Consider the following 144,179-nt stretch of genomic DNA (forward strand, 5'->3'; position numbering starts at 1 on the left):
CCCGGAAAAGAAGAAATTCCTTATTGATATGAGTAGTCTATCATCCCTAATAAGCCAGGCCATCACATACACCCCCCACTCAAAGGAACCGACTTCCTCGTCGGGCCACAGGAACGTTCCCTCTTGGCACATACGTCTATGCTTCCAGTCCAGAACATGTGCCATGCCGTGTGCCACGACGGGTCACAAACGTCATGAACAACATGACCACGCACCTGTCTGCAACCATCCATGTAACCGCGATGGTTGGCTCTGATACCAACTTGTAACGCCCTGGACACACCCGCCGGTGGTCGTTACTCCTGGCGGGATCTAGACTGGCCCCACAGATCAATACTAGTCTTTTCTGCGCACTTTGTCCTTACTCATGCGCACCTGGGAGTTCTATCCGAATGGGCTCCCGGAAAAGAAGGAATTCCTTATTGATATGAGTAGTCTATCATCCCTAATAAGCCAGGCCATCACATACACCCCCACTCAGAGGAACCGACGTCCTCGTCGGGCCACAGGAACGTTCCCTCTTGGCACATACGTCTGTGCTTCCAGTCCAGTACATGTGCCATGCTGTGTGCCACGACGGGTCACAAACGTCATGAACAACATGACCACGCACCTGTCCGCAACCATCCGTGTAACCGCGAGGGTCGGCTCTGATACCAACTTGTAACGCCCCGGACACACCCGCCAGTGGTTGTTACACCTAGCGGGATCTAGACTGGCCCCACAGATCAATACTAGTCTTTTCTGCGCACTTTGTCCTCACTCATGCGCACCCGGGAGCAACTTCCCGATCGGTCACCCATCCTGACACTACTCCAAGCTGAGCATGCTTAACTTTGGGGTTTTGTCCGAATGTGCGTTGATTTTAAAGACCTTAACAAGGCCTGCCCAAAGGATCCCTTCCCCCTCCCCCGCATCGGTCAAATTATCGACAATACCGCAGGACACGATTCATTGTGTTTCCTCGACGCATATTCCGGCTACCATCAAATCAAGATGGCAGAATCAGACCAAGCCGCAACGGCATTCATCACACCATACGGCCTATTTTGCTTCAACACAATGCCCTTCGGGCTCAAAAACACCGGCGCAACATATCAGCGCATGATTCTGACATGTCTGGCAAACCAGATCGGCAAAACAGTGGAGGCATATGTAGATGATGTGGTCATCAAAACAAGACATGTCGAATCTCTAGTAGACGACTTGAGGCTCACATTCGATAACCTCCGAACATACGACATCAAGCTCAACCCGGAAAAATGCGTTTTTGGCGTTCCAGCCGGAAAGCTCTTGGGCTTCATTGTATCCGGTAGAGGAATTGAAGCAAATCCAGCCAAGATCCGAGCTTTGTCGCAGCTGGATATCCCAAAGGACCTCAAACAAATACAAAAGTTAACCGGATGCGTGGCGGCTCTCAGCCGCTTTATCTCCCACTTGGGAGAAAAGGCCCTACCCTTTACCGCCTCCTTCGGCGCACCGAACACTTCGAATGGACGGATGCAGCCACGGCCGGACTCGGCGAAATAAAAGCCATATTGGCAACAAACCCAGTCCTGGCCGCGCCAAACATTGGCGAACCAATGCTATTGTACATTGCAGCAACACATCAGGTTGTAAGCGCAGTGCTCGTTGTCGAACGAGAAATGGACGGACACAAATTCCCCCTTCAAAAGCCGGTCTATTATGTGTCCACTGTCCTCACTCCCTGCAAATCACGGTACCCGCATTATCAAAAGATTGCGTATGCGGTATTCATGGCATCCCGGAAGCTACAACACTACTTTCAAGAGTGTTCAATCACAGTAGCCTCGGAAGTACCACTTAACGATATTATAAATAACCGTGACGCAATGGGCCGGATTGCAAAATGGGCCATTGAGCTCCTCCCGTTCGACATAACTTATAAGCCACGGCGAACCATCAAGTCGCAAGTCTTGGCCGACTTCGTCGTAGAATGGACGGAGGCCGAACTCCCTAAAGAGTACGACACATATTCAAATTGGATCATGCATTTCGACGGCTCCAAGATGTTGGCCGGACTGGGGGCTGGCGTCGTTTTGACGTCCCCCACAGGAGACACAGTTCAATACGTACTCCAGATTATGTACACAGACTCCAACAATGCAGCCAAATATGAGGCCCTTTTACATGGTCTCCGGATGGCAGTATCCATGGGCATTCAACGCCTAGAGGTGCATGGGGACTCGAACCTTGCAATATCCCAAATAAATGGAGACTTCGACGCCAAGGATCCAAAGATGGCAGCTTACCGCAACGCCATCCTAAAAATGTCAGCTCGGTTTGAAGGGCTTGAATTTCACCACATAGCCCGAGAAAATAATCAGGCGGCAGATGTCCTGGCACGCATCGGCGCAAAACGCGATGTAGTCCCCCCCAATATCTTCTTGGAAAGGCTGTTCAAGCCATTCGTAGTATGGGAAGGGGAGCCGCACAACAACATCCCGGACCCAACCGCGCTGCCCGACACCGAACATTCTGACACAATCGGCGGCTCTGCCAATGAAATAACACCTTCAGCCCACGTAATAATGGCCGTCATCGCCCCGTGGAAAGAACCATTCCTCGCATACCTTATTAGGCAGGAACTCCCCAAGGACCAAAATGAGGCACGCTGCATAGTGCGGCGATCCAAAGCCTACAAAGTCCACGAGGGAGAGCTTTATAAGAAAAGCACTACCAGAGTCCTTCAAAGGTGCATCTCCGAAGAGGAAGGGCGGAACCTCCTGGCTGAAATTCATGCCGGACTCGGCGGTCATCACGCTGCAGCTCGGTCCCTTGTGAGCAAGGCCTTCCGCACAGGCTTTTATTGGTCGACGGCCCGGGTAGACGCCCAGGACTTAGTCCAACGATGCACCGGTTGGCAGCTCTTTGCAAACCAAAGCCATATGCCACCCACCGCCCTCCAAACTATCCCCATCACTTGGCCCTTCGCGGTCTGGGGGCTTGACATGGTTGCACCCCTTAAAGGCGGAACCCACAAGCAAAAATACTTACTGGTCATGGTGGATAAGTTCACCAAATGGATAGAAGCCAAGCCTGTTAAGACGGCCGATTCCGGACCTATGATAGACTTTATATCCGGGGTTGTACACCGTTACGGCGTCCCCCACAGCATCATCACTGATAACGGCACGAACTTTACGGCCGACGAGGTAAAACTCTGGTGCAAAAACATGATCATCAAGCTCGATTATGCTTCCATCTATCACCCACAAACTAATGGCCAGGTCGAACGTGCAAATGGTCTTATCATGAGTGGCACTAAACCCAGATTAGTGCGGTCCCTCAAGGAATCTAACACGCACTGGGTAGAGGAGCTCGACTTCGTACTCTGGGGGCTGCAGACCACGCTGAATCGCACCACCGGATACACACCATTCTTTATGGTGTACGGCGCAGAGGCAGTTTTGCCTTGCGACATAATTCATGACTCACCTCGAGTGCGCATGTACGAAGAAAGAGAAGCTGAGCTCGATCGGCAGGACAGTTTGGACGCATTGGAGGAGGAGCGTGATGTGGCAAAAGCCCGTTCCGCATTCTATCAACAACAGGCTCGAAGATACCAAAGCAGAGAAGTACGGGCCAAAAATTACAATGTTGGCGAATTAGTTCTACGCCTACCGGACAAGAAAAAGGACAAACTCAAGCCCAAGTGGGAAGGACCCTTCATAATTGACCAAGTCCTGACTGGTGGAGCGTACCGCCTGCGAAATGCATCGAATAACCGACTCGAGCCGAACCCATGGAACGCAGCCCGTCTCCGAAGATTCTATGCCTAGCGCCGGACTCTGTGTTCGTCTCCTTCCTCTGTCCATTTTTTATATACTTTCTATCTTACATTCCTCTTCTTATTTCTCTCTCTCTTATAGCCTTTAAAAGCTCATAAAGTGACGCGCTATCCGCACTCATTAAACCTGGGGGCTTCTTTAAACAGAAGCTTATTTATACGGGCTTCATGCCCAACACATGTGTCACACTTCCGCATGTACCTTTTGTTCACCATTATATGCATCGGTATGACTTAAGTTTTGGCCAAGACGGGTTGCCTAGATCCCGTGCTTACCCCTACGTTCCCGATTGTTCGGCTAGGTGGTAAAGGGAGCACCTCTGCGATTGTTACTGCCGGGTCAGCCGGACATGTACCTCAGACTGAGTGAAGCCGAAAGCTAGCGTTCTTAAGGGAATATTCGGTCGGTGAACTAAAGATGATCTCTTTTTATTTTATTTATCTATATGCCCCCAGATGTTTTTCCTGTGTTTCTTTTCGCAGCATGGACATGCACTTTAGGGCATGCCTCCCAGGGAAAGGAACCCCTAACGGAACTATTCTCCCTGGAAGATGTTTCTTACTAACCATGTAATATAACATAACTAGTTGTGCACTTGTCTGTTCACGCACTAATGACCCCTACGACTGGTCTCCATGCATTCCCCGGTTCCTATATAACCGCATGGGAATTCGGACACACTCCGGACCGTCAGGTCCCGAGGTTGAAGAGAAAAGGTCGGCCATGACAAATGATCTACAATCCGGCTAGAAGGCATTATAAATGTCAATTAAATTACATAGTCATTTTGACTGATTGTATTCCTCTTCAATACCATCTAACAGGCTGTCTAATTTACAGTCCTTCTGGGAATACTTTGCGGCCAACTCTACTTGGCCGTATACTAAGCTTACAGGGATCTCCTTCCCATCGGGCCCCATAGGACCGACCTCATCCATGTGGTTGGGGTCAGCCTTCTTTGTACGGCGTCTTCACCATGGCCCAGGCCTCCCTAGCGCCTTGACGGCAGGCCGATATCTTCCACAATCGGAAGCGCCGCTGTGCTCCATTTAGCTTCTCCACAAGCTCTCCAAGACCTTCGGGCATGGAGATGGATGGCCACAGGGCCTGGGCGACGCCTTGCATCGCCTGCCGAACTCGATCGATCAGTTGCGAGAGCTCGGGAAGAAGGTCACTCGTAGAACCGGGCATCTCCTCTGCAGGACGACCTGTTAGCACACCTACAGACATTGCTCCGTTAGTCGACTTCCCTACCGAACTTTCTTTCAAAGGTTCGTTCAAGCACTTACTAAATATGCCGCGCCGAAGCCGCCGATTCTCCTTCATGGAGTCTGCCAGCTGGGCACGAACATCTTTCAGCTCGATGCCCAGCTTGGTGTTGGCATCTTGGAGATCGTTCTTCTCCCGCCTCACCTTTGTCAGCACCTTCTCACCAGCCTTTAGCTGGCGTAGGAGGTCTTGCCTTTCCGGATTCAATCCGGCGCCATCTGCAATTTCATTTGTCAGATTCACACCCATGTCGTGCTTCGCAAAATACTTATCTTTCAAAGTGTATATTACCAGAGGGGGTCTCCTTGGGCTCCCCTGTTGCGGCTAGTGCAGCCTCAAGTTGGGCTTTGCACTCTTCCAGCTCCTTGGACAATAGGGAATTCTTTTCGGTAAGAACCTGCATAACAAATGATCCTTCAATCAGTTATTCTAACTGTTTCAAGTCTCGGGGGCTACTGGTATATATATATATAATTACCAAAATTTTCTTACCCGTATGTCTTTTACATATTGCTCCGTGGCTCTGGCTAGACCATTTTGAGTGGCACGGAGGTACGCATCTCCCGAATTGAAGGCATCTAATGCCCCTTTGGAGAAACAAGCGTCGCATAGAATTGTCCGGTGACGCCTGTGGTTCATGGCACTCTCCACCTCAGAGTTGGTGGCAGACAACCCGTCCACATCCTCCGTCGGAGGAGCGTCTAGCACGCGCCTTGCGTTCGCCTCCACCTCCGGACCAGGCTTTGGAGCCTGGCTGGTGGAGGCGCGATTAGCAGCCTCTCCGGATATAGTCCGGTGAGGTCTCTTTGTCCTGAAGAGAGCACGAGTGTCAATGTGCCTCGAAGGTATAACACCTGGGATAGGGGGTGCGCCATACCTTTGCGTTGATGCCTTGGTCTGGACTGCACTTCTTTTCTGCCCACGGGGCCCTACGGCCCCTCGTTAGCTTGTCACCGCAGGTTTGGCCTTCCGCCTCAAAAACCTCCCCTGCAAAGCTCAGTTGTAATCAGGAAACTGAAAACACGAGAGGGCGGACACCTATTTGGGGTACTGGGACTTTGATCTCAGTTACCTGGGAGGCTGGGATTAGCCCTGGGTAATCGGCTGTAATGGCCACCAAGGCGTTGTCCTTGCTCAATTGATGGAACACTCCATCAATCAGCTCCACAGATATGTCCGGATCCTCTTGAGAGGCCGGGTCGAGGGACCGTCCTGGGTCCTTGGGTTGTGGAGGAGGGCTGCTTATTTCCTTAACAGCCTAGCGCAGTTCCTGCGTTGAAGTCGTCAGACTGAATATTTAACAATGGGAATACATAACGGATGGGCAAGTAAATGCGACCACTTACCCAGCTTGGGGGATTGTGCATAGAGAATCCACCCTGTGGGTTGACACGGAGAAATTCCTCCTCTTCTCCCTTATACAAAGTGGACAAGATCTTTAGTAGAGCGGCAGCTGAATCCGACCCCTTACGGCCGTAGCGGGTGGCGTCGTCCTCCCCGTTGAAGTCCCACATGGGGTGGCTTCTGTACCGAAGCGGCTGCACCCCCCGCATGATGCATTCGGCCATAACCCCGATCATGGTTAGTCCGGAATGGGCTAACAATATTATTCGGCCCATCAGGTAAATGATGTCCCTGTCACTTTCCCTCTGAGGGTTCCGTGGACGCCAGCTTAGGCGCTTCTTTAAGGGAGCACTGTCGAATTCAGGGAGGCCGATCCAGACAGGATCCGACAGCGGGACATCTTCTATATAGAACCATTCCGAGGGCCAGTCTTCGGATGCCTTCTTTGGGGTTCCGGATAGATATCCGGTCCCGGCGATGCGCCACACTTCGGCTCCGCCCACTTGATACATTGACCCCTCCTTAGAGCGGGGCACAAGGCAGAATAACCTTTTCCATAGCCCGAAATGAGCCTCGACACCCAAAAACAGCTCGCAGAGGGCTACGAAGCCCGTGATATGCAATACGGAGGCAGGCGTGAGATTGTGCAGCTGGAGGCCGTAGAACTCCAGCAGCCCCCGGAGAAATGGATGGATTGGAAACCCGAGCCCCCTTATTAAATAAGGGACAAGGCATACCCGCTCTCCTTTGGAGGGATTGGGGGCACTCTACGCTTGCTTTCCGCCGTTATAGATGGCAAGACCGGCTCGCACCGGGATCATGTAGGCCGGGGGGAGAAATCCCTTGGTCTGGAGCATCACTAGCTCGCTATGCGGGACGGAGCATCTCTCCCAGTACCCAGGCTGAGTGCTAGAAGGGCGAAAGGAGGAGTTGCAATGGCTGGCCATGATGGAATGGACCTTTGTCGGATGCGCTCTGATGAACAATTGCGAAGGGGGGAAGATGTGGTTTGGATCTAAATCCTCGTCCCCTTAAAAAGGGCAGCTCATTTACTCTGCTAGGGGTGTGAATGTAAAAACACTCTGACTTTTCATATTCGTTTGACATGTGGGAAACGGCCATTATTGGGCGTAGAAGCCAAGGAGCGCAACATCTACAAGAAACCGGACTTTATTCAACAGGTACACAGAATTTGGGGGAGAACCCGCCTTGCAATGCCGAAGACAATCTGCGCGCTAGACTCATCATCATTGAAGCCTGGTTTGGGGGCTACTAAGGGAGTCCTGGATTAGGGGGTGTTCGGATGGCCGGACTATACCTTCAGCCGGACTCCTGGACTATGAAGATACGAGATTGAAGACTGCGTCCCGTGTCCGGAAGGGACTTTCCTTGGCGTGGAAGGCAAGCTAGGCGATACAGATATGTAGATCTCCTACCATTGTAACCGACTTTGTGTAACCCTAACCCTCTCCGGTGTCTATATAAACCGGAGGGTTTTAGTCCGTAGGACAACATAGACAACAACAATCATACTATAGGCTAGCTTCTAGGGTTTAGCCTCTCTGATCTCGTGGTAGATCTACTCTTATACTACCCATATCATCAATATTAATCAAGCAGGACGTAGGGTTTTACCTCCATCGAGAGGGCCCGAACCTGGGCAAAACTTCGTGTCCCTTGCCTCATGTTACCATCCGGCCTAGACGCACAGTTTGGGACCCCCTACCCAAGATCCGCCGGTTTTGACACCGACAATGACGATGAGAAAAACCACCATGAATTGTTGAGACACTCCGGAATGACAATTAGAAAGGTTGAACCGACGATGAAAATAATTTGAAAGATCTTGGAGAAAAGCATATGAATGATGACAATTCATTCTTATGTCAACTTTGAAATGAATTTGAGAATAACTCCGGGAAGATTAGAAGAGTCAGGTAAGATCCTGGGGAAAGACCTGTGGGTTAGGGCCCACTTGAGAGAAACACCGTTGAATAATTTAAAAGATAGATTGCTCTGGTTGAATTAAATGGCTTGAATGAGATAACATCCTCGAAATAGGTTGAACGAATACAGAGTGGAAACACGAGTCTTCGAGATATCTTCAGCACTCCGAAACCAATGAATAGCGAGAAGTTTATGAATAAGAGGTGCACCGACAAGAGAAGACATTTGAAACGAGGAATGTATATGATCAACAAAGCTAGACTTGAATCCACGGGAGAAGAAAAAGAATGAAGAATGATAAACTTGAAGCTCCGTTAGTATCTTCAAGAGAACCACCGGGTAAGAACATTGATGGAAAAGAATGGAGAGGCTTCACATCCATAAGATGGATACTTGATTAAGAAATCCAAGTCCTTGAAGAAACAAGGGTGGGAGGGTGGGAAAACAAAAACAATTTGGGACGAATGAAACAAACACCATTGAGAATACTTAGAGTTGGTCTTGCAGATGTTGACAATGATCGGATCCACTTGAAGAGGAGCACACCGGTTGAAAAGGATTGACATGACAATCTCGATTATCATGAAGGATTAGTATTCACATAGAAATATGAGAACACCGCTTAGAAAAGGTATGGAATCAACATTTGACTTCGAAGCAACTCGAATACCACAATGAAAACAAAACAAAGGATTGGCTTGCAAAATAAGCCGGAACAAACATATGATAGAGATTTTGTCTGAAGTTTTCGTGGTGGGTCCCACACGGGCTCGATCGTACATCACCATCATGTACAAGGCAGTGCACATGACATACGAAGCGTCCCCGAGTCAGCATAGCCAAGGACTCTTTAAGACACAATGAGACCACTGTAAAACCAACCGTGGATAGGCGGACCACTAGACGTCGAACCCCAATCTCATATCATGCATCCGTCGAAAAGATATCCTAAGAGCTACTTGAATTCCCACTTATAAACTCCCGAAACTTTTTGATTATGCAATCAGGTGTTGGGGATACAGGGGAAGCATAATATCTCACCCAAAACTAGCAAATCCTACATCCAGTTGTATCCATCCTTCAACACATAACCAAGAAACCTTCGGAAATCGTTTACCTCAACCTTCGAAAAGCATCCGTTATACGAGTTATGTCAATACTCCCGAACTCCCGCCCCAGTACTGGGTGGCGTCAAGGTTATCTCACAAACAACTGCATAAAAGAGATTTTCGATGTCGGCGAAACTCAGGTATTCCAGAACTGCAACGATAAAATTGTGACGACAACACCTTGGAGCTCAACTCCCCGGGACACTACCACAACCCCTAAATGTCAGGAGGCACCAAGAACAATGTTCTCGTCACAAAACCATCGGAACGATTCCAAAATACCCGCGTGATCCTAAAAAAATTTTAGTGAAATTTGAGAAGAGAAGAGTCAAAACTCTACGTCAGGAGACCTAACCAGAGCGACGAAGGGACTGAGGAGTAAAAAGAATCCTGCTCTCCGATATATATAATCCTATAAGAATCAAAAACATTTTTCTAGACTCAACAACGCCAGTGATTCGATCAAGTAGGGGGCTCCTAAGTCGGGGAAGGATCTGATACCAACTTGTAACACCCACGATGCAGCTATATCTCCCACGTGTCGGAGCACGACTTAGAGGCATAACCGCATTGTAGGCAATGTCGCAAGAGGAGTAATCTTTACACATCCCATGTACTGAACAAGAAAGAGGTACAGAGTTGGCTTACAATCGCCACTTCACACAATAAATGAAAATAGCATTACATCATCCAGATACAAACAAGGTCCGACTATGGATCCAAAATAAAAGAAGACCACCCCTAATGCTACAGATCCCCGATCACCCCGACTGGGCTCCACTACTGATCAACTGGAAACGAAACAACACCACGAACACGATCTTCATCGAGCTCCTCCTTGAGCTCGGCTGTGTCACCTGCACGATATCATTGGCACCTGCAACTGGTTTTGGAAGTAATTTGTGAGTCACGGGCACTCAACAATCTCACACCCTCGCGATCAAGACTATTTAAGCTTATGGGTAGGAAAGGGGTAATGAGGTGGAACTACAGCAAGCACTAGGATATATGGTGGCTAACTTACGCAAAAGAGAGCGAGAAGAGAAGGCAAAGCACGGTCGTGAACTAGAAGTGATCAAGAAGTGATCCTGAAACTACTTACGTTCAAGCATAACTCCAACGCCGTGTTCACTTCCCGGACTCTGCCGAGAAGAGACCATCACGGCTACACACGCGGTTGATGCATTTTAATTAAGTTAAGTTTCAGGTTTTCTACAATCGAACATTAACAAATTCCTATCTGCCCATAACCACGGGCACGACTTTCGAAAATTCAAAACCCTGCAGGGGTGTCCCAACTTAGCCCATCACAAGCTCTCACGGTCAACGAAGGATATTCCTTCTCCCAGGAAGACCCGATCAGACTCAGAATCCCGATTACAAGACATTTCGACAATGGTAAAACAAGACCAGCAAGACCATCCGCTGTGCCAACAAATCCCGATAGGAGCTGAACATATCTCGTTCTCAGGGCACACCGGATAAGCTAAGCGTACAGGAGCCGACATAACCCAAGTTGCCAAGGGATGGCCCAGCACGATGCTGTAGTTTGGACAATCACTCAGAGGAGCACTGGCCCGGGGGTTTAAATAAAGATGACCCTTGAGTCTGCAGAACCCAAGGGAAAAAGGCTTAGGTGGCAAATGGTAAAACCAAGGTTGGGCCTTGCTGGAGGAGTTTTATTCAAGGCGAACTGTCAAGGGGTTCCCATTATAACCCAACTGCGTAAGGAACACAAAATCAAGGAACATAACACCGGTATGACGGAAACTAGGGCGGCAAGAGTGGAACAAAACACCAGGCATAAGGCTGAGCCTTCCACCCTTTACCAAGTATATAGATGCATTAAAGTAGACAAGATATATTGTGATATCCCAACAATAACCATGTTCCAACAAGGAACAAACTCCATCTTCACCTGCAACTAACAACGCTATAAGAGGGGTTGAGCAAAGCGGTAACATAGCCAAACAACGGTTTGCTAGGACAAGGTGGGTTAGAGGCTTGACATGGCAACATGGGAGGCATGATATAGCAAGTGGTAGGTATCGCGACATAGGCATAGCAATAGAGCAAGCAACTAGCAAGCAAAGATAGAAGTGATTTCGAGGGTATGGTCATCTTGCCTGAGATCCCGCAAGGAAGAAGAACGAGTCCATGAAGAAGACAAACAGACGTAGTAGTACGGATCCTCACAACTCCGGAATGGAGCCGAAGCTAACGAGAGAAGCAACCCAGAAAGAAGCATACAACATAGTAAACAACCATCACGTAAACATGGCATGATGCACAACCAAGTATGATGCATGTCCGATTTAATGAAGCATGGCATGTCAAAGTGCAACAAACAACACTACAAATTAAGTGAAGCTCAATATGCAACGAGTTGCATATTGACGAAACACCACATGACTTATTTAGTTCGATCTCGTTTATGTACTCAACAATATTAAATGTTGGTTAGCATGGCAAGAGGTGAATCATAACAAAACTATACCATCTAAACAATTTAAATGGGGTTGGATACAACCAACAACAAATCCGGTAAATCCCCATATGCATGTTTTAAGGTTTGGTACTGTTCTGCCTAAACATAATTTTAGAGTTATTAAACATGCAAAGTAAGGTCACCATGTTAAACTATGCATTTTTCTACCCCATTTACATATAAAGTTTATTTAAAACTGAGCTATGGTTGATTAGATATGAATTAAAACATTTTAACAAGTTATTTAAGCAAACTTAAACAAACAACAGTTTAAACATTTTAAACATGGTTGAAAGTTGCATATTATTGATCTACACAAAATTCTAAGCATTTTACATATATAGATTATTTTAAACCAATGCACGGTTGAGGAGTTATTAAATGCATGAACTAGGAGGACTTTTCTGCACAACTGGCATCTCTGGAGAAATAGGAAAAACGCAGAACCTAAAAAAACTATATGGGCCAAAACAGAGGCGGACTGGGTGCTCACCCTAGTGGACCGAGGCCCAGTAGGCGAGGCAGGCCGGCGGCCGGTCAGGTGGGTCGACGGGCAAGCTGGGCCTTGGAGACCATGGGCCCATGGGGCGCTGGACAGGGCCCACGCGCGGAGGGATCGTCCCCGACCTCCTGCCGAGGCGAGGCGAGACATGGCAGCGGTGGCGAAACGGCGATGCTCCGGGGCGCAGACGAGGCAAGGCGACACGGGAAGGCATGGGCGGATCTGGCCCCGGGGACCTCCTTCCCGGCGACGGTGAGGTCGGTGGGTCGGGAAGCTCTCTCCGACGGCAGTCCCTGGTGAGAGAGGGAACAATTGAGAGAGAGGGGGGAAGAAAATAGGAGAAGAAAGGGAGAGGCGCGGGTCTGGCCTGAGAGATGGCGGCGCGCCGGCGAGGTCCGGTCACCGGAGGACGCGTCGAGGCGGCGGGGTCCTCCGACCGGCGACGTGGAGGCTGGATCGGGAGGAGCGGCGCTCAGGATCTGGGTGATGGAGTGCAGGGAGGACGCGAGCACGAGGACGGGCCCCAACGGGCTCCGCGGGCTCATCCCGGGCCTAGGCGAGCTGCGGCGGCGCGGGAGGCAGGGGGACGCGTGGCGACGCATGATTGGAGGGGAGCGGCGCTCAGGTGGGTTCTGGTGGCGGCGCGGCGATTGGAGCGGCGACAAGTGGCGGCGGGGGAGCGGGCATGCACGGATTTTGAGGAGAGGAGGTGGGAGGCGGCTAGAGGATGATTGGGGCATGGAAATTTAGGAGGACGGGTAGGTAGCTGCCCAAAATGGAAGGGGAGGAGGTTTATATAGGGCAGGTTCTAGGGTTAGGGGGTTTAGGGGGGTTTTCGGACCCTCCGATCGCGATCCGATGGCTCCGGTCGCGAGGATGGAGTAGGTGGGCTACGGTGAGTGGAAGTGGGATTTGTAGGAGGGTTATGCTGAGAGGAGAGGGGAGAGATGGAGTCCGGCATGGTGTTTTGGGGACCGAAAACGTTCGACGAAAGCACCGGCTACTATTGCCGCTATATTTATCCGTTGGGGCATCAAACGGACTCCGATTGCGACGAAACTTGGAAGGCGGTCTACATATACTATAACAAGACCGCACGTCAACTCTCATCCTATTCCGAGAACATTTTGTGACCACTTATAAAATAATATTTCGGACGTGCTGCCGGCAAGTGCAAGTGTGTCTGGGCTCGGAACAGACAACAGATGAAACTGGGAAACTCGGACGGATGCAAGTTTTGAAAAACATGATGATGCAAATGCGCATGATGACATGACAAGATGCAACACACAAGCGAATGACATGGCAACAACAGCGAATAACTGGAAGACACCTGGCGCAACGGTCTTGGGCATCACTGGATTGGTGGGGGAATCAAAGTTCTCTTGGTGGAAGTGTAGATCGGGGCCTTCTCAACCAATCCCGAGCAAATCAACAAGTTTGATTGGCTAGGGAGAGAGATCGGGTGAAAATGGAGCTTGAAGCATTAATGGAGCTTTTGGGGGAAGAGGTAGGTCAACGAGGAAGAAGGGGACCCCCTTTTATACTAAAGGACCCCATCTAACCGTTACCCCCAAAACAGCCCCGCAGAGGGCAGTACTACCGCAGGGGGCAGCGGTACTACCGCGGGACCCAGTGGTACTACCGCTCCCCTTGCGGTACTACCGCCCAGCCAGGGAGGGCTTGAAGATAGAGGAGGCACCATGCCCAGTGCGGTACTGCCGCGGTGGTAGGGCGGTACTACCGCTGCAAGTGCCGCTCAACCCGACACGAGATGCGCCCCCTCGAGTCGAGGCGGTAGTGGCCCGGTACCGCTGCGGTACTGCCGCTGAGGACCCTCAAGCGGTACTACCGCTGGGGCCAAAGACTACCCATCCAGCAGGGAATCAAACCTCCAACGACACGGGAAGGCCCAGAGGGTGTGAAACGGAAGTGTACGTGATGATTCCACCCTAGCCTTACCAAAGCGGACCCCCTCTTGATAGTACAGTGACTCCTACAAAACTAGTCCACCAAACAAGAAACGAAAGAGCTACACCGTCTTGAAAAACACTCCGAGGGGAAAGAAATCGTCTCGTGCCAAGGGTGAACCTCTGAAATGCTCAAAGCACATGGTTAGTCCACAAAAATGTTGTCATCAATCACCAGAACTACATTGAGAGAGATATGCCTTAACAATCTCCCCCTTTTTGGTGGATTGATGACAACCAGGGATTTCCACAGGGGTAAGACATGAAAGTAAAGATACTTAGAACTACAAAATATAGACGGGCTGCACCTAGTTAGTAGTGCCTTTGGAATGCAAGACACACACATTAGGATCAACACTCCCCCTATATTTTATAGTCCAATAATTCTAAGCATAGGATACAAGAGAGCAGGGTATAAAACAGGATAAGCATGCAACTCATAAGATACCACAATACTAGATAGACATAGATAATGAAGGTAAAGATAAGGTAGCATATGTCTCACACCATATGTCTAGAACTTAGGTCTCACTGGCACCAAACCAAACCAAGCAAACCGACAAGAAAACACAAGACACCACAAACCACAAAGACACACTCGCAACACGACAACAAAACAAATCCCTAAACTCTCTCCCCCTTTGGCAGCGAGACACCAAAAGGGCAAAGAGCGTTGCTACGGCTCCAGGTGATAGCAAGCTGAGGATCTCAAACCTCACATCTCAGCGGGATCGTCTGCACCACCGTCGTCGGTCGGAAACTACTCGGCGTCTGAATCGGTCCATGGGCAATGCTGCTGAACCCACTCCTCCTCGTCAGTGATCCTTGATACGTATCCAACACATCTATATTTTTGATTGCTCCATGCTATATTATCTTCTGTTTTGGACATTATTGGGCTTTATTATCCACTTTTATATTATTTTTGGGACTAACCTATTGACCCAGAGCCCAGTGCCAGTTCCTGTTTTTCCCTTGTTTCAGTGTTTCGAAGAAAAGGAATATCAAACGGAGTCAAAACGGAATGAAACCTTCTGGAGAAGTTATTTTTGGAAGGAAAGCAACCTGATAGACTTGGAGTGCACGTCAGGAAAGAAACGAGGGAGCCACAAGGTAGGGGGGCACGCCCTCCACCCTCATGGGCCCCTCGTGGCTCCCCTGATGTACTGCTTCTGCCTATATATATCCATATACCCTAAAACTATCGGGGAACACAATAGATCGGGAGTTCCGCCGCCAGAAGCCTCCGTAGCCACCGAAAACCAATCTAGACCCGTTCCGGCACCCTGCCGGAGGGGGCAATCCCTCTCCGGTGGCCATTTCATCATCCCGGTGCTCTCCATGACGGGGAGGGAGTAGTTCTCCCTCGGGGCTGCGGGTATGTACCAGTAGATATGTGTTTGATCTCTCTCTCTCTCTCTCTCTCTCTCTCTCTCTCTCTCGGGTTCTTGAGGTGATACGATCTTGATGTATCGCGAGCTTTGCTATTATAGTTGGATCTTATGATATTTCTCCCCCTATACTCTCTTGTAATGGGTTGAGTTTTCCCTTCGAAGTTATCTTATCGGATTGAGTCTTTAAGGATTTGAGAACATTTGATGTATGTCTTGTCGTGCTTATCTGCGCTGACAATGGGATATCACGTGATCCATGATATGTCTCCAATGTATCTATAATTTTTGATTGCTCCATGCTATATTATCTACTGTTTTGGACATTATTGGGCTTTATTATCCACTTTTATATTATTTTTGGGACTAACCTATTAGCCGGAGGCTCAGCCCAGAATTGCTATTTTTTTGCCTATTTTAGGGTTTCGAAGAAAAGGAATATCAAACGGAGTCCAAACGGAATGAAACCGTCGGGAATGTGATTTTTAGGAAGATTATGATCCGGGAGACTTGGACCCTACGTCAAGAAAGAAAAGAGGAGGCCACGAGGTAAGGGACGCGCCTACCCCCCCCCCCCCAGGCGCGCCCTCCACCCTCGTGGGCCCCCTATTGCTCCACCGATGTACTCCTTCCTCCTATATATACCTACGTACCCCCAAACGATCAGATACGGAGCCAAAACCCTAATTCCACCGCCGTAACTTTATGTATCCACGAGATCCCATCTTGGGGCCTATTCCGGAGCTCCGCCGGAGGGGGCATCGATCACGGAGGGCTTCTACATCAACACCATAGCCTCTCCGATGAAGTGTGAGTAGTTTACCTCAGACCTACGGGTCCATAGTTAGTAGCTAGATGGCTTCTTCTCTCTTTTTGGATCTCAATACAATGTTCTCCCCCTCTCTCGATGTAATCTTCTTTTTGCGGTGTGTTTGTTGAGACCGATGAATTGTGGGTTTATGATCAAGTCTATCTATGAATAATATTTGAATCTTCTCTGAATTCTTTTATGTATGATTGGTTATCTTTGTAAGTCTCTTCGAATTATCAGTTTGGTTTGGCCTACTAGATTGATCTTTCTTGCAATGGGAGGAGTTCTTAGCTTTGGGTTCAATCTTGCGGTGTCCTTTCCCAGTGACAGTAGGGGCAGCAAGGCACGTATTGTATTGTTGCCATCGAGGATAACAAGATGGGGTTTTCATCATATTGCATGAGTCTGTCCCTCTACATCATGTCATCTTGCTTAAGGCGTTACTCTGTTTTTAACTTAATACTCTAGATGCATGCTGGATAGCGGTCGATGAGTGGAGTAATAGTAGTAGATGCAGGCAGGAGTCGGTCTACTTGTCTCGGACGTGATGCCTATATACATGATCATACCTAGATATTCTCATAACTATGCTCAATTCTGTCAATTGCTCAACAGTAATTTGTTCACCCACCGTAGAATACTTATGCTCTCGAGAGAAGCCACTAGTGAAACCTATGGCCCCTGGGTCTATCTTCATCATATTAACCTCCTACTACTTAGTTATTTCCTTTTGCATTTATTTTTCCTTTATTTTACTTTGCATCTTTATCATAAAAATACCAAAAATATTATCATATCATATCTATCAGATCTCACTCTCGTAAGTGGCCTTATAGGGATTGACAACCCCTATTTGCATTGGTTGCGAGGATTTATTTGTTTTGTGCAGGTACGAGGGACTCGCGCATAGCCTCCTACTGGATTGATACCTTGGTTCTCAAAAACTGAGGGAAATACTTACGCTACTTTGCTACATCATCCCTTCCTCTTCGGGGAAAACCAACGCAGTGCTCAAGAGGTAGCAAGAAGGATTTCTGGCGCCATTGCCGGGGAGGTCTACGCAAAAGTCAACATACCAAGTACCCATCACATACCCTTATCTCCCGCATTACATTATTTGCCATTTGCCTCTCGTTTTCCTCTCCCGCACTTCACCCTTGCCGTTTTATTTGCCCTCTCTCTCTATCCTCCCTCTCTTTCTCTATTTGCCTCTTTTTGCCCGCTTGCTTTTTGTTTGCTTGTGTGTTAGTTTGCTTGCTTGTCACGATGGCTCAAGATAATACTAAATTGTGTGACTTCACCAATACCAACAATAATGATTTTATTAGCACTCTGATTGCTCCTCTTACTGATGCTGAATCTTATGAAATTAATATTGCTTTGCTGAATCTTGTCATGAAAGATCTGTTTTCCGGCCTTCCTAGTGAAGATGTCGTTACCCATCTAAATAGCTTCGTTGATTTGTGTGATATGCAAAAGAAGAAAGATGTGGATAATGATATTGTTAAACTGAATCTATTTCCTTTTTCGCTTAGAGATCGTGCTAAAGCTTGGTTTTCTTCTTTGCCTAAAAATAGTATTGATTCATGGAATAAGTGCAAAGATGCTTTTATCTCTAAGTATTTTCCTCCCGCTAAGATCATCTCTCTTAGAAACGATATTATGAATTTTAAGCAACTTGATCATGAACATGTTGCACAAGCTTGGGAGAGAATGAAATTAATGATACGTAATTGCCCTACTCATGGTTTAAATTTGTGGATGATTGTTCAGAATTTTTATGCCGGATTGAATTTTGCTTCTAGAAATCTTTTAGATTCGGCCGCGGGAGGCACTTTTATGGAAATCACTTTAGGAGAAGCTACTAAACTCCTAGATAATATTATGGTTAATTATTCTCAATGGCATACTGAAAGATCTACTAATAAAAAGGTGCATGCGATAGAAAAATTAATGTTTTGAGTGGAAAGATGGATGAACTTATGAAATTATATGCTAATAAGAGTGTTTCTTCTGATCCTAATGATATGCCCCTGTCTACTTTGATTGAGAATAATAATGAATCTATGGATGTGAATTTTGTTGGTAGGAACAATTTTGGTAACAACGTGTATAGAGGAAATTTCAACCCTAGGCCTTATCCTAGTAATCCCTCTAATAATTATGGTAATTCCTACAACAATTCTTATGGAAATTATAATAAGATTCCCTCTGATTTTGAATCTAATATAAAAGAATTTATTACTTCGCAAAAGAATTTTAATGCTATGATTGAAGAAAAATTGCTTAAGATTGATGATTTGGCTAGGAACGTTGATAGAATTTCTCTTGATGTTGATTCTTTGAAACTTAGATCTATTCCACCTAAGCATCATGTCAATGAGTCTCTCAAAGCCATGAGAATTTCCATTGATGAGTGCAAAGAAAGAACCGCTAGGATGCATGCTAAGAAAGATGCCTTTATAAGAGCGTGTTCTTCTAGTTCCTATGAAAATAAAGATGAAGATCTAAAAGTTATTGATGTGTCCCCTATTAAATCTTTGTTTTTCAATATGAATCTTTATAATGATGGGACTGAATATGATCCACCTTTACCTAGAAGGCGTTCCAAGAATTCGGAATTTTTTGATCTTGATGCTAAAATTGATAAAAGTGGGATTGAAGAAATTAAAACTTTAGATGTTGCTAAACCCACTATTATGGATTTTAAGGAATTTAACTATGAAAATTGCTCTTTGATTGATTGTATTTCCTTGTTGCAATCTGACAGTGTCCTGGACTAGGGGGTTCTCATCACATCGTCTCCTGATCAGTTGGATTGGGCCGAGGATCCCCATGACCGCATACTCATGGGCCAGTTCGGACAGCTGCCGCATACAAGGAAGATTCCACAAGATTTGGCGATCAAGACAAGGACTCCACCCCACCGGCGTATTCGGCTAGGACTCTTGTTATCCTAGGCCTCTGATGCATTATATAAACCGAGGCAAGGCTAGTCGATAGAGATATACAACAATCATACCATAGGCTAGCTTCTAAGGTTTTAGCCTCTACGATCTCGTGGTAGATCAACTCTTGTAACACTCATATCATCAATATCAATAAAGCAAGACGTAGGGTATTACCTCCATCAAGAGGGCCCGAACCTGGGTAAACATCGTGTCCCCTGCCTCCTGTTACCATCAATCCTAGACGCACAGTTCGGGACCCCCTACCCGAGATCCACCGGTTTTGACACCGACATTGGTGCTTTCATTGAGAGTTCCGCTGTGTGATCGGCAAAAGGATCGATGGCTCGTCTGCAGGTCAACTGCGATGCCGACATCTTCGTCGCCGGCTTGACTGGTCACCTTGGCTCGACCGAGGACCATGCTCCATCTCCAATCGTCATGTTCGGACGAGGGTCTTCATCAACATCAAATCCGATCTCTATCAAGATCATGGAGAATCATCCATGGAGTTCGGGGGCTCAACGTCAACATTGCCCTCGGGCGACTGTGCTGTTTTTCCGAACAGCAAACTTGTATCCGCTGCCACCACCTCTTAGATTATCGCTTTGACGATCCCTTTGGTGGAATTGTGCGGAATTGAGTCTACAACAACCCTGGAAAATTTCGTCAAGTTCTGATGGAGGAATCTCCGACAATCTATGTTATACTGGAGCCATGACAAATCTGGACGGGAATCTGAACGAGTGTAGGGTGTGGTCTCCAGAGCCCAGCTTGGAGGTCCTATGGAAGATCCAACCGTTCATCTATTGCGGAAATCCCATATCTACCACCCCTCCAAATTTCATCTCAATCCAACAGTTCAAACTTCGGGAAACTTCTGATGAGTGGACCAATTTTCGAATCTGTTTTCTGCACGAATACGGATTCGACCCGAATTCATGTTTCTTTATGAACATGATATTGGACAACCTTTTTAAGGAATTTTCTTCTATGGTATTGTGCGTTGTTTTTAAATACGTACCCATAAAATTTTAAGCCTCCTTCGAGGTAATCTTCACCATCACACTGGTGTCAAACCAGTCCGGCGGTATTGCTCCACGGCTGCCGACCTGCGCTAAACACGTCGCCGCTTTATTGAGCCGAGCTCAATTTATACGATCATCATCTCGGCAAGCCGAACAAGAGTTTGGCACCATGAAGGATAAATCATACCAACATCGCCGCCCCACGGATTACACGGAGCGGGCATACCGGCATCGCCGCACGGTCACTTCATCAAGCCGGCATCGACCACGTCACGACCTGCATCGGCAGGGCCGCACTATTGCTTCTTCAAGCTAGTGTCCATCACACCGACCTACTTCGACTCATCGGCTGACATCGAGGCTTCGACATCTTGGCTGGACCGGGGGCTTCGCCATCTCTTCATCAACCTACTCCGGAGACTTCAACGTCACTGGCCGACCAGCTCCGTCATATTAGCTGGACCGAGGGCTTTGCCTCAGCGAGCCAACCTTTACCAGCATCGCCATACCGTCGCTTTATCGCCATTCAGGCAATGGGTGTGCAGATCGAGTCCCAATTTTAGGAATCATCTTTCTTCGGATTGCTACAACAAATAAAGCAGGTGCTATTAATCCTAGTATTTTTTTGCTTGTTTGGGTTTATTTTTCCCAAGGAATTATTACTCTGATTTGTCCATCATCTGTACACAGGTCTATCAAATGATGGCCGCATTAACGACAGTCGCGTGGTGGTTCGGTCAGTTTCCGTACATAGTCCGGCGAACGCCGTATCCGGAACTCGGACCGACCTGTGAATTCAGGCTTTGCCACGCCTTTACCGCATCACGCCGATGCCCTGCATCGACATTGACTTCGGCGCCAGGCCATATTTCTTTTATTACTCACTTTGCATAAATTATTTATTATGCAACAATTTTTTTAATTATTATTATTACTATTATCTCCAGTTTGCACTACTTTTTATGCACAGGAAAATGATCCGGGGACTTCGACATCACTCTGCCGGTCTGCATTAACCGTGCTATGTCACCACTTCGGCGTGTCGAGCTCTCCGCTCCGCCACCTCGGGGACCGACTTGGGGGATAGAACCTTGTCCCACATCAAGCTCGGACCGCGTCATCAACACCGAACACATTAACCAGTTAAGTTTCTTTCATGCTCAAAGTTTTAATTTTTAACTTGTGTTCAGTTCGACCAAGCATTATACTTTTTTGGGAAAAAGTTGCTTGTAAAAAATTTCCTTATCCAAACTTTGTTTGTGACACACATATTCAAATACCCCATTTATTTGGGGGCTTCCTTTATGAAGCTTTTCCTCTTGCATATGATTATACTTGTACGGCTTTGTTCCTTGTTCGTGTATTACGCCACAATATGCACCATATTGACTTAAGCGATTTGTTAGCTGGGTTGCGTGGCTCCTGTGCTTACCCCTACGTTCCCGATTGTTCGGCTAGGGAGTAAAGGGAGCACCTCTACGATTGTCACGACCGGGTCCTCTGAGCTCTGACCTCAGACTGGGTGAAGCCGAAAGCTAGTGCTCTTATTGTTTTCAATCATGGTCGGCACACAACGGAACTCATGAGTACAAAAAATCTATTGCACAAGTCTCATAGTAATAATGAGCACCGAAGAACGGTATCGGTGGGGGTACTATTTTCTTCGAAGATGCTTCTTACACTTCGTCTGTAATATAGCATAAGTTCCCTGAGCGCGCTTTGTCTGTTACAACCTTATGGCCCGGTTACCTGGTTATCGGAAACACTGTCGATATTCTCGACAGGTGGAGTACATAACACTTTTCGGTCCTTGACCGAAGAGGGAGAAGCCGACGGTCGGTTAAGACGCGTTTAAAGTTCGGTTGAACAAAGATATGATATAAGTACTTCGGTACATACAATCATTATATATAAAATCTTTTACCCAAGTCACTTGGGGGCTCTTAAAATTTATATGAGCTATTTTATAGTAAATGTGTTTTCTTCTTGGTCGTTGCAAAGTCTTTTTCTATCGCTCCTTTTTCGACGTGAGTGTGTGGTTAATAGCCAGATAACCCATTTTCTCTCTAGTGACCGCTCAAGTTTAGTTCGCTAAACTGGTCTAACGAGAAGCACTCCGCCTTCGGGATAGGAGGCTGCAGCCGTAGGCTGACCCGCTTGAAGTATTGAGATCGGATGTGTAATATTAATGCATGACAGAAGCACGATTTTTTCCCAATTTTCGGATTGGCACCGAACACTTGATCTTGTTCGGAGGTCAAGTTTTCACTGACGTTTTTTGGTTTTCCAAGCTTATGGCACTTTTAAACTATTTGTGTGTTTTCAGCACAAGTCTCGTAGTGCAATGCCGGACACCTTTATAGATTCGGCAAAAACATTCTCGGATCTCACTATATATGCATTGGTTTCGAATTGTGTCTTCGGTCAAAAGTTGGGTTGCCCGGCTCCTGCACTTGCCTCCTATGTTCCGCTTTGTTCGGCTAGGTGTGCAAAGGGAGAACCACTGCGATTGTGCTTCCAGCTCACATGGTTAAGCATCTCAGTGGAGAAAGCCGAACACTGACTATCACAATAAGCGTAAACTGGTCAGCAATCCGATAACAGTGTTAAATGACGGGCCATTCATAACAAGGGCCGAAGTGTTTACGGCTTGACCTCAACTGTCCCCGAACACTACCGGGGGCTATTAACTGGCCTCCCAAACTAAATCCTCGATATTATTCTCTTACATTAGAGCTGAGGCTGCATGATCATGCTTAGCATGACAACCCAAAGAAAGGAACCGATAGCGGGACTATTTTCTTTGGAAGACATTTCTTATGTTAAACAGTAATATAACATATCTCTCTGCGTACCCTTGTTCATCAAACCGTATGACTAGATTGCCTTGTTTGTCGTAAATCTTTGCCCTCATAAAGGCTTTATAAAGTAGGAAAAACATTCCTCGGCTACTAGCCGAGGAGGTGGAAGCCGATGGTCGGTCAACAAAGTTTTGTACAATGCGGATCCAAGCATTAATGACGTAAAGTACTTGGATACATAGAGTCATTACACATAATTTGTGATTTTACTATGGATATCGATCCTTAATTCGGCCACCCGTTCCCGCATTAAGGCTCAGGGGCTACTAGGCTTCGGCCTTATTATTTACAAATATAAAGGGGCACATCGATCCCCTGATCTGGTGTTGCCACCCGACCAGTGTCTCGGGGGCTACTGCATTGCCTGTTCAATGCAGAATATTTTAAGTGCAATACAGTTGCCGAGGAGATTTTGATCCTCAGGTTGGTCGGCCGCACCCAACCTGAGTCTCGAGGACTATGCACGCCGCTTTTTGTGTCCCGAAGTATTCTGCCGAGCTAGGATTTGATCCTCAGGCCGATTTTGCAAATCAACCGGAGTCTCAGCAGCTACTGGGATCAGCGGTCTTACGTCATCCTTTAGGTGCATCTCGGGTTTTAGACCGATACACACCTTGAGGGCTACTGGCCATATATCTCGGCAGAGAATAAATTGCAATAACAAAAAATATTGACAAAAAATCGGCCCACAGTCGGGGTGGTGCACCACCTCGGAAGCAGTCCGGCATAAAGCTCGGGCGCTAGTGGCTGGCTCCATAGAGGGCATTTCCGGCATTAAGCTCGACTAAACTCCTTCAACTTTTTTGAACCAAGGTGATATGACACCTCAACTATAGTCCGGCAATTGGAGCTAGGACACTGTCCGGCGTTGGAGGTCGGATATAGTCCGGCTTTGGAGCTCGGATACAGTTTGGCGTTGGAGCTTGGACATAGTCTGGCGTTGGAGCTCGGATACATTCCGGCGTTGGAGCTCGGCCGCAAAAGATACCTCGAATGCAGTCCGGCGTTAGAGCTCGGACGCAAGAGGACACTGCCTCCTAGGAACAACTTCAAACCCGAGGTGTGGCATAAAAATAACAAGGCATTGATAAAGGCCGGAAACTTAAAGGGGCTCCTCGGATACCCGACGTGTAAACTCGCCGAATGCATTTCAGCAATCCTCAAGATCAAAGATGAGAAGATTTGTTGAACCAGTTTTCAAGACCGTCAACCGAAGATGAAGAATAGTTCGGAAGAATCGAGGAGCGTCCCTAACTTGAAGACCGGTTCAAGGGGCTACTGACAGTGTCCTGGACTAGGGGGTACTCATCACATCGTCTCCCGATCAGTTGGATTGGGCCGAGGACCCCCACGGCCGCATACTCATGGGCCAGTTCGGACAGCTGCCGCATACAAGGAAGATTCCACAAGACTTGGTGATCAAGACAAGGACTCCACCCCACCGACGTATTCGGCTAGGACTCTTGTTATCCTAGGCCTCTGGTGCATTATATAAACCGAGGCAAGGCTAGTCGATAGAGATATACAACAATCATACCATAGGCTAGCTTCTAGGGTTTTAGCCTCTACGATCTCATGGTAGATCAACTCTTGTAACACTCATATCATCAATATCAATAAAGCAGGACGTAGGGTATTACCTCCATCAAGAGGGCCCGAACCTGGGTAAACATCATGTCCCCTTCCTCCTGTTACCATCGATCCTAGACACACAGTTCGGGACCCCCTACCCAAGATCCGCCGGTTTTGACACCGACACAATCTGTGCTAAATTCTCCTCACGCTTATAGTCAAAATAAAGCGTTTACTAAACATATCGTTGATGCCTTGATGCAATCTTATGAAGAAAAACTTAAATTGGAAGTTTCTATCCCTAGAAAACTTTATGATGAGTGGGAACCAACTATTAAAATTAAAATTAAAGATCATGAATGCTATACTTTATGTGATTTGGGTGCTAGTGTTTCCATGATTCCAAAGACTTTGTGTGATTTGTTAGGTTTCCGTGATTTTGATGATTGCTCTCTAAACTTGCACCTTACGGATTCCACTATTAAGAAATCTATGGGAAGAATTAATGATGTTCTTATTGTTGCAAATAGGAATTATGTGCCCATATGTTTTATGTTCTTGACATAGATTGCAATCCTTCATGTCCTATTATTCTTGGTAGACCTTTCCTTAGAATGGTTGGTGCAATTATTGATATGAAGGAAGGAAATATTAGATTCCAATTTCCATTAAGGAAAGGCATGGAACTCTTTCCTAGAAAGAAAATTAAATTACCTTATGAATCTATTATGAGAGCCACTTATGGATTGCCTACCAAAGATGGCAATACCTAGATCTATTCTTGCTTGTTATGCCTAGCTAGGGGCGTTAAACGATAGCGCTTGTTGGGAGGCAACCCAATTTTATTTTTATTCCTTGCTTTTTTTTCTCCTGTTTAGTAATAAATAATTTATATAGCCTCTGTTTTGGTTGTGTTTTTTGTGTTTAATTAGTGTTTGTGCCAAGTAGAATCGTTGGGAAGACTTGGGGAAAGTCTTGTTGAACTTGCTGTAAAAACAGAAACTTTAGTGCTCACAAGAACTGCTGTCATTTTTATTTGGAAAGTGCTATTTAGTTAATTCTTTTTGAAGATAATTAATAGATAAATTCCTAACGTCCATCAGTTTATTTTCGAATTTTTGGGGTTCCAGATCTTGCGCTAGCTACAGATTACTACAGACTATTCGTGTGTTGTTTGCTTATTTTGATGAATCTATGGCTAGTAAAATAGTTTATAAACCATAGAGAAGTTGGAATACAGTAGGTATAACACCAATATAAATAAAGAATGAGTTCATTACAGTACCTTGAAGTGGTCTTTTATTTTCTTTCGCTAACGGAGCTCACGAGATTTTCTACTTTAAGTTTTGTGCTGTGAAGTTTTCAAGTTTTGGGTAAAGATTTGATGGATTATGGAACAAGGAGTGGCAAGAGCCTAAGCTTGGGGATGCCCATGGCACCCCCAAGATAATTTAAGGACACCTAAAAGCCAAAGCTTGGGGATGCCCTGGAAGGCATCCCCTCTTTCGTTTACTTCTATCGGTAACTTTACTTGGAGCTATATTTTTATTCGCCACATGATATGTGTTTTGCTTGGAGCGTCTTCTATTATTTGAGTCTTTGCTTGTTAGTTTACCACAATCATCCTTGCTGTACACACCTTTTGAGAGAGCCATACATGATTTGGAATTTTTTAGAATACTCTATGTGCTTCACTTATATCTTTTGAGTTATATAATTTTGCTCTAGTACTTCACTTATATCTTTTAGAGCACGGTGGTGGATTTGTTTTATAGAAACTATTGATCTCTCATGCTTCACTTAGATTATTTTGAGAGTCTTAATAGCATGGTAATTTGCTTAAAATCCTAATATCCTAGGTATTCAAGAATAAAAAAAATTCTCTTATGAGTGTGTTGAATACTATGATAAGTTTGATACTTGACAATTGTTTTGAGATATGGAGATGGTGATATTAAAGTCATGCTAGTTGAGTAGTTGTGAATTTGAGAAGTACTTGTGTTAAACCTTGTGATTCCCGTAGCATGCACGTATGGTGAACTGTTATGTGATGAAGTCATAGCATGATTTATTTATTGATTGTCTTCCTTATGAGTGGCGCTCGAGGACTGTCGAGGGACTAATCCACGAACACCTATGGGACCGGCGGACCGAGTCCCTTTTGGTTCGGCGGGGGCGGAGGTCGTGCAAAGAGCGGATCGAGGCGAAACACACGAGCAGTTTACCCAGGTTCGGGCCGCACGGATGCATAAAACCCTATTCCTGCTTTGTGGTTTGTATTGAGTTCTTGCTCGGGAGCGCGGAGTGCTACAGTACACACCAGCAGCTAACGAGACCGAGCGTGAGTGTTCTCTGAACCAGCTCCCCCTCTCTATGTTGCGCACGGGCCTCCTTTTATATGCTCAATGGGTCACCGACAGGTGGCAACGGAGACGAAGGGTAAAAATGGAAAGGTGTTGTAGTAGGTACAGCTACCTGCTATAGTGTATCATACCTAACCCTGACGGCAGGGGACAAGGGCATCAAATGCCCGTCTGTGTCGCCTAAACAGTGCAAAAGGGACCGTCAGGGACGCCACCGCTCGCCACGATGGCAATCTTGTCAGCGCCGCTCGCCACTGCGCACCGCTGGCTGCACAGCCTCCCGCCACGCACGCCTGGAAGGGTCCCAGAGCGACACGTTGGTGGATGTGCTGGAGCGCGGGCACAGAGTGGTGGCTTGCCACGGCGAACGCCTTGCCGCGGTTGTTGTCTTGTCGCGCCCGGGAGCTTGTCGCTCACCGGGCCTTGCCGGGGCGCGTGGCGCGTCCCGGCAAGCTCCTTGAGATGCCTTGGTTGGCCTTCCCGGCAAGCTCCTCTTGCCGGGGTCTTGAGGTGCCTTGATTGGCCTTCCCGGCAAGCTCCTCTTGCCAGGGTCTTGAGGTGCCTTGATTGGCCTTCCCGGCAAGCTCCTCTTGCCGGGGTCTTGAAATGCCTTGGCTTGGATACTTTGTTCTTGAATGGCTCCAAAGGAACCATGGAGGACCTTGGCGGTCACCTGGCAAGCCTTGCCGCGGGATGCTGCGACTGCCCGTGCACAAGTTCGGGATACTAGGGTACCCCTACTCTAGTACACCGACAGGAGCCCCCGGGCCTGGGCCATACACAGTGCCGAGCGTTGTTGGGACAGGCCCAAAACAAGGCACGGGCACACGCGGCCTAGGTTACGCCGTATCTCACTCCGTATCTGCCGCGCCCTCCCCGAACGGCACGCGTTGAATGCGGCATTGTGGGAGAGATCGTGGGTGGTTTCTTTATTCGGAAATGCGGAACGTCCGCCCCCTCCCTCTTTATAAGCAGGGGAAACAGGGGAAGTTCGCCCATTCGCCGGTTGCTGCTTCCAATCTCAGAAATCTCCGCCGCTCCCTCGCCTTCCCAAAGCTGAGAGAGAGAGAGAGCAGCGCTCCGCCCCTCATCGCCACCAGCACGACCAACGCCGTCGACCTCCTCCACCACTTCTGCCATGGCTCTAAAAGCCGACAAGGGGAAGGTCGTGAAGTCGACCGAGGCGCAGCGGCTCTGCGGAAGGAGCGGGCCGTCTTCCCCCCCAAGCTTGCTGCGAAGGAGCTGAGGGAGAACTACTACCTCTTCTGGTCGACGAAGACGCGCGCGCATCCACGCACGAAGGTACTCCCCGCCGCCGCTTGGAAGAAGGCCCCAAACGGATACCCTTTCTTCGCATTGTTCTTCTATTGCAGGCTCTGCCCACCTTTCTCTGAATTCTTCTGCGACATCATGAATACCTACGGATTCCACCTCCTTGACTTCACCCCCAATGTCGTTCTGACCATTGCAGTTTTCGCACATCTCTGCGAAAACTTTGTCGGAGTCCACCCCAGTGTAGCCCTATTCCGCCATTTCTTCATACCCCGAGTAGAGAGAGGGGAGCCATTATCTGGCGGAATCGCCTGGATCTCGAGGGCCGGCAAGAAAGAAACCTATCTGGAGGGAGAGTTCCGCGGCAAGTGGGAGGAGTGGAGAGCAGATTGGTGCTGGATTGACGAGAAGAACCCGCAGCCATTCACCACCCGGCGCCAAACCCCAGTAGCACGCGGCAGCGATTGGAGTGACGTGGCGCCGGAAGACGACAGGCTGAAGATTGTCGTCACCAGGATCCTACGCCTCAGGCTTGCGGGGCTTACTGTAGGCGCTGTTGGCGCAGACTTTCTTCGCCGCTGCATCGCCCCCCTGCAGGAACGAGGAAGACCTGCCTGGGAGTTCAAGAATGCGGCAGATATCATGAGGTTGCGGCCGGGCCTCAATTTCAACTTCACTGTCCTGGAGCTCAACGCGATGCTGCAGGAGCTGTTCAAGTATGACCCCCAACATCCCGAGGTTTTCAGGTTGCCGGGGGGCGTCGTTCCGCTGTGCAACAATTCCTCGCTCGACCGCATCCGTGCAATGATGCCGGAGTGCGACTCGCATGGGATTGTGCCAACTTGGCAGGAGCCTGCGGACGACGTCGTGCAGCAGTTCTTCGATGACTTGGTGGAAGTGGCGATCCGCCCCGACGAGAAGGACGGCCTCACCCGCGACACCACCGATGCGGAGATGGCACTCATCGCCACCAGGCTGGAAGAGGCGGCGGCAGCCGCAGCCGCGGGCGAGTTTGGATTTACCGTGGAGGAGGCAGATGCAGCAGAGGCAGCAAGCCGTGCCGAGCGAAGGGAGCCTACCGGCGAGAAAGAGCTTGTCGGGCAGAATGTTGAGTCGAGTGAGCCCGCCAAGGATACGAGCGGCTCGCTGGAGATCAACTCGTCTTCCACTTCGTCTTCGGGTAGCTCACCGCAAGCAGAGCCTCCATCGCCACCAAGAAGGCGTCTCCGCAAGGCCGGTGACATAGCGAAGCGGCAAGCAGGTCAACAGTCGCCGCGCCGCGTGACACGCTCCACCGCGGCAAACACCGTTGCTGCGGGAGCGCCTCATGCTGCGACGACAACTGGAGCGGGGTCCTCCCGGACCACCGCTTCTGCTCCTGCCGCTTCTCATGCCGCGATGACAGCTGGAGTGGGGTCGTCTTAGACCGCCGCCATGGCTCCCACCAAGCGGCCAAGGGGAGCTTCTCCTCCGCCTCCTCGCGCCGGGCGCGCGCCGGACTTCGACTTCTCCGCATTCTGCTCCGACGAGGAAGAAGAAGAAGAGTAAGCTTCTCTTGCTGTACTTGCTGTTCTTCAATCCTTGCTGTTTTGTCTTGTGTCTCACTTGCTTTACTCTGAACTTGTTCCTTTTCAGGACTCTGGCCCGGAGAGCAGCGAAGAGAGCCAAGGCCCCGGTGATTATCATCGAGGATGAACCCACGGCGACAGCGGGGGGTGCACCCGAGACAACCTTGCCGGACCCGGCAACTTTTCTCCAGAGCAGCCCCCAGCATAAGTATATGGTTTGCTTTCCGCTTGTGAGGTGCGCATGGATACTCTGTTTTTGCTGATATTTGATTGCTGATTTGTGTAGGAGCAGAGCAGCCCCACCAGGAGCCAAGGGAGAATCCTCCGACAAGGGAGAATTCTCCGGCAAGGGAGGGCTTCCCGGTAAGGAAGAGGTCTCCGGCAAGGGAGAGCGCCAGCGGCCCCCCGACGGTGGAGACCACGACTGCAGAACCCGGCACAGGTACTCCTCTTGCTTCAAGGCTTCCCTTGGGTTCTTCTTCTTTTGATCTTCTTGGGTTTTTGCTTGACTCTTCTCCCCGTTCCGGCTGTCAGACCCATCTGCTACAGAGCCGATGGAGACCGAGGTTGCCGCCGAAGAAGCAGCCGGTGCTGGCGATCCCGCCGACGCAGAGGCCGCCAAGGCTACCACCGCAGCAACTGGCGAGGGGTCCGGCGATCGCACTGACGGCCCTGAGGCCGCAGGTGCGCCAGGCGCTACACCGACCGCCGACCCGTCCACCGCTGCCGCAGCGCCAGGCTCCAAAGAGCCCCAGCCAGGCATCTACCTGAAGGCCGGCGAAGGCGTCTTCATCAACCTCCCCTGGGCGTCAAGCTCTAGGGAGCCGGTCGAGGGGGAGATCTTCGACGGGGAAGTGCTTGCCTCCGCGGGGCTGACGCTGGTTGACGCGCCGAGCAGCAGCAGCAACGAGCCTGAGGAAGAGCGGCTGCTGCGGAAGTTGTTGTCGCTCTACCACGCGCGGCAAGCCAAGCTGGACTCCCGTGAGGCGCTTGTCGCGAAGGCGGGAGTAGACATCGAGAAGCACGCGGAGGAGCTCCGGGGCTTCCACCAGGAAGCTCGTCGGTCCTTGGCAGAGGAGCGGGAGCAACTCGACGAAGCGCAGAAGGCCTTCCTCCTCGAGAAGGCCAAAGTCGAAGAGCAGCGGCGGCTTGCCGCTGTGAAGCTATCCGCGGAGGAGGGCGAGCTGGCGCAGCGGAAGGTCAATCTTGACGCCCACGAGGAGGAGCTTGCCGCGCGCGAGGAAAAACTCGGCGGAGCCCTCAAGCAAGCAGAGGACGCTGCCACCGCCGCCGAGGCCGCCAAGAAGGAATTGGAGACGAAGGTGGCGCAGCTGGAGGTCGATCTCGCTGAGAAGGGCAAAGAGCTCAGCGCCGCCAAGGACTCCAAAGCAGTTCTTAAGTCGAAGCTGACCGCTTTGACCAAGACGTTGGACGGCGCCAAGAAGCAGGAGGCGGCCTTGAAGGAGGAGATCAAGGCCGACAAGGCGCTGCTAGAGAGTGTTGCCGCCACCCAAAATGCCTTCAGGGAAACTGTGGAGCACTGGACGGAGAGTCTGGTGAATGCCGCCACAAACATCGACAAGGAGCTGGCACAGCTGGGGATGGAGGATCTCGGGTATCCCTCCGACGAGAACCTCCAACCCAGCGCCAAGCTCGTCTTGTTCTTCAAGGGCGTGGCGACGGCTCTTCAGTAGCTTCGAGAGAAGATCCCAAAGCAGCTGGCCGACGAGTCATGCAAGATCTGCGCGGGAGCTCTTCAGAAAGTGTTGATGAAGGTGGCCTTCCGCAATCCGGGCCTCAACCTCACCAACGTCCTCAGGACCTTGCCGCCGGATGCTGATCTGGAGGCGCTCAAGACCCTTGTCGCACCCATTGTGGACAAGGTGAGCGGGATCAAGAGGATCGAAGGCGATCGCGTAGACTAGGCCGCCTGTTTCTTCTTTCCTTGTCGCTGTTTCTCATGTTATGAAAACAATCTGTTAGAGCCGCGACAAGCTATCTTTGTAATATAACTCTATTCTGGTTACTAATTGCAATGTTATTCCCTTTACTTGATTCCTCCCTTTGTATGTTTTTGCCCTATGCTTTTAGGGAACTTGCCGGTGCAGGCACCTGAGCCGCGAGCGCTGAGTGCGGGACGTCAGCAGCCTACTGGCGGTGCCGCTACTGACAAGAAACCTTGTCGCAACTAGTCGCAGCTCACTTAAGTTGTTGAGTGGACTCGAAACAAAGTAAGGGCGCAACTAGCTACGAGTTGGTTCCTCCGCGTACAGGTTTTCCATACAAAGTGCGGTCGTTCAAGGGAGATAACTTAAAAATTTAAAAAAATTGATTGCTCAAACTTTGGCAACTTAGCTTTTCTGTTGTTTGCTTCCCGACAAGGCGAAACTTCCTTGAACGACGCCTAGTCCATACCACTATCTTCTCCTCCCCCCCCCCCCCCCCCCCCGCCAAACTTGTGGGCGAGGGAACCTTTCTTTTCTTGAGAAAAAAGAAAGAAGAGAAAATAACGATACAGAGCCTTACGGCTCGTTATTGCTTACCGTGGAGTAAGTGCTGCACAAAGTGTCAGATCATATATGCCAAAAAATAGAAAGCATGAAATTGACAAAATGTGCGGAGCACATGAGCTTTACTTATGCACGGGGTCTGCGCCCGGCTTTGTACAAAGGATTACATGCAACAGTGGCAAGACTTGTACAAAAGGTGGTTGCCGGAACAGGTTCCGGCAACCGCGCCTTACGGGTAAAACTTAAGAAGATGCTCAATGTTCCAGGAGTTGCTCACCGGAATGCCATCTTCGGTCTCAAGGCGGACAGTGCCAAGCCTAGTGACTCGTTTCACCCGGTAAGGGCCTTCCCACTTCGGTGTCAACTTGTTGGAATTCTTGGCGGACTGAACACGCCGAAGAACAAGGTCGCCTTCCTCGAGACTTCTGGCATTAACTTTGTGGCTATGGTAGCGGCACAAAGCTTGCTGGTAGCGAGCAGCTCGCACAGCAGCCTGGAGACGGTCTTCCTCAAGGAGCAGCGCGTCATCTTGTCGCAGCTGCTCTTGCTCGAGCTCATCATAAGCGAGCACTCGAGGTGACCCATATACGAGTTCCGTGGGGATAACTGCCTCTGCTCCATAGACTAGAGCGAAAGGTGTCTGGCCAGTGGCTCGATTTGGCGTTGTTCTGATCGACCAAAGAACCACCAGCAGCTCCTCGATCCAGTTTCTTCCGCACTTGTGCAGCCTGTCAAAAGTTCTGGTCTTGAGCCCGCCCAGCACTTCAGCATTTGCCCTCTCCGCTTGACCGTTGCTTCTCGGGTGAAGCAGACCTTGGCGCCAAGATCTTGGACGTATTGCATGAAGGTGCGGCTCGTGAATTGCGTACCCTTGTCGGTGATTATCCTGTTAGGGATCCCGAAGCGGCAAACAATCGACCTGAAGAACTTGACTGCTGACTGTGCTATCACCTTCCTCACTGGTTCCACTTCCGGCCACTTTGTGAACTTGTCGATTGCAACGTACAAGTACTCAAAGCCTCCGACTGCTCGGGGAAAGGGGCCAAGGATGTCGAGCCCCCAGACCGAAAATGGCCAGGATAAAGGGATCGTCTGGAGAGCTTCAGCTGGTTGGTGTATCTGCTTGGAATGGAACTGGCACGCTTCACACTTGGTTACTTGTGCAGTTGCATCCTGGAGGGCTGTCGGCCAAAAGAAACCTTGCCGGAATGCTTTGCCGACAAGTGCTCTTGCGCCAATGTGGTGACCACATATGCCTCCATGTATCTCTGCCAACAGCTTTTGTCCGTCTTCCCGGTGAATACACTTCAATTTCACACCGTTGAGTCTTCTTCTGTATAGTTTGTTGTCGACAAACTGGTACATACTTGACTGCCGGGCTACTCTTTCCGCTTCTTCTTCCTGTTCCGCCGCCGGTTTTTCTTTGCCGGGGTAGCATCCTCGCTGTCAGATTCTCCTGCTCCTGTATTCTCTCCGGGGAGTTTCCTCCCTTCCTCAGCACATGCACACTTGTCGGCCAGGGCATATAGCTCACGGACGTCTCTGATCTTGCACATCGCCATCTCCTCCCGCATCCTGCGGTTACGCACGTTCTGATGGAACGCGCTGATGACCGCGGCTGGGTGGACATCTGGGATGTTGTGCTGTACACGGCTGAATCTCTGAATGTACTTGCGCAGGGGCTCTCCTTCCTTCTGGGCGAGCAGATGAAGGTTACTCTCTTGGCCATGAGGTTTGTGGCCGCCTGTAAAGGCGCCGACAAACTAATGGCAAAGGTCTGCCCAGGAGGATATGGAGTTGTCCGGCAAGTGCATGAGCCAGGACCTTACGTTGGGCTTGAGCACCAGCGGGAAGTAGTTGGCAAGGATCTTGTCGTCCCATCCCCCGGCCGCATGCACCGCGATGGTGTAGATGCTGAGGAACTCCGACGGATGCGACTTGCCGTCGTACTTCTCTGGTACATCTGGCTTGAAATTCTTCATGCTGGGCCACTGGACTTGCCGCAGCTCACGAGTAAACGCAGGGCAACCTACCGCGTACGGCAAGCCGTCTGGTTCCCCTGGCGCATGCATGTCAATAGAGGGCCCAGCGCGTTGGTCCGATTGACGTCGCGCTTCTCTTTGGTGCTCGATGTGTGTACGAGCGTCTTCTTGCTATCGTTCATGAAGAACTTGGCGCTGATCGCGACGAGCTCGCGGATCTGATGACGCGGTGGAGTCGCTGTCGAGATGGATCCGGCGAGTCGGTGATCTTGGCCTTCGGGGCGGAGAGTGCACAGTGGTTGCACCCCCACCGGTCTTGTCGCCACCGGCTCGTGCCTGGCTGGCTTGCCGCAGCTGTGACGTGCTCGGTTGCCGTTGAGTGTCGCCGTTGGCGAAGCCGATGAGACTCTGAATGGTGGCCCTCCAGTCGTCGATCTTGTCTGCCGTTGGAGGGTAGTCCAGGAGCAGTTGAGCTCGCGCTAAAGCTTCTGCTGTGGTGGCGGGTGGCGGTGGCGAACGGTGCGAGGAGCGGAATATGCTCGGACTTCTAACTATGTTAGAAGGAGCAGTGTCCCGTCCAGGCGACCGTGCCTCGCTCGTGCCAGCACGTTGGTGTGCATGCCGGTCTTGAGCACTCCGAGATCCGCCAGCTCGATCTTGGTCCAGCAAACGCATGGTACCGTGAGTACCATAACGCTGCCGGTCCTGCGCCTCCTGAGATGGGCGCGGTGCATGCACGGACGCCGAGGTCTTGGAGTGCGCCCGGTCATTGTGGGAGCCGGCTACGCCGCCGACAGGCAGCGCAGCCTTGTCCTTGGACCTGGCAGCACCGTGAGCTCCCTCGTCGATGCCCGTTCTTCCGCCGGCGCCTGCCCCATCAGCCGTTTGCTCCGGCGATGGTAGGTTCGGCGCGGACGGAGCAGCCGCTTCCGAAGCCTTCTTCTTCGGCGGCATGTCGATGAAGATAATGAAGATCTAGCTCGCGCAAACGCCGGATCTGGTTCACACAACCTCGACGCCCCCTACCTGGCGCGCCAAAGATGTCGGGGGACTAATCCACGAACACCTATGGGACCGGAGGACCGAGTCCCTTTCGGTTCGGCGGGGGCGGAGGTCATGCAAAGAGCGGATCGAGGCGAAACACATGAGCAGTTTACCCAGGTTCGAGCCGCACGGATGCGTAAAACCCTACTCCTGCTTTGTGGTTTGTATTGAGTTCTTGCTCGGGAGCGTGGAGTGCTACAGTACACACCAGCAGCTAACGAGACCGAGCGTGAGTGTTCTCTGAACCAGCTCCCCCTCTCTACGTTGCGCACGGGCCTCCTTTTATATGCTCAAGGGGTCACCGACAGGTGGCAACGGAGACGAAGGGTAAAAATGGAAAGGTGCTGCGGTAGGTACAGCTACCTGCTACAGTGTATCATACCTAACCCTGACGGTAGGGGACAAGGGCATTAAATGCCCGTCTGTGTCGCCTAAACAGTGCAAAAGGGACCGTCAGGGACGCCACCGCTCGCCACGATGGCAATCTTGTCAGCGCCGCTCACCACTGCGCACCGCTGGCTGCACAGCCTCCCGCCACGCACGCCTGGAAGGGTCCCAGAGCGACACGTTGGTGGATGTGCTGGAGCTCGGGCACAGAGTGGTGGCTTTCCGCGGCGAACGCCTTGCCGCGGTTGTTGTCTTGTCGCGCCCGGGAGCTTGTCGCTCACCGGGCCTTGCCGGGGCGCGTGGCGCATCGCGACAAGCTCCTTGAGATGCCTTGGTTTGCCTTCCCGGCAAGCTCCTCTTGCTGGGGTCTTGAGGTGCCTTGATTGGCCTTCCCGGCAAGCTCCTCTTGTCAGGGTCATGAGGTGCCTTGATTGGCCTTCCCGGCAAGCTCCTCTTGCCGGGGTCTTGAAATGCCTTGGCTTGGATACTTTGTTCTTGAATGGCTCCAAAGGAACCATGGAGGACCTTGGCGGTCACCTGGCAAGCCTTGCCGCAGGATGCTGCAACTGCCCGTGCACAAGTTCGGGATACTAGGGTACCCCTACTCTAGTACACCGACAGGGACGATCGATGGTATTTTCCTACCAATCTATCCCCCTAGGAGCATGCGCGTAATACTTTGCTTTGATAACTTGTAGATTTTTGCAATAAGTATATGAGTTCTTTATGACTAATGTTGAGTCCATGGATTATACGCACTCTCACCCTTCCACCTTTGCTAGCCTCTTTAATACCGTGCACCTTTCGCCGGTATCATACACCCACCACATACCTTCCTCAAAACAGCCACCATACCTACCTATTATGGCATTTCCATAGCCATTCCGAGATATATTGCCATGCAACTTTCCACCGTTCTGTTTATTATGACACACTTCATCATTGTCATATTGCTTAGCATGATCATGTAGTTGACATCGTATTTGTGGCAAAGCCACCATTCATAATTCTTTCATACATGTCACTCATGAGTCATTGCATCCCGGTACACCGCCGGAGGCATTCATATAGAGTCATATTTTGTTCTAAGTATTGAGTTGTAAGAAAAATAAAAGTGTGATGATCATCATTATTAGAGCATTATCCCAGTGAGGAAAGGATGATGGAGACTATGATTCCCCCACAAGTCGGGATGAGACTCCGGACGAAAAAAGAAGAAGAAAAGAGGCCATAAAAAAGAGAGAAAAGGCCCAAATAAAAAAATGAGAGAAAAAGAGAGAAGGGACAATGTTACTATCCTTTTACCACACTTGTGATTCAAAGTAGCACCATGATATTCATGGTAGAGAGTCTCTCATGTTATCACTTTCATATACTAGTGGGAATCTTTCATTTTAGAACTTGGCTTGTATATTCCAATGATGGGCTTCCTCAAAATGCCCTAGGTCTTCATGAGCAAGCAAGTTGGATGCACACCCACTTAGTTTCTTTTTGAGCTTTCATATACTTATAGCTCTAGTGCATCCGTTGCATGGCAATCCCTACTCACTCACATTGATATCTATTGATGGGCATCTCCATAGCCTGTTGATACGCCTAATTGATGTGAGACTATCTTCCCCTTTTTGTCTTTTCCACAACCACCACTCTATTCCACCTATAGTGCTATATCCATGGCTCACGCTCATGTATTGCGTGAAGATTGAAAAAGTTTTGAGAATGTCAAAAGTATGAAACAATTTCTTGGCTTGTCATCGGGGTTGTGCATGATTTAAGTATTTTGTGTGGTGAAGATAGAGCACAGCCACACTATATGATTTTGTAGGGATAACTTTCTTTGGCCATGTTATTTTGAGAAGACATAATTGTTATTATTTTTATGTAAATATGAACTTTTGCCTTGAATCTTTCGGATCTGAATATTCATACCACAATTAAGAAGAATTGCATTAAAATTATGCCAAGTAGCACTCCGCATCAAAAATTCTGTTTTTATCATTTACCTACTCGAGGACGAGCAGGAATTAAGCTTGGGGATGCTTGATACGTCTCCAACATATCTATAATTTTTCATTGCTCCATGCTATATTATCTACTGTTTTGGACATTATTGGGCTTTATTATCCACTTTTATATTATTTTTGGGACTAACCTATTAACCGGTGGCCCGGCCCAGAATTGTTGTTTTTTTGCCTATTTTAGGGTTTCGAAGAAAAGGAATATCCAACGGACTCCAAACGGAATGAAACCTTCGGGAACGTAATTTTTAGGAAGATTATGATCCAGAGACTTGGACCCTACGTCAAGAAAGAAAAGAGGAGGCCACAAGGTAGGGGGTGCGCCTACCCCCCCCCCCCAGGCGTGCCCTCCACCCTCGTGGGCCCCCTGTTGCTCCATCGACGTACTCCTTCCTCCTATATATACCTACGTACCCCCAAACGATCAGATATAGATCCAAAACCCTAATTCCACCACCGTAACTTTCTGTATCCACGAGATCCCATCTTGGGGCCTGTTCCGGAGCTCCGTCGGAGGGGGCATTGATCACGGAGGGCTTCTACATCAACACCATAGCCTCTCCAATGAAGTGTGAGTAGTTTACCTTAGACCTACGGGTCCATAGTTAGTAGCTAGATGGCTTCTTCTCTCTTTTTGGATCTCAATACAATGTTCTCCCCCTCTCTTGTGGAGAACTATTTGATGTAATCTTCTTTTTGCAGTGTGTTTGTTGAGACCGATGAATTGTGGGTTTATGATCAAGTCTATCTATGAATAATATTTGAATCTTCGCTAAATTCTTTTATGTATGATTGGTTATCTTTGCAAGTCTCTTAGAATTATCAGTTTGGTTTGGCCTACTAGATTGATCTTTCTTGCAATGGGAGAAGTGCTTAGCTTTGGGTTCAATCTTGCGGTGTCCTTTCCCATTGACAGTAGGCGCAGCAAGGCACGTATTGTATAGTTTCCATCGAGGATAACAAGATGGGGTTTTCATCATATTGCATGAGTCTGTCCCTCTACATCATGTCATCTTGCTTAAGGCGTTACTTGTTGGGGAACGTTGCAGAAAACAAAAATTTTCCTACGGTTTCACCAAGATCCATCTATGAGTTCATATAGCAATGAGTGATCGGATTGCATCTACATACCTTTGTAGCTCACGCGCGGAAGCGTTCAAAGAACGGGGATGAGGAAGTCATACTCGACGTGATCCAAATCACCGGAGATCCTAGCGCCGAACGGACGGCACCTCCGTGTTCAACACACGTACGGTCAGCGTGACGTCCCCTCCTTCTTGATCCAGCAAGGGGGAAGGAGAGGTTGATGAAGATCCAGCAGCACGACGGCGTGGTGGTGGATGCAGTAGTCACCGCAGCAGGGCTTCGCCGTTCTTCTGCGAGAGGGAGAGATGTAGCAGGGAAGAGGGAGGCACCAAGAGTCAAGGGTGCGGCTGCCCCTCCCTCCCCCCTTTATATAGGCTCCCCTAGGGGGGCGCCGGCCCTAGGAGATGGGATCTCCTAGGGGGGCGGCGGCCAAGGGTGGAGTGGCCCCCAAGGCCAGTGGGCGGCCCCCCACCCTAGGGTTTCCAACCCTAGGCGCAGGGGGTGGGCCAAGGGGGGCGCACCAGCCCACTATGAGCTGGTTCCCCTCCCCACTTTAGCCCATGGGGCCCTTCGGGATGGGTGGCCCCACCCGGTGGACCCCCGGGACCCTTCCGGTGGTCCCGGTACAATACCGGTGATCCCCGAAACTCTCCCGATGGCCGAAACTGTACTTCCTATATATAATTATTCACCTACGGACCATTCCGGAACTCCTCGTGACGTCCGGGATCTCATCCGGGACTCCGAACAACTTTCGGGTTACTGCATATTCATATCTCTACAACCCTAGCGTCACCGAACCTTAAGTGTGTAGACCCTACGGGTTCGGGAGACATGTAGACATGACCGAGACGGCTCTCCGGTCAATAACCAACAGCGGGACCTGGATACCCATGTTGGCTCCCACATGCTCCTCGATGATCTCATCGGATGAACCACGATGTCGAGGATTCAAGCAACCCCGTATACAATTCCCTTTGTCAATCGGTATGTTACTTGCCCGAGATTCGATCGACGGTATCCCAATACCTCGTTCAATCTCGTTACCGGCAAGTCACTTTACTCGTACAGTAATGCATGATCCCGTGACCAAACACTTGGTCACTTTGAGCTCATTATGATGATGCATTACCGAGTGGGCCCAGAGATACCTCTCCGTCATACAGAGTGACAAATCCCAGTCTTGATCCGTGTCAACCCAACAGACACTTTCGGAGATACCCGTAGTATACCTTTATAGTCACCCAGTTACGTTGTGATGTTTGGTACACCCAAAGCACTCCTACGGTATCCGGGAGTTACACGATCTCATGGTCTAAGGAAAAGATACTTGACATTGGAAAAACTCTAGCAAATGAACTATACGATCTTGTGCTATGTTTAGGATTGGGTCTTGTCCATCACATCATTCTCCTAATGATGTGATCTCGTTATCAATGACATCCAATGTCCATAGTCAGGAAACCATGACTATCTGTTGATCAACGAGCTAGTCAACTAGAGGCTTACTAGGGACATGTTGGTGTCTATGTATTCACACATGTATTATGATTTCCGGATAACACAATTATAGCATGAATAAAAGACAATTATCATGAACAAGGAAATATAATAATAATCCTTTTATTATTGCCTCTAGGGCATATTTCCAACATTACTCTATTTTTAACTTAATACTCTAGATGCATGCTGGATAGCGGTCGATGAGTGGAGTAATAGTAGTAGATGCAGGCAAGAGTCGGTCTACTTGTCTCGGACGTGATACCTATATACATGATCATACCTAGATATTCTCATAACTATGCTCAATTCTGTCAATTGCTGAACAGTAATTTGTTCACCCACCGTAGAATACTTATGCTCTCGAGAGAAGCCACTGGTGAAACCTATGGCCCCCGTGTCTATCTTCATCATATTAATCTCCTACTACTTAGTTATTTCCTTTTGCATTTACTTTGCCTTTATTTTACTTTGCATCTTTATCATAAAAATACCAAAAATATTATCTTATCATATCTATCAGATCTCACTCTCGTAAGTGGCCTTATAGGGATTGACAACCCCTATTTGTGTTGGTTGCGAGGATTTATTTGTTTTGTGCAGGTACGAGGGACTCGCGCGTACCCTCCTACTGGATTGATACCTTGGTTCTCAAAACTGAGGCAAATACTTATGCTACTTCGCTGCATCATCCCTTCCTCTTCGGGGAAAACCAACACAGTGCTCAAGAGGTAGCAATCCACTTGATGTATGTTTTGGTGATCAACTTGCAGGTTCCACCCATGAACCTATGCATAGGGGTTGGCACACATTTTCGTCTTGACTCTCCGGTAGAAACTTTGGGGCACTCTTTGAAGTTCTTTGTGTTGGTTGAATAGATGAATTTGAGATTGTGTGATGCATATCGTATAATCATACCCACGGACACTTGAGGTGACATTGGAGTATCTAGGTGACATTAGGTTTTTGGTTGATTTGTGTCTTAAGGTGTTATTCTAGTACGAACTCTAGGGATGTTTGTGACACTTATAGGAATAGCCCAACGGATTGATTGGAAAGAATAACTTTGAGGTGGTTTCGTACCCTACCATAATCTCTTCGTTTGTTCTCCGCTATTAGTGACTTTGGAGTGACTCTTTGTTGCATGTTGAGGGATAGTTATGTGATCCAATTATGTTATTATTATTGAGAGGACTTGCACTAGTGAAACTGTGAACCCTAGGCTTTGTTTCAATGCATTGTAATACCATTTACGCTCACTTTTATCATTAGTTACCTTGCTGTTTTTATATTTTCAGATTACAAAAACCTATATCTATCATCCATATACCACTTGTATCACCATCTCTTCGCCGAACTAGTGCACCTATACAATTTACCATTGTATTGGGTGTGTTGGGGACACAAGAGACTCTTTGTTATTTGGATGCAGGGTTGTTTGAGAGAGACCATCATCATCCTACACCTCCTGCGGATTGATAAACCTTAGTTCATCCACTTGAGGGAAATTTGCTACTGTCCTACAAACCTCTGCACTTGGAGGCCCAACAATGTCTACAAGAAGAAGGTTGTGTAGTAGACATCAAGCTCTTTTCTGGCGCCGTTGCCAGGGAGGTGAGTGCTTGAAGGTATATATTTAGATCTTGCAATAGAATCTTTTTTGTTTCTTGTTTTAGAACTAGTTTAGTTTATAAAAGAGAACTACAAAAAAATTGGAATTGAGTTTGTCTCATACGCTTCATCTTTTTTATATCTTTCGTGAGTATGATGGAAAGGAAAATTGTGCCAAAGTATTAGAAGAAGAATGCATTAAAATGTTTGGCACTAAATATTTGAATGATGAGCATGATTGCAATGTTGTTAGTATGAACTCCTTGAATATCCATAGTACTAATGATGATTGCACTAGTTATGATGAAAATGTCTCTTATAAACATGTCAATTTTTGTGGAGTGCATTGGGTTTGCAAGTACACACCAAATAGGGAAGATAGATATTGCAAGAGGCATAAGCATTTAGAAACTAAATGGTTGCAAGAAAGGCTAGAAGTTTGTCCTGAAAATTTAAATTTTCTTAGCCGTACTTGTGAACTTTGCAATGAACATGATCATTCAGTACCCAATGCAAATTGTTTCATGATCGTATCGTGTCCAAAAATTGTGATGACTTGATTTCCCTTGCACATCATAATGAACTTAGTTTGCTCTTGGGTTATGAAGAAATGAAACGTATAACTAAGGATATTCCAGAATTTGTCCTTGATAGAGTTCTTCATTTTGATCTAGAGGAAATTTATATGTATTGTGCGGTGAATTGTATTGAAAATCCTTATATTGCTAACTACATAAAGAAAAGAAGACAAATAGAAGATGAAGAGAATACTAATGAAAGGGAAGATACTTCCCAATACCCTCCTATTATTTCTTATGATGAATCTGGTAACGAGGAGGAGCCTCCTATTCAACCAATCTCATTAATAAGGAGCTCCAAAAAGAGGATTGAACCCACACATGATGTGGTGAAGAAGAAGAAAAGAAAAAGGAAGAGAGGTAAAAAGATATCTCCCCCAAATAATGCTGCTCCTATTACTATTGTGCCTTATGAAAATATAATTGTGGAAGATAATGATACTTCTTATGATCTTGAAAATCTTTTTGGCACTTGCTTGGAAGAATATGATAATTGCTATACTATTGGTGCTATCCATACTATTAATGATGAGAGTGATTATGATATGAAAAGGCCCAAGCTTGGGGATGATATGTTTGATGAATATGATGTTTTTGAGAATATATTTGCTGAAATTAATGTTTGTCCCAAGCTTGGGGATGCTACGTTTAATGAAGATGATATTTTTGGTCTCCCGAGTTTTGATATGCAAATTTATAATGATGATAGCATGCCTCCTACTTATGATGATTATTGTGATGATACTTATGCTATAAAAAGTAGTGATTATATTTCTAAAACTTGTCATGATTATGATTACCCTTTTTCTGAACATTACTCTTTTAATGTGGAAACAATTTATAGTATTCGAGTTTCTTATGATAATTCCACTATTCCGAATGAGAAGAATCTTGCTTATGTGGAGAGTAGTAAATTTTCTATGCTTGTAGATCATGAAAAGAATTATTTTGGTGCTGGTTATATTGTTGAATTCATTCATGATGCTACTGAAAATTATTATGAGTGGGGAATATATGCTTGTAGGAATTGCAATAATATCAAGTTTCCTCTCTATGTGCTTAAAGTTTTGAAGTTATGCTTGTTTTGCCTTCCGATGCTAGTTGATCATTGTTCCCACAAGTTGTTTGCTCACAAAATCCCTATGCATAGGAAGTGTGTTAGGCTTAAATATGCTAGTAATATTCTTCATGATGCTCTACTTATGTTACAATTCTTATCTTTTATGTGAGCATCATTGAAATCATCATGCCTAGCTAGGGGCGTTAAACGATAGCGCTTGTTGGGAGGCAACCCAATTTTATTTTTGTTCCTTGATTTTTGCTCCTGATTAGTAATAAATAATTTATCTAGCCTCTGTTATGATTGAGTTTTATGTTTTAATTAGTGTGTGTGCCAAGTAGAACCATTAGGAAGACTTGGGGAAAGTCCTGTTGATCTTGCTGTAAAAAACAGAAACTTTAGCACTCACGAGATTAGTTGCCATTTTTTTGGAGAGTGATATTTAGTTAATTCTTTTTGAAGATGATTAATAGATAAATTCCTCAGGTCCGGAAATTTATTTTAGAATATTTGGGGTTCCAGAAGTTTGCGTTAGTTACAGATTACTACAGACTGTTCTGTTTTTGACAGATTCTGTTTTTCGTGTGTTGTTTGCTTATTTTGATGAATCTATGGCTAGTAAAATAGTTTATAAACCATAAGAAGTTGGAATACAGTAGGTTTAACACAAATATAAATAAATAATGAGTTCATTACAGTACCTTGAAGTGGTGTTTTATTTTCTTTCGCTAACGGAGCTCACGAGTTTTCTGTTAAGTTTTGTGTTGTGAAGTTTTCAAGTTTTGGGTAAAGATTCAATCGATTATGGAATAAGGAGTGGCAAGACCCTAAGCTTGGGGATTCCCAAGGCACCCAAAGGTAATATTCAAGGACAACCAAAAGCCTAATCTTGGGGATGCCCCAGAAGGCATCCCCTCTTTTATCTTCGTTCATCGGTAACTTTACTTGGAGCTATATTTTTATTCACCACATGATATGTGTTTTGCTTGGAGGGTCATTTTATTTTCTTTAGTTTTGCTTGCTGTTTGAATAAAATACCAAGATCTGAAAATATTAAATGTTAGATAGTCTTCATATAGTTGCATAATCATTCGACTACTCATTGATCTTCACTTTTATCTTTCCGAGTAGTTTGTCTTTTGCTCCAGTGCTTCACTTATATCTTTTTAGAGCACGGTGGTGGTTTTATTTTGTAGAAATAGATGAACTCTCATGATTCACTTATATTACTTTGAGAGTCTTAAATAGCATGGTAATTTTCTTAAATAATCCTAATATGCTAGGCATCCAAGAATAGTAAAAACTTTCTTATGAGTGTGTTGAATACTAAGAGAAGTTTGATGCTTGATGATTGTTTTGAGATATGGAGGTAGTGATATTAAAGTCATGCTAGTTGAGTAGTTGTGAATTTGAGAAATACTTGTGTTGAAGTTTGCAAGTCCCTTAGCATGCACGTATGGTAAACATTATGTAACAAATTTGAAACATGAGGTGTTCTTTTATTGTCCTCCTTATGAGTGGCGGTCGGGGACGAGCGATGGTCTTTTCCTACCAATCTATCCCCCTAGGAGCATGCGCGTAGTGCTTGGTTATTGATGACTTGTAGATTTTTGCAATAAGTATGTGATTTCTTTATGACTAATGTTGAGTCCATGGGTTATACGCACTCTTACCCTTCCATCATTGCTAGCCTCATCGGTACCTTGCATTGCCCTTTCTCACATTGAGAGTTGGTGCAAACTTCGCCGGTGCATCCAAACCCCGTGATATGATATGCTCTTTCACATATAAACCTCCTTATATCTTCCTCAAAACAGCCACCATACCTACCTATTATGGCATTTCCATAGCCATTCCGAGATATATTGCCATGCAACTTTCCGCCATTCCGTTTATCATGACAAGTGCATCATTGTCATATTGCTTTGCATGATCATGTAGTTGACATCGTATTTGTGGCAAAGCCACCGTCCATAATTTTTCATACATGTCACACTTGATTCATCGCAATCCCGGTACACCGCTGGAGGCATTCATATAGAGTCATACTTTGTTCTAGTATCGAGTTGTAATGATTGAGTTGTAAATAAATAGAAGTGTGATGATCATCATTTTCTAGAGCATTGTCCCTAGTGAGGAATAAAAAAAGAGAAAGGCCATAAAAAAGAGAAGGCCCAAAAAATGAGAGAAAAAGAGAGAAGGGACAATGCTACTATCCTTTGCCACACTTGTGCTTCAAAGTAGCACCATAATCTTCATGATAGAGAGTCTTTTGTTTTGCCACTTTCATATACTAGTGGGAAGTTTTCATTATAGAACTTGGCTGTATATTCCAACAATAGGCCTCCTCAAGTGACCTAGGTCTTCGTGAGCAAGCAAGTTGGATGCACACCCACTTAGTTTCTTTTGTTGAGCTTTCATACATTTATAGCTCTAGTGCATCTGTTGCATGGCAATCCCTACTCCTTGCATTAACATCAATCGATGAGCATCTCCATAGCTCATTGATTAGCCTCGTTGATGTGAGACTTTCTCCTTTTTGTCTTCTCCACATAACTCCCATCATCATATTCTATTCCACCCATAGTGCTATATCCATGGCTCGCGCTCATGTATTGCATGGAGGTTTATAAGGTTTGAGATTACTAAAGTATGAAACAATTGCTTGGCTTGTCATCGGGGTTATGCATGATGAGAGCATTCTTGTGTGACGAAAATAGAGCATGACTAAACTATATGATTTTGTAGGGATGAACTTTCTTTGGCCATGTTATTTTGAGAGGACATAATTGCTTAGTTAGTATGCTTGAAGTATTATTATTTTTATGTCAATATGAACTTTTATCTTGAATCTTTCAGATCTGAATATTCATACCACAATTAAGAAGACTTACATTGAAATTATGCCAAGTAGCACTCCGCATCAAAAATTCTATTTTATCATTTACCTACTCGAGGACGAGCAGGAATTAAGTTTGGGGATGCTGATACGTCTCCAACGTATCTATAATTTTTGATTGCTCCATGCTATATTATCTTCTGTTTTCGACATTATTGGGCTTTATTATCCACTTTTATATTATTTTTGGGACTAACCTATTGACCCAGAGCCCAGTGCCAGTTCCTGTTTTTTCCCTTGTTTCAGTGTTTCGAAGAAAAGGAATATCAAACGGAGTCGAAACAGAATGAAACCTTCTGGAGAAGTTATTTTTGGAAGGAAAGCAACCTGATAGACTTGGAGTGCACGTCAGGAAAGAAACGAGGGAGCCACGAGGTAGGGGGCGCGCCCCCCACCCTCGTGGGCCCCTCGTGGCTCCCCTGATGTATTTCTTCCGCCTATATATATCCATATACCCTAAAACTATCGGGGAACACAATAGATCGGGAGTTCCGTCGCCAGAAGCCTCCGTAGCCACCGAAAACCAATCTAGACCCGTTCGGGCACCCTGCCGGAGGGGGCAATCCCTCTCTGGTGGCCATCTTCATCATCCTGGTGCTCTCCATGACGAGGAGGGAGTAGTTCTCCCTCGGGGCTGAGGGTATGTACTAGTAGCTATGTGTTTGATCTCTCTCTCTCTCTCTCTCTCTCTCTCGTGTTCTTGAGGTGATACGATCTTGATGTATCGCGAGCTTTGCTATTATAGTTGGATCTTATGATGTTTCTCCCCCTCTACTCTCTTGTAATGGATTGAGTTTTCCCTTTGAAGTTATCTTATCGGATTGAGTCTTTAAGGATTTGAGAACACTTGATGTATGTCTTGTCGTGCTTATCTGTGGTGACAATGGGATATCACGTGATCCACTTGATGTATGTTTTGGTGATCAACTTGCGGGTTCCGCCCATGAACCTATGCATAGGGGTTGGCACACGTTTTCGTCTTGACTCTCTGGTAGAAACTTTGGGGCACTCTTTGAAGTTCTTTGTGTTGGTTGAATAGATGAATCTGAGATTGTGTGATGCATATCGTATAATCATACCCACGGATACTTGAGGTGACATTGGATTATCTAGGTGACATTGGGGTTTTGGTTGATTTGTGTCTTAAGGTGTTATTCTAGTACGAACTCTAGGGCTGTTTGTGACACTTATAGGAATACCCCAACGGATTGATTGGAAAGAATAACTTTGAGGTGGTTTCGTACCCTACCATAATCTCTTCGTTTGTTCTCCGTTATTAGTGACTTTGGAATGACTCTTTGTTGCATGTTGAGGGATAGTTATGTGATCCAATTATGTTATTATTGTTGAGAGGACTTGCACTAGTGAAAGTATGAACCCTAGGCCTTGTTTCAACGCATTGCAATACCATTTACGCTCACTTTTATCATTAGTTACCTTGCTATTTTTATATTTTCAGATTACAAAAACCTATATCTATCATCCATATACCACTTGTATCACCATCTCTTCGCCGAACTAGTGCACCTATACAATTTACCATTGTATTGGGTGTGTTGGGGACACAACAGACTCTTTGTTATTTGGTTGCAGGGTTGTTTGAGAGAGACCATCTTCATCCTACGCCTCCTACGGATTGATAAACCTTAGGTCATCCACTTGAGGGAAATTTGCTACTGTCCTACAAACCTCTGCACTTGGAGGCCCAACAATGTCTACAAGAAGAAGGTTGTGTAGTAGACATCAATGCTCTCCTCAGATCCGCTGTTAACAGAGGCACCCAACTGGCGCAGGAGCTCCTTGTGACGTCTGCGGGCCTTCTTCTCAGAGACATGAGACATGTACTGGCCATGAGACTCCATACAGAAAAGTTTCTTCATCTTGCGCTTAATCCTCTTATCCCATGAGGGCTCCACACTGGAGGGCTCATAGTCCTCATCCTTGTCGGCCTCAGCCTCATCCTCGGACTCCATATCAGTCTCAGAAGGTGGAGCATCAGATCGAGGGGCCTGGGTGCCCCAGTTGTCCTTCTTCCTCAAATGCTTGATATCATGAGAAATCAACTCTCCAGTTTCCAGCGCAGCCCTGGGATAGTGATGTGCCCAGGCCTTCTCAATGATCAGCATGATGAAAGGACCATAGATCGGGCACTTGTGCTCAGAAATGGCAGACAGAAGTTTAGACCACATAACATGAGAAATGTCCAGGGACTCTCCAGTGGTTTCTTCCTTCTCATGCTGGCAGAAGAGAAGCATGTCCACAAGATAGGAGTGGACCATATCCAGATTCCCAATGCGCAGGAAAAGTGTCTCGCGGAAGACACGGTGAAGGATGTCCAGATAGGTAGACAGCTCATAGGTTACCTTCTTTGTCTTGGGGTTAACCTTCTGAGAACAGTAGGGCCAGAGTGCTTGCTTGTGAGTGGAGGTGACATTGTGGTGAGGACGGAAGCCGACTGGATTCTCAAGCTCGTGATCTTCCACCCCAAGTAACTCCATGAAGGACTTCCACGTGACAGAGAGCAACTTGCCATTTTTCATCCAAGTTAAAGTCCTTTCTGCATCAGTTCCAAGATGGACAGTGGCATAGAATTGGCATATGATGTCGGCATCAAAGTCCTTGTTCAACTGCATGATTCTGAGAATGTTCAACTGAGTGCACATCTGAAGGGCTTCACCAAAATACTCAGGGTACTTTTCCATAGGATCGGTGTCGATGGAACGGACATCAACAAAGTGATTCTTCTTAGCCTTGATCACATCAAAAAAGATGGCGGACTGAAAGCGGTTCCAGAACGGGCGGTTGACCAAAGTGGGATCTTGGTCTTCCTCATAGGGGTTGCGACGATGCTTTGCCCAAAATTCCTTGGCAGTCATCTCAGTCGCAGTATTTCCCTTTGGCTTGCTCGTAGATCTCTTCGTGTGCTGAGGTGGCGGTGGAGCACTTGAGGTTGCGCCTGCTGGCGGCGGTTGAGCACTAGATGAACCACCAGCTGACTCAGAAGTGTGGTAGCGCTTTGACGTGGCACGACCGAGGTTGACACGGCAGGCATGCTGCTCAGGATGATCACCACCTGGAACCAAACACACGAGCAGAAGAAACAACACGAAAGAAAAGAGCATAAGCCACCAAACAAAACAAAAAGGATCAAAACTTGGTAGGAAAAGATGGAACTGGGCATCCAGTGGTAGTACCGCGACCCAACAGCGGTAGTACCGCTTGCACGGTAGTACTGCTCGAGGAGGGTGGTAGTACCGCGCCAGGTGGGGAACGGCGGTTCCCTACTACCGTGGACAGATCTGGCACTACCGGAGATGCCAAATTCAAAAACAAACCTACCAAACTTCAATCCATAGGTCCTAGAAGCCATCTCCATCCTACTCAAGCCTCGCCTTAGCCAAAAGATGAGAAGAACAATGCCTATTACCCCTAAAAACTAGATGCAAGAACGAGACAAAGAGAGAACGGGAACGGGGGCAATACTGGCATCCATGGCTAGAGGGCGTGGTGGGGATCGACTCCACCGAAGGAAATGGAGAGGGACAACACGGAAATGGCAGCCGGCCAGGCCCCTCCTACGGCGAGAGGTCGCTGGAGCGACGAGGAAGACGAGCGAGTGGGGGAGAATGGGTATGGGGGAGAAACAACTCCCCCTGCCCCGACATAACCCCCCCCCCATCGCCCGCCCCGCAGCGGTAGTACAGCTGGGGTGGGCGGTAGTACCGCTTGACGCTTGTCAGCGGTAGTACCGCGCATGCAGCGGTAGTACCGCTCTGCCGCAAAAAGGACCGACCAAAAGGGGCTTAGCTCAAGAGAAGAAACCAAGACAAAAACGAGAACACATACACACACACAAAACTGACAAAAAGAACGAAGACACACACCTCTCCAAGAGAGGGCGGTGGCCGAGGCCACCTATGTTTGAGTTCAGAGGTATGGTGCCGCGAAGATTTTAACCTTGGGCCCATGACCAACACTCATCTTTGAAGCACAAGTACCATCAAAAATGGCTAATGAGAAATATTTTGGTTAGTTTATGCATTATGGGGGGAGGGAAAGTTCATTGAGAGAACAACACTCCCCCTATGTCCATGCCTACACCTAAACTAGACAACAGGTTGAGTGTGGTGGGGTGTGCACGGGTTCAAGTCACATTGCTCGAATCAATGATATTAGCTCATGCCTTAACTCGTGAAATCTTGCTTCATCCAAAGGCTTCGTGAAAATATCTGCAAGGTTATCATGAGTGTTGACATAGTTGAGCTCGATCTCCCCTTGCCTAATGTGATCCTGGATGAAGTGATACCTAATCCCAATATGCTTTGTCTTGAAGTGTTGCACCGGGTAGAGAGAAATCTTGATGGCACTTTCATTGTCACACCAAAGAGGCACTTTGTCACAAGTGACACCGTAATCCTTTAAAGTTTGCCTCATCCATAAAAGTTGTGCACAACAACTACCGGCAGCCACATACTCCGCTTCCATGGACGAGAGAGACACACAACTTTGATTCTTGGAAGACAAACTCACCAAAGAGAAACCAAGAAATTGGCGCCCTCCGAAAGTGGACTTACTATCCACTTTGTCTCCCGCCCAATCCGAGTCCAAATAACCTACAAGCTTGATGTTTGCTCCTCTTGGGTACCATAAGCCAAAGTTTGGGGTATGAGCCAAATATCGAAAGATTCGCTTGACTGCCACAAAGTGACTTTCCTTAGGTGCGGCTTGAAACTGTGCACAAATTCCCACACTCAACATGATATCCGGTCTAGATGCACAAAGGTAAATCAAGGAGCCAATCATGGAGCGATATACCTTTGGATCCACCGCTTTACCATTGGGATCAATGTCAAGTTGGCACTTGGTGGGCATGGGAGTGGAAGCCGGCTTAACATCACTTAGCTTGAATCTCTTGAGCATGTCTTGCGTGTATTTGGCTTGGTTGATGAAGGTTCCTTCTCTCCTTTGCTTCACTTCGAACCCAAGAAAGAACTTCAACTCTCCCATGGAAGACATCTCGAACTTTGAGGTCATGAGAGCGGCAAATTCCTCATTAAAAGCTTTGTTAGGGGAACCAAAGATAATATCATCAACATATAATTGTCACACAAACAACTCCCATTTGATCTTCTTAGTAAAAAGAGTGGGGTCGATTAGCCCAACTTCAAAACCACGGTCTTGTAACAACTCGGTAAGGTGGCCATACCACGCACGTGGGGCTTGTTTAAGGCCATATAGTGCCTTATCGAGTTGATACACATGATCGGGAAAGTAGGGATCCTCGAACCCGGTGGGTTGCTTGACATATACCAATTCATTAATCAGACCATTAAGGCAAGCACTCTTCACATCCATTTGTTGTAACTTAAAGTTATGATGAGAAGCATATGCAATCAACATGTGAATGGATTCAAGACGAGCAACGGAGGCAAAGGTTTCACCGTATTCGATACCCTCGACTTGGGAGTAGCCTTGTGCTACCAAACGAGCCTTGTTGCGAATGATAATCCCATGAGCATCTTGCTTGTTCTTGAATATCCACTTGGTTCCAATGACATTGTGGTTCTCTATTGGCCTTGGCACCAATATCCACACTTTGTTGCACTCGAAGTTGTTGAGTTCTTCATGCATGGCATTGAGCCAATCCGAATCTTTGAGCGCCTCATAGACCTTTTGGGGTTCAACACAAGATACAAACGTGTCATGTTCACAATAGTTTGCTAATTGTCTATGAGTGCTTACCCCCTTTCTTAAGTTTCCAAGCACATTTGTCATGAGATGATCCTTGGTGGAGAGCTTGGAAGCAACCTTGGCGGCACAACACTCCAAATCCTCCTCGGGGGTGAGACGAGGAGTGGTCACTTGATCATCTTGAGCGTCGTCTTGAGCTTGTTCTTGATCTCGTGGAAGCTCTTGATCTTGAACTTGCTCGGAGGAGGGAACTTGACCCTAGGCATCACTTGATGTTACAACACCATCTTGAGATTGACCTTGCCCTTGGTCTTGTTCTTGAGGTTGAGGGCCCTCACTTTGTTCTTTGGAAGCATGTGGTTCTTGGGTTGGTGAAGGTTCCACTTGAGTAGAACATTGTCCTTCTTATGGCTCGGGGAGGAATTTCATCACCTACATCACAAGTGCCACTTTGCTCCACTTGGGAGCCATTATTCTCATCAAACTCCACGTTACATGTTTCCTCAATAAGTCTCGTGGACTTATTGAGAACACGGTAAGCATGAGAGTTTGTAGCATAACCAACAAATATGCCCTCATAAGCTCTAGCCTCAAATTTAGACAAACAAACACCTTTCTTGAGAATGAAACACTTACACCCGAACACCCGGAAGTACTTGAGGTTGGGCTTGTTACCGGTGAGTATCTCATATGGAGTCTTGTTCAAGCCTTTGCGGAGGTAGAGCCGATTAGATGCATGAAACGCGATGTTGATGGCTTCAGCCCAAAAGTTGTAGGGAGACTTGAACTCCGCCATCATGGTCCTTGCCGCATCCATCAACGTCCGGTTCTTCCTCTCTGCTACACCATTTTGTTGAGGGGTATAAGGTGCGGAATATTGATGCTTGATTCCCTCATCACTCAAAAACTCATCCAAGGTGTAGTTCTTGAACTCGGAGCCGTTGTCACTTCTTATAGTCAAGATCTTTGCATTGTGTTGTCGTTGAGCTTCATTTGCAAAGTCGATGACGGTTTGTTGGGTCTCGCTCTTCCTCTTGAAGAAATATACCCAAGTGTATCTTGAATAGTCATCCACAATCACCAAGCAATACTTTCTACCCCCAAGACTATCAAAGGATGGAGGTCCAAAGAGATCCAAATGAAGGAGCTCCAAAGGCCTCTTTGAGTAGATGATAGTCGTGGGAGGGTGAGCCTTCTCATGGAGCTTTCATTCGATGCAAGCACTGCAAGCACGATCTTTGGCAAAACTAACATTTGTTAGTCCACAGACATGGTCCCCCTTAAGAAGACTTTGCAAAGATCTCATATTGACATGGGCTAGATGGTGATGCCAAAGCCATCCCACATCAACTTTAGCCATTAGGCATGTCGCGGTCTTAGTGGATCGCTCTGAAAAGTTAATCACATAGAAACCATTCTCGACATGCCCAATAAAGGCTACTTTAAGAGTTTTGCTCCACAAGAGGGCCACGGTATCAATATCAAAGAAAGTGTCAAAGCCCATGAGTGCTAGTTGACGAACGAAAAGTAAATTGTATGCAAGGGACTCAACAAGCATGACCTTCTCAGTCGTAAGATCATGAGAAATGACAACTTTGCCGAGTCCCAATACCTTAGAGGACGAGGCGTCACCCCACTCGACATTGGTGGGCATGGATGGAATCTTTTGCACGTCCACCACCAAGTCCTTGCTTCCGGTCATATGATTAGTAGCTCCACTATCGAGCAACCATGATCCCCCACCAGAAGCAAACACCTACAAGATATCAATGCTTGGTTTTAGGTACCCATTTTGTAATGGGTCCTTTGATGTTAGTAACAAGGGTCTTAGGAACCCAAATAGACCATTCAATGTACTCATAAGGAGAACCAACAAATTTGGCATAAACATGCCCATCTCTAGCACGGCACAATACATCAGAAGGGTTAAAGTCGCCGGCTTTGTTGGGAATGGAAGCGTTTCCCTTCTTGGCATCACTACCCCTCACGGAGTTCTTCTCCTTTTCCTTAGTAGCACGCTCTCCCTCCTTCACAAAAGTTTGCTTGAGAGGAGGAGGACGTTTGGCCTTGTCATTCTTCTTCTTGTTCTTGGACTTGGGCACGTACCCAATCCCTTCCTTGGCCACAACTCCATTTTGGTTGGTCAAAAGGTCGCTGAGATTCTTCTCGCCTTGTATGCAAGACACAAGACCTTTCTCAAGTTGCACCTTTAGCTTAGCGTTATCCTCAACAAGATGCGCATGCTCACAACATGGGTTAGTAGCATTTGCATTTTCAATTAACATCATACGAGGAAAAGTGGGTTTCTCCTTGGTTAGCTTTACTTGAAGTTGATCATGAGACTCTTTGAGGCTAGCATGAGCACCCTTCAAGACCTTGTGAGCCTTGTTAAGTAGGTCAAACTCCTCTTTGTGTCTAGCAAGATCAACCCTAAGCTTGGCCTTCTCGGAGTTTAGCACACGAGAGACAACAAGAGCATGATCAAAATCTTTCTTTAACTTAGCGTGATCAACGTTGTGTGACACCTCAAGAGCCAAATGAAGACCACGCTCTTCCTCAAGAGCATTGGAAAGATCCGAAATCTCATCGGCATAGTCACGACTACGCCCCTCCATCTTGGAGATAGTATCTTCGTGAGCCTCGATCATGTCATTGGCTTCACCAAGTTGTTCCAAGAGAGCAACAAAATGCTTCTTGGATTTACCCTTGAGCTTACCCATAAAGGACTCAAACTCATTTTCCTCCACATTGGATCCCTCATATTCATCAGTGCAATCCGTCAAGGAAGGATTATTAATGATGGTAGTTTTGATGTTGGGGGTTACCTTGTTGGTGGCTTTAGCCATGAGGCACTTGGCGGTGATGTTCTCATTGGGTGAGTCGAAGAGAGACACTCGTGGAGCTTTTGCAATGGCAACGGAGGCCATGGCAACCGACTCACCATCTTCATCATTATCATCATCCTCATGGTACTCTTCTTGAACCACCAACGCCTTGTCAGGGGTCTTCTTGGTGAAGTTGCTCTTGTTAGGGAAAGACTTGGCTTTGTCCTTTCGGATGAGCTTGCCACCATTGTCTTCCCTCTTCTCCTACGGACATTCTGCAACAAAATGGCTCACATTGCCACAATTGTAGCAAGTCCTCACACGTTGCTTGCTCTTCGCGCCACTTGAGTTGTTCTTGTTGAAGTTTGGCCTTGAGTTCTTCTTGCTCCAAAATTTCCTTGAAGCAAGTGCCATGTGTTCATGATAGGCATACTTTGTATCTTCGGGGTTGCTTTCCTATTCTTCCTCTTCTTCTTCTTCTTCTTCTTCAACACAAACCTTGGCCTTCAATGCAAGGTTGGGCTTCTTTGCCCTTTGAGAGCGAAGCACCGCATTGTCGGCGGTCTTGTCCAAGATGTTCATAGCCACAAACTCATCCAACACTTCACTTGAGGTCAAGGTGTGGAAGTCGGGCCTTTGACGAATGACGGAGGACATGGCCTTGTGGTAAGGCATCATTGCCTTGAGGAATTTGCGTTTGATCCAATTGTCATCCGTGTCCTTGCTCCCATGATCTCGGAGTTAGACCGCGAGTTTGGTTACTCTCCGATAAAGCTCACGAGGTTCTTCATCTTCTTTCATAGCAAACTCATCGGCTTCATCTTGCACTACTTCATAGTTGGAGCTTGAATGCTTGCGCTTCCCCGGTAGAGAGAGACAACACAAAGCCATGCATCTTTGGCTAAGGTGAATGGCCGAAGATGCGGTAGATCTTCGGGTGGAATTGCATCTTGGATGATGAAGAGAGCATTATCATTGAATTGATTATCCGCGGCTTCTCGAGGAGTGAAGTTGCTTGGGTCATGCGGATAGAAACCTTCTTCAATGATTCTCCAAAGATTAGTATTCACATGATTTAAATGATGCTTAAAGCGATAAACCCAAGAATCAAAGTCCTCATTTTTCACAATCTTAGGGGGAGGAACGGCATGATTCAAATGAGTGGCAGGAATCGGTCCACCATAAACAAGTGGTGGTTCCACATGGGCAAAGATGCCGGTGCCATTTTTACCACTAGAAGAAGGAGCTTTTCACTACTAGCTTCCCCCTTGTCGGAGTTAGCATCCGTCACCTTGTCAGTGGGATCACCCACTTTCAATGGTGTGGTGGATAGTTTAAGCCCTTCAATGAATTTAGTAAACATGTTTTCAACCTCGGTTGTCATTGAGGTTTTCAATGTCTCCAAGGCTACATTGAATTCCTCACGGGAGACCGAGGTTCCCCCATCACCCGTAGACGAGATCAGATTCACACCGGAGTGCTCCTCCACACCGTCTGCGGTGTCAACCATACTCTTCGGACGGCAAAGTCCTTAGTAAAGAGATGAGGCTCCGATACCAATTGAAAGGATCGAAAGGGTTGACAAGAGGGGGGTGAATTGGCAACTAACAATTTTTAGATTTTCTTTACCAAATTAAACTTTGCATCAAAGTAGGTTGTCTAGATGTGCAACTAGGTGAGCAACCTATATGATGCAACGACAACGAACACACAAGAAAGCAAGAGAAGTAACACTAATAAGCTTGCACAAGTAAAGGTAAGAGATAACCAAGAGTGGACCTGGTGAAGACGAGGATGTGTTACCGAAGTTCCTTCCTTTTGAGGGGAAGTACGTCTCCGTTAGAGCGGTGTGGAGGCACAATGCTCCCCAAGAAGTAACTAGGTCCACCGTATTCTCCTCACACCCTCACACAATGCGAGATGCAGTGATTCCACTATTGGTGTCCTTGGAGGCGGCGACCGGACCTTTACAAACAAGGTTGGCGCTATCTCCACAACTTAATCGGAGGCTCCCAACAACACCACGAAGCTTCACCACAATTAGGGATGGCAATTTTATCCATGGATCTGGATACCCATGGATACCCGACCCGGTTGGGCAAGGGTATGGAGCACATTTCTGCCCATGGGTCCGTGGATATGGATACCCACGAACAACCGGGTTGGGCATGGTTATAGTTTGTGCTCCATGGATATCCAATGGATACCCGTATGACATGTGAGGCCATATGCCAGTGATAGTAGAAAGAGCGAATCAATGGGAAATGGCAGGCAATATGCAACTGGTGCCATAAGCTATATGTTGCAGAATCAACCTCTAGTATGTCATACTTAAGGACTCATCGTATTACTTGTTGCCTACTTATGCATGTAGCTTATGTTGTCATTTGTGAGTGAATGACAATGAACTAATTTGATCTTTGGGAAGGCTTCATGCTGACTTTTCTATGCCCATGGAGCTCCATGGGTATGTGGGTATCCAACGGGTTTGAGCATGGGCACATGTTGTGCCCATGGATAATTTGGTGGGTGGGAAGAGGGTAGGAAGATGGGTCATGGGTTGGATTTGGACCAACTCCACCCGCCCCAAACCCGACCCATTGCCATCCCTAACCACAATGGACTATGGCTCCGTGGTGACCTCAATCGTCTAGGGTGCTCAAACACCCAAGAGTAACAAGATCCGCTAGGGATTGGTGGGGGAATCAAAGTTCTCTTGGTGGAAGTGTAGATCGGGGCCTTCTCAACCAATCCTGAGCAAATCAACAAGTTCGATTGGCTAGGGAGAGAGATCGGGCGAAAATGGAGCTTGGAGCATTAATAGAGCTTTTGGGGGAAGAGGTAGGTTAACGAGGAAGAAGGGGACCCCCTTTTATACTAAAGGACCCCATCCAACCGTTACCCCCAAAACAGCCCCACAGAGGGCGGTACTACTGCTCCACCTTGCGGTACTACCGCCCAGCCAAGGAGGGCTTGAAGATAGAGGAGGGACCGTGCCCAGCGTGATACTGCCGTGGTGGTAGGGCGGTACTACCGCTCTCGAGCGGTACTACCGCACCAACTACCGCTGCAAGTGCCGCTCAACCCAACACGAGATGCGCCCCCTCAAGTCGAGGCGGTAGTGGCCCGGTACCGCAGCGGTACTGCCGCTGAGGACCCTCAAGCGGTACTACCGCTGGGCACCGCGGTACTACCGCTCGGGCCAAAGACTGCCCATCCAGCAGGGAATCAAACCTCCAACGAAGCGGGAAGGCCCATAGGGTGTGAAACGGAAGTGTACGTGATAATTCCACCCTAGCCTTACCAAAGAGGACCCCCTCTTGATAGTACGGTGACTCCTATGAAACTAGTCCGCCAAACAAGAAATGAAAGAGCTACACCGTCTTGAAAAACACTCCGAGGGGAAAGAAATCGTCTCGTGCCAAGGATGAATCTCTGAAATGCTCAAAGCACATGGTTAGTCCGCAAACATGTTGTCATCAATCACCAAAACTACATCGAGAGAGATATGCCTTAACACAAGTAACACCTAACCAATCTAGGAGACACCACTCTCCAAAAGGTAATAGATGGTGTGTTGATGATGAACTCCTTGCTCTTGTGCTTCAAATGATAGTCTCCCCAACACTCAACTCTCTCACACAGATTTGGATTTGGTGGAAAGATCATTTGAGTGGAAAGCAACTTGGGGACAACTAGAGATCAAGATTCTTGTGGTTGGAGTGGAATATCTTGGTCTCAACACATGAGTAGGTGGTTCTTTCTCAGAAAATGTATGCTGGAAGTGTACGCACGTTCTGATGGCTCTCTCCACGAATGAAGATTGGGTGGAGGGGTATATATAGTCTTCACACAAAATCTAGCCGTTACACACAATTCACCAAACTGGGTGGGACCAGATCAAAAAACTCGGTCAGACCGATTCAGTTCAAAATGTGAACAATAGGAATTTCGGTGGGACCGATATGATCAACTAGGTGGGACCGATGTGCTAGGGTTAGGGTAAAACCTCAACTCGGTTTGACCGTTTACACAAACTCGGTGGGACCAATTTTGGTAATAAGCAAAATAGACAGTTGGTCAAGCAAACTCGGTGGGACCGGTTGCATATCTCGGTGAGACCGAAATTATTACAACAGGTAAGAGAGAGTTTGGAAGCCCATCTCGGTGAGACCGAGATCCTATCGATGAGACCAAACTGATTAGGGTTTCTGGCAGTGGCTATGTTAATTGAACTCGGTGGCGCCGGATAGATCAAATCGGTGGGGCCGAGTTTGACTTTTGGTTTGGGACATATGTGGATATGAGAAAGTAGTCGAGGGCTTTTGGAGCATATCACTAAGCACTTGAGCAAGAAAGCCATTAAACAATATATCATCCCCTTTTAATAGTATTGGCTTTCCTATGGACTTAATGTGATCTTGGATCACTAAAATGAAAATGTAGAGTCTTGAGCTTTTGAGCTTTTGCCAATCCTTTGTCCTTAGCAGCTTGCAAGGGTTCCACATCCTCTTGTCCATGCCACTCCATTGTTGAACTCATCTGAAATATACTATGTATAAGTATTAGTCCAACAAGAGATATGTTGACATTAATTACCAAAATCACCCAGGGAGCACTTGTGCTTTCAATCTCCCCCTTTTTGGTAATTGATGACAACATACATCAAAGCTTTAGATAGAGATATAAAGAATAGCAAGTAAAGCTTTGGAAGAACATGTATCATGCATAGGCTCCCCCTACATGTATGCAATCATGTAAATATGGAATATAAGAGCATGTGAATGCATAAGTATGACAGAGCAAGCAATGAGTTACATGTATCTTGGCTATATGCATCAGAGCAAATGGTGTGAATATAGGAATTGTACCTTCATGTTCATGAGTCCTTGCAAACAATATGTACATCAGCAAGAGATCTTCATGCACATGAGTGTGATGCATATACTTACCTTGTGGTCTTGAGCTGGCTTTGGAAGAGATGAACCTGAGTAAACTTGGTTAGATAACATAGAGGCGTCTACTAAACAGAGCAAACAGCAAACCACAAGAGTACCAAGATTGTGATGACATGTAGAGAGTGAGTACTGGGTACTCCTATTAGATATAGACATGTCCCCAAAGGTTAAGATATGCAATGAATTCAAAGATTTCCTTCCCTTAGAAGTCTTTCTCCCCCTGAATATTATATTGGATAATGGGAGAAGGTAGGGAAAAGAAAATCAGAGCAAAACAAATCAGAGCACAATAATCATAACACAAACTAGCATGTCTTTACCCTCTTAAAGACATGTGACTTCTTGATGTCTACTACACAACCTTCTTCTTGTAGACGTTGTTGGGCCTCCAAGTGCAGAGGTTTGTAGGAAAGTAGCAAATTTCCCTCAAGTGGATGACCTAAGGTTTATCAATCCGTAGGAGGCGTAGGATGAAGATGGTCTCTCTCAAGCAACCCTGCAACCAAATAACAAAGAGTCTATTGTGTCCCCAACACACCCAATACAATGGTAAATTGTATAGGTGCACTAGTTCGGCGAAGAGATGGTGATACAAGTGGTATATGGATGATAGATATAGGTTTTTGTAATCTGAAAATATAAAAACAGCAAGGTAACTAATGATAAAAGTGAGCGTAAATGGTATTGCAATGCGTTGAAACAAGGCCTAGGGTTCATACTTTCACTAGTGCAAGTTCTCTCAACAATAATAACATAGATAGATCATATAACGAGCCCTCAACATGCAACAAAGAGTCACTCCGAAGCCACTAATAGCGGAGAACAAACATAGAAATTATGGTAGGGTACGAAACCACCTCAAAGTTATTCTTTCAAATCAATCCATTGGGCTATTCCTATAAGTGTCACAAACAACCCTGGAGTTTTTATTAGAATAACACCTTAAGATACAAATAAACCAAAACCCTAATGTCACCTAGATACTCCATTGTCACCTCAAGTATCCGTGGGCATGATTATATGATATGCATCACACAATCTCAGATTTATCCAACCAACATAAAAGTACTTCAAATAGTGCCCCAAAGTTTCTACCGGAGAATCAAGAACGTGCGCCAACCCCTATGCATAGGTTCATGGGCAGAACCCGCAAGTTGGTCACCAAAACATACATCAAGTGGCACATGATATCCCATTGTCACCACAGATAAGCACGGCAAGACATACATCAAGTGTTCATAAAAGACTCAATCCGATAAGATAACTTCAAAAGGGAAACTCAATTCATCACAAGACAGTAGAGGGAGAGAAGAAACATAAGATCCAACTACAATAGCAAAGCTCGGGATACATCAAGATTGTGCCATAGATGGAACACAAGAGAGAACACGAGAGAGAGAGAGAGAGATCAAACACATAGCTACTGGTACATACCCTCAGCCCCGAGGGTGAACTACTCCCTCCTCTTCATGGATAGCGCCGGGATGATGAAGATGGCCACCGGAGATGGATCCCCCTCCGGCAGGGTACCGAAAAGGGGTCCCGATTGGTTTTTCGTGGTTCTGGAGGCTTGCCGCGGCGGAACTCCCGATCTATCTTCTGTTCTGGAAGTTTCAGGGTACGACGGTATATATGGGTGAAAGGAGTACGTCGGTGGAGCTACGGGGGCCCCACGAGGTAGGGGGCGCGCCCAGGGGGGAGGGCGCGCCCCCCACCCTCGTGAGCACCTCCCGTATCTTCTGACATGGGGTCCAAGTCCATCAGGTGGGTTTCCTTCCAAAAATAACTTCTCCAGTTGATTTCGTTCCGTTTTGACTCCGTCTGATATTCCTTTTCCTCGAAACACTGAAATAGGCATAAAACAACAAATCTGGGCTGGGCCTCCGGTTAATAGGTTAGTCCCAAAAATAATATAAAAGTGAAAAATAAAGCCCAATATTGCCTAAAATAGTAGATAATATAGCATGGAGCAATCAAAAATTATAGATACATTGGAGACGTATCAAGCATCCCCAAGCTTAATTCCTGCTCGTCCTCGAGTAGGTAAATGATAAAAAAGATAATTTTTGATGTGGAATGCTAGTTGGCATAATTTCATTGCAATTCTTCTTACTTGTGATATGAATATTCAGATCCGAAAGATTCAAGACAAAAGTTCATATTGACATAAAAATAATAATACTTCAAGCATACTAACAAAGCAATCATGTCTTCTCAAAATAACATGGCCAAAGAAAGTTATCCCTACAAAATCATATAGTCTGGCTATGCTCCATCTTCCCCACACAAAATATTTAAATCATGCACAACCCCAATGACAAGCCAAGCAATTGTTTCATACTTTAACATTTTCAGAACTTTGTCAATCTTCACGCATGAGCGTGAGCCATGGATATAACACTATATGTGGAATAGAATAGTGGTTGTGGAGAAGACAAAAAGAGGGAAGATAGTCTCACATCAACTAGGCGTATCAACGGGCTATGAAGATGCCCATCAATAGATATCAATGTGAGTGAGTAGGGATTGCCATGCAACGGATGCACTAGAGCTATAAGTATGTGAAAGCTCAACAAAAGAAACTAAGTGGGTGTGCATACAACTCGCTTGCTCAAGAAGACCTAGGGCATTTTGAGGAAGCCCATCATTGGAATATACAAGCCAAGTTCTATAATAAAAAATTCCCACTAGTATATGAAAGTGACAAAATGAGAGACTCTCTATCATGAAGATCATGGTGCTACTTTGAAGCACAAGTGTGGTAAAAGGACAGTAGCATTGTCCCTTCTCTCTTTTTCTCTCATTTATTTTTTTATTTTTTTTTGTTTGGGCCTTTTCTCTCTTTTTTATGGCCTCTTTTTTCTCTTTTTTTTATTTTTCGTCCGGAGTCTCATCCCGACTTGTGGGGGAATCATAGTCTTCATCATCCTTTCCTCACTTGGGACAATGCTCTAATAATGATGATCATCACACTTTTATTTTTCTTACAACTCAACAATTACAACTCGATACTTAGAACAAAATATGACTCTATATGAATGCCTCCGGTGGTGTATCGGGATATGCAATGACTCATGAGTGACATGTATGAAAGAATTATGAACGGTGGCTTTGCCACAAATACGATGTCAACTACATGATCATGCTAGCAATATGACAATGATGGAGCATGTCATAATAAACGGAACGGTGGAAAGTTGCATGGCAATATATCTCGGAATGGCTATGGAAATGCCATAATAGGTAGGTATGGTGGCTGTTTTGAGGAAGGTATATGGTGGGTGTATGATACCGGCGAAAGGTGCACGGTATTAGAGAGCCTAGCAATAGTGGAAGGATGGGAAAAAGTGCGTATAATCCATGGACTCAACATTAGTCATAAAGAACTCATATACTTATTGCAAAAATCTATTAGTTATAGAAACAAAGTACTACGCGCATGCTCCTAGGGGGATAGATTGGTAGGAAAAGACCATCGCTCGTCCCCGACCGCCACTCATAAGGAAGGCAATCAATAAATAAATCATGCTCCGACTTCATCACATAACGGTTCACCATACATGCATGCTACGGGAATCACAAACTTCAATACAAGTATTTCTCAAATTCACAACTACTCAACTAGCATGACTCTAATATTACCATCCTCATATCTCAAAACAATCATCAAGTATCAAACTTCTCTTAGTATTCAACACACTCATAAGAGAATTTTATTATTCTTGAATACCTAGCATATTAGGATTCTAAGCAAATTACCATGCTATTTAAGACTCTCAAAATAATCTAAGTGAAGCATGAGAGTTCATCTATTTCTTCAAAATAAAACTACCACCATGCTCTAAAAGATATAAGTGAAGCACTAGAGCAAATGACAAACTACTCCGAAAGATATAAGTGAAGATCAATGAGTAGTCAAATAATTATGCAACTATGTGAAGACTCTCTAACATTTAAGAATTTCAGATCTTTGGTATTTTATTCAAACAGAAAGCAAAGCAAAATAAAATGACATCTAAGAATGGCAAACATCATGTGAAGAAGCAAAAACTTAGGATCAACCGAAACTAACCGATAATTGTTGAAGAAGAAAGGTGGGATGCCAACCGGGGCATCACCAAGCTTAGATGCTTGAGACTTCTTGAAATATTATCTTGGGGTGCCTTGGGCATCCCCAAGCTTGAGCCTTTGTGTCTCCTTAATTCCTCTCATATCACGGCCTCCCTAAATCTCAAAAGCTTCATCCACACAAAACTCAACAAGGACTCATGAGATAAGTTAGTATAAACCATTGCAAAAACCTTATCATACTCTACTGTAGCAAATCACTAAAATTATTATTCAACATTGCATACTAAATGCCTCTGCATATTTAATAGTCCTATCCTCAAATAGAATCATTAAAGAAGCAAACATATGCAAACAATGCAAACATAACAGTGATCTACCTAAAGAGGATAGTCTGTAAAGAATGCAGCAACATCCATACTTCCCTAGCTCCAAAAATTATGAAATAAAATTACCACTGTAGTAAATTTATCAGAGATTAATATGCAAAAGGTTTCAACATTTTATCACATTCTGACTTTTCTAGGGAATTATTGCAACAGCGGTAAACTTTCTATTTTCAAACAGCAACATGTGGACTTCTAAAATAGGCATAGTAAAGGCTATCAATGCCACTTTTATTGAAATAAAAGATGCAAAATATGGTTCTAAATAACATAAATAAAATCCTAACAAAATAAATTGATGCTCCAAGCAAAACACATATCATGTGGTAAATAAAAATATAGCTCCAAGTAAAGTTACCGATGAACGAAGACGAAAGAGGGGATGCCTTCCGGGGCATCCCCAAGCTTAGGCTCTTGGTTGTCCTTGAATATTACCTTGGGGTGCCTTGGGCATCCCCAAGCTTAGTCTCTTTCCACTCCTTATTCCATAGTCCATCGAATCTTTACCCAAAACTTGAAAACTTCACAACACAAAACTTAAAGTAGAAAACTTGTGAGCTCCGTTAGTATAAGAAAATAAATCACCACTTCAAGATACTGTAATGAACTCATTCTTTATTTATATTGGTTTTAAACCTACTGTATTCCAACTTCTCTATGGTTTATAAATTCTTTTACTAGCCATAGATTCATCAAAATAAGTAAACAACACATGAAAAACAAAATCTGTCAAAAACAGAACAGTCTGTAGTAATCTGAATCAAACGTATACTTCTGGAACTCATAAAATTCTCAAATAAATTTATGGACCTGAGGAATTTATCTATTAATCAGCTTCAAAAAGAATTAACTAAATAGCACTCTTAAAATAAAAATGACAGCAGTTCTCGTGAGCGCTAAAGTTTCTGTTTTTTACAGCATGATCAACAAGACTTCACCCAAGTCTTCCCAAAGGTTCTACTTGGCACAAACACTAATTAAAAGCATAAAACTACATCTAAACAGAGGCTAGATGAATTATTTATTACTAAACAGGAAAAAAAAGCAAGGAACAAAAATAAAATTGGGTTGCCTCCCAACAAGCGCTATCGTTTAATGCCCCTAGCTAGGCATGATGATTTCAATGATGCTAACATAAAGGATGAGAATTGAAACATAAAGAGAGCATCATGAAGAATATGACTAGCACATTTAAGTCTAACCCACTTCCTATGCATATGGATTTTGTGAGCAAACAACTTATGGGAACAATAATCGACTTTCATAGGAAAGCAAAACAAGCATAACTTCAAAACTTTAAGCACATAGAGGGGAAACTTGATATTATTGCAATTCCTACAAGCATATGTTCCTCCCTCATAATAATTTTCAGTAGCATCAAGAATGAATTCAACAATATAACCAGCACCTAAAGCATTCTTTCCATGATCGACAAGCATAGAGAATTTACTACTCTCCACACAAGCAAAATTCTTCTCATGAATAATAGTGGGAGCAAACTCAACAAAATAACTATCATGTGATTGAAAATTAAGATCAAGATGACAAGTTTCATGGTTATCATTATTCTTTAAGGCATACGTGTCATCACAATAATCATCATAGATAGGAGGCATGCTTTCATCATAATAAATTTGCTCATCAAAACTTGGGGGACAAAAAATATCATCTTCATCAAACATAGCTTCCCCAAGCTTGTGTCTTTGCATATCATTACCATCATGGATTTTAAAGGAATTCATACTAACAACATTGCAATCATGCTCATCATTCAAATATTTAGTGCCAAACATTTTATAGATTTCTTCTTCTAGCACTTGAGCACAATTATCCTTTCCATCATACTCACGAAAGATATTATAAAGGTGAAGCGTATGAGACAAACTCAATTCCATTTTTTTATAGTTTTCTTTTATAAACTAAACTAGTGATAAAACAAGAAACTAAAAGACTCGATTGCAAGATCTAAAGATATACCTTCAAGCGCTAACCTCCCCGGCAACGGCGCCAGAAAAGAGCTTGATGTCTACTACACAACCTTCTTCTTGTAGACGTTGTTGGGCCTCCAAGTGCAGAGGTTTGTAGGACAGCAGCAAATTTCCCTCAAGTGGATGACCTAAGGTTTATCAATCCGTAGGAGGCGTAGGATGAAGATGGTCTCTCTCAAGCAACCCTGCAACCAAATAACAAAGAGTCTGTTGTGTCCCCAACACACCCAATACAATGGTAAATTGTATAGGTGCACTAGTTCGGCGAAGAGATGGTGATACAAGTGGTATATGGATGATAGATATAGGTTTTTGTAATCTGAAAATATAAAAACAGCAAGGTAACTAATGATAAAAGTGAGCGTAAATGGTATTGCAATGCGTTGAAACAAGGCCTAGGGTTCATACTTTCACTAGTGCAAGTTCTCTCAACAATAATAACATAGATAGATCATATAACGAGCCCTCAACATGCAACAAAGAGTCACTCCGAAGCCACTAATAGCGGAGAACAAACGTAGAGATTATGGTAGGGTACGAAACCACCTCAAAGTTATTCTTTCAAATCAATCCGTTGGGCTATTCCTATAAGTGTCACAAACAACCCTGGAGTTTTTATTAGAATAACACCTTAAGATACAAATCAACCAAAACCCTAATGTCACCTAGATACTCCATTGTCACCTCAAGTATCCGTGGGCATGATTATACGATATGCATGACACAATCTCAGATTTATCCAACCAACATAAAAGTACTACAAATAGTGCCCCAAAGTTTCTACCGGAGAATCAAGAACGTGTACCAACCCCTATGCATAGGTTCATGGGCGGAACCCGCAAGTTGGTCACCAAAACATACATCAAGTGGCACATGATATCCCATTGTCACCACAGATAAGCACGGCAAGACATACATCAAGTGTTCATAAAAGACTCAATCCGATAAGATAACTTCAAGGGGGAAACTCAATTCATCACAAGACAGTAGAGGGGGAGAAGAAACATAAGATCCAACTACAATAGCAAAGCTCGGGATACATCAAGATCGTGCCATAGATGGAACACAAGAGAGAACATGAGAGAGATCAAACACATAGCTACTGGTACATACCCTCAGCCCCGAGGGTGAACTACTCCCTCCTCGTCATGGATAGCGCCGGGATGATGAAGATGGCCACCGGAGATGGATCCCCCTCCGGTAGGGTACCGAAAAGGGGCCCCGATTGGTTTTTCGTGGTTCTGGAGGCTTGCCGCGGCGGAACTCCCGATCTATCTTCTGTTCTGGAAGTTTTAGGGTACGACGGTATATATGGGTGAAAGGAGTACGTCGGTGGAGCTACGGGGGGCCCACGAGGTAGGGGGCGCGCCCAGGGGGGAGGGCGCGCCCCCCACCCTCGTGAGCACCTCCCGTATCTTCTGACGTGGGGTCCAAGTCCATCAGGTGGGTTTCCTTCCAAAAATAACTTCTCCAGTTGATTTCGTTCCGTTTTGACTCCGTCTGATATTCCTTTTCCTCGAAACACTGAAATAGGCATAAAACAACAAATCTGGGCTGGGCCTCCGGTTAATAGGTTAGTCCCAAAAATAATATAAAAGTGAAAAATAAAGCCCAATATTGCCTAAAATAGTAGATAATATAGCATGGAGCAATCAAAAATTATAGATACATTGGAGACGTATCAAGCATCCCCAAGCTTAATTCCTGCTCGTCCTCGAGTAGGTAAATGATAAAAAAGATAATTTTTGATGTGGAATGCTAGTTGGCATAATTTCATTGCAATTCTTCTTACTTGTGATATGAATATTCAGATCCGAAAGATTCAAGACAAAAGTTCATATTGACATAAAAATAATAATACTTCAAGCATACTAACAAAGCAATCATGTCTTCTCAAAATAACATGGCCAAAGAAAGTTATCCCTACAAAATCATATAGTCTGGCTATGCTCCATCTTCCCCACACAAAATATTTAAATCATGCACAACCCCAATGACAAGCCAAGCAATTGTTTCATACTTTAACATTTTCAGAACTTTTTCAATCTTCACGCAATGAGCGTGAGCCATGGATATAACACTATATGTGGAATAGAATAGTGGTTGTGGAGAAGACAAAAAGAGGGAAGATAGTCTCACATCAACTAGGCGTATCAACGGGCTATGAAGATGCCCATCAATAGATATCAATGTGAGTGAGTAGGGATTGCCATGCAATGGATGCACTAGAGCTATAAGTATGTGAAAGCTCAACAAAAGAAACTAAGTGGGTGTGCATACAACTCGCTTGCTCAAGAAGACCTAGGGCATTTTGAGGAAGCCCATCATTGGAATATACAAGCCAAGTTCTATAATAAAAAATTCCCACTAGTATATGAAAGTGACAAAATGAGAGACTCTCTATCATGAAGATCATGGTGCTACTTTGAAGCACAAGTGTGGTAAAAGGACAGTAGCATTGTCCCTTCTCTCTTTTTCTCTCATTTATTTTTTTTATTTTTTTTTGTTTGGGCCTTTTCTCTCTTTTTTATGGCCTCTTTTTTTCTCTTTTTTTTATTTTTCGTCCGGAGTCTCATCCCGACTTGTGGGGGAATCATAGTCTTCATCATCCTTTCCTCACTTGGGACAATGCTCTAATAATGATGATCATCACACTTTTATTTTTCTTACAACTCAACAATTACAACTCGATACTTAGAACAAAATATGACTCTATATGAATGCCTCCGGTGGTGTACCGGGATATGCAATGACTCATGAGTGACATGTATGAAAGAATTATGAACGGTGGCTTTGCCACAAATACGATGTCAACTACATGATCATGCTAGCAATATGACAATGATGGAGCATGTCATAATAAACGGAACGGTGGAAAGTTGCATGGCAATATATCTCGGAATGGCTATGGAAATGCCATAATAGGTAGGTATGGTGGCTGTTTTGAGGAAGGTATATGGTGGGTGTATGATACCGGCGAAAGGTGCACGGTATTAGAGAGCCTAGCAATAGTGGAAGGATGGGAAAAAGTGCGTATAATCCATGGACTCAACATTAGTCATAAAGAACTCATATACTTATTGCAAAAATCTATTAGTTATAGAAACAAAGTACTACGCGCATGCTCCTAGGGGGATAGATTGGTAGGAAAAGACCATCGCTCTTCCCCGACCGCCACTCATAAGGAAGGCAATCAATAAATAAATCATGCTCCGACTTCATCACATAACGGTTCACCATACATGCATGCTACGGGAATCACAAACTTCAATACAAGTATTTCTCAAATTCACAATTACTCAACTAGCATGACTCTAATATTACCATCCTCATATCTCAAAACAATCATCAAGTATCAAACTTCTCTTAGTATTCAACACACTCATAAGAGAATTTTATTATTCTTGAATACCTAGCATATTAGGATTCTAAGCAAATTACCATGCTATTTAAGACTCTCAAAATAATCTAAGTGAAGCATGAGAGTTCATCTATTTCTTCAAAATAAAACTACCACCATGCTCTAAAAGATATAAGTGAAGCACTAGAGCAAATGACAAACTACTCCGAAAGATATAAGTGAAGATCAATGAGTAGTCAAATAATTATGCAACTATGTGAAGACTCTCTAACATTTAAGAATTTCAGATCTTTGGTATTTTATTCAAACAGAAAGCAAAGCAAAATAAAATGACATCTAAGAATGGCAAACATCATGTGAAGAAGCAAAAACTTAGGATCAACCGAAACTAACCGATAATTGTTGAAGAAGAAAGGTGGGATGCCAACCGGGGCATCACCAAGCTTAGATGCTTGATACTTCTTGAAATATTATCTTGGGGTGCCTTGGGCATCCCCAAGCTTGAGCCTTTGTGTCTCCTTAATTCCTCTCATATCACGGCCTCCCTAAATCTCAAAAGCTTCATCCACACAAAACTCAACAAGGACTCATGAGATAAGTTAGTATAAACCATTGCAAAAACCTTATCATACTCTACTGTAGCAAATCACTAAAATTATTATTCAACATTGCATACTAAATGCCTCTGCATATTTAATAGTCCTATCCTCAAATAGAATCATTAAAGAAGCAAACATATACAAACAATGCAAACATAACAGTGATCTACCTAAACAGGATAGTCTGTAAAGAATGCAGCAACATCCATACTTCCCTAGCTCCAAAAATTATGAAATAAAATTCCCACTGTAGTAAATTTATCAGAGATTAATATGCAAAAGGTTTCAACATTTTATCACATTCTGACTTTTCTAGGGAATTATTGCAACAGCGGTAAACTTTCTATTTTCAAACAGCAACATGTGGACTTCTAAAATAGGCATAGTAAAGGCTATCAATGCCAATTTTATTGAAATAAAATATGCAAAATATGGTTCTAAATAACATAAATAAAATCCTAACAAAATAAATTGATGCTCCAAGCAAAACACATATCATGTGGTAAATAAAAATATAGCTCCAAGTAAAGTTACCGATGAACGAAGACGAAAGAGGGGATGCCTTCCGGGGCATCCCCAAGCTTAGGCTCTTGGTTGTCCTTGAATATTACCTTGGGGTGCCTTGGGCATCCCCAAGCTTAGGCTCTTTCCACTCCTTATTCCATAGTCCATCGAATCTTTACCCAAAACTTGAAAACTTCACAACACAAAACTTAAAGTAGAAAACTTGTGAGCTCCGTTAGTATAAGAAAATAAATCACCACTTCAAGATACTGTAATGAACTCATTCTTTATTTATATTGGTTTTAAACCTACTGTATTCCAACTTCTCTATGGTTTATAAATTCTTTTACTAGCCATAGATTCATCAAAATAAGTAAACAACACATGAAAAACAAAATCTGTCAAAAAGAGAACAGTCTGTAGTAATCTGAATCAAACGTATACTTATGGAACTCATAAAATTCTCAAATAAATTTCTGGACCTGAGGAATTTATCTATTAATCAGCTTCAAAAAGAATTAACTAAATAGCACTCTTAAAATAAAAATGACAGCAGTTCTCGTGAGGGCTAAAGTTTCTGTTTTTTACAGCATGATCAACAAGACTTCACCCAAGTCTTCCCAAAGGTTCTACTTGGCACAAACACTAATTAAAAGCATAAAACTACATCTAAACAGAGGCTAGATGAATTATTTATTACTAAACAGGAAAAAAAAGCAAGGAACAAAAATAAAATTGGGTTGCCTCCCAACAAGCGCTATCGTTTAATGCCCCTAGCTAGGCATGATGATTTCAATGATGCTAACATAAAGGATGAGAATTGAAACATAAAGAGAGCATCATGAAGAATATGACTAGCACATTTAAGTCTAACCCACTTCCTATGCATATGGATTTTGTGAGCAAACAACTTATGGGAACAATAATCGACTTTCATAGGAAAGCAAAACAAGCATAACTTCAAAACTTTAAGCACATAGAGGGGAAACTTGATATTATTGCAATTCCTACAAGCATATGTTCCTCCCTCATAATAATTTTCAGTAGCATCAAGAATGAATTCAACAATATAACCAGCACCTAAAGCATTCTTTCCATGATCGACAAGCATAGAGAATTTACTACTCTCCACACAAGCAAAATTCTTCTCATGAATAATAGTGGGAGCAAACTCAACAAAATAACTATCATGTGATTGAAAATTAAGATCAAGATGACAAGTTTCATGGTTATCATTATTCTTTAAGGCATACGTGTCATCACAATAATCATCATAGATAGGAGGCATGCTTTCATCATAATAAATTTGCTCATCAAAACTTGGGGGACAAAAAATATCATCTTCATCAAACATAGCTTCCCCAAGCTTGTGTCTTTGCATATCATTACCATCATGGATTTTAAAGGAATTCATACTAACAACATTGCAATCATGCTCATCATTCAAATATTTAGTGCCAAACATTTTATAGATTTCTTCTTCTAGCACTTGAGCACAATTATCCTTTCCATCATACTCACGAAAGATATTATAAAGGTGAAGCGTATGAGACAAACTCAATTCCATTTTTTTATAGTTTTATTTTATAAACTAAACTAGTGATAAAACAAGAAACTAAAAGACTCGATTGCAAGATCTAAAGATATACCTTCAAGCGCTAACCTCCCCGGCAACGGTGCCAGAAAAGAGCTTGATGTCTACTACACAACCTTCTTCTTGTAGACGTTGTTGGGCCTCCAAGTGCAGAGGTTTGTAGGACAGCAGCAAATTTCCCTCAAGTGGATGACCTAAGGTTTATCAATCTGTAGGAGGCGTAGGATGAAGATGGTCTCTCTCAAGCAACCCTGCAACCAAATAACAAAGAGTCTGTTGTGTCCCCAACACACCCAATACAATGGTAAATTGTATAGGTGCACTAGTTCGGCGAAGAGATGGTGATACAAGTGGTATATGGATGATAGATATAGGTTTTTGTAATCTGAAAATATAAAAACAGCAAGGTAACTAATGATAAAAGTGAGCGTAAATGGTATTGCAATGCGTTGAAACAAGGCCTAGGGTTCATACTTTCACTAGTGCAAGTTCTCTCAACAATAATAACATAGATAGATCATATAACGAGCCCTCAACATGCAACAAAGAGTTACTCCGAAGCCACTAATAGCAGAGAACAAACGTAGAGATTATGGTAGGGTACAAAACCACCTCAAAGTTATTCTTTCAAATCAATCCGTTGGGCTATTCCTATAAGTGTCACAAACAACCCTGGAGTTTTTATTAGAATAACACCTTAAGATACAAATCAACCAAAACCCTAATGTCACCTAGATACTCCATTGTCACCTCAAGTATCCGTGGGCATGATTATACGATATGCATGACACAATCTCAGATTTATCCAACCAACATAAAAGTACTACAAATAGTGCCCTAAAGTTTCTACCGGAGAATCAAGAACGTGTACCAACCCCTATGCATAGGTTCATGGGCGGAACCCGCAAGTTGGTCACCAAAACATACATCAAGTGGCACATGATATCCCATTGTCACCACAGATAAGCACGGCAAGACATACATCAAGTGTTCATAAAAGACTCAATCCGATAAGATAACTTCAAAGGGGAAACTCAATTCATCACAAGACAGTAGAGGGGGAGAAGAAACATAAGATCCAACTACAATAGCAAAGCTCGGGATACATCAAGATCGTGCCATAGATGGAACACAAGAGAGAACATGAGAGAGATCAAACACATAGCTACTGGTACATACCCTCAGCCCCGAGGGTGAACTACTCCCTCCTCGTCATGGATAGCGCCGGGATGATGAAGATGGCCACCGGAGATGGATCCCCCCTCCGGCAGGGTACCGGAAAGGGGTCCCGATTGGTTTTTCATGGTTCTGGAGGCTTGCAGCGGCGGAACTCCCAATCTATCTTCTGTTCTGGAAGTTTTAGGGTATGACGGTATATATGGGTGAAAGGAGTACGTCGGTGGAGCTACGGGGGCCCCACGAGGTAGGGGGCGCGCCCAGGGGGGAGGGCGCGCCCCCACCCTCATGAGCACCTCCCGTATCTTCTGACATCGGGTCCAAGTCCATCAGGTGGGTTTCCTTCCAAAAATAACTTCTCCAGTTGATTTCGTTCCGTTTTGACTCCGTCTGATATTCCTTTTCCTTGAAACACTGAAATAGGCATAAAACAGCAAATCTGGGTTGGGCCTCCGGTTAATAGGTTAGTCCCAAAAATAATATAAAAGTGAAAAATAAAGCCCAATATTGCCTAAAATAGTAGATAATATAGCATGGAGCAATCAAAAATTATAGATACATTGGAGACGTATCACTTCTCTCCTCTTGAATACCAAGCATCTGGGGTCCGTTTGATGTGATTAAGCATTCTCCCCCTTTGATGTGATTAAGCTTTGATGTGAGCTCTCTCTCCCCCTTCAACATCAATTTCCAAGAAGGGATCTTCTGGAGTGTGAGTCAAATAGGTTTGGTCCTTGAGTCACGTGACAAAGCAGCAAGTAGAATGTGATGCAGGTAGAGGACAAGACTCATTCAGTGGAGCTGGAACAAATATGCTGGATGCAAATGGCAAATTCTCTTCTCAGTGTTGAAATTGGTAACACCGAGTTGTTTTCTTCGGTGGCACCGAGATGGTTCGGTTTGACCGAAGGAGACAAACCGGTGTGTCCGAGTTTAACACAGAGAGAACACTTGTCATCTCAGCTCACTAGGCAAATAAGATCTCACAAAGATTTGTAGGGAATTTACTTAAGGATTTGCAAATGAATTGGATGCAAGGAATGCAGAACATAACCGAGAAAATAAAGAAATCTAGATGAAGGTTTTTTTTATTAAAGAAGGGGAATAAATATGCAAGAGACAAATGCAAGAACACAGAGAAACACTAGAGAACTTCATCTAGAATTAGTCGGCGACAAAGTCACCTATGTTAGAGTATATTGACTGAGGACTCAAGTGAGAACACTTGATCGTAGGTCATACTCATCGTTTAAGCTCAAAATGGGGTTACCATTTTTTGCTTAAGCATTTTGATGTATTCGCATCTTGTTGAGCTGCTTTGACCCATGTCTTGGGGTGAAGCTTCTCTAAGATGAAATGACATACCTTGGGTGGTGGTGTTGAACTTGATCATGTAGTCGAACTTGTGTGGGATGCTCAAGGTTGATGTAGCTCATCAATGATTGGGAGCACCACTTGTAGTTTGAGTTCATCTACCTACATGGGTTAGTCTTGCAAGGAAAAGTACTTGGGTATCCAAAATGACAATCATGAAATTTGATACCAAATGAAACTTGATATAAAGATTTTGTCAAAGGATATGTTGAAAGTTTTCATGCTTCCTTGTCTTGAACCACCATGTTGTAGAGACTTGGTGATGTAGAGATTGCTAAAAAGGTGAGTGATTTGCAATCTCATAGATTTTGATTCATCCAAGTACCTACAAGGGTTAGATAGATTGCAAGGGTGCAAATATATATCCAAGACATATGAATATCATCACAAGGGAAATATCAAGGATTAGTCAAAGGCTCATGCCTTACATGTATCCAAATGGAGATTTTACTCCAAGTTTGAGGCATCAATGATGTTCAATTCACCTCTCAAATGGTAAAATACTTTCTCATCAAGTGGTTTGGTGAATATATCCGCCAGTTGCTCATTGTTATGAACATGCTTAAGATCAATGTCCCCTTTGGCAACATGATCTCGAATGAAATGATGACGAACTTCAATATGCTTAGTTCGAGAATGTTGCACGGAATTGTGAGCAATCTTAATAGCACTTTCATTGTCACAAAGCAATGGAACATGTTTCACATAGATCCCATAATCTTTAAGAGTTTGGGTCATCCAAAGTAACTGAGCACAACATGAACCAGCGGCAATGTATTCCGCTTCAGCGGTGGATAAGGATACCGATTTTTGTTTCTTGGAGGACCAAGACACAAGAGATCTACCAAGAAATTGACAAGTGCCCGAAGTGGACTTTCTATCAACCTTGTCTCCGGCATAGTCCGAGTCGGAATAGCCAACAAGTTCAAAAGAAGACTTCTTAGGATACCAAATGCCAAAATTTTGTGTATGAATTAAGTATCTCACTATCCTTTTCACAGCTTTAAGATGACATTCTTTGGGGGCCGCTTGATATTGTGCACACATGCACACACTTAGCATAATATCGGGACGGGAGGCACATAGATATAACAATGAACCAATCATATAGCGATAAACCTTTTGGTCAACTAGTTCGCCATCCTTGGTCAAGTCAAGATGTCCACTAGTAGGCATGGGTGTATTCATACCTTTGCATTCTTGCATGTTGAACTTCTTGAATTAGTCCTTGGTATAATTTATTTGAGAAACAAAGGTACCTTCCTTAGTTTGCTTGATTTGCAAACCAACAAAGAACTTGAGTTCACTCATCATAGACATCTCAAACTTCTCCGACATTAGCTTTCCAAACTTTTCACTAAAAAGAGGGTTAGTTGAACCAAATATGATATCATCAACATAAATTTGGCACACAAATAATTCACCATTAACCCTTTTAGTAAAAAGAGTAGAATCTATCTTTCCAATCTCAAAGCCTTTTTCAATAAGGAACTTGGTCAAGCATTTATACCATGCTCTAGGAGCTTGTTTAAGACCATAAATATCTTTGTAAAGTTTGTAAACATGATCGGGTTTCTTAGGATTAACAAAGCCGGGAGGTTGTTTAACATAAACTTCCTCCTCAATTCCACCATTTAGAAAAGCACTTTTAATGTCCATTTGGTACAAGTTAATATCATGGTGATTAGCATAGGCAAGTAAGATGCGGATGGACTCAAGTCTAGCAACAGGGGCATATTGATGTCTACTACACAACCTTCTTCTTGTAGACGTTGTTGGGCCTACAAGTGCACAGGTTTGTAGGACAGTAGCAAATTTCCCTCAAGTGGATGACCTAAGGTTTATCAATCCACAGGAGGCGTAGGATGAAGATGGTCTCTCTCAAGCAACCCTGCAACTAACAAAGAGTCTCTTGTGTCCCCAACACACCCAATACAATGGTAAATTGTATAGGTGCACTACTCGGCGAAGAGATGGTGATACAAGTGGTATGTGGATAGTAGATAATAGTTTTTGTAATCTGAAATAATAAAAACAGCAAGGTAGCAAGTGATAAAAGCGAGCGTAAACGGTATTGCAATGATGGTAAACAAGGCCTAGGGTTCATACTTTCGCTAGTGTAAGTTCCCTCAACAATACTAACATAATTAGATCACATAACTATCCCTCAACATGCAACAAAGAGTCACTCCAAAGTCACTAATAGCGGAGAACAAATGAAGAGATTATGGTAGGGTACGAAACCACCTCAAAGTTATTCTTTCCAATCAATCCGTTGGGCTATTCCTATAAGTGTCACAAACAGCCCTAGAGTTCGTACTAGAATAACACCTTAAGACACAAATCAACCAAAACCCTAATGTCACATAGATACTCCAATGTCACCTCAAGTATCCGTGGGCATGATTATACGATATGCATCACACAATCTCAGATTCATCTATTCAACCAACACAAAGGACCTCAAAGAGTGCCCCAAAGTTCCTACCGGAGAATCACGACGAAAACGTGTGCCAACCCCTATGCATAGGTTCATGGGCGGAACCCACAAGTTGATCACCAGAACATACATCAAGTGAATCACGTGATATCCCATTGTCACCACAGATATCCACGGCAAGACATACATCAAGTGTTCTCAAATCTTTAAAGACTCAATCCGATAAGATTACTTCAAAGGGGAAACTCGATTCATTACAAGAGAGAAGAGGGGGAGGAGAAACATAAGATCCAACTATAATAGAAAAGCTCCGATACATCAAGATCGTATCATCTCAAGAACACGAGAGAGAGAGATCAAACACATAGCTACTGGTACATACCCTCAGCCCCGAGGGAGAACTACTCCCTCCTCGTCATGGAGAGCACCGGGATGATGAAGATGGCCACCGGAGAAGGATTTCCCCCTCCGGCAGGGTGCCGGAACGGGTCTAGATTTATTTTTGGTGGCTACGGAGGCTTCTGGCGGCGGAACTCCTGATCTATTGTGCGTTCTAGAAGTTTTAGGGTATATGGAGTTATATAGGCAGAAGAAGCACGTCAGGGGAGCCACGGGGGCCCCACGAGGCAGGGGGGCGTGCCATAGGGGGGTGGGCGCGCCCCCCACCCTCGTGGACAGCTCCCGTATCTTCTGACGTGGGGTCCAAGTCCATCTGGCGTGTTTCCTTCCAAAAATAACTTCTCCAGTTGATTTCGTTCCGTTTCGACTCCGTCTGATATTCCTTTTCTTCAAAACACTGAAATAGGCATAAAACAGCAAATCTGGGCTGGGCCTCCGATTAATAGGTTAGTCCCAAAAATAATATAAAAGTGGATAATAAAGCCCAATATTGCCCAAAACAGTAGATAATATAGCATGGAGCAATCAAAAATTATAGATACGTTGGAGACGTATCACATATGTCTCACTATAGTCCATACCTTCGACTTGAGTGTAGCCTTGGGCAACGAGACATGCTTTGTTGCGAACGACTTGTCCATCTTCGTCTTGCTTGTTGCGAAACACCCATTTGGTACCGATGATGTTGTGGTTGTTGTCGGGCTTCTCGACCAATGTCCACACTTGGGTCCTCTCAAAGTTGTGTATCTCTTCATGCATGGCATTTATCCAATCCGGATCTTCCAATGCTTCTTCAAGCTTCATAGGTTCAATGCTAGAGATGAATGAATAATGTTCACAAAAATTAGCCAAGCGAGTTTTTGAGCGAGTGATTCTCCCAGTTTGGATATCATTGAAGATTTGTTCAACGTGATGGTCTCTTGAGACTCTTGCTCGAACTCGTGAGAGCTTTTGCTTGGGTCGGGGTGGAACATCTTCTTCATCATCTTGTTCTTCTTCTTGGCCTTCTTCATTGTTGAATTTGTCATTCTCTTGTCGTGGTGAAGAAGGAGGTTGATGAGGTTCATCTTGGTGTACTTCCTCGTTTTCTTCATCTTTGATGATGATAGTGATTTTGCGAAGTTCTTGAAGATCTTTTGGACCTGTGATTTATCATCAAGAAAGAACACCACGTAAATCTTGAAAAATCATCGACTATTACTAGACCAAATGAGTTTCCACTAAGACTTTTATAGGAGTTGGGACCAAAGAGATCCATATGAAGTAGCTCGAGCGGTCTTCTCATGGTCATGATGTTCTTCACGGGGTGGCTTCCTCCAACTTGTTTTCCTGCTTGACAAGCACTGCACAATCTATCCTTGTCAAATATAACATCTTTCACTCCAAGGATATGATCACCTTTAATAAGCTTATCAAGATTTCGCATGCCCACATCTTCTATGCCACAACCAACCTTTAGAAGATTTAGCAATTAAGCAGGTTCTAGGTTGAGCCTTTTTAGTGAAATCAACAATGTATATATCACCTCTACGTATACAGGTAAAGACCATTTTATGATTATCTCTACGTAACACTTGGCAATCTACTTCAGTAAATAGGACATTGAAACCAAGTCAGCAAGTCTAGATACGGAAAGTAAATTATAGCCAAGAGATTCAACGAGCATAAAATTTTGTATGGAGCTATCATGTGAGATGGCCACCTTACGAAGGCCAACCACCTTACCCTTTGAGTTGTCACCAAAAGTGACATACTTTCAAGGGCCATTGTTTTCAGCAAGCTCATGAAACATATCCTTGTCTATGGTCATGTGATCGGTACATCCACTATCAAGAACCCATTCCTTTCCTCCAGCCATGTAGCCGCGAAGATTAGCCATAAGACCAAAGTGTCTCATAGACTCATCAAGATCAAAGTCACTATCATCATCCTCATCATAGTATCCATGTTCAACATTGTCTTGTGATTGATCAATTCCTAGAGAGAGTGATTCATTAGATAAGTGATCATCACAATGTTCATCTTTATGAATCCTAATGGCTTCGGAGATGATGTTCCTAATGATTCCAACATCTCGTTTGGCACGCATGAGGTTAGTAAGCTCAAATAAACAATCACCAAACTTAGGATCATTGGAATTCATCTTACTCAAAGCAATAGACTTGTGAAGAATCTCATCTAAGTTTTGCAAGGAATAATTTGGAAATCATTCCTCAAGAAATCTCCATATGGTGTAGGCACAATCAAGAGCAGGCAAGCTAGCAATCAAGTTTCTAGGTAATCCTCTAGTGATTAAATTGATGGTTCCAAGATTACGGATCATGTCAATAGACTCATCAAGGGTAGGATGCAAGGGGTCAACAAGGCGCGCACAAGGAGTAGTAATGTACTTGTTCAAGTGATATTCATTGAAAATCTCAAGCATATCAATTTTCCACTCATGAAAGAACTCTCCATCAAGTATAGGCACTCTACGTCTAAGACTCCCCAACGTAGACTCATCCATCTTCCTCCAATGGTGATTAAACCAAAGCAATGGAGACCAATGCTCTAATACCAATTGTAGGATCGAGAAGAGGTGTCTAGAGGTGGGGGGATTAGACCCTTAACAAAGAAAAGTAGCAGTTTTTAATTTCTTTAAGTTAAGGTGGAGTTTTAGCACAAGTTTAAACATTCACAATACATTTCAAGCAAGCATGACAAGAGTGTATGAGCAGCGGAAAGTAAAGCATGAAAATTGCAAGAAAGTAAAGGGATGGGGTTGGAGTGTGCAAACGCAATTGGAGACACGGAGATTTTTGGCATGGTTCCGATAGGTGGTGCTATAGTACATCCATGTTGATGGAGACTTCAACCCACAAAGGGTAACGGTTGCGCGAGTCCACGGAGGGTCCACGAAGAAGCAACCTTGTCTATCCCACCATGGCCGCCGCCCATGAAGGACTTGCCTCACTTGGGTAGATCTTCACGAAGAACGCAATCTCCCTGCCCGTACAAACTCCTTGGTTCAACTCCACAATCTTGACAGAGGCTCCCAAGTAACACCTAACCAATCTAGGAGACACCACTCTCCAAAAGGTAATAGATGGTGTGTTGATGATGATCTCCTTGCTCTTGTGCTTCAAATGATAGTCTCCCCAACACTCAATTCTCTCTCACAGATTTGGATTTGGTGGAAAGATGGTTTGAGTGGAAAGCAACTTGGTTACGGCTAGAGATCAAGATTCTTGTGGTTGGAATGGAATATCTTGGTCTCAACACATGAGTAGGTGGTTCTTTCTCAGAAAATGTATGCTGGAAGTGTAGGCACGTTCTGATGGCTCTCTCCACGAATGAAGAGTGGGTGGAGGGGTATATATAGCCTCCACACAAAATCTAGCCATTACACACAATTCATCAAACCCGGTGGGACTGAATCAAGAAACTCGGTTAGACCGATTTAGTTCAAATTGTGAACGTAGGAATTTCAGTGGGACCGATATGATCAACTCGGTGGGACCGATGTGCTAGGGTTAGGGTAAAACCTCAACTCGGTTTGACCGATTACACAAACTTGGTGGGACCAATTTTGGTAATAAGCAAAACATAGAGTTGGTCAAGCAAACTCGGTGGGACCGATTGCATATCTCGGTGAGACCAAAATTATTACAATAGATAACAGAGAGTTTGCAAGCCCATCTCGGTGAGACCGAGATCCCATCGGTGAGACCGAACTGATTAGGGTTTCTCGCAGTGGCTATGTAAATTGAACTCGGTGGCCGCCGGATAGATCAAATCGGTGGGGCCGAGTTTGACTTTTGGTTTGGGACATATGTGGATATGATAAAGTGATTGAGGGCTTTGGAGCATATCATTAAGCACTTTGAGCAAGCAAACCATTAAGCAACACCTCGTCCCGTTTTAATAGTATTGGCTTTCGTATGGACTCAATATGATCTTGGATCACTAAAATGAAAATGTAGAGTCTTGAGCTTTTGAGCTTTTGCCAATCCTTTGTCCTTAGCATCTTGCAAGGGTTCCACATCCTCTTGTCCATGCCACTCCACTGTTGAACTCATCTGAAATATACTAGGTAAAAGTATTAGTCCAACAAGAGATATGTTGACATTAATTACCAAAATCACCCAGGGAGCATTTGTGCTTTCACAAGCTTGTTATCGGTGTCAAAACCGGCGGATCTCGGGTAGGGGGTCCCGAACTGTGCGTCTAGGCCGGATGGTAACAGGAGGAAAGGGGCACGAAGTTTTACCCAGGTTCGGGCCCTCTCGATGGAGGTAAAACCCTATGTCCTGCTTGATTAATATTGATGATATGGGTAGTACAAGAGTAGATCTACCACGAGATCAGAGAGGCTAAACCCTAGAAGCTAGCCTATGGTATGATTGTTGTTGTGTATGTTGTCCTACGGACTAAAACCCTCCGGTTTATATAGACATCGGAGAGGGTTAGGGTTACACAAAGTCGGTTACAATGGTAGGAGATCTACATATCCGTATCGCCAAGCTTGCCTTCCACGCCAAGGAAAGTCCCTTCCGGACACGGGACGAAGTCTTCAATCTTGTATCTTCATAGTCCAGGAGTCCGGCTGAAGGTATAGTCCGGCCATCCGGACACCCCCTAATCCAGGACTCCCTCAGTAGCCCCTGAACCAGGCTTCAATGACGACGAGTCCGGCGCGCAGATTGTCTTCGGCATTGCAAGGCGGGTTCCTCCTCCAAGTACTTCATAGAAGATTTTGAACACAAAGATAGTGTCCGGCTCTGCAAAATAAGTTTCCACATATTGCCATAGAGAGAATAATATTTACACAAATCTAATCTGCTGACGTATTCCGTAGTGTGACACACCACGGCCAAGCCTTTATCCGAGTCGTTTCATTATCCCACCTCAGCGCGTCATGCGAGGCGGTTTCCTTGGCACGTCTTGTTAAAGCAGAGATCGTGTCCCCTTATTCCGGGATTCTCATCAATACGGGCGTGGGTAACCCAACCGCTTCTAGGACTCCTAGATTATAGGCAAGTCCAAACGGACACGGAGAGGACGCTTGATATTCACCCTCTTTATAAAGGGACAAGGCTTTTATTTTTCCCTCCCGTGCTCAATCGAATCCTTCCCCCACCTCAAGCTCAAACGCCCAAAGTTCAGGTCAGGTGCTCCGAACCTTCAGTCATGTCCGGATCTAGCCTTCAAGGCCGATGGGTGCCTTCCTCCGTCACGGAAGAAGACATCAAAAAGTTGAGGGAGGCCAGATATCTGACCGCCGAGATTTTGCATCGGCTGCCTCCCCGAGGGCAGGCCGTCCCCACCCCCGAACCCAACGAGAACGTCGTGTTCGTCTCCCACTTCCTCCGAGGTCTAGGCCTTGCTCTGGATCCTTTCGTCAGGGGTTTGATGTTTTATTACGGGCTAGACTTCCATGATCTAGCTCCGGACTCCTTTCTTCATATCACGACATTTATTGTCGTGTGCGAGGCCTTCCTCCGGGTTACCCCTCACTTTGGCCTATGGCTCAAGACCTTTGAAGTAAAGCCGAAGATGATCGAGGGGCAACATGCAGCGTGTGGAGGTGCCTCAATACGCAAGATGACGGGAGCTCCGTGGCCCAAAGGTTCCATCCCAGAGGTGTCTGAATTGTGGCAACAGGAGTGGTTCTACATCACGGCTCCTAGAAGTGCCAAGTGGGCGGCCGCCCCTGTTTTCCGCTCGGGCCCTCCACCACAACTGATGTCATGGATCAGCAGAGGTCTGAGCTGGGGTCCAGCCAAGGACGTGCCTATACTGCAAAGCCGCATTCGAGATCTCTTCAATGGAGATTTCAGTTTGGTTGCGGTAATACAAGTTATGCTGGTTCGTCAAGTCCAGCCTTGCAAACGCCGGCCTCTTCGCCTGTGGGAGTTCAATCCCGAGGGACCGCGTGTCATTCAAAATTTTCTCGGCCTGACGCACGAGGAGATGTACAAGTCATTCTTCGGACCTCAGGTGGAGTGTCCGGAAATCACCGAGGACGTGGGCCTGAGTAGTAACCGCGCCGCCGAACAGGTAAGGCATCTTCCGGCCGAACATACTATCTCTCCTTTGTTACGAAGTTATTTCTGAGAGTTCGCTTTTTGACCAGGACTGGCTAACAAAGGCGAAGTTGATTCGGTGTTCGGCCCCCCTCCCTGAGGGTTTGGAAAATCCGGTATTGGAAAAGATGCTCCAGACCGCACCTTGCCCGGAGCCCTTGAAGGAAGATACTGTGGAGGATAATACGGGCGGACGCGGGCCCCCAACGCTGCCCATTCTAACCGAGGGAGCGAGCGTCTCCATGAAGGAAGACGACCAGAAGAGGAAAAGGACTGCGCCCGGGGATTCGGAAGCCGAAGCTTCCAAACGGGAGAAGAAGTCTCCCACAGAGGGTCCTACCTTGGGGGGCGCTGTTGCCGCACAAAGTCCGCGGGGGGATCAATTCTCCCGCGAGTCGTAAGTGACCCGAAATACTTTAATAGTACAGATATGCCATCTTTTTCTTCTGAGAAAATAACCACCGCATATATCTTTGCAGTTCGGGCCTTAGCCCCTCTCAAATGAGCTCGTCTTCGGGGGATCTTCTTCCAGAGATGATGGAGAGCGAAACGCCTCCTCCGGACTCCTCCGCTCCGGAAGCGGGCGACCCTGAAGTGTCGTCGCGGAGGGCCTCTCCGAGTCCGGTGAGGCCAGAAGATAATCCCATTGACCCCCGAAGCTCCCAGTGTCCGGCTCCCGAAGAGAGCAGACAAAAGAGTCCGGCACCGTCTAGTGTGCGATCGGATGTTCTGAGGGAGTTGGTGGGGCGAGCGGCCATCTCAGATGAACACCGTGTGCTGATGAATACGGTGATGGAGAGAATATCGTCCGCCGAAAGCGGATTGCATGAAGCTTTTATGAGTCTACTGACAGGCTTTGAGGTACGTAAAAGAATGTATGATAGTCCTGCACATGCTAGGTGTGCCCTGTGTAGATAGTAGCCCCTGAGACTCTGGTTGTCGTCGGAAACGACGACGAACAGAGGATCATATTCCCAGGTAATAACCATACTGCCTCTATGTGCAGGTGATGGAAGCTCCGGTGGCTAGCCGGACTAGCGAGTTTGCCCATTTAGAACGGCAGTTGGATGCGGCAGACGCCGACATCGAGCTTGTTAACAAAAGGCTTGACGAGGCACAGGGTAAGTGTCATTATCTGGTAAACGCCACATAGGAAGAGCAGCATGATGCCAGTATCTTTAATATGTTGTGACTGCAGATGGAGCTGCCACTGTTGAAGCCTTGCGGGCAGAACTTGCCCGAGCCAAGGAACAAGCGAGGTTGGGTAATGCGGCTGCTTTGAAGGCGGCCGAAGAGTTGCAAGCCGAGAAGGCCGCGCATGGCGAGAGCCGAGACAAGATGGCCAAGATGGCCATAGAATTAAAAGCCGCCGCCGACCGTTGCCGGGTTCTTGAAAAGGAAAACCAAGCGAAGGCATCGGACCTTGAGAAGGCTGCTGCGACGAGAAAGGACCTCCGCTCTGCTATGAGGGCAAAGAAGGAGGAGCTGCGGGAAGCCGGGGATATTGTAGCTGGGAAATCCTTTATGTTGCGGAGGAAGTTCGGAGATCCACGGTATGCCCCTCTGGATCGGCTGTGGAGTTCGGAGGATGTATATATGGATTTGGCGGCGAGCGCTGCCGATGCGGCCAAGTATTTCCAGGGTCAGACGGACCGTGAAGTAGACCAGCTGTTTTGGAGACAATTCCATTCTCCCGAGCGTCCGCTTTCATTGACTGACCAATTAGCCAAATGGGCCGAACTAAATAGGTTGTCCGGACTCTCCGTGAGGTCTGTTGTGGATCAGCTATGGCCGGAAAGGTCAAAACCGAACAGCTATTTCAGCTTGGTGCAGCAGTTCCTTGACGTGGTGCCGCGCATTAATGCGATGAAGAGGTCGGCGTGCATAGAGGGCGCACGGATGGCCTTTGCCCGTGTTAAAGCATACTGGGCGGAGATGGATGCTACCACTGTTGCAGCGCGGGATTCGGCCATAGGTCGAAGGGCTGCTGAGCACTACTTTGAAGAAGTTCTTGAGGGTGCTCGTTTGATAGAGACCCAGTGCTCAAAAATATTATGTTTGAGTGATATGTAATCTTATTGTAAGCGAAATGCTTTTATAAAAATTTTATAAGGCTATTTTTATACTTTTGCCTGAAAGTAATATGATGCCTCCTGGGCGGCCGTTTATGTATACATGTGTATAACCTGAAAGATTGCAGCCGTCGGCTTCAACCCTCACGCATATAATGCGGAGGTGCTCGCAAAAACACGCGTTCACACTTAACCCAGCGTCTTGGTCCTATTAAGGAGGTGATAGCGGAGCGAGCGAGGCAACCGGACTATAATGCTTTAGCACTTTCACTTAGCCATAGGAGTTTGACAGTGGGGCTACTAAATAGCCCCTGGTGGCTCCGCACTTTCCCGATCCCGGGGTGCGTACATGCCTGGCCGGAAAACGGCCCTTCGTTAAGGCGGAGGAATTCTAACATTCCAACAGGTCATCGAGTGGTTGACCAGTCTCACGCTATATCATGACAGTCAGTTTTCGGCTTTCTCTACTGAGGTGCTCGTCCGGATGAACCAGGGCACAATCGCAGTAGTTCTCCTGGTGCTACCTTAGCCGGTAAAGCGGAACGTAAGGCACCAAAACACAGGAGCCGGGCAAACCCAACATTTGACCAAAGACAATGATTCGGAGCTGATGCATATAAGGCCAAACTCGCGACGCCGAACACTCCCTAAGGTATTCGGTCTTAGTGGTATAAACCGGGCCTAAATAATGGCCTTTGTAAGAAGCCCCTTGTGTCCAGGTACGTGCATTGTTCTGGCGTGGCCACATGCCAAGACGTCAGCATCCTTCTCAACGGTGGATATGTATCAACAAGAGACAGTAAAAAAGGTTTACGCAGGGTCTTAATCTAAAAGAATCCTTGGAGCGGGTCCCTGCTGCACGTCTGCGCCTGTGTCTCCGTTGTGCCGTATCCTGGACGGGTGTAGCACGATGATCGTCTGTAAAAGAGAGGAATTTAGGTGAAAAAGTTGTCGTGCAAAAAGATAGTTTTTTAAGGAAACCATGTATAATTCAAGATGAGGAGAAATTGCCACTTGTCTGCGCGCGTTGAGCCCCTTGTATTGACAAATAGGGGTGTGACCATTTATTCGGTATAAGTAGCGGCGCCGGACTCGATTAGTTGTGTCTGAGGTCTTGACGACCTATTGGATGCTTTCGCTGGTCCGGGCGCCTTTAGTGTGCGGCTGCCAAGGCAGCCTCACTCTCTTCGGCGCGCAGAGATCGCTTGATATTTCCGTGCACTGAAATGATGCCACGTGGACCGGGCATCTTGAGTGTGAGGGAGGCGTAGTGTGGTATTGCATTAAAGCGAGCGAAAGCTTCGCGTCCGAGCAGTGCTTGATAGCCACTTTGAAACGGAGCGATGTGGAAGGTTAAATGCTCGCGACGGAAGTTATCGGGGGAGCCGAATATAACCTGTAGTAGGAGGGAGCCCGTACAACGAGCCCCTGGGCCTGGCGTTACTCCTTTAAAGGTAGTATTGCTATGGCGAATTTGTGTTGGGTCTAACCCCATCCCGCGGATTGTATCCTGATATATTAGGTTTAGGCTGCTGCCGCCGTCCATCAAGACTCGTGTGAAGTGATATCCGCCAATTACTGGGTCTAATACCAGGGCAGCCCATCCTGCGTGTCGGATACTTGCTGAGTAATCGCGATGGTCGAAAGTGATCGGTTGAGACGACCAGTGGCAGGACTTCGCGGTGACAGGCACTTGGGTATATTTTCCTGGGAGTGCCGTGTTGTTTTTTCCCTTGATCACGTGTAACACGTTTACTGTTTTGACTTCTGGTGGAAATTTCTTTTGTTCCCCCGTGTCTTGCTTGGGAGGCTCGTCCTCGTCTTCACTTGGTGTATCCTCCCCCTTGTGTACGGCGTTGAGCTTGCCGGACTGCTTGAAGACCCAACATTCTCTGTGGGTATGATTAGCAGGTTTACCAGGGGTACTATGGATCTGACATACTTGGTCCAGAATTTTGTTGAGGCTGGACAGTTCATCCCTGGTGCCTTTAGGGGGCGGCTTTTGACCTGGCCGAGAGCTTTTGAATCCGGCATTTACTGCCGTGCCCTTCGTGCTGTCTTCTTTATTCCGGCGTTTGTTATTGCTGTTGCGCCGTGATTTCCCGTTTCCATCTCTAACTTCAGATGTACTGGGGTCGCTGGTGCTGCATCTGGCTAGCCAGCTGTCCTCACCCGCGCAAAAGCGGGTCATGAGGTTTGTTAATGCGGCCATCGTTCTCGGCTTATTTTGGCCGAGGTGTCTGGCGAGCCATTCGTCACGGACGCTATGCTTGAAAGCTGCCAAGGCTTCGGCGTCCGGACAGTCGACAATCTGGTTCTTTTTAGTAAGAAACCTGTTCCAAAGCTTTCGGGCTGACTCTCCGGGCTGTTGAGTTATATGACTCAAATCGTCCGCGTCCGGAGGTCGGACATAAGTCCCTTGAAAATTTGCCCGAAAGGCGTCTTCGAGCTCTTCCCAACTTCCAATGGAGCTTTCGGGGAGGCCTTTGAGCCAGTGACGAGCTGGCCCTTTGAGCTTGAGGGGTAAGTACTTGATGGCGTGGAGATCATCTCCTCGAGCCATATGGATATGAAGGATATAGTCCTCAATCCAGACCCCAGGGTCTGTTGTTCCGTCGTATGCCTCTATGTTTACGGGCTTGAATCCCTCTGGAAATTCATGGTCCAGCACCTCATCGGTGAAACATAGGGGGTGTGCGGCACCCCTGTAGCTGGGTGTACCGCGTTGTTCGGATGTTTGTTGTGTTGCATTGTATGCTGGGGCGCGCTTGCGTGGTCCATAGATGGATCTTGTTGCGCCGTCCTTTGGGTGCGAGCCCTCGCATGGGTCGCGTGTTGTATTGTGAGTGGCGTTATATGCCGCTCTGTGTTGATAGAGGGGTCGTCTATCCGACCAGGTGGCTGCTTTGATATTTGGTTGTGGGGGGTCTGAGGCCTCCTCATCGAATTCAGGTAGCAGCTTCCGCTTTGGGTAGCTCTTGGAGGGGCGATTGTCGCCGTACATCGCTGCTGTGTTGAGTATTTTACTCCATCTGATGTGGAGTGTGTCTTGCGCAGCCTTGAGCCTTTGCTTCTGCTTTTTCAGACTCCTCGCGGTGGCAACAAGCCTTTTACGGGCAGTCTGCTGCTCCGGGTGCCTGTCCGGCGTTATGTCGTCCGGACCATTATCCTTGATAGGATTTGTTTGTTCGGTTTGATTATCCGGATTGCCGTTGTCCGGCAGCGGTTCGCCCTGCTCCAGCGCTGGGTCTGTGTGATCGCTATTTCTGTCGAGGCGGGATTTGGGGCGGCGCTTGCGTCGCCGCTTTGACTGCTTTTCGAGGGAACAAGCCTTCGGTGCGTCCTTCCGCTCCTCGTCGTCATCTTTTGGTGCGTCCACCATGTATACGTCATATGACGAGGTGGCGTTCCAGGGCCCAATAGGCGCTGGTTCTTCATCGTCTCCTTCATCGGCGTCCATACCGTCGATGTCTTCGGAGTCGAAGTCGAGCATGTCGGTTAAATCGTCGACAGTGGCTACAAAGTGGGTGGTGGGTGGGCTTTGAATTTCTTCATCGTCCGTATCCCAATCTCGCTGACCGTAGTCCGGCCAGGGCTCTCCTGATAAAGAGAGAGACTTTAGTGATTTCATAATATCGCCAAAGGGCGAGTGCTGAAAGATGTCCGCGGCAGTAAACTCCATGATCGGCGCCCAATCGGATTCGATCGGCAGAGGCGCGAATGGTTCGGAGTCCGGAGAGGAGTCCGGCTCCTTGGAATCACGAGTCTCGCGGAGTGCGGGGCTGGTGTTCGGCTCGATCGCCGTTAGGATCGCAGCCCCCGAGGCGGCGTCCAACCACCCATCCTCGATCGGCGCAGTTGGCTCCGAATTAAGGGTCGAAGCCGATGCGGGTGCGGCCTTCAGGGCACTGTTAGGCGGCAGAGCTAGATCATGCTCGTCGTGGCAGTGCGGCGCGCTCGGCAGTGGCTCGAATCCGTCGAAGATCAAGTCCCCGCGGATGTCAGCCGTGTAGTTTAAACTTCCAAATCTGACCTGACGGCCAGGGGCATAGCTTTCGATCTGCTCCAGATGGCCAAGTGAATTGGCCCGCAGTGCAAAGCCGCCGAAGACGAAGATCTGTCCGGGGAGGAAGGTCTCACCCTGGACTGCATCGCTATTGATGATCGTAGGAGCCATCAAGCCTAACGGCGACGACACAGAGGAACTCTCAATGAAAGCACCAATGTCGGTGTCAAAACCGGCGGATCTCGGGTAGGGGGTCCCGAACTGTGCGTCTAGGCCGGATGGTAACAGGAGGCAAGGGACACGAAGTTTTACCCAGGTTCGGGCCCTCTCGATGGAGGTAAAACCCTACGTCCTGCTTGATTAATATTGATGATATGGGTAGTACAAGAGTAGATCTACCACGAGATCAGAGAGGCTAAACCCTAGAAGCTATCCTATGGTATGATTGTTGTTGTGTATGTTGTCCTACGGACTAAAACCCTCCGGTTTATATAGACACCGGAGAGGGTTAGGGTTACACAAAGTCGGTTACAATGGTAGGAGATCTACATATCCGTATCGCCAAGCTTGCCTTCCACGCCAAGGAAAGTCCCTTCCGGACATGGGACGAAGTCTTCAATCTCGTATCTTCATAGTCCAGGAGTCCGGCTGAAGGTATAGTCCGGCCATCCGGACACCCCCTAATCCAGGACTCCCTCACTTGTGCTAGTGAAATACTTCTGAAAATTCTCTTATGAGGTCACGCTACAACAAGAAAAGAATGAGAGTTTGTGGAGAGTGTAGCACTAGAACAAATACGAGAATTGAATTAGACAAGTACCTAGCTGAGGATACCCAAGAGTTGACTGCTGAATTTGACCTTCTTGAGTGGTCGAAGTGCAACGCTGCTCGCTTTCCCGTCCTTCAAAAATGGCCCATGATATACTGGCAATCCCCATCTCAATGGTTGCTTCTGAATCAGCTTTTTGCACTAGTGGTCGTATTCTCGATGACTTCATAAGCTCTTTGATACCAGCGACACTCCAAGCATTGATATGTGCACAAGACTGGTTGCGTAAGCCTATCAATGTTGAAGCTGATCTTGGTGAGTTGACCAAACTGGAGAAATGTACTTAAATGTATGTGCATTTTTGTTATTTCAATGATCATGCAATATTTTTGTTATTTCTGTAGACGTGGGAGCCCTTCAATTGGACGATAATGACGTAATACCGATTGATTGATCTTCATGCATGAATTGGAGTGGAAAGTTGTGCAAGTTGGTGCCTGAAGTGATGAAGTTTGTGTGTGTCATGTGTTGAACACATTATGTACTAAGTTTGTGTGTGTCATGTGTTGGCCCTAACTTTGGCTGGCTGAACTTGGTTGTTCTAGAATTTCATGTGCCAGAATTTCATATGAACTTGTAATGAAGTTTAGTACCTTCATATGTTCTATACTCTAGTGTGCTTGATTTGTGCCTTGTGTAGTTCTGTTGGTGATTGTACTGGACACGCTTTTGTTTCCGAATTTCTTCATGTGGTTGTACTGGACATGTACTAAGTACTTGTGGTCCTGTTGGTGCTTGTACTAGACATGTTTTTGTTCCAGGATTTCTTCATGTGGTTGTACTGGACATGTACTAAGTCTCTAAGTGATTGTAGTTGTACTCGATTGTGCTTGCATGCACTAAGTTCTTGTAGTGGAACATAAATTGTCTAGAATTTATTTAAACGCGTCACTAGGTTGTGCTTGTACCCCTTACTTGTATTGGACATGTACTAAATTTGTTTCTTCATGTAGCCAAACCATGTCTTGATCAAAAGTTCGTGACAACTTTGGTGATTACCGAAACCGAACCAAAAGCAAAGCGTTACAATCGAACCGTATCTATGTATAAAACCATATGAACCGAAGTATAAAAACTGTATAAACCAAAAAACATATAAACTAAACCGAATCAAACCGAAAAAATCGAATGCACATGCTGAGGAATAGCCCTCAAATAAGCTTGTCTCTCCATCCTCGAGGAAGCCCAGGTCAACCTCCACATCTTTGAGGAAGCTTGGGTCGACTTGCCCATCGTAGGAACAAGCTCTTAGTCAGGGCGTTTTGGCAGTTGCAAGACATCAACGCCATGTTGGAGTATGGCGTGCGCGCAAGGATCCACCGACACAAGGAAACGATGACAGACGACTCATGTTTGCTAATCCACTGTGACCAAATCCAAATAGGAACCCGAGCACAAAAAGCGCCATAGAGTTGGATGATGATTATCTCTTGATGTTCTTTTATCCGGAGACACAATTGGTTCAAATTTTTGAACCAAATTTGATCACTAATGCTTTCTTTGCATTATATGATGCACTTGGTACACCACCTAGTTATATATGTCACTTTGTATGATGTTGAAAACTTTGAAGGAAAGTTGATGATAACGTAGGTGCTTAATTAAGACCAAAGTTTGATATACTTGGTGATGTAGATACTGAAATCACTCACTATGAAGATAAACAGCTTAGCTTGTTTTTCCACCACTATTCATAGAGAAATAGAGGAAGTGAATACAAGGATTTAGTCATGCGTATTCAGACACTTTTTCTTACTCAACATAAATTTTAGTTGAACTTCTATGTTTTAGGTTGTATTATTCTCTCTGTTATGTTAGGAGATGACACAGATTATTAGTGTTTGGTTATTGTTTGTGAGGCTTTACAGATGTTGCTTTAGTTGGCTTAGCTCAATTGACGATTCAGCTAACTGAGATAATTGAATGTAGGATTAACCCAAGTTTGGCATGGCTATGGATTCCACTCACCAAGGCGAGGGGATCGACTATTAGGTCCTCATTTATTTTGGAAGCTGGTTGTGTGGGCATGCACAGGAGGTAGGACCATTTGTTTTGGCTAGAACTACACATATTTTGCTAATTTTTGTAAGAAGTATGCGATTGCGCGGCTCCCGATCTCCTCTGTGGCGGCAAGCGGCAAACCATCTAGCGATTATCGATTTTAGTGGCACGACTGGTCTTCGCGATGGCGACAAACAGACCTTGGCTGCTCTTGGTGGTGGAGGCTAGCCCTAGCTAGGCCCTGCGCCATCCCGGCCACGGTGTGCCGGAGGCTAGCAAATCTGGCGTCGTTGACCAAGCCCCTACCTAGAGTTCCTATGGGATCTAACCTCAGGAACATGTGTGTGCGCTCGTCTTGGCTGTGGGTGTCGGTGTCTCTGGTGGTTGCAAAGTGCGATGGCGCGACACTAGTGCAGCTGTTGGGATGGCTGGTTGTGTGCTTGTGGCCTATTGCCGGTTGGTAACAGGTGAGGGTGGTCTCTTGGATCTAAGGCGTATGCCTCAGCCATGGTGGATGGTGCTGCCCTGTGGCGGGCAGTATGCGCTGATGTCGGCTGCTCTTCTCGGGCGACAAGTGGATGATGAGTGTTGGTGGTATTATGTGGAGCATTCCGTCCTTCTTTCATGTCTAGTAAATAATGTCACTAGATTTCAGCATAAATACTAGCCAGGTACCATTTCCCAAACTTGATTTACTTTTTATGCACCTCGGTCATTGTTCACGAAGTAAGACGGCTTAGCCGTCGAGTAACTCCCAATATAGGAGTAAAAACAAGACGTAATAAAAAAAGGACCGACGCGGAAAGTTCTGATTGAAATAGGATCTAAACAGGGAAGAGCACTTGCCATTCGTTGGATTTGAAGGTGGTTGCCTCGCCTAGCTACTTTGCCATTCCGATCCAGGTCTTTGCGGTCCTGGCCGCCGAATATGGAGTGGCATGTCTCTTGTGGTGGTTTGGATTTCGGGAGAAATCCTTGGCTTATGGACGGCCACGACAACGACATCCGCGGATGTCGATCCCCTTCTTGGAGGCATTGTCGAGGACCCCTTCCCTCTCATCCCTCTATTCCTAGTGAAAACTCAATCATTTGCAGACTTGGCGGCGGCAACGTGCCGGTGTTGTCCGCTTCTTGGAAGCGCCACTGTGGGATGAAGGGGTTGTGAGTGTGCTGGGCCATTGATGACAGGTATTCGGCGATGCTTGGGACCTACTCTGGTGGTGCCCTCCCTTCGCTTTCGCTCCTTCTGATGCGTCGCACATACGTCAACATGGACAATGGCGGTGTTGACCATGCAACGAGCTCGGCATGGTTAGGTGGTCACGCTTGGTTTCTGTGCCTTGGCAACCTTCTTGCCTGATTCCGCTCGAGCTCTAGGGTGAGTGGCTCTGCATGCTGACGGTGTGACGCCCTTCGAACCAAGGTGAGAGGACAGGGGGATTTCTTTAGTGGCGGAGGTGGAAGTCGGCACGACTTGGTTCGGCCACCCCATGGTAGATGACAGTGTGCTCCCACCTCCTTCACTCTGCTCACTTCATGTTTCTCACTATATCTGGTCCATTGATGTGGCGACTTGGTGGATGAGGACCTTGACGATCAAGTTGAGCTCTTTTTGTTTGTTTGTTTGTTTTGCCGTGTGTCTTGTAAGCTGATTATGCAGGTTTCTGAAGGTGTCACTTATTTCACGCAGGCCCTAGGCCTTCTTTCTAAATAAATAGGGTTTTTACCATTTTTGCCATTAGTTGTGTCCCACTACTCAGTTTTGCCATTAGAAATTACAACTACTCAAAAATGCCATCGATCCATGAGATGTTTGCTCAAAAATGACATCGTTCTGTTAGATGTTTTCTCAAAAATGCCATTAGACATCGTTATTTTCACATCAAACTCATTGATCATGTTATATGACAAAAATAAGCCTAGACCCACATGTCAGTTCTCTCTATCTCACAATGATAAGTGTGGCCCCACTTGTCAGGAGTAACCAAGCGAATAATTTTATAGGAAAATAAGAACGTCGTTGGGATCAAGTGGGCCCCACACTTTATTGTAGTGAGATAGAAGGAGAGCTGGCATGCTGGTTCATAGGTATTTATGTCATTATAACATGGCAAAAGAGATTTGAGATCACAATAATGGTGCCCAGTGGTATTTTTGAACATGTGTCTAACAAAGCGATGACATTTTTGAGCAGTTGAAATTCCTACTGGCAAAACTGAGTAGTGGGACACAACCGATGACATAAATGATAAAAACCCTAATAAATATATCTTAATTAAGGCCTCTTTTGGTTCATAGGATAGGATTATCATAGGAATAGGAATCTTGCAGGAAATGAGATGACATGTATCTCAAATCCTATGAGTAGAAATAGGAAACAAGATGTCATTTGGTTGACACCAAAGAAAATTTTCCATTGAGTCTAGTCTCTTTTTTATTTTTCTATAAAATGTGGAGAATAGGAACCAATCCTATGTAGGAATAGGAATCCATTCCTATGAACCAAAGGGTTCTAAAAAAAATTCTATAAGAATCCTATCATCTAGAACTAAACCAAAGGAGGCCTAAGAGTAGTACTCAGAGGTGATACTCAGAGGTCGCTTTATTACCACAGTATTGGCTCGTACGAGCTCATACCAGTTTGGTGCTCTTTATGATTACTTGTATTTCGTCTTTTCTCTTCCTGTGTTTGGAGTTAGTTTGATGAGGGATACTTAAATTTTTTAAGTAATAAAGCGACCCTTATAAAAAACACACTCACGGACTCGACCACCGGCCCTCACAAATGTGACCAGCATATTTTTTTTCTTCATCAATGGAACGTGCTTTGTTCCGATTTGCCAGTCAGGTGCTGCTGTTTGAAATGCCCACGGCAGTACGCCTACTAGTTCATCGTGGTGGGGAACTTATCGCCTGGGTTTAACGCTCCACCGGAGGCGACATACAAGGAGCGCCATTAGATCTTGGTCGCCCACCAACTGGTTCGCGCAGGATTGATTCTCTCCGGTGCTTTGCTGCAATGGGCCCAGTGGTTCCTTTTGACACTTCTACCAGAAACCTGAAACTGCGTGTGATAAGACTTGAACCATCTTGTTTGTTGCACATCAAGAGAACAATATGCTCAGGATTAGACTTGATGGGATCTGAATATCTGTACATGTTGCATGCGTCTTTTTTTGGAGTCTGAGTACGTGTCATGTTTTGGTTTGGTACCAGCTGAGCAGTTTGGTCTCCCTCTTCTTCGAGCCTCCCTGCTAAATAGCTCGGACGACGTCTCCAAAGGTGTCAATTTCGCTGTCGGCGGCGCGACGGTGATCGACGTCGACTTCTATGAGAGGAACAAACTGGTCCCGTTCAAGCTGATAAAACAATTCTCTGAACGTGCAGCTGGGCTGGTTCGAGGAGCTCAAGCCAACGATTTGCAACAAGACCGTAGGTATGCTGCATGCCCTCCAGTGTAGCCACCACAATGCTTAATCCCATTCCCTGCCAGTTACATACTGAAAAACTGCTTGATTCGTACAGCGCGTAGAGAATGTCTCAAGAAAGCCCTCTTTTTTGTTGGGGAGTTTGGAGTGAATGACTACAACTTCTTGTGGAACGCCGGGAACACCGAAGACCAAGTGAGATCCTATGTACCCAAAGTTGTGAAAAATATTGCCGTGGCCGTGGAGGTACATTACTGTGCAGCTTCATCAGTTTTGATCTCGATGTTTTTTACTACATAAAACACTTCTTTTTTTCGCCCTGTAACAACGTTAGGACGCGACACCACGCTAAACCATTGCCGTGCGTTTGCTTTGGTACCGCAGAGGCTCATCAAAGGAGAAGCAATTTACGTTGTCGTGCCAGGGAATCCCCCGAACGGGTGCTCACCCACCATGCTGACAACCCGCTCTAGCTTCAACAAGACGACAATGTACGACCACATCGGTTGTCTAAGCGACATAAACCGCGTGGCTAGATACCACAACTCCATGCTCCGCACGGCGATTGGCGCTCTCAGGGGCAAGTGCTCGCATGCCAGGATCATCTACGCCGATTTCTACGGCCCGATCATCACGATCCTCGACAACCCCAGCCGATTCGGTAAGGACTAGAAAGTTTGCAGGGATTGTATGTCCATGTTGCTGACCATTGCTTGTTGTTGTGGGGTCACTGAGCTTTCTACAAAAAAATTGATCAATCTGCAGGAGTAGCTGGCACTGACGCTCTACGGGCTTGCTGCGGAGGTGGCGGGGCGTACAACTGGAATGCCAGCGCTTTCTGCGGCATGCTGGGGGTGACTGCCTGCAAGGATCCCTCGGTGTTCGTTAACTGAGATGGTATTCACTACACGGAGGCTACATATCGCTTCATCGCCGAAGGGTGGCTCCACGGTCCTTTTGCCGACCCGCCAATACTAAGTGCTCTTCACTACTAGAGAAAAGACTTAATCTAAACCATTATAGACAACAGAAAGAGTTCATGAATATGTTAACATCATATTTTAGAAGGAATTAATGATGGTGGTGATGGGAGTCATAGAGGATCGACGATGACGTCATGTAGGCTCGATGCCGCCACGTGAGAGGGGGTAAGTCTAGTGTTCGAACGACAAGTAATTATGTTTTCTTACAGTGGATTGTTGAGAATGTCATTAATTGGAGTAACACATGTATGTGATTTCTTCGAGGAAACCATCTTGAATATAATAGTTTTTCAGACGATTTCTCGGACAAGAGATTTGTTCAAGTCGGTTGCCTTATAGAACTAGCATAGGTGCCATAATTAGTATCGGCTGAAATTTCTTCTGTCAAAAACTGACTCAAAGGACGGACTCCAAGACTAAGATTTGTAGAGCGAAGGTGGGACAATTCTCATTTGAACCTAACTCATGCCAACCACAACTACCCAGGTCGACACACCTGAAATGATCAACAACCTAGCAGCATTAAGAGAACTTTAAATGAGGCGAGATTTTGATAAAGACATCTTCCAAGAGAGGAAATCCCATTATTTCACTTATTAAATTAGCAATTACCAAACATTTTTTACACCCTTCCTTGCACATCTCGATCACTTTAGTTACACCGCAGACGGTACAATACTGGAAAAAGATTATAGAAAAAATACAACAGAAGTAGTAATAATTACTCAACACACGAGAGCACACATGTATCAAATATTCATGCCTCGGCGTAGAGGTGAGCTGGGAGCTTGGGCTCCACGACAGCCTCCAGCGGGAACTTGCGTGGCGTGGACAGTCCAAAGATCTCCTCCATGCTCAGCTCCACGCCATCAGGGAGCCTCCACGTGAACCCGTGCAGGAGGTTCGCTAGGCTCACCTGGATCACCTTCAACCCAAGACTATACCCGGGGCACATCCTGCGTCCCGACCCGAATGGAAGCAGCTCATAATCCCGCCCCTTGACATCGAGCCTGCTGCCGAGGAACCGCTCTGGCATGAACTCCTCTGGCGCTTCCCACAACTCCGGGTCACGACCAATAGACCAGACCATGACTAGCACCCGTGTGCCGGCAGGGATGTCGTAGCCATTGATGGACGTGTCCTCGCGAGAAAGGCGGGGTACAAGCATCGGCGCTACCGGATGCAACCGCATGGTTTCTTTGACGATGGCATCCACGTAGGGAAGGCTCGGCATGTCCTTTTCGGTGACCCATCGACCTCGCCCCACCACACGGTCCAACTCCTCAGTGGCTTTGGCAAGCACCTCTGGCTTCTTCAGGAGCTCTGAGAGGGCCCATTCCACAGTCACCGCGGAGCTCTCTGTGCCGCCAGCAATGAGGTCCTACACAAGCACATTTCAAAATGGTGTTGATCAGTGTGAAAAGTCAGAATTATTGGTAATGTGTAAATGAGTGATGCTGTACATAGTTAATTAGAATCAGTTCAACTGCTTGCACAATCTAAATGAATTGCAATGTCAGAGTCTAATTGGTATTGCCCTCTGATCTGAAAAGTTCATTTCTCTATTGTATTTGGTGGAACTTCTCTACAGTTGACACCTGGTGAGACGTGCCTATCAACAATCCCATTATTTTCCCCAGAGTTCAGATAATGGAATTATTAAAGTCTGACTCGCTTAGACCGATAGCAACGGGACATAATATGCTTGCTGTCTTTTCTGCTTAGAACATGATACTTGTTTTGTTTTCAGTGCAGGCAACCAACTACATTTGTGTACGAATCTACTAGTCTGAAAGCACATGAATTGTTGCAGTGAAGGAAAGCAATAGCAGTAGCACTCACCTGAGTGAAAGCCTTGACGCCCTCTCTGTTGAGCTTGACCTCGAGACCGGGATCGCTGGCGAACTGCAGCAGCACGTCCACCATGTCCTTCACCACGAAGCTCTCCCCCTCGCGCCGACGCCGCTCGCTGTGCTCGTCCACGACGTGCTCCAGGAACCGGTCGAACATCTTGCTCAGCTTCTTCATCCTCTTGATGTACCCCTGCAGGTCCATCCAGTCCAGCCACGGGATGGAGTCGCCGATGTTGAGCACGCCGTTGAGCAGGAACAGCTCGTCGATCATCCACTTGAACTCCTCGGGCGTCGTGATCACCGCCCCGGCCTCGTCCCTCACCTCCTTCTCCAGGTACTTCTTGCCCATCACCATGCGCGTGATCACGTTCAGGCTCACCGTGGACAGGTAGTCCTTGAGCACCACCACGCGGCCTGCGCCGCCGCGGTACAGGTCGCCGAGGAGGGCGAGCACCTCCTCCCTGCGGATGTACTCGTACGACTCGAGGCGCTTGGCGCTGAAGAGCTCGGTGAGGCACATCTTGCGGGCCTGGCGCCAGTAGGCGCCGTAGGGGGACCAGGTGATGTCGCTGTAGTTGTAGGTGGTGTACCTGCCGGCGGCGGTCTTGGGGCGGTCAGTGAACACCACGTCGTGGGTCTTGAGGAAGAACTTGGCCATCTCCACGGAGGAGCCGACGACGACCGGGAAGGAGCCGAACTGGAGCTGCATGAGCGGGCCGTACTGCTTGGAGAGCGCGTGGATGGAGCGGTGCGGGAGCGTGCCGATGAGGTTGAGGTTGCCGATGATCGGCCACGGCTTGGGGCCCGGCGGGAGGTTGTACTGGCGGCGGCGGCGGCGGCGGAGGACGGCCTTGAGGAAGAGCACCGTGGCGAGCACCACGCCGAGGAAGGACGCCAGCTGAGGAAGCTCCATTGGGACCGAAGAAGTACCACGCCGGGCAGGTACGCTGATGATGATGCAAGTGATGTGGCTGAGTGATGTCTTCAAGCTTGAGCTGGGTGTTGAGCTCGTGGTGGTGCTACTCCTACTTATAGATGGCGATCGAGGTGGAAGTGGAAGAGCGCGTGCATGGTGCCAAGTGGACGTGGGAAAGCACCGGGAAATCTGAAGAAGACTTTGGAAAACTTATTTGACGAAGACTATCTCGTGTGTTAGAGCAACTCTAGCCGAGAAAAAAAAAATCTGGTTTTCCTCTCTAACCGGCATCTATACTACTTATAAAAAGCAAACATTATCTTTTTTAAGTGCACCTCACAAAACGTACACGGATACATTACCACCGCATGATTAGTCCCATTAAACTCAATCTAACGGCTAGCCTTAACCGAATCTGTTCTCTGTGTGCACTTAGCAATTTACATTGACTGACCGTACTCCACCACGGAGGAAAATATGAAAGTCCATGCCTGGTCAATTAGGAAACTATAATCACGGACACATCCTATTAAGAAACTAATCACAGGCACATCTAATTATTAGGAAACTAATCACAAATTCATCCTATTATTAGGAAAAAAAATCACGCGTGCATCCTATTATTAGGAAAATAATTACGAGCCATCCTATTAGGAAATTAATCACGGACGCATCTAATTATTGGGAAACAAATCATGGCTGCATCCTATTAGATAACCAATCACGAGCGCATCTAATTATTAGGAAACTAATCGCGAGCGCATCCTATCGTCTCCTATCAGGGAATCGTGATCGCGAGTCGCGAGCCGTCACCAGCCCACCACCCACGCGAGCCACAATGGGAGACACGCGAGGAGGAGCTGCGGCTTCCTTCGAACACACTTCTACTGACTGCAACGACTTCGTCCACATCCTGGGCATGCTCTCCGGGAACCACCGGCATCCGCGTCGACTTCGGCTCCATCCACAACACTCACGCTGACAACCACCCACCGTCGAGGTCCTTCAAGTGGGGGCAATGCTGAGTATCTCGGACCAGTATAAGCGGGCCAAAAAAATCTGCCCCCACAACCATGCATGTAGATTCGCCTGGTCGCCAACCATTATCGTCCCCAGGGCGGTGCAGGTCTCGGCCACTGTGAAGCAGGTGAAGCTAATCACGGCCCCATCTCACTCGCCCGAAGCCACCGCCGACTCCCTCAGCTCTGACGCGTGCTGCTCCGTTGGACACGCTTGTCCGGTACTCGCGCGTGGGCGACATCGTCCAAAGCTAATCCCGGTGCGTGGAGGCCGCCGCCTCAAAGCTGGACGACTAACTCACCTGCGTCGACAGTGCCGCCCAGCTGGTGAGAGGACACGGTCGCCGCGGCCGCTCGCACGCCTAAACGACGGAGACTCTCGCCTTCACGCGAACGCACCACACACACGCATTAATCAAGTAAGTATCGAGTGTTGTTTTTTTACTGTCATCGCTACCTCGCCGGTGGTGACACATCTAGAAGTACAGGAACTAGAGATGAGGCAATGAGAAACAGAGGAGCGTTGGAGCACACACAGAGACGTTCGCCTTCTTTCTTTCTTTATTTTTTCACTGATTTTCACGTACCTGCAACAGACATCCTTGTTTTTTTAAGTACTGACTACCGGTTATTACATGGTCAACTCACGACTACATAGTGAACTCACAGACAAATTCGCTGAATCAAGACCTTACTTGCAGTCATGAAATTACGTTTCACTGAAAAAACCCAGAAGTTTGCATAAGTTTTAATGAAAAAAAACTAAAGTTCGCATAAGTTTTACTAAAAAAACCTGAAGTTTGCATAAGTGTATTTGTTTGTCCAGCAGATACATGGCAACTGTAATTTTACATGAGCATTTTCATACCATCCTTATCTACAGTTGAGCTAACATGTTTTCCTGATAGAAAACTTGGACTACATACAAGAGAAGCAAAAACTGCATGTTGATTATGATGATGATGAATGTAGGATATTTTGTGGTCATGGTAAATTTCATATCATTTAGTACATAAATAATATTCACAATTTTATTTTATTACCATCGGTTGTGTTGAGTTTCTTTCATATATATGTATTGACCCTCTTCTTTAAATTAGATGTGACAGATGCGGAATGAACTCATACCACATGATGGCATACGAGCAATTCAAGAGGAATTGGCGGGATTCTTTCTTGACCATGTCATATATAAAGACGGAGAATGCCATATGGAAGTTGAAATCGATTTTAGATGTTAGGGATTATAAGAGATGTTATATTGTATATATGTAGTAGTGTCGGATATATATATATACAGAAACTTGTTGTTCGATCAATCTCGGAGAAAGAGAGGTCAATTTTTTCTGTATATGTTCATGACGATTTTGTGTAATTCTTGACTGGAATTTGTTGGCACTGAAACGGTTCCTTAGTTTGTCCTAAGTGACATTTTTATGTGTGACTATACTTGCATAAATGTGTGCATATGAAGAATCATGATGATTCTTCAAAATAATTTTGAATTTTATATATTGAGAAAAGTGGGTGGTCTTTTAAATCAGGAGACATGTTGATTAAGAAGAAACGATATTTCAAATTATTTGTACGAGTTGGAAATAAGAGATCGTGTACTTTATAGGGAAATTTCAAATTTATGAATAAATTGTCTTGTATTAAGTTTAGTATAATATGTTAATCCAAATAGATGCGTATTGCGTGTGCACACTTATTAGTTCAAATAGACGTGCGTTGCACGTGCACACTTACTAGTCTGGCTAAAGCCCAAAAAACCTCAAAGGAGTAAAAACATATACTCCAAGCGGCCCGTGACCCTTAAATTTACTCCTCCTCGCGGTCGCGGAGTAAAAAAAAAATCCAACCTGGCATCTCCACCGGCCCTCCACCCGATCCCCGCCGCCCAACCTTACCCCGCACCCACTCCAACGCTAGCCCGCCGCCGATATGACCGGACCCCATCACGAGCGTTCCCTAGGCCGCAGAACTACTTAATTCCTCCCGCGTCGCATCTTCTTCCTCCCACGATCGTCTGCCCGGCTTCCCCGATCTCCCCCCGCCGCTGCCACAGAGGCAATGCATCGGTGTGTGGTGGCGAAATTGGGGAACGTGGGTTGTCGAGATAACCGACCGACACAACGACAAGAATATCTAGATTGGCTCCCTCCATTTCACCGAGCAGGCGGCGCGGGCCTACGATGTCATGTCTGTAGGCCTGCGCGACGCCGAAGGCCAACGGAACTTCGCTTTTGGTGAGATGTCGTGGCTGGAGCCCGTAGACCCGCAAGTGGTCTCCGCGCGGGAGAGGAGGGAGGACCAGAAGGTCTAGGAGCGCATCGCAGCGGAGGCCGCCGACGAGGAGTACATGGCAGAGCTCCGCCGCCGCTACCTAGAGCAAGTCGAGGAGGAGCACGGGTTGTACGCAGCCGGCTGACGAACATCATCTTCCTGTCCAACGACTTTGACTCCGACTCCGACGGCGACGGTAGCGAGGGCGGCCCCGATCGACCCTATGATTGGTGGTCTTAGCCGAGCGGAGTGGAAGAGCATCGAGGAAGAAACCGATAACGACTAAGCTCAGCTGGGCAGAGTGGAAGAGCATCGATGAAGAAACCGATAGCGACCAAGCTCAGCCAAGCAGAGTGGAAGAGCATCGAGGAAGAAAGCGAGTAGTAAGTTTTGGTTAGTTTAGTCTAATTTTTTTAGTTCATATTACTTTCAATGTAAATTATTCCAAATCGGCACCAAACTGCCTTAAGTAAGTTCTATGTACTTATTTGAACCCAATTTGTGTTTATGTGCACCGAATTCGTGTTTTTGTCATTCAAGTTTGTTTTACTGCGCTAAATATTGAGGATCCTTTAGAAACGACCATTTTTTAGAGGAGCACCACTAAACTTGAGTGGGTCCGGTTGTAGATGTTCTTAGATTGGAAACTACAGGCTCAAACAAATTGACTCATGTGGCGTGCATATTTATTTATTTTTCTCTGTCTTGTATAAGAAAGGCTGTCATTATTCAGATCTACATCATTTATGTATTCTACCTATTTCTTGAGTGCAGCATGTTTCTTGCTTGATTCTATTTATCTGTCTCTATCAGTGAGCAAGCACAGCAGACAGGGAACTGTGGGGCAAAATAGAAAGATATATCTGACACCGATGGCCAAATTGGAGTGAGGCTCTGTGTACAAGGCAGGCAACAGGAGTCGGCCATGAAAACGATAGATCATGCCATCACGGTCCACACGTCCACTAGCACACGTTTTACTCAACATCTTCCCGGTCCAAGCATCCGTGCTGCACGCCCATCCTATCTCAGCGCAGATAAATTTCTCGATGCTTACCCATGGCAACAGCTCTTGGTGAAAGTTCACATTATCCAGCGCAATCGTGCTGTCCAGTCTGAATATTTTCATGGCAATTAGCAGCAAACCACGGGGACAAACCCATGGGCGTGGTGTGAGCTAGCGAAGACTAATCTTCGCGACCTGACTGACCCGGGGTCTGATTGGCAGACTCAGAGCAGGTGAAGATCGAGATCCCGACGGAACATCGCACTGACACGAGTGGTTAGCATAATACTATCACTAAGAAAATGCCGCTCAATGTCGGGTTCGTAGTACGTGTGGACCTGGAAGACCTCTCCAATGGCGTCTGCGCGCAGGTCGCGGGGGGAGTTGCTCGGACGGCAGTGAGAAATACATACGCGGTGCGGTGGACCGACCGCCATGACCATGGACCGACCTCGAGCTGTCCATTTCGGGAAAGAGACCGTGCTCCCCTTTCCATTCTCCGAGTATTTTCGTTTCTGTGGAGGCAGGCTTCCAGCCGGTCATTTGTCAGGTCCCATCGTGCGAGCTTGACTTTATACCTTTTTACCAAATATAAAGTAAGTTTCCACAGGGGAATAAGTTTCTTCATCGGATATTTTCCATGCCACGACGGAAATAGGACTTCAGACCTTCAGGTTTCCGGTTGTCACTAGATCCTGCGCACGTATCTGCGGGTCGTGGTTGCTTTAAGATTCGTGCCACATATTTTGGATTTTGGTAAATTTTGTATTGTACCATAGTACTGCTACACAATGTTTCGTTGGGTTTCTTCTTGTTTGTAAATGTATCATGATGTCTCATCATGGTACATTTGAAACAAAAAAAATTTAATGTAACATTATACTCTATGGTACTCTAAACAAGGCAAAGTTTATCAACACGAGAAAATATAGCTTGTTTCTCAAAGCAACAACAGAAAATGCAGATTTTTTTTCTCTTGACAGCCTTGGGAGGATCCCCACGGCGGATCATCTCCTGTGCGCGAGGCTGGGACAACAACTATTTTCGTGTAGGAACATGCCCTCTAGCTTCTCCCTCTAGCCCGCGATGTCGGCCGCCTCGCCTAGCCGGCTCATCGCCGCCTAATCTAGACGTGCCGCTTGTACTATGTCTTGCTTGGTTTACATGGATAGTAGTCTCCGTATTATTTTCTGGAACACACGCGGCCTCAACTACCCGACGAAGCGTAGCGCCGTCCGTTTAGTCATATGGACCGCTCACCCCTCTGTGGTCTGTTTGCAAGAAACTAAGCTCGCTGATGTTTCCCCTTACTTGGTTGCCGACTCCCTTGGGCACGAGTTCTCCAGCTTCTACCACCTTCCCGCTGATGGCATGCGTGGAGGCATCATCCTCGCATGGCGCCCCTCCGAGATCTTCCTTACCAACCCCTTCGTCGGGGCCCACTTCGTCGCGGCCTGCGCCACCATCCCAGGCTCCGACTCCCATTGGTGGATCACGGGCGTCTATGGCCCCCAGGACGAGGCGGGCAAAGCCTCCCTCCTCGCTGACCTCTCTAACTTCCGCGCCACACGGATTGGCCCCTGAATCATCGGCGGTGATTTCAACACGATTGCCTCTACGGCTGACAAGAACAATGACATGCTTAACCAGCGCTCCATGCGACGTTTTCGCCGCTTCATGGCTGACACTGATATTCGCGATTTGTACCTCCATGGCAGGCGCTACACCTGGTCTAGCGAGCGGGACCCCCCACGCTCGTGCGCATCGACCGCGTCCTCTGCTCACCGAGCTGGGAGGTGGCCCACCCCCACTGTCTTCTACGCTGCCTATCATCCGCTGCCTCGGATCATGCGCCGTTGCTCGTCGACTGTTCCTCTCCTATCCCTGGCCACAAGCGTTTCCACATTGAGAGGTTTTGGCCCAAGCTCGAGGGCTATCACCAGACGGTCGCCGCCGCCTGGCAGGAGCCGGTGCGTGATACGGACCCGTTCTGCCGCATCTTCGCCAGCCTCAAGTGCACCGCGCGTCGCCTGCAGAGCTGGAGCGCTCGGAGGATTGGCCACGTCGCGCTCCAGCTTTCCGTCTCCCATGGGCTCATCGCTCGCCTTGATGCGGCTCAAGATTTCCGGCCCCTCTCGCCGGCGGAATCCTGGCTTCGTCACCAGCTGAAGAGAACTTACCTGGGGCTCGCCTCCTTGGATCGATCCATCGCTCGCCAACGGGTCCGCCTTTCTTGGCTGCGCGCCGGAGACACCGACATCGCCTTCCTTCGCCTGCGCGCTGCCCACCGCAAACTACGGAACCGCATGCACGAGCTCCGTGTGGGCGACGACACCGTTTTCGACCCCATGGCCATGGCCGAGGCCGCCTTCTCCCACTTCTCAGGCCTGCTCGGCACGGCCGACCACCGAGAGCATACCATCGCCCTCGCTGCGATCGACGACAGATTCTTCAACCTCTCCGCGCTTGACCAGCCCTTCTCGGCCGACGAGATCTGGTCTGCCGTCCGCCAGCTTCCCCGCGGCAAAGCACCCGGGCCCGATGGCTTCACGGTTGAATTCCTCATCGACGCGTGGGAGATCATCCGCGACAACTTCGTCGAGGCCTTTGGCAAGCTCTATAATCTCAACGGCCACGGTTTTCACAAGTTGAATGAAGCCCTGCTCACCCTCCTTCCCAAGCATCCGGAAGCCTCGTCCCTCTCCGAGTATAGATCGGTGTCAAAACCGGCGGATCTCGGGTAGGCGGTCCCAAACTGTGCGTCTAAGGCGGATGGTAACAGAAGGCAGGGGACATGATGTTTTACCCAGGTTCGGGCCCTCTTGATGGAGGTAAAACCTTACGTCCTTCTTGATTTATTCTTGATGATATGAGTATTACAAGAGTTGATCTACCACGAGATCGGAGAGGCTAAACCCTAGAAGCTAGCCTATGGTATGATTGTTTTTTGTCCTACGGACTAAAACCCTCCGGTTTATATGGACACCGGAGGGGGCTAGGGTTACACAAGGTCGGTTACAAAGGAGGAGATATCCATATCCGTACTGCCTAGCTTGCCTTCCACACCAAGTAGAGTCCCATCCGGACACGAGACGAAGTCTTCAATCTTGTATCTTCATAGTCTAACAGTCCGGCTGTCCGGAGACCCCCTAATCCAGGACTCCCTCAGTAGCCCCTGAACCAGGCTTCAATGGCGATGAATCCGGCGCACAGTATTGTCTTCGACATTGCAAGGCGGGTTCCTCCTCCGAATACATCACGGAAGAATTTGAATACAAGGATAGTGTCCGACCCTGCAAAATAAGTTCCACATACCACCGTAGAGAGAATAATATTTCCACAAATATAATCTACTGACACGTTTTGGCAACATGACATTATGCCATGGCCCGGTAATTATTCGAACCATTTCCTTTAACTAGCCCCACACATAACGCGAGGTAGTTTCTTGACACGTCTTGTCAAAGCAGAGATCGTGTTCCCCTTATTACGGGATTCTCATCAATACGGGCGTGGGTAACCCAACCGCGCCATCGATTACGGCGCTTGGGGGATAAGCGAGTTTTACCAGGCTAGTGGGGGCGCATAGTTTCGGCCGCCCTTATAAAGGGACAAGGTTTAACCTTTTTCTACCCACGCCTTCTTCCTCCTTGCTCATCCACTCTTGCGCACTCGAGCTCCAATGCCCAAGCCCACATCCTTCCCCTTAACCTTCTCCAATCATGTCCGGAGCGGGAGGCAAATGGATGGCTTCCTCTGTTACGGAGGGACACATCAAGAAGCTGCGCGGAGCCGGATACTTGGCCGCGAATATAGCACATCAGCTGCCTGTTGTGGGCAGATCGTTCCTACCCCTGAATCTCATGAGAGGGTAGTTTTCCTCCACCACTTCCTCCGGGACTGGGGTTTCCCCTCCATCCATTCGTCCGCGGTCTCATGTTCTACTACGGGCTGGACTTTCATGATCTGGCCCCGAACTTCGTCCTTAACATTTCGGCATTCATCGTCGTGTGTGAGGCTTTCCTCCGCATCCGGTCCCACTTCGGCCTGTGGTTAAAGACCTTTAATATCAAGCCGAAGGTGGTGGGCGGCCAACAAACAGAATGCGGCAGAGCCATGATGGGCAAGATGCCCGACGTTATATGGCTTGAAGGCTCCTTCGTGGATACCATAAAGGGGTGGCAATCGGCATGGTTCTACATCACCGAGCCGCGCGACACCAAATGGGTGGCTACCCCTAAGTTTCGATCCGGATTCCCCACACGGCTCACTTCCTAGAAAGAGAAGGGCTTGTCGTGGGGTTCATCCCTGGAGCTGGACGGACTCCAGAAATGTATCCTGAACATGGCAAGCAAGAAGCTCAAGCTTGTCAACATAGTCCAGGTCATGCTCGTCCGCTGGATCCTCCCGTGCCAACAACGGGACTTCAACTTGTGGGAGTTCGACCCGGCCCAGCACCAGACTCTGAGCGAGCTCTTTGACATGACGCATAAGGACGTCTGGAAGGTGTTGTTCAAGGGCGTAGAGGTCTCTCCCTCTCTCACCGAGGACCGCGGGTTAAGCGCGAAGCACCGAGTGCATTCGGTGAGTTCCATACATCTGGTAGGATATCTATTTCCCCTAGCTTAACCATGTGCGGGGTCTGAGCTCCATGCCTTTGACAGGACTAGGTGGAGACGTCGGGGCAGATTAACTGTCCGGCCCCTTTGCCTGAAGACACTGCGGACACTCTCTTGACGGAGATGCTGACTCCGGCTCCTTACAAGGTGCCGGAGAAGACCAAGAAGGCCAAGGGAACCCGGAAGAGTTCCCGACGCCAGGTGTTATCAGACTCATCGTCCGATAACTCCGCGACGCACTCCTCCCCCAAAGACGAGGAGGAAGATGAAGATGCTCCCCCTTCAGTCGGGGGAGACAAGAAAAGGAAGGCCGCCCCCACTGAGGGGGGGCGGAGGGTCCAAGAAGGGAAGGACTCTCCTTCCGGACTACTCCACCACTGCCGCCGAAGGCGAGGACGAGTGGCTGCTCAGGGCCAAGCCCCTGGCGAAATCATAAGTATTCGGATACCAGAGTAACTCATGGCATACCTTTGTCGCACTGCTTCTCCTAACACCGAATTATGATTATGCATACCGCCCCGAACCCGTATCGATGTATCCTCGTCGGACGGCTCCCTGGGCTCGTCGGATATGGATAGCGATCCACTTCCGACCACCACCTCTCCTTGCCCTACGGACAACGCCGAGGTGTTGTCTCAAGAGGCACCGGGTCGAAGGGAGACAGTCCCGGAGGCGCCTCAATGCGACCTTCCGGACTCCGGGAGCAGAGGGAGCAAGGCTCCCGAGGGCTCTGAGTTTGGCCCTCAGCCAAACTCCGCATCGGAACCTCCAGTGGTTCCGGACTCGGGCGGGCGGCCTCCTTCCAAGAGGGGCAAGACGCCTGTGCCGGTGACCTCTGTCCATCCAGAGGCACCGGACAATCTGCTGGGAGCGCTTCGCAGTGCTTCCATCGACGAAGAGCACCGCACTATTATGAGTGTGGTGGTCCAGAAGGTTCAGTCCGCCAAGAGCGAACTGACTGAAGCCTATGCCAACCTTCTAACAGGCTTTGAGGTAAGTTTTTGAAAGATAGGAAAAATATTACCGCATAGATAGTAGCCCCCGATGCTCTGTTCGGTGTTCACAAAGAAAAGTCGAAAAGACAATCAAACAATATCGCAGGAGTCTAATATAAGTATGTCTATATGCGTATGCAGGCTTCGCTGCTGGCCTCTGCCGCACTGACTGCGGAGGTCGCCGCACTGAAGCAGGACCTCAAAGGGTCCAAGGAAGAGCTCGGCCTTGCCAAGAGGCAGCTCGAGGAGAACAAAGGTAAGTAGTACATGGTCTATGGATATAAAAAGAATGCGATTGCAAAATGACAGGATTATCGTAAATTTTGCCAGGGGCCACGACCGAGGTGGCGACCCTGAAGCAAGCGCTATCCGAGGCCGAAGACAAAGCGGCCAAGGAGTGCACCGAGCGGGCAAGGCATGAGGCACGTGTGGGCGAGGTGCAGCAAGAGCTCCACGCTCTCGTGACGAAGCACGAGGCGCTGGAGCTTGACTTGAAGACGTGAGAGTCCGAGCTTGCCACGGCCCTTGAGAGTGCAAAGAGTGTCAAGGCCGAAGCCCAAAAGACCCTCCAGGAGATTGATGTGATGAAAAAGATAGCGGCGGGTAAGGCATTCTATATGCAAAGCAAGCATGTGAAAGTAAATTACTTGATACTTACCCGAATCCGGAGCTCTCCAGGAGCATTCGCAGATTTTCCCCGCAGCGTGTCGGATGCCGCGAAATTTTACTGGGTCGAGGAGGGAAGCTCGACAGAGAAGTTGTTCTGGGCCCAGTATAATGGGACCGAACACCCAGTGCCTATGAGCGACCGGCTAAAGCAGCTGGTCGAGCTACACAAGGCGGCCGGACAGGCCATGAAGGGCTTGATAGTCCGGATGTGGCCTGGCGACGTCCTTCCCAACAGCTACTTCGGCCTGTGAGGCGGCTTGTGGATGCCTGCCCATGGCTGGAAGTTATCAAGCGATCTGTCTGCATCGAAGGTGCACGCCGGGCTTTCGCCCACGTGAAGGTGCAATGGGCCAAGCTGGACGCCGTGAAGCTGATCAAGGAAGGGCCGCCGGAGGGCAAGGAGCATCGCCACCCCGAGATGTACAATGAGGGTGTCCTGAAGGGTGCCCGTCTCGTAGCGGACGAGTGTACGAAAGATATAATATTTGAGTAAACTTGCTCGTGTAATCCTGTATTCATGAAAACTTGTTCATATACGCTATGTAACGCTTGTTTGAATTTAAAATATTACCTTATGTTTGGCTGTTTATCAAATCTGAGAGATGGCTAGTCGTCGGCTTCTGCCCCCATGCCACAAGTGCTGGGGTGTTCGGGATAAACCTGAGCACTCTTGTTCCCATTTTTTGGTCCTTCGAGGGAGGTGCTCAGCACAACGAACAAGGCAATCGGACTATAATGCGCTATCACTCTCACTTAGCCATAGAATTTTATAATTTTAAATTTCGGCGAAGCCCCTAGTGTTTAGAAGGCCGAATTCGGGGCACGATACACGCCTTAAGCCGGACAGGGCTGGCTCCTCGCTCTAAGCGGCATAAGTCTTTAGGGACTCGAAACCTCTCGAATAGCGACCAGTCTCTCGCGTTATCATGACAGTCAGTTTTAGCTTTCTCTACTGAGGTGCTTAGCCCAGCAGAACCGGGGCAAATTGCAGTAGTTCTCCTAGTGCTACTTTAGCCGATATAGCGGAACGTAAGGTACCAAAATATGGGAGCCGGGCAAACCCAACTATTGACCCAAGACATGATTCGGAGCTGATGCATATAATGCTATAAGTTCGGGGTGTCGCACTGTCGAAAATGTTCGGACTTCTCACGCCGTATTGTGGGGTATGCTTAAGCCCCTAGCGTATTGGTCGTAGCAGAGTATACGGGTGCTGAATGTCATGAATGAACATATATATATACATATATATATATATAGGACTCCTCTTCTGTACTCTTGGAAGTATGTACTCTCATCCTCAATATATCTCATATATGCATTAATTATACCTCTTTATTATTTTCAATATACTTTATTAAATATTCTAAGATACCCCAATATGAGTTTAGTTCAAAAAATATCATCTGCGACGTACTTTTTGTAATATACCTTTTCACGTACAAACACATCAGTATATACGTAAATATTTAAAAAATACATACACTCACATGAATTTTTTCATGAAACTCATTTTGGGTATCTAATAATTACTAATGAAATATATTAAAAATAATAAAAAGGTATAAAAGTTTCATCTATGTGGTATATGAGGAGCGGAAGTACATACTCCCAGGAGTACACAACCATTTCCATATATATATATATATATATATATATATATATATATATATATATATATATATATATATATATATATATATATATATATATACGGTAGCGCTATAGTGAGCCTGAGCGTAAAGTGGCTAATCGTGCACTCCGGCTGCACGCACCGCTCCTCCGCCTCCATAAATAATCCATCCACCGTAAAAAGGGTTGAAACCATCGTAACAGCCTTAAAGAGATTACATTTGGCTGCACGAACCACTCCCACACCCCGGCAAATAAGCCAACAAGATTTGTTTTGTTTGCACGCTCGTAACCCTTTGCTAAACATGGTAAAAAACAGAGAAGGATTACCTCCCACATGTCCCAGAATCAAGGTCGTGCTCTCCCTGTGTAGTTAGAAACACATAGTAACATACACACATTGATAGTAATCTACTCTCTGTTGTATAGTACTACCTCCGTCTCGGTGAATAAGTCATCCGCGTAGTTCTAGGTTGACGATTTAACTATCTAAATATGTATTATATGTGACAAAAAATATGTATTTAGAAACTACATCATTATAGAAATCTAGTGATATACTTTTCATGACATATAACATATATTTAATTCCTTAAATCGATGACCTAGAACTACGTGAATGACTTATTCACCTAGACGGAGGTAGTAGTAAATTATAAATGCCTTTTACTATCCCGTACTACATTTTTGAATGGTGAATTACTACTTTTAGGACAAGCCTTTACCAGCAGCAGCAATACATTACTACCAGCATGCGATGCATCTCAATCGGTCATAGAATATGGTCAGTAGTAAAATAAATTAAGGGATTACGATCTGCATGCAAAATCACTCCTACATGCCCCACCCTTTTTACTGGAAAATTATACCATTTATCATTGATCTTTTATAGGCGTTAGTCGTAACTAGCGGGATGTTTTTGACTAGATTTAGTAGCACTTTTACGAAGGTGGGAAGAGCGTAGATTTGGCTAGGCAGTTGGCCGCTTACTCTCTGGCCGGCGCGTAGGATAAGAACGTTTACGCTCAGGCTTACTTTAGCGACCACAGAACTAGTTAAGTTTCCCTAAACTTCTAACGGTTCAAAAGTTATCAAAAAATATGAAATAAATATGGGAGCATCTCTCTAATGTAATAAGATGATCCAACGGAGGGATTGTCAAAATATGCATATATGTGTCCTCGACAAAAATAATAAGCATTTCAGCTCACTGCGACATAAATATATACTGAACTATTTGTTTTTTTTGTCCAGGACACATACAGTCGTATTTTTTTAATCCCTCTGTTGGATCATGTTATATTATAGGTGTGTTGGTTCAGTATTTTTTTCAGAATTTTTGAGAACTTTTGCACCGTTGAAACACTTAACTAGTTCTGTGCCAAGCACTTCTAGAAAATCCCGCTAGTTACGAATGCAATAATAGTCTTAATGCTATGCATTATTTATTCAAAAGGGTGCATTAAAGCAGAATAATACATGTAGTGGGATAAGCAAAAAGTAGGACTATGTCCCCTCCAAGGGCAAGCTGAGGAATAGTATTAAAGTAAATATGTCACTCGTTATCGTAATCCATCTGGGAATTCCATGGTGTGACGTAGCTTTCTGCCTCCTTGGTTGCTGCATCATGTGTTCGGCAGTCATGCTGCCGGACAGGGTTTCGAGAGATTAAGATCCTGAAAAAGAAAAATAACAAAGCAGAAAGCCCATAGTGCGGTTTAAGCCGCGTCTTGGAGCGTGCCGTAATCGTACCCCCTCCCTACCTGTGCCCATGATATTTTTAATGCGTAATTATGTACGCGTGGCACGAGTTTCATCGTTTGGCTTGGGCCGGGGTGGGGGCCACATTGCTATGCGAGCTCGGAACGTGCTAGGCGGTCCTGTTGCCGATTACTCTGGGCGCGCTTGAAGGTGTTCGGGTCCTTAAACGCCGAACTAGTGGATTGCCTTAAGAGGCTGCTTTGCGCTTCCGCTGCGAGGGCCGCAGTGTGCTCCTTCATTCGGAGAGAGCGCTCTGTGTTTCCATTAACTGTAATGACCCCCTGAGGTCCTGGCATCTTGAGCTTGAGGTATGCATAATGCGGTACCGCATTGAATCTCGCGAATGCGGTTCGCCCGAGCAGTGCATGATAACCACTGCGGAACGGGACTATATCGAAGATTAACTCTTCGCTTCGGAAGTTATCCGGGGATCCAAAGACCACTTCCAGTGTGACTGAGCCTGTGCAATGAGCCTCTACACTTGGTATGACGCCTTTAAAGGTCATTTTTGTGGGTTTGATCCTTGAGGGGTCTATACCCATTTTGTGCACCGTGTCCTGGTAAAGCAGGTTCAGGCTGCTGCCGCCATCCATAAGGACTCGAGTGAGGTGAAATCCGTCAATAATTGGGTCTAAGACTAGTGCGGCGAATCCGCCATGACGGATACTAGTGGGGTGGTCCCTGCGATCGAAGGTGATCGGACAGGAGGACCATGGGTTGAACTTTGGAGCGACTGGCTCCAACGCATATACGTCCCTGAGCGCACGCTTCCGCTCCCTCTTGGGGATGTGGGTTGCGTATATCATATTCACCGTCCGCACTTTTGGAGGGAACCTCTTATGTCTTCCAGTATTCGGCTGTCGGGGCTCCTCCTCGTCATCGCTATGTGGCCCCTTATCTTTGTTTTCGGCAATTAACTTGCCGGCCTGCTTGAACACCCAACAATCCCTATTGGTGTGATTGGCTGGCTTGTCGGGGGTGCCGTGTATTTGACACGAGCGATCGAGTATACGGTCCAAACTGGACGGGCCCGGAGTGCTTGTTTTGAATGGCTTTTTCCGCTAACCGGGTTTAGAGCCTTTGAATCCGGCATTGACTGACGTATCCTCGGTATTGTCGCTGTTAATGCGGCGCTTATGTTTGTTGCGACGTGACCTGCAACTGCCGTCCTTGGTATCCGAAGTACCATGGTTCTTTGTTATGTTGTTACTGCGAGCCAGCCAGTTGTCTTCTCCCGCACAAAAGCGAGTCATGAGTGTCGTGAGGGCTGCCATAGATTTCGGTTTTTCCTGACCAAGGTGCCGGGCTAGCCACTCGTCGCGGATGTTGTGCTTGAAAGCTGCTAGAGCCTCTGCATCCGGACAGTCGACGATTTGATTTTTCTGTGTTAGGAACCGTGTCCAGAATTGCCTGGCCGATTCCTTTGGCTACTGAATTATGTGGCTCAAGTCATCGGCATCTGGTGGCCGCACATAAGTGCCCTGAAAATTGTCAAGGAATGCGGCTTCCAGATCCTCCCAACAGCCAATGGACTCTGCTAGCAAGCTATTGAGCCAATGCCGAGCTGGTCCTTTGAGTTTGAGTGGGAGGTATTTAATGGCGTGTAGATCATCACCGCGTGCCATGTGGATATGTAGGAGGAAATCCTCGATCCATACCGCAAGATCTGTTGTGCCATCGTATGATTCTATATTTACGGGTTTGAAACCCTCTGGGATTTGATGATCCATTACTTCGTCTGTGAAGCATAAGGGGTGTGTGGCGCCTCTGTATTGGGCTATATTGCGACGCAGATCCAATGAGTCTTGCCCGCTGTGCTCGGCCTGGCCGGATTTACTTTTGCTGTATCCGGCGTGACGATTATCATCTCGCGTAGTGGCACGCCCTCGTGATCCGTAGATCAATCTTGCATGTTTTGCTTTGTCCTCCAATACGTCTCGTAGGTCTGGCGTATTTCCCCATGCCTTTTTATTTGAATGGCGTCGGGGTGCAGGCTGAGCTTTTGGCTGGAATGCATCTCTGTCGCGGCCACGGGGTGGCCGATCAGCCGCATCATATGCTTCTTCCTCCAGTCGGGGTAGCAACCTGCATTTTGGATAACTCTTGGAGGGGCGTTCGAGTTTATATTCCTCGGCCGCCAGGACTTCAGTCCATATGTTAGCTAGCAGATCTTGATCAGCTTGAAGCTGCTGCTGCTCTTTCTTAAGGCTATTTGCCGTGGCTATAAACCGGCGCTTGAAGCGCTCTTGTTCGACGGGATTCTCTGGCACGACGAATTCGTCATCGTCGAGGCTTGCCTCGTCTTCGGAGGGAGGCATGTAATTATCATCCTCCTCCTTTTCATCTGCCGCTCTCTCAGGAGGGCTGGCTTCTCCCTCCTCCTGCCCTAAATCGTGCTGGGGGGATTGTTGCCATCTTCGGCACTGTCCGGAGTTCTATTATCTCCTGTGCCGGTATCATCACTTTTGCTTTGGTGGGACTTAGAGCGGCGCTGCTGACGTTGGCGCTTGGGTTGCTTCTTGGAGGGGTCATCCTCCGCTGTCTCGTCACCATTGCCTTCTTTGGGTGTGTCCACCATGTATATATCGTATGATGAGGTGGCTGTTCAGTGCCCTGTGGGCAGTGGTTCCTCTTCGTCTCCCGCATCGTCGTCCATACCGTCGATGTCTTCGGAGTCGAAGTCGAGCATGTCAGTCAAGTCGTCGACAGTGGCTACTAAGTGGGTGGTGGGTGGGCGATGAATTTCTTCGTCATCCGCATCCCAATCCTGCCGGACATAGTTTGGCCAGGATCCTCCTGACAAGGAGAAAGACCTTAATGAGTTCAGTATGTCGCCAAAGGGCGAGTGCTGAAAAATATCCATGGAGGTAAACTCCATGATTGGTGCCCAATCAGATTCGATAGGAATGGGCGCAGGCAGTTCGGAGTCCGTGGCCGAAGAAGGATCTGCCAGTTTGACAACACGGCTCTCTGATACGTCTCCAACGTATCTATAATTTTTGATTGCTCCATGCTATATTATCTACTGTTTTGGGAAATATTGGGCTTTATTTTCCACTTTTATATTATTTTTGAGACTAACAGGAGAGGTGCGCCAGCGGCGAGCAGAAGCAAGGTTATTAGATACCGAAGGAAAGCCCGGCCAGAACCACACGTGCAAGTTTCCCTGCATGTGGCTCGTCCGTGATAACTTCTTCGGAGCTGGTCTAATTCCGCGATAAAAGAGCTCTGTTTCCAAACAGATTTGTCCATCTGTAATGGAGATCACATTGGTGGGGATATAGGCCGATACGTCTCCAGCTTGTGTTTCAATCACGGGTAACGCAGTCGAGCTACCTGCACCTGTCTGGTCTGATCGTTTAGCGTATTAACCGGAGGCCCAGCCCAGATTTGCTGTTTTATGCCTATTTCAGTGTTTTGAATAAAAGGAATATCAAACGGAGTCGAAACAGAACGAAATCAACTAGAGAAGTTATTTTTGGAACGAAAGCCACCCGATGAATTTGGACCCCATGTCAAGGAAGGAAGGAGGAGCTCACGAGGGTAGGGGCGCGCCCCCTGCCTCGTGGGGCCCTCGTGGCTCCCCTGATGTGCTTCTTCTGCCTATACAACTCCATATACCCTAAAACTTCCAGAATAGAGAATAGATCGGGAGTTCCGCCGCCAGAAGCCTCCGTAGCCACCGAAAACCAATCTAGACCCGTTCCGGCACCCTACCGGAGGGGGCAATCCTTCTCCGGTGGCCATCTTCATCATCCCGGTGTTCTCCATGACGAGGAGGGAGTAGTTCTCCCTCGGGGCTGAGGGTATGTACCAGTAGCTATGTGTTTGATCTCTCTCTCGTGTTCTTGAGGTGATACGATCTTGATGTATCGCGAGCTTTGCTATTATATTTGGATCCTATGATGTTTCTTCCCCCCTCTTCTCTCTTGTAATGAATAGAGTTTCCCTTTGGAGTAATCTTATCGGATTGAGTCTTTAAAGATTTGAGAACACTTGATGTATGTCTTGCCGTGGATATCTGTGGTGACAATGGGATACCACGTGCCACTTGATGTATTTTTTGGTGACCAACTTGCGGATTCCGCCCATGAACCTATGCATAGGGGTTGGCACATGTTTTCGTCGTGATTCTTCGGTAGAAACTTTGGGGCACTCTTTGAGGTCCTTTGTGTTGGTTGAATATATGAATCTGAGATTGTGTGATGCATATCGTATAATCATACCCACGGATACTTGAGGTGACATTGGAGTATCTAGGTGACATTAGGGTTTTGATTGATTTGTGTCTTAAGGTGTTATTCTAGTACGAACTCTAGGGCTGTTTGTGACACTTATAGGAATAGCCCAACTGATTGATTGGAAAGAATAACTTTGAGGTGGTTTCCTACCCTACCATAATCTCTTCATTTGTTCTCCGCTATTAGTGACTTTGGAGTGACTCTTTGTTGCATGTTGAGGGATAGTTTTATGATCCAATTATGTTAGTATTGTTGAGGGAACTTACACTAGCGAAAGTATGAACCCTAGGCCTTGTTTCCTATCATTGCAATACCATTTACGCTCACTTTTATCATTAGTTACCTTGCTGTTTTTATAATTTCGGATTACAAATACCTTTATCTACCATCCATATACACTTGTATCACCATCTCTTCGCCGAACTAGTGCACCTATACAATTTACCATTGTATTGGGTGTGTTGGGGACACAAGAGACTCTTTGTTATTTGGTTGCAGGGTTGCTTGAGAGAGACCATCTTCATCCTATGCCTCCTACAGATTGATAAACCTTAGGTCATCCACATGAGGGAAATTTGCTACTGTCCTACAAACCTATGCACTTGGAGGCCCAACAACGTCTACAAGAAGAAGGTTGTGTAGTAGACATCAAGCTCTTTTCTGGCGCCGTTACCGGGGAGGTGAGTGCTTGAAGGTATATCTTTAGATCTTGCAATCGAGTCTTTTAGTTTCTTGTTTTATCACTAGTTTAGTTTATAAAAGAAAACTATAAAGAATGGAATTGAGTTTGTCTCATACACTTCACCTTTTTAATATCTTTCGTGAGTATGATGGAAAGGATAATTGTGCTCAAGTACTAGAAGAAGAAATCTATAAAATGTTTGGAACTAAATATTTGAATGATGAGCATGATTGCAATGTTGTTAGTATGAATTCCTTGAATATCCATGATGCTAATGATATGCAAAGCCACAAGCTTGGGGAAGCTATGTTTGACGAAGATGATATTTTTTGTCCCCCAAGTTTTGATGAGAAAATTTATTATGATGAAAGCATGCCTCCTATCTATGATGATTATTGTGATGACACGTATGCTTTAAAGAATAATGATAACCATGAAACTTGTCATATTGATCTTAATTTTCAATCACATGATAGTTATTTTGTTGAGTTTGCTCCCACTATCATTCATGAGAAGAATTTTGCTTATCTGGAGAGTAGTAAATTTTCTATGCTTGTAGATCATGAAAAGAATGCTTTAGGTGCTGGTTATATTGTTGAATTCATTCATGATGCTACTGAAAATTATTATGAGGGAGGAACATATGCTTGTAGGAATTGCAATAATATCAAGTTTCCTCTCTATGTGCTTAAAGTTTTGAAGTTATGCTTGTTTTACCTTCCTATGCAAGTTAATTCTTGTTCTCATAAGTTGTTTGCTCACAAAATCCCTATGCATAGGAAGTGGGTTAGACTTAAATATGCTAGTCATATTCTTCATGATGTTCTATTTATGTTTCAATTCTTATCCTTTATGTGAGCATCATTGAAATCATCATGCCTAGCTAGGGGCGTTAAACGATAGCGCTTGTTGGGAGGCAACCCAATTTTTTTGTTCCTTGCTTTTTGTTCCTGTTTAGTAATAAATAAGTCATCTAGCCTCTGTTTAGATGTGTTTTTATGCTTTTAATTAGTGTTTGTGCCAAGTAGAACCTTTGGGAAGACTTGGGGAAAGTCTTGTTGATCATGCTGTCAAAAACAGAAACTTTAGCGCTCACGAGAATTGCTGCCATTTTTATTTGGAGAGTGCTATTTAGTTAATTCTTTTTTAAGATGATTAATAGATAAATTCATCAGGTCCAGCAATTTATTTGAGAATTTTATGAGTTTCAGAAGTATACGTTTGATCCAGATTACTACAGACTGTTCTGTTTCTGACAGATTCTGTTTTTCGTGTGTTGTTTGCTTATTTTGATGAATCTATGGCTAGTAAAATAGTTTATAACCCATAGATAAGTTGGAATAAAGTAGGTTTAACACCAATATAAATAAATAATAAGTTCATTACAGTACCTTGAAGTGGTAATTTATTTTCTTATACTAACGGAGCTTACGAGTTTTCTGTTAAGTTTTGTGTTGTGAAGTTTTCAAGTTTTGGGTAAGGATTCGATGGATTATGGAATAAGGAGTGGCAAGAGCCTAAGCTTGGGGATGCCCAAGTCACCCCAAGGTAATATTCAAGGATAGCCAAGAGCCTAAGCTTGGGGATGCCCCGGCAGGCATCCCCTCTTTCGTCTTCGTTCATCGGTTACTTTACTTGGAGCTATATTTTTATTCACCACATGATATGTGTTTTGCTTGGAGCGTCAATTTATCTTGTTAGGATTTGCTTGCTGTTATTTAGAACAATGTTTTGCATCTTTTATTTCAATAAAAGTGGCATTGATAGCCTTTACTATGCCTATGTTACAAGTATACATGTTGATGTTTGAAAACAGAAAGTTTACCGTTGTTGCAATAATTCCCTAAGAAAGTTAGAACGGGATAAAATGTTGAAACCTTTTGCATATTAAGCTATGATAAATTTAATACAGTGGGAATTTTCTTTCATAATTTTTGGAGTTACTAAAGTATGAATGTTGCAGCATTCTTTACAGACTATCCTGTTTAGGTAGATTGTTGTTATGTTTGCATTGTTTGCATATGTTAGGTTATTTAATGATTCTATTTGATGATAGGACTATTAAATATGCAGAGGCATTTAGTATGCAATGGTGAATAATAATTTTAGTGATTTGCTATAGTAGAGTATGATAAGGTTTTTTTGCAATGGTTTATACTAACTTATCTCACGAGTCCTTGTTGAGTTTTGTGTGGATGAAGCTTTTGAGATTTAGGGAGACCATGATATGAGAGGAATTAAGGAGACACAAAAGCTCAAGATTGGGGATGCCCAAGGCATCCCAAGATAATATTTCAAGAAGTCTCAAGCATCTAAGCTTGGGGATGCCCCTATTGGCATCCCACCTTTCTTCTTCAACAACTATCGGTTAGTATCGGTTGATCCTAAGTTTTTGCTTCTTCACATGATGTTTGCTATTGTTAGATGTCATTTTATTTTGCTTTGCTTGCTGTTTGAATAAATTACCAAGATCTGAAATTATTAAATGTTAGAGAGTCTTCACATAGTTGCATAATTATTTGACTACTCATTGATCTTCACTTATATCTTTCGGAGTAGTTTGTCATTTGCTCTAGTGCTTCACTTATACCTTTTAGAGAAAGGTGGTGGTTTTATTTTATAAGAAATAGATGAACTCTCATGCTTCACTTTAGATTATTTTGAGAGTCTTAAATAGCATGGTAATTTGCTTAAAATCCTAATATGCTAGGTATTCAAGATTAATAATAAATTTTTCTTATGAGTGTGTTGAATACTAAGAGAAGTTTGATGCTTGATAATTGTTTTGAGATATGGAGATGGTGATATTAAAGTCGTGCTAGTTGAGTAGTTATGAATTTGAGAAATACTTGTGTTGAAGTTTGTGATCCCCGTAGCATGCACGTATGGAGAACCGTTATGTGATGAAGTCGGAGCATGATTTATTTATTGATTGTCTTCCTTATGAGTGGCGGTCGGGGACGAGCGATGGTCTTTTCCTACCAATCTATCCCCCTAGGAGCATGCGCGTAGTACTTTGTTTCGATAACTAATAGATTTTTGCAATAAGTATGTGAGTTCTTTATGACTAATGTTGAGTCCATGGATTATACGCACTCTCACCCTTCCACCATTGCTAGCCTCTCTAGTACCGCGCAAATTTTGCCGGTACCATACACCCACCATATACCTTCCTCAAAACAGCCACCATACCTACCTATTATGGCATTTCCATAGCCATTCCGAGATATACTGCCATGCAACTTTTCACCATTCCGTTTATCATGACACATTCATCATTGTCATATTGCTTAGCATGATCATGTAGTTGACATAGTATTTGTGGCAAAGCCACTGTTCATGATTCTTTCATACTTGTCACTCTTGATTCATTGCATATCCCGGTACACCGCCGGAGGCATTCATATAGAGTCATACTTTGTTCTAGTATCGAGTTGTATCATTGAGTTGTACATAAATAGAAGTGTGATGATCATCATTCAATAGAGCATTGTCCCAAAAGAAAAAGAGAAAGGCCATAAAAAAAGAGGCCAAATAAAAAAAGGGGGGACAATGCTACTATCCTTTTACCACACTTGTGCTTCAAAGTAGCACCATGATCTTCATGATAGAAAGTCTCATATGTTGTCACTTTCATATACTAGTGGGAATTTTTCATTATAGAACTTGGCTTGTATATTCCAATGATGGGCTTCCTCAAAATTCCCTAGGTCTTCATGAGCAAGCAAGTTGGATGCACACCCACTAGTTTCTTTTGTTGAGCTTTCATACATTTATAGCTCTAGTGCATCTATTGCATGGCAATCCCTACTCACTCACATTGATATCTATTGATGGGCATCTCCATAGCCCGTTGATACGCCTAGTTGATGTGAGACTATCTTCTCCTTTTTGTCTTCTCCACAACCACCATTCTATTCCACCTATAGTGCTATGTCCATGGCTCACGCTCATGTATTGCGTGAAGATTGAAAAAGTTTGAGAACATCAAAAGTATGAAACAATTGCTTGGCTTGTCATCGCGGTTCTGCATGATTTAAATATTTTGTGTGGTGAAGATGGAGCATAGCCAGACTATATGATTTTGTAGGGATAGCGCTCTTGGGCCATGTTATTTTGAGAAGACATGATTGCTTTATTAGTATGCTTGAAGTATTATTATTTTTATGTCAATATTAAACTTTTGTCTTGAATCTTATGGATTTGAATATTCATACCACAATTAAGAAGAATTACATTGAAATAATGCCAACTAGCATTCCACATCAAAAATTATCTTTTTTATCATTTACCTACTCAAGGACGAGCAGGAATTAAGCTTGGGGATGCTTGATACGTCTCCAACGTATCTATAATTTTTGATTGCTCCATGCTATATTATCTACTGTTTTGGGCAATATTGGGCTTTATTTTCCACTTTTATATTATTTTTGGGACTACCCTATTAACCGGAGGCCCAGCCCAGATTTGTTGTTTTATGCCTATTTCAATGTTTTGAAGAAAAGGAATATCAAACGGAGTCGAAACGGAACGAAATCAACTAGAGAAGTTATTTTTGGAATGAAAGCCACCCGATGGACTTGGACCCCATGTCAAGGAAGGAAGGAGGAGCTCACGAGGGTAGGGGGCGCGCCCACCCCCCTGGGGCGCACCCCCTGCCTCGTGGGGCCCTCGTGGCTCCCCTGGCGTGCTTCTTCTGCCTATACAACTCCATATACCCTAAAACTTCCAGAATAGAGAATAGATCGGGAGTTCCGCCGCCAGAAGCCTCCGTAGCCACCGAAAACCAATCTAGACCTGTTCTGGCACCTTGCCGGAGGGGGCAATCCTTCTCCGGTGGCCATCTTCATCATCTCGGTGCTCTCCATGACGAGGAGGGAGTAGTTCTCCCTCGGGGCTGAGGGTATGTACCAGTAGCTATGTGTTTGATCTCTCTCTCTCTCTCTCGTGTTCTTGAGGTGATACGATCTTGATGTATCGCGAGCTTTGCTATTATATTTGGATCCTATGATGTTTCTTCCCCCCTCTTCTCTCTTGTAATGAATTGAGTTTCCCCTTTGGAGTAATCTTATCGGATTGAGTCTTTAAAGATTTGAGAACACTTGATGTATGTCTTGCCGTGGATATCTGTGGTGACAATGGGATACCACATGCCACTTGATGTATATTTTGGTGACCAACTTGCGGGTTCCGCCCATGAACCTATGCATAGGGGTTGGCACATGTTTTCGTCGTGATTCTCTGGTAGGAACTTTGGGACACTCTTTGAGGTCCTTTGTGTTGGTTGATAGATGAATCTGAGATTGTGTGATGCATATCGTATAATCATACCCACGGATACTTGAGGTGACATTGGAGTATCTAGGTGACATTAGGGTTTTGATAGATTTGTGTCTTAAGGTGTTATTCTAGTACGAACTCTAGGGCTGTTTGTGACACTTATAGGAATAGCCCAACGGATTGATTGGAAAGAATAACTTTGAGGTGGTTTCGTACCCTACCATAATCTCTTTGTTTGTTCTCCGCTATTAGTGACTTTGGAGTGACTCTTTGTTGCATGTTGAGGGATAGTTTTATGATCCAATTAAGTTAGTATTGTTGAGGGAACTTACACTAGCGAAAGTATGAACCCTAGGCCTTGTTTCCTATCATTGCAATACCGTTTACGCTCACTTTTATCATTAGTTACCTTGCTGTTTTTATAATTTCAGATTACAAATACCTTTATCTACCATCCATATACCACTTGTATCACCATCTCTTCGCCGAACTAGTGCACCTATACAATTTACCATTGTATTGGGTATGTTGGGGACACAAGAGACTCTTTGTTATTTGGTTGCAGGGTTGCTTGAGAGAGACCATCTTCATCCTACGCCTCCTACGGATTGATAAACCTTAGGTCATCCACTTGAGGGAAATTTGCTACTGTCCAACAAACCTCTGCACTTGGAGGCCCAACAACGTCTACAGGAAGAAGGTTGTGTAGTATACATCACTCTCATGAAGGGTAAGGTCGATATTTGGCTCGATCGCCACTGAGGATACGGCCTCCGTGACGGGGTCCATCCACCCGTCCATGGATGGCGCAACTGGCTCCGAATTAAGGTTCGGGGTGGCTGCCGGTGCGATCTCTTAAATACGGTTATATGGCAGAGCTAAATCATGCTCATCGTGACCGCGCGGTGCATAAGGCAGGGGCTCGAATCCGTCGAAGATCAAGTCTCCGCGGATATCGGTCGTGTAGTTTAAGCTTCCAAACCTGACCTGGTGGCCAGGGTCGTAACTTTCGATCTGCTCCAGATGGCCAAGCGAGTTGGCCCATAGTGCGAAGCCGCCAAACACAAAGATCTGTCCGGGGAGAAAAGTCTCACCCCGGACCGCATCGCTATCGATGATCGTAGGAGCCATCAAGCCTAACGGTGATGACACAGATGAACTCTCAATGAAAGCACCAATGTCAGTGTCAAAACAGCGGATCTCGGGTAGGGGGTCCCGAACTGTGCATCTAAGGCGGATGGTAACAGGAGGCAAGGGACACGATGTTTTACCCAGGTTCGGGCCCTCTTGATGGAGGTAAACCCTACGTCCTACTTGATTTATTCTTGATGATATGAGTATTACAAGAGTTGATCTACCACGAGATCGGAGAGGCTAAACCCTAGAAGCTAGCCTATGGTATGATTGTTTGTTGTCCTACGGACTAAAACCCTCCAGTTTATATGGACACCGGATGGGGCTAGGGTTACACAAGGTCTGTTACAAAGGAGGAGATATCCATATCCGTACTGCCTAGCTTGCCTTCCACGTCAAGTAGAGTCCCATCCGGACACGAGACGAAGTCTTCAATCTTATATCTTCATAGTCTAATAGTCCGGCAAAAGGATATAGTCCGGCTGTCCGGAGACCCCCTAATCCAGGACTCCCTCACTCATCCACCTGTTCACCAAGCTGTTTGCCAAGGTGCTAACCCTCCGGCTCACGCCGCGTCTTGGCGAGCTCATCTCCACCAACCAGAGCGCCTTCATCGCCGGCCGAAGCATCCACGACAACTTCATGCTCGTCCAACAGACAGCCAGGCAGCTTCAAACTCTTCGTCTTCCGCATGTTCTTCTCAAGTCGGGCATCGCTTGTGCTTTCGACTCTGTCTCCTGGCCCTTCCTCCTCGAGGTACTGCAGCACTTGGGGTTTGGGCCTCGATGACGCAACTGGATCTCCATCCTCGTCTCCACGGCTAGCACCAAGGTGCTCATCAACGGGCTCCCAGGATCGCTGATCTGTCATTGCAAGGGGCTCCGCCAGGGCGACCCTGTGTCCCCCATGCTCTTCGTGATCGTCATCAACTTCCTCACCCGCCTCTTCCAGCGTGCCACCTCCCTGGGCCTCCTGCAACGGCTCACCGATCGTCACATGGCCTCCAGCCTCTCCCTCTACACAGACGATGTCGTGCTTTTTTACCACCCTGACGCGCATGACCTTTCCGTGGTGCGCCACATTCTCGGGCTGTTCGGCACCGCCTCGGGCCTTAACACCAACCTTGACAAATGCACGGCTGAGGGAGTCCTGGATTAGGGGGTGTTCGGATAGCCGGACTCCTGGGCTATGAAGATACAAGATTGAAGACTTTGTCCCGTGTCCGAAAGGGACTTTCCTTGGCATGGAAGGCAAGCTTGGCGATACGGTTATGTAGATCTCCTACCATTGTAACCGACTTTGTGTAACCCTAACCCTCTCCGGTGTCTATATAAACCGGAGGGTTTTAGTCCATAGGACAACATAGACAACAATAATCATACCATAGGCTAGCTTCTAGGGTTTAGCCTCCTCGATCTCGTGGTAGATCTACTCTTGTATTACCCATATCATCGATATTAATCAAGAAGGACATAGGGTTTTACCTCCATCGAGAGGGCCCGAACCTGGGTAAAACTTCATGTACCTTACCTCCTGTTACCATCCGGCCTAGACGCACAGTTCGGGACCCCCTACCCGAGATCCGCCGATTTTGACACCGACATTGGTCTTTCATTGAGAGTTCCTCTGTGTCGTCGCCATCCGGCTCGATGACTCCTACGATCATCAATAGTGATGCAGTCCAGGGTGAGACCTTCCTCCCCGGACATATCTTCGTTTTCGGCGGCTTCGCACTGCGGGCCAATTCGCTTGACCGTATGGAGCAGATCGAAAGCTACGCCCCCGGCCGTCAGGTCAGATTTGGAAGTTTAAACTACACGTCTGACATCCGCAGGGACTTGATCTTCAACGGATTCGAGCCACTGCCGAGCGCGCCGCACTGTCACGACGAGCATGATTTAGCTCTGCCGCCGAACAGTGCCCCGAAGGCCGCACCCGCATCGGCTCAGACCCTTAATTCGGAGCCAACTGCGCCGATCGAGGATGGGCGGTTGGACGCCACCTCGGGGGCTGCGACCCCCAATGGCGATTGAGCCAAACACCAACCCCGTACTCTGCGAGACTCATGACTCCAAGGAGCCGGACTCCTCTCTGGACTCTGAACCCTCCGCGCCCCTGCCGATCGAATCCGATTGGGCGCCGATCATGGAGTTCACTGCCGCGGACATCTTTCAGCACTCGCCTTTCGGCGATATCCCGAAGTTATTGAAGTCTCTCTCTTTATCAGGAGAGCCCTGGCCGGACTACGGTCAGCAAGGTTGGGGTACGGACGATGAAGAAATTCAAAGCCCACCCACCACCCACTTTGTAGCCACTGTCGACGACTTAACCGACATGCTCGACTTCAACTCCGAAGACATCGACGGTATGGACGCCGATGAAGGAGATGATGAAGAACCAGCGCCTACTAGGCCCTGAAAAGCCACCTCGTCATATGGCATATACATGGTGGACACCCCAAAAGAGGGGGATGGTGATGGAACAACGGAGAATGACCCCTCCAAGAAACAGCCTAAGCGTCGGCGTCAGCGGCGCCGCTCAAAATCCCGCCAAAACAAACACGGTGATTCCAGCACGGGAGATAATAATACTCCGAAAAGCGCCGAAGAAAACCCCCTCCAGCAAGATTTAGCACAGGAGGATGGAGAAACCAGCCCTCATGAGAGAGCGGCAGACAGAGAGGTCGAGGACGATAATTATATGCCTCCCTCCGAAGACGAGGCAAGCCTCGACGACGACGAATTCGTCGTGCCAAAGGATCCCGTCGAGCAAGAGCGTTTTCAACGCAGGCTTATGGCCACGGCAAGAAGCCTCAAGAAAAAATAGCAACAACTTAGAGCTGATCAAGATTTGCTAGTCGACAGATGGACCGAAGTCCTTGCGGCCGAAGAGCATAAACTCGAACGCCCCTCCAAGAGCTACCCAAAGCGCATGTTGCTACTCCGATTAGAGGAGGAAGCACTTGATGCGGCCGACCGGACACCTCGTGGCCGCGACAGAGAGGCCTCCCGGCCCTCTACTCAAGCCGCACCCCGTACCAAGGCACGGGAATATGCGCCGGACTTACGAGACATGTTGGAGGACAAGGCAAGGCAAACACGCTCGATCTACGGATCGCGTGGGTGCCCCACGGCTCGAGACGGTAACCGTCACGCCGGCCACAAATTTGGCAGGGCCGAACACAGCTCATTGGAGCTACGTCATGATATCGCCCAGTACAGAGACGCCGCACACCCACTATGCTTTACAGACGAAATAATGGATCATCAAATCCCCGAGGGTTTCAAACCCGTAAACATCGAATCATATGATGGCACAACAGATCCTGCGGTATGGATCGAGGATTATCTCCTTCATATCCACATGGCCCGCGGCGATGATTTCCACGCCATCAAATACCTCCCACTCAAGCTTAAAGGACCAGCTCGGCATTAGCTTAACAGCTTGCCAATAGGATCAATCAATTATTGGGAGGACCTGGAAGCCGCATTCCTCGACAATTTCCAGGGCACTTATGTGCGACCCCCAGATGCCGATGACCTAAGTCACGTAATTCAGCAGCCAGAGGAATCGGCCAGGCAATTCTGGACACGGTTCCTAACAAAGAAAAATCAAATAGTCGACTGTCCGGACGCTGAGGCCCTAGCAGCCTTCAAGCACAATATCCGTGACGAGTGGCTGGCCCGGCACCTTGGACAGGAAAAGCCGAAATCTATGGCAGCACTCACGACACTCATGACCCGCTTTTGCGCGGGAGAAGACAGATGGCTTGCTCGTAGCAACAATATGACCAAAAACCCTGGTAATTCGGACACTAGGGACAGTAGTGGCAGGTCGCGTCGCAACAAGCAGAAGCACCACATTAATGGCGACAATGCTGAGGATACGGCAGTTAATGCCGGATTCAGAGGCTCTAAATCCGGTCAGTAGAAAAAGCCATTCAAAAGGAATCCTAGGGGCCCGTCCAGTTTGGACCGAATACTTGACCGCTTGTGCCAGATACATGGCACCCCCGAAAAGCCGGCCAATCACACCAACAGGGATTGTTGGGTGTTCAAGCAGGCAGGTAAGTTAAACGCCGAAAATGAAGACAAGGGGCTGCATAGCGATGACAACGAGGAGCCCCGGCCGCCGAACAATAGTGGACAGAAGGGTTTTCCCCCACAAGTGCGGACGGTGAACATGATATATGCAACCCACGTCCCCAAAAGGGAGCGGAAGCACACGTTAAGGGACGTATACGCGGTAGAGCCAGTCGCCCCAAAGTTCAACCCATGGTCCTCCTGCCCGATCACCTTTGATCGAAGGGACCATCCCACTAGCATCCATCATGGCGGATTCGCTGCATTGGTCCTAGACCCAATCATTAACGGATTTCATCTCACTAGAGTCCTTATGGACGGCGGCAGCAGCCTGAACCTGCTTTACCAGGATACAGTGCGGAAAATGGGCATAGATCCCTCGAGGATTAAGCCCACCAAAATGACCTTTAAAGGCGTAATACCAGGTGTAGAGGCCAACTGTACAGGCTCAGTTACACTTGAAGTGGTCTTCGGATCTCCGGATAATTTCCGAAGCGAGGAGTAAATCTTCGACATAGTCCCGTTTCGCAGTGGTTATCACACACTGCTTGGGCGAACCGCATTCGCTAAGTTCAATGCGGTACCGCACTACGCATACCTTAAGCTCAAGATGCCAGGCCCTCGAGGAGTAATTACGGTCAATGGAAACACCGAACGCTCCCTCCGAACGGAGGAGCACACGGCGGCCCTTGCAGCGGAAGTACAAAGCAGCCTCTCCAGGCAGTTCTCCAGTCCGGCCACTAAACGACCGGACACTGTCAAGCGCGCCCAGCGTAACCTACAACAAGACCGCCTGGCACGATCCGAGCAGGCGTAGCAATGCGGCCCCAACCCCAACCCTCGCAAAAAGGTGACGCCAGTACTTCACGTCCATAACTACGCCCTAGAGATATCATGGGTACAGGGGGAGGGGCACCATCATGGCACGCCTAAAAATACGGCTTAAACCGTACCAGGGGCTGCCGATTTTTTTTATTTTTCTCTTACTTTCAGGACTCCATCCTTCAGAAGGCCTGTTCGGCAGTTCAATTGCCGCACAAACGATGCAAGAACCAGGGAAGCAGACAAGCCACGCCGCAGTACGGAACTCCCGGATGGTCTCTATCGCGAGCAGTATACCTGTTCCGCATACTATTCCGCAGCTTGCCCCTGGAACGGACATGTTAACTAGTCCAACCTTCCACTTATCGCATTATTTGTATCGTTCTGCTTTGATCGCAGCCCTTTTTAATAAACAATGCATAGCTTTCGTCTATTTTTGCATTACCTTTTTTATTTTTATATATGTTCCTTAACGACATGTTGCACCCGTACACGTTGGTACGGCAAAAATACGCCAGGGTCTTTAGTACCCCTCAATATGGTGTGAGAAGTCCGAACACTTTAACAAGTGGGCACCCCGAACTTATAGCATTATATGCATCGGCTTCGAATCATGTCTTGGGTCAATAGTTGGGTTTGCCCGGCTCCTATGTTTTGGTGCCTTACGTTCCGCTATATCAGCTAAGGTAGCACTAGGAGAACCACTGCGATTGTGCCCCAGTTGAGCTGGGTCGAGCACCTCAGTGGAGAAAGCTAAAACTGACTGTCATGATGAAGCGAGAGCTGGTCACTGTTCGAGAGGTTTTTCGAGTCCCTAAAGACTTATGCCGCTTAGGGCGAGGAGCCGGCTCTGTCCGGCCAAGGCGTGGATAGCGCCTCGAACTCGGTCTTCCAAATACCAGGGGCTTCACCGAAATTTAAAATTATAGAATTCTATGGCTAAGTGAGAGTGTTCACGCATTATAGTCCAATTTCCTTGTTTGTTGGGCTGAGCGCCTCCCTCGAAGGACCCAAACATGGGGAAAAGAGCGCTCGGGTTTATCCCCGAACACCCCAGCACTAGCGGCACGGGGGCAGAAGCCGACGACTCGCCATCTCTCAGAATTGATAAACAGCCGCATAGAAGGTAATATTATAAATTCCAACAGCATTGCTTAGCGCATATAAACAAGTTTTCAACGCACAGGACAAAACGAGCAAGTTTTACTCAAAAATTACATCCCTAGAACATTCATCCGCCACAAGGCAGGCACCCTTCAGAACATCCTTATAGTAATTCTCAGGCTTGCGATGCTCTTTCCCCGGCGGTGGCCCGTCCTTCACCAGCTTCTCGGCATCCAGCTTGCCCCAGTGCACCTTAGCACGGGCAAGGGCCCTACGGGCACCTTCAATGCAGACAGAGCGCTTGATGACTCCGAGCCTTGGACAGGCCTCCACCAACCACCGCACCAGCCCGAAATAGCTCCCAGGTAGAGCCCCTCCAGGCCACAGCCAAACAATGAGGCCCTTCATGGCCTGTTCGGCCGCCTTGTGGAGCTCGACCAGTTGCTTCAGCTGGTCGCTCAGGGGCAACGGGTGTCCGGCCTCAGTATACTGAGACCAGAACACCTTCTCTGTCGAGCTGCCCTCCTCGGCTCGGTAGAATGCGGCGGCATCGGATACACTTCGGGGAAGATCTGCGAACGCTCCTGGAGAGCTCCGGATTCGGGTAAGTAACAAGTAACTCACGTTTATGTGTTTGCTTTGCATAAAGAATGCCTTACCCGCCGCTATCTTCTTCACCTCATCCAACTCCTGAAGGGTCTTCTGGGATTCAGCCTTGGTAGACTTGGCGTTTTCAATAGCCACCGCGAGCTTGGACGCTCGCGTCTTTGAGTCAAGCTCCAAACTCTCATGTTTTTCCATGAGAGCCTAGAGCTCTTGCCGCACCTTGCCAACCTCGGCCTCATACTTCTCCCGCTCGGTGCGCTCCGAGGCCGCCCTCTTCTCGGCCTCGACAAGCGCCTGCTTAAGGGTCGCCACTTCAGACGTGGCCCCTAAAATAGCCATGATAATCCTGTCATTCTTTGCAATTGCACCTTTTTATATATATTTAAAAACATGGTATTTCTTACCTTCATTGTCCTTGAGCTGCTTCTTGGCACGCCCGAGCTCTTGCTCGGACTGCTTGAGGTTCTGCTTTAGCGTGTCCACTTCTGCAGTCAGTGCGGCGGATGCAAGCAGGGAAGCCTGCATATGCATATTGACTCATTTTTGTTAGACTCCTGCGAATTCTATTTGATCCTCTATTTGGCTTTTCTTCCCGAACGCTAAATAGAGCATCAGGGACTACTGTCTATGCGGTACTATTATTTACACATTCTTTACTTACCTCAAAGCCTGTCAAAAGGCTAGTACAAGCTTCAGTCAGTCCACTCTTGGCGGACTGAACCTTCTGGACCACCGCACTCATAATAGCACGGTGCTCCTCGTCGATGGAGGCGCCTTGGAGCGCCTCCAACATATTGTCCGGCGCCTCCGGTTGGACGGGGCCCGCCGGCATGGTGGACTTGCTCCTCTTGGAAGGAGGTCCCCCGCTGGACTCTGGAACCTTTGAAGGTTCCGGAGCGGTGTCCGGCCTAGAGCCGGACTTGGAGCCCTGAGGGGTTTCATCCCCTTTACTCCTGGAGTCCGGGAGGTCGCCTTGCGACACCTCCAGGACCACCTCCTCCCGGCTTGGAACCTATTGGGACAACACTTCGGTGTCGTCCATAGGGCGGGGGGAGAAAGCCGTCGGAAGCGAGTTCACATCCGACGAGTCCAGTGAGCCGCTCGACGACGCTCCAGACAGTCTTTGGGTGGGCTGATAAACATATTCGACGTAAGGGAAAGCTGTGCAATAAACGAATACTATGAATTACTCTGGTATCCGGATACTTACGATTTTGCCAGGGGCTTGGCCCTGGGCTGCCACTCCTCTCCGCCGTCGGCGTCGGTGGAGTAGTCCGGAGGAAGGGTTTTCCCCTTCTTGGACCCTCCGGCCTCCCCAAAGAGGGCGGCCTTCCTTTTCTTCTCTCCTCCCACTAGAGGGGGAGAGCTCTCTCCTCTTCTTCCTCCTCGTCTTCACGGGAGGAATGCGCCTCGGAACCATCGGATGATGGATCCGACACCTCCTGGCGTCGGGCACTCTTTCGAGTCCCCGCGGCCTTTTTCGCCGCCTTCTTCTCCGGCACCACATAGGGTGCCGGAACCAGCAGCTTTGCCAAGCGAGCGTCCGCTGGGCCTTCGGGCAAAGGAGCCGGACAGTTGATCTGTCCGGACGTCACCTGCCAATCCTATCAAAGGTAAGGGAGCTTAGATCCCGCATGGAGTCAAACTATGAAAAACTGATACCCTGTAAAAGAAAAAAAAACAGCTTACAGCGAGAGCGTGACGCTGCGCACTGAATCTGCGATCCTCAGTAGCGGATGCGGGAGCCTCGGCGCCTTTGAAAAGCACCTTCCAAGCATCTTCGTACGTCGTGTCGAAGAGTCTGCTCAGAGTTTGGTGCCGCGCCGGGTCAAACTCCCACAGGTTGAAAACCCGTTGTTGACACAGGAGGATCAGGCGGATGAGCATAACCTGGACTATGTTGACAAGTTTGAGCTTCTTGTCCGCCAGGGTTTGGATGCATGTTTGGAGTCCGGTCAGCTCTCCTTTTTTACCCCAAGACAGGCCCGTCTCTTTCCAGGAGGTGAGTCGCGTAGGGGGTCCGGATCGGAACTCGGGGGGTACGACCCATTCGGCGTCGCGCGGCTCGGTGATGTAAAACCACCCCGATTGCCACTCCTTCAGGGTCTCCACAAAGGAGCCCTCGAGCCATAGGACGTTGGCCATCTTGCCCACCATGGCGCCTCCCACTCCGCCTGGTTGCCGCGCACCACCTTTGGCTTGACGTTGAAAGTCTTGAGCCATAGGCCAAAATGGGGGCGGATGCGGAGGAAGGCCTCGCACACGACGATAAACGCCGAGATGTTGAGGACGAAGTTCGGGGCCAGATCGTGGAAATCCATGCCGTAGTAGAACATGAGCCCCCGGATAAATGGGTGGAGAGGGAAGCCCAGTCCGCGGAGGAAATGGGGAGGAACACCACCCTCTCATGGGGCCTAGGGGTGGGGATGAGCTGCCCCTTTTTGAGGAGCCGGTACGCGATGTCGTTAGACAGGTATCCGGCCTTCCTCAGCTTTTTGATGTGTCCCTCCGTGACGGAGGAGACCATCCACTTGCCTCCCGCTCCGGACATGGCTGGAGGAGGTTGAGGTGGGGAGTGCGGACTTGGGCGCTGGAGCTCGAGTGCGCAAGAATGGATAGGCAAAGGAGGAAGAAGGCGTAGGTGGAAAGGTGGATCCTTATCCCCTTATATAGGACGCAACTACATGTCCCCACCAGCCTGGTAAAACTCGCTTATCTCCAAGCGCCGTAATCAATGGCGCGGTTGGGTTACCCACGCCCGTATTGATGAGAATCCCGGGATAAGGGGACATGATCTCTGCTTTAGCAAGACATGCCAAAGAAACCGCCTCGCATAACACGCTGAGATGGGATAATGAAACGACTCGGATAAAGGCTTGGCCGTGGTGTGTCACGCTACGGAATACGTCAGCAGATTAGATTGGTGTAAATATTATTCTCTCTGTGGCAATATGTGGAAACTTATTTTGCATAGCCGGACACTATCTTTGTGTTCAAAATCTTCTATGAAGTACTTGGAGGAGGAACCCGCCTTGCAATGCCGAAGACAATCTGCGCGCCGGACTCGTTGTCATTGAAGCCTGGTTCAGGGGCTACTGAGGGAGTCATGGATTAGGGGGTGTTCGGATAGCCGGACTATACCTTCAGCCGGACTCCTGGGCTATGAAGATACAAGATTGAAGACTTCGTCCCGTGTCCGGAAGGGACTTTCCTTGGCGTGGAAGGCAAGCTTGGCGATACGGATATGTAGATCTCCTACCATTGTAACTGACTTTGTGTAACCCTAACCCTCTCCTGTGTCTATATAAACCGGAGGGTTTTACTCCGTAGGACAACATAGACAACAATAATCATACCATAGGCTAGCTTCTAGGGTTTAGCCTCCTCGATCTCGTGGTAGATCTACTCTTGTACTACCCATATCATCAATATTAATCAAGCAGCACGTAGGGTTTTACCTCCATCGAGAGGGCCCGAACCTGGGTAAAACTTCGTGTCCCTTACCTCCTGTTACCATCCGGCCTAGACGCACAGTTCGGGACCCCCTACCCGAGATCCACCGGGTTTGACACCGACAACGGCCATGCCCATACAATGCCCCCCGAGCTCCGGGACTCCATCTCCAACCACTTCCCGTGCCCGATTAGCGAGTTCCCCGCCAAGTACCTCGGCCTCCCGCTCTCCATCCGCAAGATCACCGCCTCCTCCCTCCAACCCTTCGTCGAGAGGCTAGAGAAGAAACTCTCCCCATGGTGGGCGTCTATGTTGTCCCGTGTCGAGCGGTTGGCCCTCATCCGACATGTGTTCTACGTGATGCCCACCCATATACTGATCGCCATGTCGCTGCACTCTTCCATCCTTCGTCAAGTGAATCATCTCCTTCGCGCTTTCCTCTGGCAAGGATGCAATACCACTAATGGAGGCCACTGCCTCGTCAGCTGGGCCAAGGTCTGCCGCCCCTTGGCCTACAGCGGCCTTGGCATCCCCGACCTGCAGCGTTTCGCCCACGCCTTGCAAGCCCGCTGGCTCTGGCTGCGCAAGACGGACCCCTTCCGCCCTGGCAGCACCTTCACATCCCATGCAACCCGGCTGTCCAGGCCATCTTTCGCGCCTCCACATCTTGGCAGATTGGCGATGCAACTCCTGCCTCTTCTGGGATGACCACTGGATCGACGGGCTTTCCGTCGCCGAGCTGCCCCGCTTCTCCACGCCCTCGTCCCCCGCCGCCTCCGTAAGGCTCGCACCGTTGCCGCAGGCATGGCCTCCCGCGCCTGGGTCTAGGACGTGTGCGGCCACCTTTCCCTCGAGGCGCTGGTGCAATACGTCCTTATCTAGACGCGGCTCCAGCAGGTCACCCTCTTCGATGCGTCGAACGTCCTCACCTGGCACTGGACCACGAACGGCGTGTACTCCGCCAAGTCCTGCTACAAAGCCCTCTTCGCCGGCTCCACAATCGAGCCCTCCTGGTGCCTCACCTGGAAGTCTTGGGCACCTCTCTGCATCAAGGTCTTCCTTTGGCTCCCTTTCAAGGGCGCTACTGGACTGCCGACCGCCTCGCTCGACGTGGCCTCACACACGCCCCGCTCTGCCTCCTCTGCGATCAAGAGCCCAAGACCATGGCGCACTTACTTGCGGGCTGCGTCTTCTCCAGACAAACCTGGCATGAGGTCCTCTCCTGGCTGTGAATCACCAACATGCCGCTCCCTAGCCCCGGGCTGTGCTTTCGCGACTGGTTCTCCCAGTCCGTGCAGGACGCCCCCACCGCCCTATGCCACAGCCTTGCCTCGCTCATCATCCTCACCGCATGGCGCATCTGGAAGGCACGAAGCGCATGCGTCTTCAATGGAGCCTCTCCCTCCATCCCGCTCATTGTCAACGACATCAAGGAGGACGCCCGCAGCTGGGCCGCCGCCGGAGCCAAGGGGCTCAGCAACCTGCTCCCACCTATGTAGTACCTCTCTAGGGGCACGCGCATCCCCCCTTCTCTATGTATGCGCTCTTGTAGCTCTCGCTCACGCCCTAGGTGTACGTGCTTGCGGCGCTACCTCTGTATATGGTACCATTCTTTCCCCTATCAATGCAATGATACGCAAAGCTTTTGCGTATTTGCGAAAAAAACTATTTTTGTGCACTATGTGTAAGGAACCCTGAACCCCAACTACATCTGCTCACTGAGTGCCCTTCGGCGCGACGGTTTGGGGATCAGATTGTGGCTCAATCGAACATGACCTCCCTCCTGTGCTCGGTGTATGTTTGCAGTATGAAGGACTGGTTGGCGCCCAAGGGCACTCAATCTGATCCAGGCTGTGTGTAATATTCCATTCTTCCTAGCGTCAGCCCTTCTATTGGTGCCTTCTCCGCCTGGTTTTTTCCTTGTATTCTTGCCTTGCTATTCAATGTTTTGATAGATCTCCTACTAACATTATGAAAAACAATTTGCGGATACATATACAATATATCAAGTGCATGGTAGAATATCATTTCAACGAATGGGTTCTAATCAGGACTCTCCAACAATTCAAAATAGGGAGGACAACAAATACCTCTTACCTTTCCCGCAACTCTCATGAGCCAAATCCGTAGTACCCCAAATCGAGTCTAAGGGCGGGAAAGATTTCGGCCCCCACTCCTCACATGCCATCCTCCCTTTCGCATGGATGCGCGCCCTCCTTTGCTCGATTCTACGTGTTGGCTCGCCTACGACCTCTCTCTCCCCGAGGTCCTCTTGCCTCTGTGTTGTCTTGTTCACACGCAAAAAAACCTAGGCAGTGCTGCTCCCCTCCCAGAGTCGTGGCGCAGATTCTTGGTTGAGTTTGGCCACAGAGTGCCGCCATGCCGTCCCTGACCTCCTTCTGGTGCCCTCTTTCATGCGTTCATAGTCTACTCACTCCTTCACGCCCCTCGCATATCACTGATGTCACACAGCGGAGGCGCCCACCGGTGTTTGTCCTCGTGCTCGACAAGTAGGGAAGGTAATTATTTTCCTTTTTAAAACTCAATATGCATGGATTAATCATGCATTGGATTTGATAGAATTTTGCAATACTAGTTTATGTAGAATTTTGCAATGTCAGTCTGTATGTCAATTTTGTAGTGTTAATTTGAATAAAATTTTGCTATTTCAGTATTTATGTATGTCTCTCGCAATGCCGATTTATATATTGATTTTGCAATGTCAATTTGTATAGAATTTTTAAATTTCAACTTGTATATTAGTTTGAATGCAATTTACCTGTTGACATTGCATTGAATTTTTATTTGTTCATTGTAATGACTTGCCTGTAACAGTTGGCGGAGGTGTTTCCGACGTGCACATGACTTAAGAGGAGATGGATGGTGATGCACTCTCATTGTAAACTAGAAGGGTTTGGCGCGCTTTGTTGCGTTGTTGGTGTTGTTGGGTTTCATAAAAAAATATTCACTTTGTTTCGAAATATAAGGCGTGTTACTTTTTAAGAAGTCAAACCTCTTTATATTTGATCAAATTTGTAGAGAAATATATCAAACCGGCATCATTAGATTCATCATGAAATGAATTTCGATTTTGTTACTATTCTGGATGTCAATATTTTCAACTCTGAGCTTGGTCAAAGTTAAGGAAATCTCCAAAAAAAAACTAATACTGCACATATTTTGGAATTGATGGAATATTTATTTGGCAGGTGGGGGAGATGATGGAGTTTGTTTTATTTTTATTTATAATAATGCAATTATTTGGTGGGCCTTTCGCAGTGTGATTCTATATTATCCGCTAATCAACTCATATGTAGGAAAATTTATTCGCCGATGGCTGCATGCATTGCCACTTAGTCTTTTTAGGTGGTGGAGGGTGCACGCTGATTGATATGTTTGTATATGACGGTTGCCGCTGATTGATTTAAAAAATTGTTGGCCCGGTCAAAAATGTAAACCAAATTTAAAATTGAATACCTCAATCGAATGAAAGCGCTTCAAAATTAGGGTACATAATGAATTAAAAAACTGAATGGGAAAGCTCATCAAGAAATTGTTTACCCGGTCAAAATAGATGACCAAATTCTAAATTGAACACCTCAATTAATTATGAGGCCTTAAAAAAATAGGAAGCATAGTGTGCATAGTATTAAATATTTGAATGAGAGAGCTTTGACAAATTGTTGACCCGGTCAAAATCGGATGATCCAATTTCAGTTGAAGACCTTAATTAATTATGAGACCTTCACAACTAGAGAGCATAGTGTTATAGAGGATAATACAAAATATTTGAATGAGAGAGCTTTGATAAATTGTTGTCCCTGTCAAAATTGGGTGATTCAATTTCAATTGAAGACCTTCAAAATTAAGGAGCATAGTGTTATAGAGGATATTCCACTTCAAGACATTGATACTTTAGACAGTGGTAGAAAAAAAGTGCCAAAAGATAAGCCAACTACACTCATCAGGAGATATCCAATTAACTAGAGGATGCTTACACTAAAGTCAACATCCCTCGTAATAGATTACTAGTGATGCAAGATCCATGACTCAGTTACTCCGTCATTGATGTGACATCATTGGTGATGGAATAATAAGACCACTAGGTCAACATGCCAATCATATTCCCGTATGGCTCTTGCTAATATTTCGATGGGTGTATTCTGAGCCAAGATGATCTTGTAAAACTCATCAAAACAACTATGTGCCCTATTGCCCGAATGGTTCGCGCATGTCTCAAACATGTCAAGCTTATCGTATCCATGTGACATGGCACGCCTCAGAATGTCAAGTAATTCAGACGGTGCTACACTTGGATAAACACTAATTACATGATATTTTCTGTGAGGGATCACCCTATTAAACATGTCTACCATGCATTAAATAAGTATTGTGCCACTGTCCTCCTGCGTGATCCAATACCGGTTAGACCGCCGCCACTTTCCCCGTCCCGACGGTCGATAGGCACATGAACGTGACATATATTGCGGTACCTGTAGACCTAGGCACCGGGGTCCAAAATCGGCGCAAGCCAAGCAAACAAGAACCCCGAATGAGCTCTGAGCCAACCCTGCTACTCCACCGCCCGCAGTCCCATCATAGGCACAACCGCAATGCCACATAACCTCCTCCATGGTAGAGACTCTGATCTAGCAGTCGTGGCTAAACACCAACTCCGTCGCACCCACTCCGGCCCACCTTGGGCCCAAATGTGGCCCGCACAAGCACAAGCCGACGCCAGCACTACTGGGCGCCCTCGTGTGGCCACCCGCACGCCGCGCACCCTTCTTGCCCTGGTCGCCAACATCGCATGCTCAGACCCAAGGACGAGCGGCGTGACCCACACTTCCAGTCCACGTGTTGCAGCGAGCCACCAGATGGATAAACGCCTCGCCGCTGCCATCCTTGGGAGTACCACTGGCTTCCCGTCGGCTTTCTCGATTGCAGTGAAGGCAGAAAGGTCCAGCGAGGTGCGGCTAAAAAAGGTTACCAATCGCCACCCGTGTCGCCTCCATAGGAGGGGCATGGGGGAGGCTGGGAGGGGGTTTGTCTGCACCGTCCAGTGTTTGCTACCACCCTATTGCCTCTCTCCTCTAGTGCTCATTGCGGTGCCTTTTCACCCTCTCCCAAGTATTCTATGGACACGGGATTTGTGGCACGCATGGGCAGGGGCACCCAACCCCATTTTCTTTTGGCTTTCGATTTTTCGTATCTTTTGAATTGAAAGTTCAAATTAAATCGTGTTTTCGTATCCGTGTTTCTTGCGACGAGAGCTTTGAAATAGGACTCGTTTTTTAACACGTCCCATGCCGGGGGTCTGCCACGAACGAAAGGTTGACGCGCGCGGGGAATGGAGGCGTTTCTTTCTCGAAACGGACAGCACGCACGGCATGGTCAGTCGTCCACCATGCGGAGCGTTTCTCACGGCTGCCCGAGCAATTCCCCTCGCGACCCGCGTGTGGATGCCACCGGAGAGGTCCGTCGGGTCCACGCGTACGGTCGGTCCCGACACCGAAACGGCAATTTCTCATGCCAACCACTTCCTCCGTCAGTGCGATCTCGCGTCAGTGCAATTTCTTATGCCCACCTGCCTCGGACCTGCTTGCTATGCTAATCAGGGTCAAGTCAAGCCACGAAGATTTGGTCTCGGGTAGTCGGGTTCCGTGAGGTTTGCTGGCAATTGCGGTGTCCTGCTTCGGATTTGACAGACGCATCTCCCCGGTTTTACAGCTAGCTTGATCGGATCTCTTGATCAGCGTCCGGTGAAATGATGTATGGGGTTGTGCATTGAGAAACAAAAGGCTGGATGCAAGAAGTGGCCGGCATCTGGTATGATGGGCGGATGAACGTGTGTGCAGTGGCGTATGAACCATGATGGGCCTGATGTATCCTTCTCCGTGTGGCCATCGGCGTCAGATATATCTTGTGTCCGCGCCATTAAACTTGTCGGATTTGCCCCACTTTCATGCCTGATGTGCTGTGTTTGCTCTCGCCCAAAGAGACGCATACGCATGTACCACGTACAACAACCAAAATACAGTGCCAAATATCTGTCAGAGCGTCCATACCCCATTTTTCTAACATGAATGTCCATACACTTCTGGTCTGGGTGAAATGGAAATAGTGGAATACAATCAAGCAAAAAGAGACTGAATACAGAAAGGGCATTGATCTACAAAAAGAGAGTCTTTCCTAGGAGTCAATTGCAAAAAAACACCACATTTGCGGCTAGGTTTGCAGGAAACCACCAACTCGTTAATCTGTTACATAAAACACCGAAAAATCTGTTAAGTCGTTGCAAAAAGCACTGATCAGATGATTTGGTCCGTTTAATCACTTTCTTACGAGTGGGACCAGATTGTAAGGAATTGACTTAGCAAAAAAATAACACATACACCCCTAAAAAAACAAAAGCAATCAGCCCCCGGTGGAACACCGACGCCCTGTCCACTCCGCGATGCTGCCCTCGTCGAGGAGGCGGCCGGCCTCGTCGGCGACGGAGAGTGCCACGCCACGGGGGAGGACGAGGAGGCGGCCGGCGCCCACGGCTGCACTACGAACCGCCTCCATAGTACGCGGGTCGTGATGGCGACGCCCTCCGGCAGCCCATCGTAGCCGGGGCAGAGCTGGGATGGCGGGAGGAATGAGGCGCCTCGCTCATCGTCTTCTGTCCTGGCCGCTCCACTGCGCGCAGTTCGCGCGCGCCCGCCGGGCCATCTCCAGGCTCTTCCTAGACGCCCGGACCGCGCCGTCGACCCCGTGAAGCTCGCGCGCCGCCTGAGCGCTCGCCTTCAGCGTGTCGTCCCAGAATTGGTCCACAGGGCGCCATGTGCACGCCATGGCGGCGCACCTCGGAGCCCCCGTCGCCCCGGCCAAGCGGGCACAGTGGGTGGCGCCGATGACGGCCATCCAGGAGCGGATCGTCAAGGAGTCGAGGCGGAGGGACAAGAAGGGGTCGTCCTCCGGGGCGTCCTCGCCGGCGTCCACGGGGCTCCTCTCCGAGATGCAGGCCGCTGAGGAGGAGGATGAGGCCGCGGAGGTGGAGGCCCCGATGTCGATCGGCGAGGAGCGGGCTCGAGGCGCTGGCCGGCGCGTGCGTATGGGGGCAGGGTGGGGGTCTGATTGCTTTTGATTTTTAGATCTAGGGGGATGTGTGTTATTTTTTAGCTATGTCAACTCCTTACAATCAGGCCCCACTTGTAAGAAAGTGAATAAACGGGCCAAATCATCCGATCAGTACTTTTTGCAACGACTTAACAGATCTTTCGGTGTTTTCTGCAATGAATTAACGAGTTGGTGGTTTCCTGCAAACTTAGCCGCAAATGTGGTGGTTTTTTACAATTGACTCCTTTCCTAGACAAAAACACAGCTAAAAGTAAATATATACGTGCATCGCATGTTTAGTTGCTAAATTACACCGCCTATAGTGAAGTCTGTTGCTGAGCAGGAGTAAACTCTCACCACGTTTTCCCCACGAAATGGACGTCAGCATGAGTGTCCTCGTCAAGTTTTCCAAGTCTTTTCCCGATTCCTCCCTACTTTCCCACCACGCGCGCGCACCTTCCATTCCACCTCGCCATCTATAAGTAGGCCGCGCGCAGTCTGAGGCAGCACCACAACGAGCTCAGCAGCCAGCTCAAGCTTGAAGACACCACTCAGCCACAGCCACCTGCATCCAGCTGATCACCCGGCCCGCGGCCCGCCTCGATCCCGATGGAGCTTCCTCAGCTGGCGTCCTTCCTCGGCGTGGTGCTCGCCACGGTGCTCTTCCTCAAGGCCGTCCTCCGCCGCCGCCGCCGCCGCCAGTACAACCTCCCGCCGGGCCCCAAGCCGTGGCCGATCATCGGCAACCTCAACCTCATCGGCACGCTCCCGCACCGCTCCATCCACGCGCTCTCCAAGCAGTACGGCCCGCTCATGCAGCTCCAGTTCGGCTCCTTCCCGGTCGTCGTCGGCTCCTCCGTGGAGATGGCCAAGTTCTTCCTCAAGACCCACGACGTGGTGTTCACTGACCGCCCCAAGACCGCCGCCGGCAGGTACACCACCTACAACTACAGCGACATCACCTGGTCCCCCTACGGCGCCTACTGGCGCCAGGCCCGCAAGATGTGCCTCACCGAGCTCTTCAGCGCCAAGCGCCTCGAGTCGTACGAGTACATCCGCAGGGAGGAGGTGCTCGCCCTCCTCGGCGACCTGTACCGCGGCGGCGCAGGCCGCGTGGTGGTGCTCAAGGACTACCTGTCCACGGTGAGCCTGAACGTGATCACGCGCATGGTGATGGGCAAGAAGTACCTGGAGAAGGAGGTGAGGGACGAGGCCGGGGCGGTGATCACGACGCCCGA

The 144,179-nt window shown here is 47.0% G+C and overlaps 2 protein-coding genes and 1 pseudogene across 2 annotated transcripts in view; 2 read left to right on the forward strand and 1 right to left on the reverse strand.

Annotated features, from left to right (window-relative positions):
- Positions 1 to 12,957: 12,957 nt before the first annotated feature.
- LOC123101342 (GDSL esterase/lipase At5g45910-like) lies at positions 12,958 to 97,805 on the forward strand (annotated as a pseudogene).
- A 442-nt stretch (positions 97,806 to 98,247) lies between these two features.
- On the reverse strand, positions 98,248 to 100,550 carry LOC123103743 (trimethyltridecatetraene synthase). The gene is made up of 2 exons (XM_044525417.1): positions 99,520 to 100,550; positions 98,248 to 99,058 (listed from the first exon to the last, which is right to left on the reverse strand). Exons 1-2 carry the CDS (start codon positions 100,441 to 100,443, stop codon positions 98,435 to 98,437), a joined length of 1,548 nt encoding a protein of 515 aa, XP_044381352.1. The 5' UTR covers positions 100,444 to 100,550; the 3' UTR covers positions 98,248 to 98,434.
- A 42,909-nt stretch (positions 100,551 to 143,459) lies between these two features.
- The window catches only part of LOC123103744 (trimethyltridecatetraene synthase), a 2,418-nt gene continuing 1,698 nt past the window's right edge, over positions 143,460 to 144,179 (forward strand). The window contains exon 1 of the mRNA XM_044525418.1: positions 143,460 to 144,179. This exon is cut by the window's right edge and continues 295 nt beyond it. Coding sequence (XP_044381353.1) covers positions 143,551 to 144,179 — 629 coding nt within the window. The 5' untranslated portion in view covers positions 143,460 to 143,550.

This window comes from Triticum aestivum, chromosome 5A (genome assembly GCF_018294505.1).
Source record: "Triticum aestivum cultivar Chinese Spring chromosome 5A, IWGSC CS RefSeq v2.1, whole genome shotgun sequence".
In the NCBI taxonomy this organism is placed as follows: domain Eukaryota; kingdom Viridiplantae; phylum Streptophyta; class Magnoliopsida; order Poales; family Poaceae; genus Triticum; species Triticum aestivum.

Bases quoted from the DNA above. Each gene is read 5' to 3' on its own strand.
- LOC123103743 (XM_044525417.1), bottom strand. From the start codon at position 100,443: ATGGAGCTTCCTCAGCTGGCGTCCTTCCTCGGCGTGGTGCTCGCCACG. The intron at 99,059-99,519 runs GTGAGTGCTACT...GTGCTTGTGTAG, and splicing joins GCGTCAAGGCTTTCACTCAG to GACCTCATTGCTGGCGGCAC.